The sequence below is a fragment of the Borostomias antarcticus genome, assembly GCF_949987555.1.
Source record: "Borostomias antarcticus genome assembly, chromosome: 22".
Classification (NCBI taxonomy): Eukaryota; Metazoa; Chordata; class Actinopteri; order Stomiiformes; family Stomiidae; genus Borostomias; species Borostomias antarcticus.
In genome coordinates, this window is record NC_140255.1 from 12,304,264 (window position 1) to 12,436,769 (window position 132,506).

General features: G+C 44.9%; 6 protein-coding genes across 8 annotated transcripts; 2 read left to right on the top strand and 4 right to left on the bottom strand.

Moving 5' to 3' along the window:
* Window positions 1-294: 294 nt before the first annotated feature.
* Window positions 295-42,635, top strand: adamts14 (ADAM metallopeptidase with thrombospondin type 1 motif, 14; the record flags this gene model as incomplete). Its single annotated transcript, XM_084456077.1, has 22 exons — window positions 295-373; window positions 733-1,130; window positions 11,114-11,270; window positions 13,925-14,121; window positions 19,299-19,382; window positions 22,408-22,564; window positions 25,906-26,011; window positions 26,698-26,841; window positions 26,988-27,120; window positions 29,130-29,243; window positions 31,670-31,818; window positions 33,226-33,398; window positions 33,710-33,843; window positions 35,750-35,873; window positions 36,348-36,428; window positions 37,145-37,308; window positions 37,481-37,646; window positions 37,957-38,089; window positions 38,276-38,483; window positions 40,295-40,424; window positions 41,642-41,752; window positions 42,043-42,635. 22 exons carry the CDS (start codon window positions 295-297, stop codon window positions 42,633-42,635), a joined length of 3,735 nt encoding a protein of 1,244 aa, XP_084312203.1.
* Window positions 42,636-46,206: 3,571 nt separating this feature from the next.
* Window positions 46,207-48,376, bottom strand: star2 (steroidogenic acute regulatory protein 2; the record flags this gene model as incomplete). Its single annotated transcript, XM_084456078.1, has 7 exons — window positions 46,207-46,311; window positions 46,710-46,803; window positions 47,021-47,205; window positions 47,362-47,520; window positions 47,761-47,891; window positions 47,992-48,114; window positions 48,313-48,376. The coding sequence occupies 7 exons, from the start codon at window positions 48,374-48,376 to the stop codon at window positions 46,207-46,209; spliced, it is 861 nt and encodes a 286-aa protein (XP_084312204.1).
* A 5,334-nt stretch (window positions 48,377-53,710) lies between these two features.
* On the bottom strand, window positions 53,711-63,343 carry tbata (thymus, brain and testes associated; the record flags this gene model as incomplete). Its single annotated transcript, XM_084456079.1, has 8 exons — window positions 53,711-53,748; window positions 53,846-53,971; window positions 59,125-59,223; window positions 59,469-59,550; window positions 61,019-61,165; window positions 61,354-61,442; window positions 61,713-61,883; window positions 63,154-63,343. The coding sequence occupies 8 exons, from the start codon at window positions 63,341-63,343 to the stop codon at window positions 53,711-53,713; spliced, it is 942 nt and encodes a 313-aa protein (XP_084312205.1).
* A 3,322-nt stretch (window positions 63,344-66,665) lies between these two features.
* qrfprb (pyroglutamylated RFamide peptide receptor b) lies at window positions 66,666-71,123 on the top strand (the record flags this gene model as incomplete). The annotated part of the gene is made up of 6 exons (XM_084456081.1): window positions 66,666-67,023; window positions 67,457-67,615; window positions 68,120-68,181; window positions 69,856-70,091; window positions 70,419-70,516; window positions 70,741-71,123. 6 exons carry the CDS (start codon window positions 66,666-66,668, stop codon window positions 71,121-71,123), a joined length of 1,296 nt encoding a protein of 431 aa, XP_084312207.1.
* Window positions 71,124-73,750: 2,627 nt separating this feature from the next.
* polr3a (polymerase (RNA) III (DNA directed) polypeptide A) lies at window positions 73,751-105,562 on the bottom strand. The gene is made up of 31 exons (XM_084456290.1): window positions 105,421-105,562; window positions 104,136-104,271; window positions 103,584-103,721; window positions 102,921-103,092; window positions 102,670-102,824; window positions 102,037-102,276; window positions 99,652-99,814; window positions 99,380-99,516; window positions 99,139-99,242; window positions 98,865-99,006; window positions 98,348-98,488; window positions 95,581-95,650; window positions 94,943-95,070; window positions 94,700-94,838; window positions 94,217-94,381; window positions 93,302-93,474; window positions 92,339-92,450; window positions 92,014-92,132; window positions 90,736-90,873; window positions 89,470-89,640; window positions 88,198-88,311; window positions 86,292-86,378; window positions 86,086-86,168; window positions 84,640-84,810; window positions 78,904-78,997; window positions 78,572-78,664; window positions 76,279-76,443; window positions 75,233-75,397; window positions 74,977-75,108; window positions 74,730-74,862; window positions 73,751-74,624 (listed from the first exon to the last, which is right to left on the bottom strand). The coding sequence occupies exons 1-31, from the start codon at window positions 105,462-105,464 to the stop codon at window positions 74,476-74,478; spliced, it is 4,173 nt and encodes a 1,390-aa protein (XP_084312416.1). The 5' UTR covers window positions 105,465-105,562; the 3' UTR covers window positions 73,751-74,475.
* A 7,577-nt stretch (window positions 105,563-113,139) lies between these two features.
* On the bottom strand, window positions 113,140-119,374 carry nsmce4a (NSE4 homolog A, SMC5-SMC6 complex component). Of its 3 annotated transcripts, none has more exons than XM_084456296.1 (12): window positions 119,319-119,374; window positions 118,756-119,063; window positions 118,545-118,625; window positions 118,099-118,229; window positions 117,786-117,931; window positions 117,468-117,564; window positions 116,769-116,859; window positions 116,562-116,656; window positions 114,724-114,772; window positions 114,454-114,539; window positions 114,139-114,234; window positions 113,140-113,424 (listed from the first exon to the last, which is right to left on the bottom strand). In XM_084456296.1, exons 2-11 carry the CDS (start codon window positions 118,958-118,960, stop codon window positions 114,154-114,156), a joined length of 1,062 nt encoding a protein of 353 aa, XP_084312422.1. In that variant the 5' UTR covers window positions 118,961-119,063; window positions 119,319-119,374; the 3' UTR covers window positions 113,140-113,424; window positions 114,139-114,153. The 3 variants fall into 3 exon arrangements, with proteins under 3 accessions (XP_084312422.1, XP_084312423.1, XP_084312421.1); XM_084456297.1 differs by having other exon boundaries at window positions 113,140-113,419; window positions 119,137-119,357; XM_084456295.1 differs by having other exon boundaries at window positions 119,137-119,357.
* Between the last annotated feature and the right edge of the window lie 13,132 nt (window positions 119,375-132,506).

Here is a 132,506-nt window from a genome sequence, read left to right on the forward strand (position 1 = left end):
TCGTCATCAGCAGCCCCGATTTTTTCCCTCTCCTAAATGGATGTGGCTGTCCGGGCTTATGCACAGTTCAACAGAGGCCAAAAGATTGGAACAACTTGTGAATACCCGTCAGTTTGTCGTGTAGGGTAGCGTTCAGAATGCTTGGTGGCTTCGCTGGAGTTCAACATAGAGAGGGTTTCTCATAAACTGTGCGTTCAGGAGGAGGGGACAGTTCAACCAAGTTTACATTAGAAAGGAAACAAACTCAACGCTCGTCTGAAGTGGCAGCTCTTTTACTCCACAATAGACCTCGATATGGATTATATTTATTTATTGATGTACTGTTCAGTCAGTTTGATATTTTTGGACCACAAGCACGCCGCAAAGTCACATGGTAAGTTTTAAAAACCACACAAAAACTTGTCAGGCAACTTCTTTCACTCAGCCGGCGTAGGCTTTCATATTCAAGAGAATTTTCTCTGCTTGATCAAAAGTGATGGTACCACCGATTTGAGCATTTATAACTACCTTAATGAATCATTACGGCCACCCTTTATCGTATCTAGATAACTTATAGTCATACACCGTGTGTGATAGGACAATTCCCCATCACTGAGCAAAATCAATATCTAATTCTTATTTAATTCTTTAATGTATGAATAGCCTACACACATAGTATGCTATTCAATGCATTTGAAGTACCACACGACTGTCCCTTGATGTCTTTTCTTACTGTACTATTTGTTCCATCAGAAAAACTCTCTGGAAAGTTAAGCGAATACGGTCTTATCGTGCCATTCAGCACTGACTCCCATGGCCGGTATATTTCTCACGTGGTCTCAGCTGGAACTGGAAGTAAAGGGGTTTCGCCGCCCGCGGCGGGCAAGAGACGGGTGGCCCGCAGTGCCCCCGAGGCACCATCTGTCACCCCGGCCGGACAGCACTTGTTCTTCAATGTCACCGTGTTTGGGAAAGAATTGCATCTGCGCCTGAGGGCCAACAGGAGGCTGGTTGCACCAGGTGCTTTCGTGGAATGGCAGGAGGATTTCGAGGAAAAGGCCAAGGAGCGTATTCATGGAGACTGTGTTTTTACCGGAGATGTATCGGACATGCCAGAAGCCTCTGTGGCCATCAGTAACTGTGATGGACTGGTAAGTCAACACACTTAGGCTATGGAGCAAGTACATTTATGACCTGCACACTGTACAATGTACTTTGTTTACATTCCAAAAGAGTTCACAGGCTAAAGTTAGTCCATCTCTGTTGTAGGCTATTGGACACAGCTATAGGCTATACAATTCAAACAATGACCGTTGTTGAGAATATTTCTTAAACTGCCTCATGCATAACTCTTTTGCTCCAGCACTTATGTAAGGCCTGTCAAACAGCTGCAGCGTGTCTCCCACCTACAGGGCCTCTCGCATTCTCATCTCACCAACAGGCTGCATATATGCTGTAGCATTACACACACACTACACAAAAGCTCTCTCTCTCTCTCTCTCTCTCTCTCTCTCTCTCTCTCTCTCTCTCTCTCTCTCTCTCTCTCTCTCTCTCTCTCTCTCACACACACACACACTACACAAAAGCTCTCTCTTTCTCTCTCTCTCTCTCCCTCTCTCTCACACACACACACTACACAAAAGCTCTCTCTCTCTCTCTTTCTCACACACACACACACACACACACACTGCACAAAAGCTCTCTCTCTCTCTCTCTCTCTCTCTCTTTTTCTCTCACACACACACACAGACACACACACTGCACAAAAGCTCCCTCTCTCTCTCACACACACACAGACACAGACACACACACACACTGCACAAAAGCTCTCTCTCTCTCTCTCTCTCTCTCTCTCTCTCTCTCTCTCTCTCTCTCTCTCTCTCTATCTCTATCTCTCTCTCTCACTCTACACCCACCCCCCTCTCTGTCACCCTCAGTGAAATCTCATCTACCTGTGGGGATGCATTTGATGTGTAGGATCTTTGAATCGATCTTGTTCTAACTGATCTCTGACAGATGCACGCCCACAGGGCATTTACAGGCTGCAGCTAGACGCTTCCATGCCAGGGATTATATCACCCAGAGACAGACAGCCCTGGCTATATTAGGACCACAGCCCCACATGCCCGCCACTCGGAGTGAACGTGAGGATCCAATACCGCAGTTGATTGCCTGTCCGCACCATTCATTGGGTGACATCATCCCAGGGCTCTAGGTGAATATGTCAACACCTAGATCACACCACCCGGACGGTGGGCCAAAGGCAATCCAGCCCTGTTGATTGCGTTGGTGATAGTCCTGACCCGGGTGTATTAGAGGTCGGAGGTCGCCCGGTAGCGCTCAGTGACCTTGAGAGAATACATGTAGGTACAAACTAGTAATATATTCTGGGTGGTTACAGAGCAGTTTATATTTCTGAAAAAAAAATTGTAAAAGTTTTTATTTTTGGGCGGTGGTGGGGGGGGGGGGTTGATATGTTATAGAGGAATTCTAAGTTGATATTCCATCAAAAACTGAGAAATCTTGTCTGGATCAAACAAAGTCTGCACCTTCATTGCTGATAACTGTCTTGCCTGTTCTCACAGGGACCACAAGCCTGGAACTGTTTGCACAAAATAAGAAGAATTGTCATACATGGAATGTCCATTTGTATGACCACCACCTAGTTAGAGGGCTTTAGACTGAGGCATGAATCACAGTCAATTGTGTCACTTGTCGTTCTAAAAATGTGAGAAAACACACCTGGTTTTACAAATTCTCCTAAACTGCTGAACTCTGTCTGTCTCTGTGTGTTTTGTGCGTGTGTGTGTGTGTGTTTGTGTGTGTGTTTTTGTGTGTGTGTTTGTGTGTGTGTTTGTGTGTGTGTGTGCGTGTGTGTGTATGTACTCGTGTGTGAGCATGCTGTGAGTTGAAGTCGAAGTCTTTGTAGACAGCACCACAGCAAACAACAAAGACATCTTTGCAGTTGTGTAGCTTTTATCTTCGCTATGCACAACAGAGTTTGAATACATAGTTGGCTAACATCAACTACAGTGAGCTTTTCTCAATGTAGCCTTGCTAATGCGAAGAAAAGAATGGACCTCCGCGGTTCAGCAGGAACACAGTGGAGTCACAGAACGACGTGGCATGACACGGAACATATAACTGTCAAGGTGTTCTCAATGGGAAGGAGCTGATTAAAGAACGGCAGAAGAAAAACGCCGCACCACTGACGTTACTGCTCCCAGGTGATTTATTGAGGCAATGTTTAGATCCGGTCTTCATTTCGACCCTCAGGTCTTCATCAGGCGTGAAGCGTGTATCAATAATGTTGTATGATTAAGTCACCTGGAGATATGAACAGCAGTGTGCAGCAGAGTATACCTTCAACTCCAGAACCTGCGGAAAATATCTGGATATGGGTTGAAAAGATTTAGATGCAGGCATGTTCCTCAGCTTTTGTAAAGGAGTTTATTAAGACATGATTGAGGACCAAACAATGTTTATACTGTATGTGCTGAAGCATGAAGCAACAGTTCTGCGGCATTTCACGCTCCTGTAGTCAAGATGGTCGACTGCAGCCCACGATCTGACTAGCTCATTCCAAGCCCTGATTTCCAGTAAGAAAAGGGGAACAGAGATTGATGGGACGAGACACAGATTAATGCTAAAACATACAAATCCAATAGCCATCATGACTGAACCCCCCCCACCTGCGTCCTGAAATCATCCTCTTTTTTTCATGTTCATTTTGTTCAAATTGTAGTCAAGCCCACGTGACTTTGATTCCATACCCCACTATCTCATGTTGTTGTGTTTATTTGGACACGCCAGACCAAATATACCAGCGCTACAAACACTTCATTACACAAGCCTTTATATGAACTTGACTGGCCTGGCCTGACTCTGCTGATCTCTGCAGGATTGTAGATAAGGACCAGTTTCCTTCACTGGCACCCTAGCAATTTGAAATATTTGCAGGCACGTCTCCTCCCTGGAGGCTTAAAGTGAATGGTCCCTTTTGTGACCCGGCGCTAAGCCAGGAGGTTTGACACGGCCGTGGCACAAGTGAAAACAGGGTGTCCTCTCCTTTCAAGAACTCAGCTTGACACAGTCGGGGTAGAATACTGTCCATGTGTTTCATTGAGCCGCAGCCAAGATTAACAGCAGCAAGTCTGAGCTTGCCAGGGTTTTTTTTAGAGAGCATTTAAAGATATACAGACACAGCACCCAGTCACAGTATTTAGTCTGGGACGCTGCGCTTGATGTGCAGGGCCCACGGAGAAGAGGACGCCTGATGAAAGGATTGATGTGAAGTGGGTCCTATCTGCAACGGCTGCATACTCTGTCATTGGTCCCCCTCCTACGTCTGTACCTACACGGTGCCCACCTATTATCTTCAAAAAGATGTTTGATACGAGGCTAGAACACTAGACTATGGCCATGCGTGTCTGATGGAGGGATTTGCTCATGTTCAGACATAAGGTAAAACTTGGCTCCAACCCCCCCTCAAAACCCCCAAATGATCCTCCTGAGCCGTTGTCCTCTTCCTCTTAATACAGATGAGATATCCCACAATCCAGTTTGATGCCTCTATTAAGCTGGAACAATGTGAGATTGGTCCCCAACGACTCCTCTCTGAGAGAGCTGCATGACATCACTGGTAGCGGATGACGTTATCTTGGTCCCCTGCCATGCGCTCGGAGGGTGACAAGATCGCCCGTCCCCGGCACATGACAGGTGGTATGTTCCATGTGCTGACATTTTCTCAAAGGTTTTCCGCCCTTATTCACCGGATTTCCGACGGCTGTGTTTGGCCAGACGGCTTATGAACTGAGCTCAGAGGTTAGACACACAGGGAACGCAATATGAACGAGAGCCCGGGGCGTTTCGTTTTTCTGTGTGAAAATCAGCGAGCCAAATGTCAACGTAATGGCCTGTGATATTTAACTCTGTGAAAGAAGGATTTGTAACCTCATGCTGGATGGCAGCAGCTGTGTGCTATAGATGAACTTCCAGTATTGTTCAGGGGGGGGGGGGGGGGGTGATGGCTATGATGACACCGGGCCGCTCATGTGTTGGGAATCAACACTGATGATGTGTGATCGGATTACATGGGTGGAAACAAGAGTATTGGGATGACTGCGCTCCAGCGCGTGCTATTTATGTGTCCGTCAGTTAAAAAGAGAGACAGCCACCTAGCAACAGCAGCAGAGTAGAGGACCAGACCCGGATGGCTGCCGGCGAGCACTCACACAAGTTGCTGAGCTTTCCATCTCTGGGAGGCAGATACTGTAGGAAATGCCTGTCCAGTTGATTCTATTCTGAAAAGATTTCAAACCACCATTTAGCAGTACTGTATATGAATTATTGTCTTATCCAGAGAGCGTGTGTGTGTGTGTGCAGGTTGGTCAGGGTTCAGATGACAGCCTGGCGTGGTACGGAGGACCAGCCACTGTTGTCACCCCTCTGTCACAGGAGCTCCAGATCTCACACAGTGATTTCATTTGGTTTTTGTGATATCTGTAAATCATACTAATACCAACAAAATATTTACACACACACACATCTGCGCACACACACATACACACCTGCGCAAACAAACACACACACATGCACACACACAGGCAGCTACACTACATCATGGCTGTGATAATCATGTCTCTGTGTGATCCTCAAAAACAAAGCTCTGTCCTTTTCCTACAATTTTCATTATGGTAAATGGTAAATGGACTGCACCTCTATAGTTTTATAGAGATTATGAGATTCTTATCTACTTTTGATGTTAATGATCAAAGACTTCGGTTTCTCAGGCGCTCATGCTTTCATGAATCCCTTAAGAGCTTTCTCTCCCCAAATCGTAGCGTAATCTATCATTTCAATCTGATAATGTTCTGTAACAAGCTAATTTCTGTAGTCTGCTTCTTCCCATCTTTGATATTTGTCCCTTCAGGTTGAATACCAGTCATTTTATGCCCAATTTTCACGGTATAATCCTCATGCTAATCCTCAGCTATGCATGCCCTTTCTGGTACACCACTGTGAGAGGTGAGGGCTGATGGAAAGGAATCAGCTAATCCCCTACTCAGAGGACCTGTCTCCCTCTGTTGTTTCAACCTTTAACCCCTGCTGAGTCAGCACAGCTCTGACCCTCATCCAGGTCCACCCACCCCCCCTCCGGTTAATATGGGGGCTTTATCACACCACCATATTTGATCATGGAAAAGGAAGCACATGACGTGTGTGTGTTTGGACCTTACTTTAGATCTGGGAATGAGACATTCACTGTGTGTCTAAACTGTATAAACAATGCAATGTTTGCAGTTGAAGTAAATGGCAGTTTGTTTTGATTTCAGCCTTATGTCCGGTTGTAGCGGTAAACAATGACAGGTTTCTGACTCCTCTCCCCAGTGGAGATCAAATAAAAGTGCACGCCTCTGACAGAAATTACACGTTTTCCAAACAATCTGCCACAAATTGCAGGTTAAGCTCTGAGAATGACAGTAGGCTACAGACATTGATTTTCCTTCGCATTGTAGTTCCGGCATTCTTAGCCTGGGGATGGGTTGTGTCTTTCATTTTTAGATTTTTGCTTCCCACGTTTTTAAAAAGGCTTCAGGGAAGTGTGAATCCACTTAAACCGAGACAGTTTCAACACCTTCGACAACACCATTCCAGTGTATGGAGTCCATTCACATTCAGTATCCTCTATCTTGTAGTTAGAAACAGTATAGGGAGGAAGATGGGCCTGCAGTTTGTCATGGCCACCTACAGTAAATAGACCTCAAATCCCCACAGGCAGCCATATACTTGATCTTCCTACTGTAACGTTAGGCCCAACTCATAAGGTAATTGCTCCAGCACCTCCTGGCAGCCGAACACCATACACTAGTGTGTATTACATTGGTAGTGGATGAGGTGAGCTGCGCCTCTGCTGTGTGCTGGCAGCTGAGCTTCATCCAGATTGTTGGGCCGGGGAGGTGAACTGCCCCCCCTCCCCGACCACTCCCAATCATCCCCTCATCTCTCAGCGCTTTGAGCATCTGGAAAGAAGCTATATAAAAACTGTATTATTATTAGGATTAATCCAGACAAGGGCGCTAGGCCGTCCCTAGAATGTGTGGCTGATCAGAGTGAGGACTGTGCAATGACCTGGAAGAGGAACTGCTACTTCGCAAGACTCTAAGAAGAATGTCCCTTGAATTGCAGAAATATCAACCTTCAAAGTCTGTAGTGTTGGTGTGTGGAATTTAGTGTAGCGGTGAGCTTAAGGATGAGGTATATTTGCTTTTTTTTGTAAGAGGTCAGTGGCTCTGAGGATGTGCTGTGCTTTGCACATGGGCTGCATTCAGCGCTGCATCCGTGAGAGCTTTCATCCGTGAGTGCTTAGCAGTGATATAGTATTCATTTCACTACGACAATGACGCAACGTTTATTTTGATCCTTGGCTATCATGGGAGGTGGAGTGCACCTACCCTCTGCTGACCTGCGCTCAGCAGAGTGTGACATGAGAACATGTAGCTACTTGCTTGTGACCCTTAATAGAGGCTGTTTCCCCATCGACAAACGGCCAATTTACTGCTGACCTGTATTCCACAAAAAATGCTTTTGTTGTTAGTATGCACGGCACACTGTATTTAATGCTGGTAAACACTCGAGAGAGGTCAGATGCTTGGCGGTGAAGAGATGTTTAACATGTAATTAACATAAGTCTTGTTAGTTGAGGAGATCATGTGGCTTCAACAGGGTTGGTTCAACAGTTGAACAGTGTATGCCTTATTCTAACCTGGATTTCAACCAATGACAGGGGTCTTAGATTCTAAACAAATGTGGATGCCAATGTGATGTGTGTGTCCAGGGGGGGTTAGAAGCTGAGGTGAGGCCCAGCCCCAGACGCTGACTTTCTCCTCAGAAGCCTCAGTGGGGGCTCCCAGACGTGTGGCTCCTGCCCTGGTGTAGACGACCATACGTCCTCCTCGGACAGTTCACTCTCCAACCTCTGGTGAAAGGGATGGCCACAAAGGAAGCATTTTGGCTTCCTGGTCTTGAAATGGATGGATTCCTCCACTAAGCAACATCTCTTTCTCTGTGTGAGATGCACACCCTTCAATTCATGGTTTCGTTATTTTAAGTCAGGGGGAAAAGATGCTTAGCATTTTTTAGGTGACTAGTGCAGGTGCACGTTGGGGGCTCGTGCACGTTCTGCAGAAGACGGGTTGTCTGACATACAATAATAAGAATGGTGTGATGTGTAATGGAGTACATGAAAATGATGGCGTTGCCCCCTTAAGAGGGTTGAGATAGACATAGTCTTATTTTAAAGGCAATTATAACTGGAGGGTCCATCACGCCACCCCACGGTCGGCGCTCCAGAAGAGAGATCCAGCCACCCGACTCTCTCTCACAAGCCTGCGCCCGCGACTCTGACACCAGACGGGGTCGCTGTAGAGCGGTGGATCCTCGCGCCAAAAATAAACTAACCACCCTTGGTATCGGCGGCACAATATGCCCCTCCCCTGTGGGATCCGGACAATTTTCGGATCCGACGAACCCTGGTCCCCCGTGGGCAGCTGCACCGGACCCCGACGCTTAAACCGCTACACCACCACGGATCCTTTTAGCTGATATTTTCTGACTGGGATTGAAATAAAAAATATTTTTGTGTCATTATGAGACTGTGGTGGGATATAAAGCTAGTTACTATATGTGCCTGGCTGGAGATATTGGCCCCCAAATCATTTTACAACTTGTTTTGTTTACTCCTGTGAATAAGTAGGCTACAGTACATAACAACCGTTCGAGGACACCGCACGGGTAGCCTAACACCGCATGGGCAGCCCAAGATAGAAAGGCTTGCCATCCAATTTAGCTTCACTTTCCCATTTAGATTTGTGGAACTGGAAATATACATAGCTGTGTTTTCTTTTTCACAAGTATAATGATGGCCTTTTTTATTTTTAAGAAAGGGCATGGGAGTATGAGAAATGTTGCCTGAATACCTTTACCTTACTGAGGTCATGTCAAGTACAATCTATAAAGGGATTTGGTTTGGTAAAATATAGAGAATAGCTCAATTTAACTTAGATTAGTACATTTTAAAGAATGTATCTACATATCTTATTCTATCTTTTTGATGACTGATTTGAGAAAACTGAACCTGATCCATCTATACCCCCATCCATAAAACAGTAGATCTGTGACTAAACATTCTTTGCCACAGTCTACGTCTTATCCATTACATTACAGTCATTTAGCAGACGCTTTTATCCAAAGCAACTAACAATAATTGCATTTAACATAGGAAAAGCCAATGTACTACTACTTGCCAGAACTCACAAGTGCATCTCCTTTCTAAAACAAGTGACTAAGAGTTAATCTACTGTAGTGCTGAAGGCAAAGTGCAAGAATAGCAATCTAAAATACAACAGGTAGAATCTCTCTCTCCTTCTTCATCAAACCTCTCTCTCCTTCATCATCAAAACAGCTGAAGTGGGGATCATATTGAAAAGGATTAGACTCAGTCTGAATATTGAAGTTCTGAGGGGGGCTTCAGTCTGAATATTGAAGTTCTGAGGGGGGCTTCAGTCTGAATATTGAGCTGGGAGAGGGGCCTTCAGTCTGGATATTGAGCTGGGAGAGGGGCCTTCAGTCATGTAGAGATGATTGTGCCAGCTGTTTGTCACTCCCTTATTATAGATGCCGTTGTTTGAACAGGTTGAACAGATCCTCTCTAAACAGCCTATTTTATGTACTGTACACACAAACGTTTAAATCCAATATTCTCAGTGAACTGACCTTCAACTGAATGAAGTTATGCTGTTTAATACAGACAAGTGATTAAACACGTGTTTACCTTGCTATGACGTCAAAACAGCTGCTGGTAAAAGGGTCTATACAGAACAGGCATGAAGTCAGTCAGTAAATAGGTTGGAAAGTGAACATGTTTGGTCCCTTCACTGTTTCGCCCACTGGAACAATTGTGGTTCTGTTGATTCACTTTGTTTGCGTGGTTTGAGTTAGTTGAGAAAAATTGAACTTTTAAAGCACCAGCGCAGGTGTGAGCCAATTAAATCTCATTATGCAAATATCCCGAGAGAGTGGAGTGGGTGCAGGTGGGACATCCACTCCGGGTGACAGTGGCTGTTATCGCTCTGACCATGGTGCCAGCAAAGACTCCTCCAGATGTCATGTATGCCACCATCACGCCTTAACGTGTGAATCGGGTGTTAGAGGCTCAAGCTTAGACGTAATGAGGATCTCTCAATAGCACTATTCCAGATTCATTATGCCCAGAATGCCCTTTGAACATTGCAGTCTAGAAGGAACAAGCATCTGTTTCGTTCTGTTGGAACGAAAAACAGCGCGAATGAAACCCACTGGACACTAGACTACTTATGGTAAATGGACTGCACTTATATAGCGCTTTAATGAAGGCCTCTCATTCACCCATTCACACACACATACACACCAATAGCAGCAGCTGCCATGCAAGGTGCTACTCTGCTCATTGGGAGCAATTTGGAGTTTAGTGTTTTGCCCAAGGACACTTCGACATGTCATCAGCCGGGATTCAAACCGCCAACCCTACGATGATTGGACGACCCGCTCTACCTCCTGAGCTACAGCTGCCCCTGTATCATACTGCTCTGAATCCTTTGATTTAGCTGCAAACGGTCGGACATTTCACAAAACGCAGGACCAGCATAACACTGCATCTGCTTTGCGTTGCCACGACGCAAGCAAAAAAAAAAAATGACTGGTGCACATTGTGTCTTCACCAGGCAATTGAGGAGAGCCATTTGTGCGGTTTTCTGGATTTCCAGAATTGAAAGAAAGTGCTCATGGCCACCTTCTACTTTTCACATACAGCTCCGGGAGTTAAATACTATGCACATAAAATGACTTAAAAACGTCATATATTCTATATTATATGAGGAAAATATTAAATTTCCATTCCCACTCATTACCACAAAGGAACATGCATCATGGGAGCGGGACGACATGTTTACTGTGCACTTGTACATCCTTCCTCAGCTTCAGACAGTTACTACATCTTACAATTGATTAAGAGCTTTGTAATTACAGGCTCCGCTACAATTACAGGCATTATGGAGGAAGAGAAGTGGACTGATTTGGAGACCTCTTTTTTTTCCAGGCAGGCCTGATCCGTACTGATAATGGTGAGTTTTTCATCGAGCCCCTCGAGAAGGGCCAGCAGGATGTGGAAGTGAAGGGGCGTGTCCATGTGGTCTACCGCAGATCGGCCATCAAAAGGGAACCGGGCCACAGACGGGAGGACCTCCCCAACGAAGGTAGGCCAGGCCAGGAGCATGACGCCAGTAGAAACAGGAGGAGTATGGTGCGTGTGTGTGTGGTGTGTGTGTGCGCGTGTGTGTGTGTGTGTATGTGTACATGTCTGTAAGTGTCTGTGTGTGTTGTGTGCATTCGTGAGTGCCTGTGAATGTGGATGCAAGTATGCACGTGTGTTTTGGGTCGCGTGTGTGAGTGTGCTTGTGTCCCTGGGGTAGGGTGGGGGTGGGTTGGGGGGGGGGTCAGTAAGGAGAGTGGGAGTTGTGCTCAGAGATCTTGTGTTTGTGTGGGTAATTACAGTTCTGCCCTCCTCCGGGCTGCTGCTCCGTACGGATACTGACCCCCTCCCCTCCATCCTCCCGCAGACTCAATTCAACCTGACTCCCTCCAGAATAACAGCCAGACACAGCAGACACACTGTTCACTGCAGCTGCTAAAATGAGGAATTCAGGGATCATGTGGTAGAAGTGGGCTGGGAGGGGGGGTCCTTCTCTTTACAGTAAAAGTGGCCCAACTGAATCATGAATTCTTTTTTTTATTCCCCCCTGTAACAATAGCTTGAGCATCTGGTGCTTGACTCTCACTATTATAGATGCAATTAATTCACTGTGCAGTTCCTCTGACTGTATGGGCCCATTCAATGTGCTTCCCAGCTCTCCAGCTACAGTGTTCAGACCGTGGTCCTGTACCTGGTTAAAGTGACCTTCACATTGTTTCCAAAGTGATTTTCCGTTCTTTTTCTATTACTACTGTATATATGCAATACATTCACCTCGCAGCTTCTGACATTTAGTCAGCAGAGAGGCTGAGATGTCCACGAAAAGAATAGGAATAGTACAGTATGAAACAGTCGTACTCTGAATGTATATAACTCTTCCCCCACAATCCATAGAGTCTGAGGCTTATTAGACCCTTTATTAGAGCAGGAAGTGTGATCCCTGTAGCCAGCTAGCCGGGGAGGGGACCAGAGCGTCACTCATATGGCACTGTAGGCTACCGACCCCGTTCCCCTGGGCTCCCTCGACTTTCATAATGCATCATATTTTAAACTGTTCTTAATTTGTATTCTCTATTCTATTCTTTTAAATCTGTTCTAATTGTGTGTACATGATTTATGTTTTTATCCATCTAAAGCACTATGTGCTAAATTGATTTGTATGAATGGTGCTATAGAAATAAAATGACATTGACATTGCCATAGAGGTGAATGTGATGATGGTCTACCTCAGCATGAGATCGCACTCACACTTCCCACTTCCCACCAGACAAGTGATGTGTGCTTCAAAATACAGTTATATTGAAGTGTTAGCTGATACCATGTTTGGCTGTCCTACGGTATGTCAATGCACATAGTCTTCCTTGTTGTATAGTCACTGTATATGCATTCATTCATTCATTCATTCATTCATTCATTCATTCATTCATATTCCATCAGTTACACCAAACTGGTGAAATGTACTCCAATACAATACAACTGCAGTATTTCAGTATTCAGCTATTTTCAGCCTATTACATTTCTACCCATATTTACTGTCAAGGGCAGCCATATATTTATCTGTCAAATTCCTTTTGAATTACTTTGGCACACGATGCCCCCCCCCCCGGTCTGTTATAGCACATTGTTACAGAAGCCCTGGCTTGTTTCACTTCTATTTGCATGCACTACACGCAGGGTACTACCGTCCCGGAACAGTGACTGTACACGCCGTATTCTGATAGCTGCAATCCGCCTGCCTCCTCTCCTGGCCTAGTGCCACAGGTCTGCAGGGTTCACAGTATTAACAGAGAGATTCCCAGCAATCATAATGGAATGCGATAATTCACACCCTATAGCAAATTCCATGCTTTTATAACTCTAGACTGTTTTTATATGGCAGATACAGTACATTCCTCTTGTCAACAGCAGCGCTGACATTCAGAGCACTGTCATTGCTACCACTCTGTTCCAGCCTACATTTCCTGTCTTTTTAATTGTAGGCTCACAAGTTAGCATTGTGTCCTGTGTTCATTTTATGGGATCATGTAAAGCTGTCAACAAGTTTTGACTGTGGTCCAAAACATTGGGCAATCACAGCATTAGGTAATCACTGTGATCATGGAACTAGTTTGAGCCAGCTAACATTTATTAGTTTTGAAATTGAGCATTGGTGGTAACAATCACATCTACACAGTCTCAATTTCCGTTGCTCTTACTGGTGTTAATAAGCCACTGAAAGGATACTTTGGAGTGTGATAGGGGATAGCTATTCTAGGGATAGATGTGCGTCAGATATGACGAGTGACTGTAATGCGTGTGCCGTAGTCATAGTGACAGACTGGCAGAAGTAATGATATATTGTAGACTTTCTACTTAATGAGAAGGGGTGTGTCTAGTGCGCTGCGCAGCCCTGAACCTCACACAGACCATTTCAGTTTTGTGAGATATAGCGCTGGAAGCTAAAATGGCAGGTTGTGAACATGCGACGTTGTGCTCTAAGTGTGAGGAGCCCAGATCAAACCCACCCAGGGGCCAGTGAAGGTGGGAGAGGTCTCGCTGAGTGGCGCAGTGACAGCTGTTTCATATTGACTGCACTCACTTGTGACTTAAGGGCACAGGTGTGTCCGGTTTAATTAGCGTACGTCCCGTACGTCTCTGTGTGCTCGTGTTTCATTCCAGTGACAGACTTCAGAATAGCGGACCTTCCCGGCGCCGTGGACCTGGTAGAACACAAGCTGGTGGATTCCGAGCGCAAACGCCGGCACGCCAAGAAAGACGACTACAACATCGAGGTGCTGTTGGCCGTGGACGACTCCGTGGTGCGCTTCCATGGCAAGGAGCACGTGCAGAACTATGTCCTCACTCTCATGAACATAGTAAGTCAACCTGAAGTGCCTCGCTGTTGTACAGTACTGGCTACACCCAGCCCAAATCCATGTACACACGCCTACAGACAAACCATTTTGTCACCAAGTCACGTTTACATGTAGAGGTGTGTAACTGTTTCGTAATCTCAGCGTCTTCTGACTTTCACATCAGAAGAGGGTTAAATGCATGGAACTACATAGAAGACGTTTTGTACTTGCAAGTGATGTATATCATCACGCAAAATATTATTAGGATGGTCAAATCCTGGACATACATGTATATGGTTATTCGTCTATGGGCCTATACTCACCTCGCAACCAAAACACAGAGCTGAGCTTTTGCCCTTGGTAACGCCGCAGTGTGTGACAGTTGTGTCTGTGTGGTAAGCGAGCGCTTGCGAGGTCAACTGAACCCGTGCTGCCGATGCAGACGGCGTCGCTCCCCAACACAGCGCCGCCGCTGGGCAGAGCGATCAGAGATGTTGAGCCTGATCACCTCTGACTGGTATGGATTTACCCCCAGGGCCCTGGCCTAGTTGTGGCTGCCCCCCCCCCCCACACACACACACACACACCCTCACATCGGACGTTGCCACATATCTCCCTCCCACTGACCCTTCTCCGTCGTTTCTCTGCTTGTTTATGGATTACCAGCGCGAGTAAAACTCAAACGCTGGGGCTTGTTCATTACGGGTTCCACCAGCTCCTACCACCCTAATCTGCTTACCGGAGCCCAAATCCCCCCCCCCCCCTCCCTCAAGTCAGATTTTCACAGGCCGCTGGTTTCACTCTGTAACAGTTACCATTTGGGCCCGGCATGGTGGTCTGATTAGCTGCTCCAAGGCCAATTATGGAGTCGACTGGGGAGCGGATAGGATAGGGCAGGGTGCGGCCTGGAGCCAGGCGGCGTGGAGAACTCTCACAGGTCTGCTGGCTGGAACCGCCGCAGCTGAAGACCACCAGCCCCCCCCCCACCCCCCCCCCAGCGCGCATTAGTTCATTCATATATTCTGGAATGGCTCGCCACAATTACACCAACGTCTCTTTTTCGGTGTTGATTGTGACAACGAGGGCCAGCAGAAAGTGTGTTCTATGGTTTGCAGTACTTAACTTGGACCATAATTGAGAGTTAATATCCCACTAATATTTCACTGATTGTCGCTGGACTGGGGCTATGGATCAAAAGCTTGACAGTACTTGATATCTTCTGTACCAATTAACAGGAAGTACGGACTACATTGTACAGGAGGAAAGCTTTGCTCCCTGCAGTCTTGTCTGAGAGGTGTAGTTTAAACAAATGAGATGAAAACCCTTTAGCTCCGCTGGTAAGCCAGTAGGCTGGCTGTGTCTGAAAGAGCTCTACCCATTCAAATCCCCCAGAATCCCTTTCCAGGGTTGGAGAATGTGTAGTACCACCTGGAGAAACTCTCCCCGAGGGATTGATTACTGAACATCCTGCCTGCACAAAGCCAGGGAGACTGCCGAGGTGCCTGCCGCACAATGGCCGTGTTGTTTGAGAGCGGACCGGGTTTTGTCCACGTTGATGTGATGCTGTACACAAGCCAGGGACACCTAACGCCTCCAGGCCACAGCTGCTACGCTCATTTTCATACAAAACAGTCAAATTCCGAGGCTGTGTGCGCCGCCACAGGGGTAATTATCTCTAGGGCAACGAGGTTTTGGAGGAGCCTCACTTCAAGTGCTTTTACCTGTCAGACGTTAGGAGAGTTTAAGTTCTGTACATTATATTTTAAAACTGTCTGAGGGTGGGGGGGGGGGGGTTGTAAGTCTGTAAACCTCCACAGCAGTACACACAAAGAAAGTGTAATGATATCACTACACTGAAGAACTTTTATGATGTAAAGTTCAGAGAATAGCTCTCGGACTATTTTAATTCTGTCCTCGTTTTTCAACAGCTGCTCTGTTTAAGGTCCAACATAAACCCTGTTTATATAGGTCAGCATCAAACAAACTCAGTCTGGGAATTTGAGCACATAACACTAGTCTAGAAAAACCTGGAGTCGTTTGAGTACATTTAATTGGGTTTAATACAGCGTTATGAATGTGATTATACACCCTCCACCCAGATCCATTTCCTGGTCAGTATCACAGCTCTTGTCATGCATGGTCGTGGTTTCTAAACAAAGGACTCCTCAACTTCCAGAGGGTTTTGTATTTCTCTGGTATTTTAATGAGCAGCTCTCGGACGTTTTGCTTATCATATGTCAAGTTGCTGAACATCTCTTGCCTTCAGGAATATAGGAGTGTGTGTGCAAATGAGGGAAAGGGGTGTCTGCGTCCTGGGAAGATGGAGCACCGGACCACCTGTTGGGTCAGGTTGGCATTTAGTCAGTCAGACTATTTACAATAATGAACACCACCATACCAACGTAGGAGACCAGCGAGGAGTCATCAGCACATGCCTTTATCCTTAGGACCTGGTGTGTTTAGCTTATCGACATGGATGACAGACAGACAGACAGACAGACAGACAGACAGACAGACAGACAGACAGACAGACAGACAGACAGACAGACAGACAGATAGATAGATAGATAGATAGATAGATAGATAGATAGATAGATAAACAGATAGATAAATAGATATACAATGAATAATTAATAGATACATTAATTGCTGTGTTACAGCAGTAAAGACAACAAAAAGGTTCAATCAGGGACTAATTTACAGTAAGTACACAGAATATGCAGAATACACAAAAATATATATATTTTATATATAAGCTCAAGCTGTATAAGAGTGCAATGCCTATGGTGTCAGTCAAATCAAATAAGGTCCCTGTTATAATCATAGGCCATCACATTGTACTACTGCTAACAGACTGCGTGACCTCAGGGCTGGGGTAAACCGGAGAGCAATTGATTGACGCAAATCAATCCATGTCCTCAGGCGAGGGGCAGTGCGGTCTGTTGCTGAGTGTGGAATGAACAGGCTTTGATTTGCTCTGTAAGCTTTCAGACAGAGCCAGAATAGCATCCATTTGCATCTCGATTTTTGTCATCAGTCTAGCATAACATTATAGCATATCCTTCATGAAATGCACTTTGTTCAGAGAAATGAAAACGATGCATACTGAAACGCCTACCGTCTGGTAATGTTAGCCACCGTGCTCAGTAAATGTGCGGCCGCACATACGATGCTTAGCTTGTCCTTAAAAGGCTGATTGTGTGGAGTGGATGTTTTCCCCGTAAAGACAGGTTTAGAAGAAGTCATGTGGAGAAATGTGAGGGTGTATTGTGAAACTAAATGACTCTCATGTTTGCCAGCCAACTTGGGCATGTTGATAATCGTGATCCATAACTATAGCACATGTGTTTCTGTCTCAATGACATGTTGCTTTATGGAAAAAGTCTGTCTCACCCCTGCCTCTCTTCTCCCAACGACATTTACAAACCGCTAATTGAAGCTGTTGATTGACCAAATAGCACCCGGGAGTGTTGACATGCAGGGATCATTTGGTTGAGGATTGAAACATAGTGGTGATGTGAATTTGACCGGGAGTTTGATGGGGATTCCAGGCCGGCCTTACCCATTAGGTATGCACATTCCAGAAGCTCATTATGAAGCCAAATGGCAGTCATCACATTTCTAGGTCAGACTTCTCAGTCATTGCATAATAACGCTGGTGACATTGGATGCCCGCCAGTGTCTTCACAAGGTATCACACATGATTGGATTGAATCACAATTTGTAGGGGAAGAGAAAACCAGCCCCTATGGCTAAAAAAGGCCGGTTCGCAGCGTTATTTACACTTCACAACCTATCCCAGTAGAGAGGAACCCCAGCCAAGTGGACACAAGCTGGCGTGCACCGTTCACCGTTCAGGACAGCACGCTGGAACGCCTGTCTTGTCAAGTCCTAGGGAAGATCACAGTACCAGGAACAAGCATTCAGTGCACTCGTCATGTTTTGACAGAACTTTTGACGCGGTCAACAGCACACTGAATGTGTCGCCTGTCATTTGAAGGCCAGCATTGCTGCCGCGATTAAGAGCCAGTCTACAGTTAGTAAGTGTCTGTGGTGAGGTCTCCCTGTCAGACAACCGACAATTACCCTCAACAGCCGTCTGACATGATGAGTTTGCCATCACTACAGTTCAGAGCACAGCGTGGTGAATTATTAGACACTTGTATTTTTTTATGGCCTCCCTGGCTGCATCCAGCTGTGTGTGCAGGATTCTGCCAAGCCTCTCCTCTCCTCTCTTCTCCTCTCTTCTCTTCTCTTCTCTTCTCTTCTCTTCTCTTCTCTTCTCTTCTCTTCTCTTCTCTTCTCTTCTCTTCTCTTCTCTTCTCTTCTCTTCTCTTCTCCTCTCCTCTCCTCTCTTCTCTTCTCTTCTCTTCTCTTCTCTTCTCTTCTCTTCTCTTCTCCTCTCCTCTCCTACTCATCTGGTCCTCAATGTCTCACTGCACCTTTCCTCACCCATCCATGCTCTCCCAACCACCTGGAGCATTTGGGTCTCAATGCCCTTTAACCCCTTTCAAATAACCCCCAAACAAAGAATAGAGTCTCCGTTTAAGGCATTTGTTTGCTCAGGGGCAAACACATACCTAATGTAGGCTACTGTCTCCATGTTTGCATGTTCCCTAGTATTAGGTTTAATTTGCTGTTTTAAGCTGTTATTGTTGGAGTTTGATGAAGGAGCCCAGTGGAAGGGAGCAGTTTGGATGTTATGCATGGCTGAATGGCGTGTATACGTAGGTATACAGCGGAATACAGCGGTATACCCACTTCTTAATCAACACACGCACTTCTTTCTCCCACCACTGATGTAAAAACAGAATATTTGCTGGTATAGTATACCCACTTCTTCAGTCACCGCAACACCACTACATAGGGCTGAACAATTAATTGAAATGTTGGCCAAGTGCAATATCCAAATCACAGAAGCTGCAATTTTGGTTAGGGTAAAATATGTGACAAAACACCATTATAAATAAAGAACTGCAGTGCTGCAGATATGCACTGGCCTACAAATCTCGTTCTCCAGATGTAAAAAGAAAAAACATATTTCTTTGGTACAGAAACCAACAAATGACACATCATCATGATTTTTTTTTTGTTTTGTTTGTTTTTTTCCTTTCCTTACCTCCCCTGACAGAGCTTGGAGCCACGCTCGTGTCACACTTCACTACCTTGATGGACGTTGTTTATCTTGTGTCACCCAGGTGGATGAGATCTATCACGATGAGTCCCTGGGAACCAACATCAACATTGTCCTCGTCAGAATGATCATGGTCGGGTATAGGCAGGTAAGAGTTGAACCTTCTCACTGGTTGAATGCATACTGAAGCAGGGAACTCCCAGTGTTGGGGGGAGCCAGTGTCAGCCAACATCTTTGGAAGGCTTTTTACATTTATCTTTGTCCAGTGAGTGATCATTTTATTGCTTTATAGATGGTTTCAATCCAATGTATAGCTTTGCGAAACTGAAACATGACCAAAACACAATCATTAGGTTGTTTACGTAACATACAGCAACATACTGGCCTCATGTCAAAATGAATTGTGATTGGATTATTGTCTTTGCATAATTATTTCACAATTCATACATCTCATTACAAACACTCCTTTCTCATCGAACATTTATTTCCTTATTTTATGTATTTGCCATCCAGCTGCTGCTCTCTGTCACAGCGTTAGACCCAGTCATTTGCTGGTCGGGCCATATGAGCAGTACTCATACAGTGTTGTGATGCTGCTTCCTCCACGTCGCAGTGCCTTTTAATCTGCACAACTGGCTACTGCTTATTCCTGACAAAGCACATTTCATCTGGCTTCTGCCCTCGGCCTGTTTGCCAAAGCAGAGACAGTGTTTACATAGACCTGATTAGATGAGCTCAAACACGGCAAACACGTCTCCACTGCCACTCAGCAGAGAGAGAGAGAAAGAAGAGGATGTTTCGACAACTTAATTGGAGTCCACCTGTGGTAAATTCAATTGATTGGACATGATTGGGGATTGCAAACATCTGCCTTTATAAGATCCCACATTTGACAGTGCATGTCAGAGCAAACTCCAAGCCATGGGGTCAAAGGAATTATCTGCAGACCTCAGAAACAGGATTGTGTCAAGGCATAGATCTGGGGAAGGGTATAGAGAAATGTCTGCAGCTTTACAGGTCCCAATGAGCACAGTAACCACCATCATTCGTAAATGGAAGAAGTTTGGAACCACCAAGACTCTTCCTAGACCTGGCCGCCCAGCCAAACCGAGCAATCAGGGAAGACGGGATTTGGCCAGGGAGGTGAGCAAGACCCCGAGGGTCACTCTGACAGAGCTCCAGCGTATCCTTGTGGAGATGGGAGAACCTTTCAGAAGATCAACCATCCAGGCAGCACTCCACCAATCAGGCCTTTATGGTAGAGTAGCCAGACGGAAGCCCCTCCTTAGTAAACGGCACATGACAACCCACTTGGAGTTTGACAAAAGGCACCTAGAGGACTCTCAAACCATGAGAATCAAGATTCTTTGGTCTGATTAAACTTTTTGATGTGAATATAAAGCGTCATGCCTGGAGGAAATCAGGCAGCGCTCATCAACGGGCTAAAACCATCCCTACAGTGAAGCATGGCGGTGGCAGCATTATGATGTGGGGATGCTTTTCAGCAGTGGGAATGGGGCAACTAGTCCTGATGGAGGGAAAGATGAATGCAGCTAAGTACACAAAGATCCTTGAAGAAAACCTTCTCTAGACGTCAGACTGGGGCAAAGGTTTACCTTCCAACATGACAGTGACCTGAAGCACTCATCCGAGAACAAAGGAGTGGCTTCGGAGAAAGTCTGTGAATGTTCTTGAGTGGCCCAGCCAGAGCCCAGACCTGAATCCAATTGAACATCTGTGGAAAGAGCTGAAAATGGCTATGTACCGACGCTCCCCATCCAACCTGACAGAGCTTGCAAGGATATGTCAAGAGGAAAGGGCAAACATCTCCAGAAACATCTGTGCCAAGCTCAAAGCTTCTTTCCCAAGATGCCTTGAAGCTGTAATTGCTGCCAAAGTAGCGATTACAGTATTAGGCTAAGGGTGTGTACAGATATGTAACCCCTAAATAACCTATTTTTGTCAGTAAAATAAAATTGTATATTTTCTAAAAAATGGTTTTCAATTTGTCATTATTGGCTATTGTGTGTACTGTAGATGTTTGAAAATGAACTCAATCCATTTTAGAATAAGTCTGTAACGTAATAAAACATGGAGAAGGTAAAAGGTGTGTGCAGACTTTCCGGCTTGACGATACGATAGATAGATAGAGATGGGGGGTGGATGAGAGGCACAGAGATTGTTAGTCTTTCTACCCAGACTCTATCTTCTATTTTCTTTACATCTACAGTACCTTCGCTCTTATCATGTGATTCATGGGCATGTTCAATGTTTCATTCTCAATTATGAGTATGTGAACAAAATACAGATCTGCTGTTTGCAGATCTACCAAGGGACAGTATTACTACTCATAATAGAGGAACCATATTATGTCTCTATTTCTAGTTGAATCACGCCTCTCTGCGGTTAATCATTAATGGTGACCATCCAGGTGAATTTGAATAAAAACACACATGGTCCGATGCAGGCTAGTCTGGCCTTGCTAGTCTGGCCCTGTTGGTATTAATTCTTTCAGGCCACAACCTAGCCTGTTTTAAACAAATCAGCGTCATTAGTCTGTGCTGTACAGTATGGTATGATGTAGCGAAGCCTCATTCACCGGAAGTACTGTATCTCTTAGTTTCCTCTCTGTCGAGGAGCGACGGTCTTTCCATGACTAATTTCTTTCTCACACTGCTGAGAAGCGAAGTCGGAAGAGAGACACTATGTGACCGAATTCTCCCGCCCTGGCCGGAGCACGGCGCCCACTCACATGCTTCACACCCGTGTGCTGTACACTTGGTCTGGCTCACACGTGTGCTTCCCATCTTAGACGACACGTGTGTGTGTGTGTGTGTGTGTGTGTGCGTGCGTGTGTGTGTGTGTGTACGCCTGTCAAGCGTTACATGTAACAGGAGCAGTTTGAGTCCTTTTCAGTCTAGGACTTTTTTTTATCCAAAGTGGTTTGCAATAAATACTATGCACCAGCATCGGAAATGAGATAAAACGGTTACTGTGGTTCAGGTGAATTTTCCAGCACAGCCCTCTCATTTTTATCAGCGATATACAGTAGGCTACAACCTTCCCCCTCGTTCAAGGCTGTCTCTACTTTTAAGTGAGTCAGAAAAGCCTCAGGTGAGCTGAGTGTGCATTGTTGACTGCCGTGTGTCGCCATGTTATGTGTCCCCCCGCAGTCCATCAGCTTGATTGAGCGCGGGAATCCGTCGCGCAGCCTGGAGCAGGTGTGCCGCTGGGCCAACACACAGCAGCGCCGCGATCCTGATCACAATGAGTACCATGATCACGCCATCTTCCTCACAAGGCAAGATTTTGGGCCCGCAGGTATGCAAGGTACTGTATTTCTCTCGATCGAGGCCTGTGCAGACTGAGTATGCTGGTATCTGCTTCCATTCACAAGGGTTGGCTTCAAGTCTGGTAAGGTAAGGTCTCTGGAAACGTACCGTACAGGGAGGGCCGGGGCAGTGGAGGTCTAGAGTCTGGCCCCGCCGGCCGCGATCTCGCTCTGAAAGAACAGTAGAGAGTATCTTTCTAACGCCTTGCTGACTGGGCATTGGTGCCAACCTGTGTTTGAAGAAAATAAATCTTACAAAAGAAGGGTTTTTTGGCATGTAGGGAAAAAACGAAAATGGGAAGTTGGAATCCTTGGAACTTCTATTTTAACCAACCTCTTTTCAGTTCAAGCCATGTCGATTTAAATTTAATTTTCCACTTTTATGTGATTAAGTACTGTATCTTCCTTTTAAAGAGAAGTCAAATCACTCTAAATTTGCATATCTGGTGATTTATTAAATGAAAATTATTTTAAAACTTTCATTTAATTATGTCGTTATACGTTTCTTGAAAACTGTTGATAAAATAATTGAATTTGGTAAACAAACTGTACATGTATGAAGATATAGTCCCTAGACTCCCTACTTACCAAATTCTTACCACTCAATTTCTTTTGTGTTGTAGAAGTTGTTTTTAAATGTGAATGAGTTTACTAGCTGTGAAAAATCTAAATATTGAATGCACACACTACATTAGAATAACAGCAGTCCTTTACTGCTACCTCACCACCACACACGCACAAGACATCATGAAAAACCATCTTATTCTAGCACTCTTTGTTGATCAGCCATTTACCTTTGAAGTTCAATGCCAGTTATTGACTGTCTTATTTGAAACTTTGAAGCACATATGTGTCATGTTTAGAGGAGGATCAGAGACTACCTGCTCTGCGTGTCACACCTAAGGTGTTGCCATAGCGCCGGCTCTGTTGTGTTCATAACAGCCCGTCTCTCTGGCACCTGAGGCCTGGTAGGCTGTGCCCGCCACTCAGACCTCGCTGCCTGTCAGGGTTCGAGGTAAACATCACACTCTCCTGCCAGAGTCGCTAGATTCTATATCCAAACACAGCAAGGGCTGATAGAAGGAGCCCCATTGATAAAGAGAATCAGCATAAGAATATGAGTTGGAAACCACTCTGGAATCTAGGAAATCTCTTATTTGCTGACTTATCTACACTACAGTATGGTACTTGTATATTACACTTAGAAAAAGTGATAACTGGTAATGATATCAGTAGAGTCATCAGTTAAATAGTGACCAGCGGGATGGTTGTTATGTCATATTTGTGTTTCCTCCTTCTGGTTACTTTTTTGTATCCTGGCTATGCTCAAACCGTTGAATGATATAACATATCAACATGATGACTCCCTCTGTCCCCCATTCATGAAAATACCACTCATCCGTCCGTACAGGCTGAATTATGCTGTAGCTGCTGGCCTGCAACCTTTCGCTTTACCGTGCAAAGCTTACTGTATACCGTGGCCACTTCAGGGGAATGTACAGTACTGTAACCTACATTCTCCTGAATATCTTTTATCTGACCTCAGATAAAGAGCTTCAGCTCCACCGCTGCTTTCACAACCATTTTGCCATTTCACTCGCAGCATTGAACACTGTAGGTGACCTACTGTACTCTCTGTCACTCTTTCAGCAGTAGCCATCATCTTAACCTACTGTAGTGTTCCAGACCCTTAGTGGTTATGATATGATACCAGTATGACAGAAAGAGAATAACTAGTCCATGTCACCATTTCTATAATACCTTCTATTTGATCACCACTAAGTATAATCTAGATGCCTTTGAAGCGCTCTCGTCAACACCTCTCTGTGTCTGCATTTTCTGCTTTTGACCTGCATGCCAAAGCTCTTGAATGGTCAGAGAGCATGGAATTTGTCTGAAAACCAACAACCACAAAAAAAAGACTAGAATGTGCTTCTGAACCAAACCAAATGCACTAGCTAAGCTGAATCGCTGCACATCTCTTGATCGAGTATAGTATTGTGTGTTCTTTGGGCTTTGCTTGATGTCATCAATGTATACTGTATTGTGTTAAATGTGTCTTGTTTTGTAAAGGTTTTGGGGAGCTTTATGAAGCTTGTGTTGGTCTGTGGTAGGTTGAAAGGAAGAATGCTTGCGAGCTTACTGTCTGCCTTCTGGATTCTTTTCACGTTTGGAGGCATCTGAGACGCAAGCCATCATACAGGCAGAAGCTTCAGACTTTTCAAAATCCACTCCAGATACTCAGGGACTGATGGTGTGAATTACTGTCAACATGAATAATTTCCTGCCTTCAAGGTCAGGATGTTGATCGTTATTGGCAGTATCACACACTGTAATTTGATTATTCTGTTGATATAATTTGTATTTTTTACTGTGAAACTCTCCAGTGTCTTTGTTTTTTAATTACACCTTAAACACAAAGAATATAGTGTTACTGGAGCATAACTGGTGCAGATGCTTAATGTTACTGTTAATGTTCTTCCCTCCAGACTCTATGAGATTGATAATATCAGTTATGTGTTGATAGTGTCATTTCTGGCCTTCAGGGTGCTGATTGTTGACCGTATATTTAGTTTATTTTTAACTGGCAGTCATAGACTGCATCAATTTGCACTCAAACATATCAGGTAGGACAGCAATGCCTGTGATTCATGTTAGCAAAAAACACAATTTCCGTTCTGTTATTGCATTTGTCTGATAGTCCTCCTCACGTTCCATTAAACTATCATGTACTGTAATTTGATGATCATCACAAAAACTGACGATAATGGATTGTTTACTGTTAATGACATTCATTTTTAATCTGTGGAGTGGGTAATTTACCCATTAGCCATGTCTGATGGCTCTCACTAGTGAATCAGTCAAGCGTTGTAATACATAATGAACTGCCTCTGCACATCAGGTTTTACAACCTGGAGGTGTACAGTGTTCAGCTTCTGGAAGGTTCTTCCATACAGACAGAAGTTTGTTTGTTTTTGTTTTGTTTTTACAAAAAGCTATGTAATGTATGCTATTACAGTACAAACAATGTTTTTGCTACAGTAAGTGTTTATTTAATTGGGCACTGACCAGAACACTGATGATTAGTCTAGCTACTGTAGTTATTTTATATACAGTATTGATATAGTACTATATACTACATACAGTACATACAGTAGCCATGCTCACACCAGGGCTATGGCAGTTACACAGTAGTATTCAGACATATCTATACCTGTTGACTTCTTCGTGGTGTCGCCCTCCCCCCAACAAACATAAACCACACAGTTGCATGCGTAAGGCTGCCTGACCATCTGCATAGCAGTTCATCGTCAGTACTTGTTTGGTCTCTGTTGCCTAGGTTACGCCCCGGTCACAGGGATGTGTCACCCGCTGAGGAGCTGTACCCTCAACCACGAGGACGGCTTCTCCTCCGCCTTCGTGGTGGCTCACGAGACCGGACATGTGTAAGTGACCTAACCCTAACCCACCGGGAAAGTGAAAGTGTTTGAAAATAATTGAGGCGTGTTTGATTAGCGTCCCATACGGGATGGATATGTTTCATTTCACTGGTTAAGATAAACCAAGTGTACCCCATGTATTTGTCATTATTTTCAAACAGTAATTGCAACGGGTTGGCTATCTATACTGCTCCAATTATGCCACAATACTGGAATAACACAGTTGGAGGAACATTGCTACCATCACTTCTCCGCTGTGTTGTAGTATTGGTTTCCTCAGATCATACCGGAGTCTCCGGGGAAGGGTTTGATTTTCCATGATTCCAGGCATGGCCTGTGAGGGCTGATTTTCCAGGTTCTCCCAGAGAGACTAGAGGCAGCACTGTGTGGTTCAACACTGCCTCCTGTGGTTGAGAGAGAAGCACAGAGTATAACCTGCCTTTGGCTTTCTCATTCTCTCACAGTTAACGTTTCTTATTTTCCAACCGTATGGATTTGAGTTGTTGCATATTCCAGGACTGTAGCATGAGGATTTTATGGTGGAGTTTTTCCTGTTTCCTCTGTGGGCAAACGTAAGCTCTGTTCCTTTGACTGTGGTGGAAACTGTGGTGTTATTTCTCAAAGTACTCTGTCTTTGAGACAAAAAAAACCCAACCAATTGTTGTCCAATAACTCAAATGCATTTCCAACAGGTTAGGTATGGAACACGACGGGCAGGGGAATCGATGTGCCGATGAGACCAGCATGGGTAGTATAATGGCCCCGCTGGTTCAGGCTGCCTTCCATCGCTACCACTGGTCACGCTGCAGCAAGCAGGAACTGAATCGATACATCCAGTAATAACCTCAAGACATTTCGACTTTTCAAACCCTATCGTTTTGGAAAGCCATCAGGCATCAGTGGGTTGTGTATATACAGTGGGCCGTATGCGTGGCTCTGCTCATATCCTGCTTGCTCTGATTTTTTCATATTATCCCCGCAGCTCCTATGATTGCTTGCTGGACGATCCGTTCGAACACAAGTGGCCCAAGCTTCCGGAGCTTCCCGGGATCAATTACTCCATGGACGAGCAGTGTCGCTTTGACTTTGGTGTGGGATACAAGATGTGCACCGCGGTAAGTTCATTTTCCCTTGTCATGACAAAATTGGCTTTTGGGCAGGACAGGTCAGAACTGTTATTGGAAATGTCTCCTGGGGCGCTTCGCTCTTTGATCTTCACAGGATGTCATCCAGCCCTTGTTACCCACAAAGGCCCTGATAAAAGGAGATCTCACAGGGTGCGGGTGTGCCCTGACGCTCCAGAATAGCCCTCTGGGAGGCAATAATGGCAGAATAAAGTGGCGGTTGTTCGTTTAAAGGCTTCCAGTGAGATGCAGCCAGAATGCGGTAGAGCTGAGGAGAAGACAGTGTCCTTCACGCTTTTGTGACACGCCACAAAAAACTATATCTCTCTATCTCTATCTCTATCTCTCTCTCCCCTATCTCTATCTCTCTCCTCTATCTCTTTCCTCTTTCTCTCTCCTCTCTATCTCTCTCCTCTGTTACTCTCTCTATATCTCTCTCCTCTATCTATTTCTCTTCTGTCACTCTCTCCTCTCTCCCCCCTATCTCTATCTCTCTCCCCTATCTCTATCTCTCTCTATCTCTTTCCTCTTTCTCTCTCCTCTCTATCTCTCTCCTCTGTTACTCTGTCTATATCTCTCTCCTCTATCTATTTCTCTTCTGTCACTCTCTCCTCTCTCTCCCCTATCTCTATCTCTCTCTCCTCTGTGACTCTCTCACCTATCAAATTTAAATTCAAAGATGCTTCATTGGCTTGACCGAAGACAAGCATAGTATTGCCAAAGCAATATGACAGTAGAACATAAACAGAAACAGTTTGTCAATCAGAACCAAATGAAATATAGAGTGGGATAACAACTACATCAAATAGTGTAACTTAAAGGGGAACGCCGCTGTCATAGCAAGTTTTGCTCAGTTGTCACTTTGTCCTCAATAAAACCGATCCGTACACACCAACATTTAACCGATCTGTGTAGTAGTAAGCTAGCTCTTTTTCCTCTGTCCGCGCACCCCCTTTAGTAATGGAGGTGCAAGTCTGTTTCTCTTTCTCCTGTCCCGCAGTGACTACACAGTCTGTGCTCTTTGGGCAGCCAGGTTTTCTTTATATCTCTGACAGAGAAGAGATATTCTGCAAATGTGTTATTTGGTCTGAGAGTTCGATAACAATTCAGTTAGTTTTGTAATTTCGTTTTTGTTTTTGTTGTAGAGTTTTTGTTTGTTTCATATTTTGGTTAATTTTGAACCGTAGCAGGTGTTATCTTGTTAGTAAGTTCTAGAACCTTTCAGGGTTGAGTTCTTGGGATTCTAGTGCTTTAAATTGTAGTGTGTCTTTTGGGCTTGAGTTTAGATGCATACAAAATTCTAGTGCTCCTTTTGGATATTTATTATTAATGGAAACTGGCCGTATTCTGCCCTACAGTACATGCATTGGTTGGCGTTTTCCTTTGGATGTTTAAGATGCTTGTAGGGTTTCTGTTGTACTTCCATACAGCTAAATGGGCTGGCTAATGCTGTCAAATTGCTTGCACCAGATTACAGTTGGTATATTTACTTTGTAGAATTTCCTTTTCATGCCGTAGAGTGCTCTACAAGCTTTTTCTTTCAATGTTTTCCTGCTATCCTTAACTCCCTGATGCTGTAATTATCAGACCGAGGTATGTATACTGTACTGTAGTTCATGGTGAGCTCTAATGCGATGTTACCTAGAGTGAACTGGTGTCTGTGCTCCTGACATTTGGGCTTTTTCTGGAAGATCATAATTTTCGTCTAAAGTTTACCAGGGCCCGGTTCTGGCAGGACTGTTCCAGCAGATCTAGATGCTCCTGGAGCCCATCTTCTGTGGGTGACAGCAGCACCAGGTCATCTGCATAAAGCAGGAATTTGATCTCTGTGTCCTGCGGTGTGCAGCCGGCGTCTGCAGACTGTTCATCACTCTCTCCTCTATCTCTCTCTCTCTATCTCTCTCTCTATCTCTCTCTCTCTATCTCTCTCTCCTCTATCTCTCTCTCCTCTATCTCTCTCTCCTCTATCTCTCTCTCTCTATCTCTCTCTCCTCTCTCAGTTTCGAACCTACGACCCCTGCAAGCAGTTGTGGTGCAGCCATCCTGACAACCAGTACTTCTGTAAAACTAAGAAGGGTCCACCGGTTGATGGTACAGAGTGTGCCCCGGCAAAGGTGAGACATTCTTCTAATCATTATCCTGATTGTAGGAGCACATTCAGTAATACAGGTATGATAAGGTTCTTAAAAGGTACTTTTGTTCTGGCCCAATAAATTGTATAGCTCAATCTAAAATTGCTCCACTATGACTGCAAGAAGAACAGAGTTCCCAGGACTGCTGGATGGATGTGCTAGATGGATGTGCTGGATGGATGTGCTGGATGGATGTGCTGGATGAGCCTGGATGAGTGCACAGAGGCTGTGACATCATACATCAGCTTCTGTGAGGGGAGCTGTGTGTGTTCCATCACGCACCAGGGTTAGTTATAAGAATAGCAAACCCTGGTTTCCAGCTAAACTCAGTCGGCTATGGCCGAAAAGGGAGGAAGCGTGTAGGAGTGGGGAGGAGCGCCGGCTTAAAGACACTAAATACAGGTCAAGCAAAGCGGTGAGAGATGCTAAGGACTGCACTCTGAGAAACTTCAAGAGCGCTTCTCAGAAAACAACTTGGCCTCTGTCTGGAAGGGCCTCAGACAGATCACCAACTACAAACCAAAAAGCCCCCGACTCCACTAATGACCAACAACCAGAATGAGTTCTGCTGTCGATTTGAAGTACAACGGGACAGTCCTGACACCATCCCCCATGACTCCATCCACCAGCTCCAGACCACCAGCTCACCAGCTTTTTAGCCTCTTAATCTGCATACAAACTGCACTAATGTGTGTCTAAAGATGACAGTCTCCTAACCTAGCTAGCTCCTACATGAAATGTGTGAAGCGTCCCGCTCTAGCTGGAAGGAAATCATGAACGTATTTGTGACAAATGTTTTTCAGACATTAACTTTATTGATCTCCGAGGGGAAATTCTTGTTCCTGTCCTGGTGCAGCCAAAACAACCTGTAGCTCAATGCTGTTAAGACAGTGGAGATGGTTGTGTACTTCAGAAACCCACCCGCCCCCATCACCCTGTGTGACACTGTGGAGTCCTTCCACTTCCTGGGCACATTATCAGGCAGGACCTCAAGTGGGAGCTGAACATCAGCTCCGTTACCAAGAAGGCACAGCAGATGATGACTCCCTGAGGCAGCTGAAGTTCAACCTGCCAAAGCCAGTGATGGTACTCTTCTACACCTCCATCATTGAGTCCATCCTCACCTCCTCCATCACCATCTGGTACACTGCTGCCACTGCCAAGTACAAGGCCAGACTGCAGCGAGTCATCCACTCTGCTGAGAGGGTGATTGGCTGAAACCTGCCATTCCTACTAGGACCTTCACACCTCCAGGACCCTGAGGCGGGCAAGAAAGCTTGTGGCTGAGCCCTTCCACCCCGGATATAAACTCTTTGAACCATTCGGCAGGACACTGTGGTCCATCAGGACCAAAACCTCACGGCACAAAAATAAGGGTGTATTCAGAACTAGCTTGGTGTTCCGATACTGGGAGCATTTCCCCCGTAGATTGTGTCATTTGGGCATATGTGAACACAGGAATCGCTCACGGTTCTGGAACAAATCAACCAGGCCGAGACCACTTAGAGATGGTGGTCTTAGCCTTGCTTGCAATTGCCCCGCGGGGCAATTCGTTTGCAGTGAGAACGTACGTTGTCCACAAACCGATACAACTCATTGTTGTACCTGTTGCAAACGTTACCGTATAAGCAAAACAGTGCGTTGTCACAACAGTGCCAACAATCTTCTGGACGTAGTTGTGATGCCTGCTCAAACTGGATATGTAATCCATGTACCGAACACTGGTACATGAACCAGAGAAGACCAATCAACGCTATTATACACACACCACTGATGCTCCATTTTCGATTAAGGGTCGATCACCGGTGTCAGCGAAGAAAGGATTTCCAGAAATCCAAACTTCACGCAAAATGTGGACCAATCACAAAACTATCTACAAGCGCGTGGTGTTGAGAGCGTATCCATAACCAGAGCAGACCCGGAGATCGTTTTCTCTGTCCATATTGCTGTGTGAACAGGTATTGAGCTAAGGTCCAAGTGCAACATTTTAACATATTATTCCCTGAATCTGAACAAATTCAGGTGTGAAAGTGGCCTAAGTTTCTTCCCAACTGCAGCTGGACTCATCAACAAGGACCCACTGACAATGACTGGTATCCTGACCCAAACAGACATATCTTATATCTTATTTATTGTTTAACACTTTCATATTTGTTCATTTGTCACTTATATTATTGTATTTATTTTTATTGTATTATTTTGTACGTTATCATATATTTGACTGTATACTGTATTTGTATTGTATTGAATTTGTCACTTTGTTAATGCATTTTGCACTGGCCTGTTTTGTCCTCTTGCTATGTTTATTGTTATGCACCATCAAACCAAAGCAAATTCCTTGTATGTGAAAACCTACTTGCTGTTTCTGATCACGATCCTCTCCCTGCCTCTCCCCACATGCGCTGTAGTGGTGCTTCAAGGGCCATTGTATCTGGAGGTCTGCCCACCAGCCCCAGGGCCACGACGGCAGCTGGGGCTCCTGGTCCAAGTATGGCTCCTGCTCCCGGACCTGCGGGGGTGGGGTGCGCTCCCGCAGCCGACAGTGCAACAACCCTGCGTGAGTGGCACCCCGGAGGGGGGGGGCGGGGGGGCTGGGCACATGACAGGAAGGGAAGACTGGGGCTGCGTTCCCAATCGCATACTTGATAACCGGTATAACGATAAACCGCAATAACATTTGTAATTCGCGATTAAATTTATCGCATTACAAAACCGTGTTTAATTAAACTCGGTTGAAACCCACTGTAAATACTGTCCAGCATCAACCAAAGTTAGCAACACTCTTAGCAAGACACATTATTTGAATGTTTATGCAAACAAAAAGTGCATAATACTGATAAAATAATTTTATTTGTGGTTTTCAATATAAAACACTTGGTGAAATGATATCAGTGTGTGTGTGTGTATCAGTAGTTTAAAAAAAATTGTCTGCACATTTTAGAATACCGTAATAATACTGATAACCATGATAATTTTGGTCACTATAATCGTAATATGAAGTTTTCATACCTCTAGTACCACAGCTACCCCTAGAAAGTACGTACTTTGCATGCAGTATGCATACAATTGGACCTACCACTTTGTCATAACATTACGCCTTGAAATCCGTCGCTGTCCATGAAGCGACATTCGTCCACAGCTGTCGTGACTCACACATGTGACGTCATTTCCACTGTGCAATGGATTATGGGTCAGAATAGCCAGAACAGTCTGCTGGCTTAAATACTGCAAAATACGTCCGGATGTAGTAGGACATCCTGGTATTTTTGCCATACTGCATGTGACGTACTATGTATTGGGACATACTACATCCTTTTTTGGCATACTATATAGTATGGAAGTATGTGATTCGGAACGCAGCCTGGGTGTAGGGTAGGGGGGGAGGGGAGGAGGGGGATAGGGGGCGGAGCATGGGGGCAGTAACGGCAGGGGCTTCTGAGGGAGGTAGATAATGTCAATTAGGCTAAGTAGTCCAGGCACTCCTGTTGGTGACCTCTGCAAACTCACTCTCCTTGACTGGAGACTATATGGTATGTACTGTATGTATGGACAACATGATTTGTCTACTGTGCGAGATAGAACTTGAGTGCACAGATTTAGGTTGAGTGGACGTGACCTAGATGCGAGATTACTTTTCGCAACACAGTTTAGCAAGAACACCATAGAGTTTAGGGTTAAGGTTAGGGTTAGGGTGAGGGTCAGGTGTAGGGTTAGGGTCTTCCTTAACCCTAAACTCAAGGGTGTTATCGCTAAACTTTAGCGAAACGCGTAGACGCAACCTAGATATGTGTGAGTGTGTCACTACAATGGCAAACATGTCCTACCCAGTGGGACATGATGACTCCCAGCAGGAGACTCACTCAGTCATGAATAAAAAGAAATCAATTGGAGAGAGGGTGGCAGTTGGGGAACACAGGCTTCTCTCTAGGATTGTTTTTTGGCTGATGAGTTTCTCCCTCCCCAGACCGGCGTACGGCGGCCGCGACTGCCCCGGGTCGACCTTCGACTACCAGATGTGCAACACGGAGGAGTGCGCCGGCCCCTACGAGGACTTCCGCGCCCAGCAGTGCGTCCAGAGGAGCAACAAATACCACAAGAACATCAAGCACACCTGGCTGCCCTACGAGCACCCCGATGGTAGGATAGTTAAAGCAGGGGGAAAAAATGCAGCCTTTGGTTTGACTTTTCTTTGGACTTGGACTCTTTGAAATCTCACCTTGTACAGGAAAACAGAGATGACATTTTAGAGCTGGACATTAAAAGAGAGATAGAGGGTATTTATCTGTAATGGCTATATCAGAGACTGTCTGTGGAGACAGTCTGACTGGAAGATGTCTATCTGGCTTGTGTGTGTGTGTGGTGTGTGTGTGTGTGTGTGTGTGTGTGTGTGTGTGTGTGTGTGTGTGTGTGTGTGTGTGTGTGTGTGTGTGTGTGTGTGTGTGTTGCAGAGGCCCACAAGTGTGAGTTGAGCTGTCAGTCCAAAGAGACGGGTGAGGTGGTGTTCATGAACCAGGTGATGCATGATGGGACGCGTTGCAGCTACGCCGACCCCTTCAGCGTGTGCGCCCGCGGGGAATGTCTGGTATGTGTGGGTCTCTCTGCCTACCTCTCTCAACACTCCTCTCTCTCTCTACCTCCCTCAACACTCCTCTCTCTCTACCTCCGTCCATCAACACTCCTCTCTCTCTACCTCCCTCCCTTAACACTCCCCCTCTCTCTCTCTACCTCCCTCAACACTCCTCCTCTCTCTACCTCCATCAACACTCCTCTCTCTCTTCCTCTCTCCCTCAACACTCCTCTCTCTTTCTTCCTCTCTCCCGCAACACTCCTCTCTCTCTTCCTCTCTTCCTCAACACTCCTCTCTCTCTTCCTCTCTCCCTCAACACTCCTCTCTCTTTCTTCCTCTCTCCCTCAACACTCCTCTCTCTCTTCCTCTCTCCCTCAACACTCCTCTCTCTCTTCTTCTCTTCCTAAACACTCCTCTCTCTCTTCCTCTCTCCCTAAACACTCCTCTCTCTCTTCCTCTCTCCCTCAATACTCCTCCTCTCTCTACCTCCCTCAACACTCCTCCTCTCTCTACACTACCTCTCTCCCTCAACACTCCTCCTCTCTCTACCTCCCTCAACACTCCTCCTCCTCTCACTACCCCTCTCTGTCAACACTTCTCTCATCCTCCCCTCCCTATACAGTGAAAGACCACATTTTTATATTATCAGTCATAGTCATAGTCCTGTTTTTCATTTCAACATTTCATTGCAGAAGTGATATTTATGTCTGGCTAGTTTTTGCCCCTAGTGGTGGAGCTCTGCAGAAGAAATTCATGAGGTGTAGGTGCTCCTGTAAGTGTTCTGAGGAGAGGGGCTTTGTAAGAACTGGACTGCCCTCTAGGTGTTGGCTGTACAGGTCTACATTAATGCATTTTACATTACATAAGAGGTCGGGAAAAGGCTGAAATTGGGGCAGATATTTGAATGAAAACCAAAACAATTATATTCATCTTTAATTTTCTCATGAAATAATGAATGTAGCATACCAAACACACATTGTATGTATTACACTTTCTGTTTGATTTCTATTCTAATTGTATGCCAATACATTTCTAGATTGAACATAGATAGATAGATAGATAGATAGATAGATAGATAGATAGATAGATAGATAGATAGATAGATAGATAGATAGATTGATTGATTGATTGATATTATCACTCCACCGGTACTGTAATCTGGCGTTGTTTATCAGGCCTCTCCGCTGTCTGTTGTCTGTCTGCTGTATTCCCCTGTGCCAGAGTCTAGTCTCTGGTCAGTAGGGAAGCTTCCAGGGTCTAGTCTCTGGTCAGTAGGGAAGCTTCCAGGGTGTAGTCTCTGGTCAGTAGGGAAGCTTCCAGGGTCTAGTCTCTGGTCAGTAGGGAAGCTTCCAGGGTCTAGTCTCTGGTACGTAGGGAAGCTTCCAGGGTCTAGTCTCTGGTCAGTAGGGAAGCTTCCAGGGTCTAGTCTCTGGTCAGTAGGGAAGCTTCCAGGGTCTAGTCTCTGGTCAGTAGGGAAGCTTCCAGGGTCTAGTCTCTGGTCAGTAGGGAAGCTTCCAGGGTCTAGTCTCTGGTCAGTAGAGAAGCTTCCAGGGTCTAGTCTCTGGTCAGTAGAGAAGCTTCCAGGGTCTAGTCTCTGGTCAGTAGAGAAGCTTCCAGGGTCTAGTCTCTGGTCAGTAGGGAAGCTTCCAGGGTCTAGTCTCTGGTCAGTAGGGAAGCTTCCAGGGTCTAGTCTCTGGTCAGTAGGGAAGCTTCCAGGGTCTAGTCTCTGGTCAGTAGAGAAGCTTCCAGGGTCTAGTCTCTGGTCAGTAGAGAAGCTTCCAGGGTCTAGTCTCTGGTCAGTAGAGAAGCTTCCAGGGTCTAGTCTCTGGTCAGTAGGGAAGCTTCCACGGTCTAGTCTCTGGTCAGTAGGGAAGCTTCCAGGGTCTAGTTCTGGTTGTGACTGACTGCCCTGTGTCCGCAGCACGTGGGATGTGACAAGGAGGTGGGATCCTACAAACAAGAAGACAAGTGTGGCGTCTGCGGAGGGGACAACTCCCACTGTCGCACCGTCAAACTGACGCTCACCAAGACGCCCAAGAAAACAGGTAATAATCGCCAACCGCCTCGGGTGAAATGTTTTTCGAGAGCTTGTACAGTTGCTATAGCAACTGATGTTTAATGATCCGTTCTGCAGATGAAGGTAATATGAGATGAAACGTTGAGAATGGCGTTCAGTAACAACTACATTTTTTCCTGGTCTGACACAGTCAAAAACACAGACTGAGACAAAGCTGTGGTATCTGACAATCACACTGATTAATAATAAAAACATTACACACATTTTATTTGTGATGCACTTTACATTTGAGACAAATCTCAAAGTGCCACAGAGAAAAAACAAGACCAAAACATGAGAATAAAAACAGAGAGGCATAAAAAAAAACATATTAAAGCATAAAAACAGATAAGCCAAAACGGTAATTGAAAAGGCTCTGCTATAATGGTTTTTAGTCCTTAATATGATTAGTATAAATTGGTTCCACACATCCACTGACTGACATGTTTGTCTACTGTAACAGGAATGCTAAAAATGTTTGATATCCCGGTGGGGGCCCGCCACATAGTTATCGAGGAGAATGACACATCGCCACATATAATTGGTGAGTGGGCCTTGCTGGCCATGTTCTATATTTATACAGTAATGTACTTTGTTTTACAGTGGTCAGACAGACAATATCAGTCATTTTCCGCCTCTTTGAAATGTTATGAACAACATTACGGATTATTTGTGTGTGTGTGTGTGTGTTTGTGTGTGTGTGTGTGTGTGCGTGCGTGCGTGTGTCTGTGTCTGTCTGTCTGTCTGTCTGTCAGTCGGTCTACTGTATCTCTGCTCCCTGTGCATGCCCGTGTGTGTGTGTGTGTGTGTGTCTCGCAGTGCGCAATAGCTCTCTGTGTGAAAAAAAGGGGTGATTCTGTGTCACCATGGCATCTATCCAAGCTCTCTTCTGTCATCCTCTACTCATCTCCTCTCATCCTCTCCTCATCTCATCCTCTCTTCTCCTCATCTCTCATCCTCTCCTCATCTCATCCTCTCTTCTCCTCATCTCTCATCCTCTCCACTCCTCATCTCTCATCCCCTCTTCTCCTCCTCTCCTCCGTTCCTCGTCCTCTCTCAGTCCTAGTTGTTCAAGATAAGATGAGGGAAGACAAGATGAGGGAAGATAAGATGATTCTGAGTGTGGGTGTTACTGTCGGCTTATTCCTGCAGACACAGACACAGGTCTGTGATGAGTGTAGTACTGTAGACTTTCTGTTTTGTTTTTTTGTTTTTTTTACCATTCGTGCATTGAAAACGCGTTCCTTCTGTTTCCAACAGCTGTTAAGAATCAAGTCACTGGCAACTTCATATTGAATGCGAAAAGCGAAGACGCCAAGTCTAAGAATTTCATCGAGAACGGTTTGGAGTGGGAATACTCCTTTGGAGGGGAGAAGGAGAGCCTGAAAACAATCGGCCCCCTTCACGAAGCCATCGTTGTACTGGTAAGAAGAACATGTGGTTTGAGTCGGCGACTTGGAGCGGGGAGCAAGCCTCCCTACTTAAACTGCTGTGATCTGAATAATCTGTATAAGCTGAGAATTTTGATCGTCCACAATGAGGCCTAGTCGGCTGGCTGGTGACCGGGCTTCTGCTTCCTGTCCCTGCGCCGACTAGATCATCCCCCAGGAGGACGAGGCCAAGGTCAGCCTGACGTACAAGTATATCATCCACGAGGACCTGCTGCCGGTCATCACCAACAACAATGTGCTCCTGGCCGAGCTCGACACCTACGAGTGGGCCCTGAAGAGCTGGTCCCAGTGCTCGAAAGCCTGTGGAGGAGGTGTGTGTGTGCGTGTGTGTGCGAGTGTGTGTGCATTTGTATGTGTGTGCGAGTGTGTGTGTGCATGCGTGCGTATGTGTGTGTGTGTGTGTGCATGCGTGTGTATGTGTGTGTGTGTGTGTGCATGCGTGCGTATGTGTGTGTGTTTGTGTGTGTGCATGCGTGTGTATGTGTTTGTGTGCATGCATGGGTTTGCAATTTGTTGAAACTCATAATTATACTTTTATTAGAAATACAATGTATATTTTGACCGAAGGTACTCTCTCTGCTCAGCGTATCCTTGGCTAGTTACGCCCTTGTGACCCCGCAGGAATACAGTACACCAAGTATGGCTGCAGGCGGAAGAGCGACAGTCGTCTGGTGCATCGCAACTTCTGCGAAACCAGCAAGAAGCCCAAACCCATCAGGAAACGGTGCAACGTGATGGAGTGTAACCAGCCGTTGTAGGTCCCCCGTCCGCATGCTGCATAGACAGCCGGCAAAGGAGGCTCTTATCTTCATTTGTGACCCAACGCTAAAGCGCTCTCTCTCTCTCCGAGTCACTAGGCTTCTAGATAAAGAGCGTAGTATAATTGTGGTGGTCGGCATGTTGAGATGACGGCAGCTGAAGAGCCTGTGTTTGTCTGCAGGTGGGTGGTGGAGGAGTGGACGCCCTGCAGTAAGACCTGTGGGAAGCTGGGGTACCAGTCCAGGCTGGTTCAGTGCATGCAGGCCCTGAACAACGGCACCCAGAGGCCCGTCCACGCCAAGTACTGCACCGAAGAGCGGCCCGAGACCAGGAGGGCCTGCAACTACTCAGCCTGCCCTGCCCAGTGGAGGACAGGGGCCTGGTCCCAGGTGGGGCTGAAGGACGTCCATGGATGGATGGATGGATGGATGGATGGGTGAATGCATGGATGGATGGATGGATGGATGGATGGATGGATGGATGGATGGATGGATGGATGGATGGATAGATGGGCTGATGAATGGGTGAATGCATGGATGGATGGATGGATGGATGGATGGGTGAATGCATGGATGGATGGATGGATGGATGGATGGATGGATGGGTGAATGCATGGATGGATGTATGGATGTATGGATGGGTGAATGCATGGGTGAATGCATGGGTGGATGGATGGATGGATGGATGGATGGATGGATGGATGGATGGGTGGGTGGATGGATGGATGGATGGATGGATGGATGGGTGGATGGATGATGGATGGATTTGATCTGATGATCCAAAATGCACATACTGTAAAGCTCTTCATGGGCTCATCATTCATCATTCATGTACTGCAACAGAGCTTTTCTGAAGCCTGTGATCCTACCTAGAATATTAACCTGGAGGATTCGTATCAATATGACTCACTGTACAGAAGCTACGAGTAGAGGCTGGGCCTCATATTGTGTGTGTGTGTGTGTGTGTGTCTGTGTATGGGGTGTGATTAGTGCCAGCACACCATACTGAAACGCTTGACTTGCACCTACTAAAGAAGACGCGATGACATCAAACGTCTAAACGCACGTGAATAATTTCCATTGACAAACAATGGAGAGACAGACGTCTCATAGCTGTAACGTACCTGTCACGCAGACGCTGTGCACATGTTGTTTACACGTATTGCGCATCGTGTGCGTGACGGCAACACTACAGGTTAGATGCGCCTCACATATGCGACACCCAACACTACACCTGACAGTTTGGTAAAATCATAGATGTACGTACGTACGTACGTCTTGTAATGTGTGCAGAAATTGCATAGCGACGTGTCAAACGTGCCAGTGCCTTGCTAACGCAGCAGACGTGTTAGCGGCCGCACGTGTAAGGTCAGTTGCCTTTAAATCATAGCTGGTTCTAATCTCGTCCTTGCCAATTGGTAATGCATTCTCAATAAATGGAATTCGCACATGTTAAGCAACTTGTTTTTAATAAAGCCTAATATCTGAATGACTCTTTCTTCGCAATTTAAAACAAATGTTCAGATAGCCTACACGTGTTTCTTGTCAATAGAGGGCGCTGCAGCACCGTCAGCACCAGTTCGAACAGATGCGCGCTCTTATTTGAAAATGTAGCGATAGTGGAGATAAAACGACACATATCTAGGAAAAGTTATGCAAGGAGGGTCCTGGAATTTGATTGAGTGCATATAAATATTCTTAATTTGTATTCAATATGGACAAATGAGCCCCGCTCGCAGCTTCTAGTGCCCGCTGACTTAACACGAGCGTGCAAACGTTACATGCATGTGCGCAAAAGTGGCACGGCACCTTTTACGCGTCACCCTCTGAGAATGCGAGCGACTCGTAACGCGTGCGTATATGCACGCCTATTAATCAGCTCGCCAAAGTACCTTTATACACGCAATGCAGGCGACGAAAGCACTGAGTGTTTGTTACGCTGGCACGAATCACACCCCATAGTCTGTGTGTGTGTGTGTGTGTGTGTGTGTGTGTGTGTGTGTGTGTGTGTGTGTGTGTGTGTGTGTGTGTGTGTGCCACTGCGCAGCTCACCAAGACTGTAGAGCAGATTGAAAGCTATGTTTAAATTAAGGTGAAGAGCCCAAGTGGTTCAGAGAGTCTTATGTCCTTGGGTCTAATCTGGAATGTGTGTGTGTGTTTGTGTGTGTGTGTGTGTGTGTGTGTTTCTCTCTGTCCTCCAGTGCTCAGTGAGCTGTGGAGAGGGGATTCAGCAGAGGCAGGTGGTGTGCAGGGCCACTGACAACACCATCGGTCAGTGCGAGGGCGACAAGCCGGAAACTGTCCTCATCTGTAAACTGAGCCCCTGTCCAGGTAAAGACTGACGGGGTCACAGCGCTGGAGACGGGGATGGCTGCAAACTATTTTCATTCCGTCTATCTATCATTCTTTAAACCAAAAGCTCAAAGCGCAAAAGCTCATTTATTTTCCAACGGTTCCCTTTGCCAAATAGTGTCAGCGGATCGAATGTGATTGACGCTGGGAGAAGTAGCTGGCGGCTATAAAGAGGCTTATTCCAAAAACCTACATCCTGTGAGCCAGACTGCAGATGCGCACACGTGCACACACACACACACACACACACACGCACACACACAGAGTGAAGTCGATCACATGGAGTAACTGCAGTCTCTGTGCCATTTTAGTTTGCCCCTGCTGTGTCTATAAAAGCCAAGAGTGGTTCTGCCTGCTGTAATGATGTGCAGCGCCCACAGTAGCCTGCTGATGTGTGAAGAGCCAATATAAATCCATCCACCCATTACACATAATGTCGGGGGGTAAATTGAGCTCTTGGAAGTGGCACAGTACTTAGGCTTACCTGATTTAAATTGGTGAATTAAAGTACATCAGACATTGGCCGGTGTCATTTTCATTGTGCCAGTTAATGAGTTCTGTCCACAAATGGCATGCAGTCATCAGCAGGGGTTGAATGCGGCATTGTTGTTCACCTCAGACCACCCTGCCACTCCTCTCAACCCCCACCCCCCCGGTTCTCAGTCTTTCGTAACTTAAGGCCCACTTTTGATCGTTAAAAAAAGTCAGAGGACCACCTTCTCAAATACATGGGATCCGAGGGATCGTTTGCTGAACACATATTGTCTCAACACCAACGGATGTGATTGGCGTGGTGATATTCAAACATAACTGGTCATTGAAATTATACATTTTAACTTGACAGTTACTTTACAGTCAACTTTTTTATTTACTGTATATGAATTCTTGAGTACATTTAAGATATAAAAATAACTAGCTTTGTATATTACCAAACTTTTTTTTTTTTTTTCTAACCATTTGGCAGTAGGCTACCACTGCCTCTGTGGACCACTTGATGGAGCTCTGCACACTAGCTGATTTAGAGGACCAAAGAAGGGAGTCTAGGCTCTGGTGCAAAGCTTCATTACAGGGTTTCAACGGGGTTGCTACCAAGGGGATGTGTCTGGTTCTCCACCGTCTTATAGCTGATGCTTTTAAGTCACGCCATGGAACAATCTGAAGCTTGGCATGTGTATTTTTCACTCTCTTCCTAACAGGACAATCCTCGCTGCCCCCTCTCACTATAGAAGCTGTGGAGAACTCGACTGCAAAGAACGAAGGTGTGCATCAGATTGTTTCGGATAATCCAGTCCACAAAATCTCCTCAAGTAAGTGGGCGAGTGAAGCTTTAGATTCTGGGTGTCAGTGAAGATTCTTATGAATTACGTCCATATGCACTGCACGTCTCAATAAGTGTGGATACTGTATGTACTGCACGTCTCAATAATTGTGGATACTGTATGTACTGCACGTCTCAATAATTGTGGATACTGTATGTACTGCACGTCTCAATAATTGTGGATACTGTATGTACTGCACGTCTCAATAAGTGTGGATACTGTATATACTGCACGTCTTCATATGAAGAGGTGAAATCCTGTCCCTTCCCCTTCCTCAGATGAGCCATGCCTGGGAGACAAGTCGATATTCTGCCAGATGGAGGTCCTGGCTCGTTACTGCTCCATCCCTGGCTATAACAAACTGTGCTGCGAGTCCTGCAACAAGAAGGACGTCTTCACCACGCTCCCCCCAGAACACCAGGAGACCAACCCTGCCTCCGTCGAACCCGAGGCCCCCTTCCAACCCAACCCCACCCCCCCGGCCGAGCCCCTGCTCCCGCCCACCACCCAAAGCCCACCCCTAACCACTAAAGCCAGCGGCAGGCGCCCTCGGTCTACTGCCCAGGGGCTGACCACCGCCACCACACCGAACCACGCCTCTCCGTCAGCGGGTGCTGTCCTGTCCGAGGGTCCCACCAGAAGCCCCGACTCAGCGCCCGGGGATGGAGAGGGGGGCACGGACCCCGGACCTCCTCTACCTCCAGGGCAGGGAGCCCGCCGGGCCCGGCCCCCGGCGGACTCCAGCGGAGGCGGCTCTAAAGAGCACAGTCCAAACAGCACTTTAGGCACGGCCGCCGCCAGCAGGTCAAGAAGGGACAATTTAGGATCCGAGAGGGACTCGACTCACAGAACCCTGTCTGTCGAGACATGAATGGAGTCTCCTTCCTGTGAACGCGCTGCTCAGCAATTTAAAAAGTCCTGATCTGTTCCGTCGGCTCAGTGTTCCAACACCTGATGATGGACTCTGGAGGACTCTCAAACTATTGCTGCAAGTTTGAAATAAAATATTTTTAAAGAAAAGATTTTTTTTCCATGCCAGTGGACTTAGACCAGTAATGGTTACCTCAACGAAACTGCGGAGTGATCTCTATGCACTTGCACTGCATTGCTCGGCCCTCTCTGCTTCAGTTATGAAATGGAAGACAAAGTATGTAAACCAAGGTGCTGTAAAATATAATGACTACAAGACATGTTAAAATGTGACGACTGCATTGCCACCATTTACGTTTTGATCTGTGTATAGTTGTGTAAGCCTGTTTTCAAGTGCATCAGAACTACTATTGAACTTATATTGTGAATGTGTGTGGCATGCGTGGACAAAAATCCTGACTTTCGGGGGCTTTGTGAAGGCTAGGTAATGTCACCGCTCGCAGGGAGCTCTGTATCCTCTCCCCCGAGTGCTGTTTTTGTTGATGTGCTCTCCAAAGGTCATTTACAGAACAAGAGATTGCCTTTGACGGTCTACAGTCAAGTCTGTGTGCCAGCCAGCCAATCCCAGTGTAGCATGCTCACTGCCTGTGTGGGAGTCACATATTCTTTAACAGATAAAAACAAAAACACATTCTGATATATTTTTTGTAACTGATATATTTTTCACATCATATTGTATATAGTGTAAATTTCACCAGGTTATATTAAGAAAGTAACAGCCAACAATGTAATGTAAAGTATCTTATAATTGGGAAATACATACAATGTAAGTATGCAGAATGCGTTTGGTACGATGTCACACTGTTGAAGTTGGCATTATCTCATTCCTGTATTGCAGTTCATAACATCATTATGTGTATTGTATAGTTCTTGTATATACATGATTGAAAGCTTTAAATGTTAATATTTATTAAATTTTTAAATAGTAGGAGAAAACAGTAAAAAAAAAAAACATGTTTGAAAGAAATATTGTGGGAATATCTTATTTAATCTTGGTCAGAGTGCCATTAGTTTGCTGTGGAGCTGTCTGTGCCATAGGTGGATATTCACACACACCTGCAGATTGAAAAGCTCAGTATTGGTTAAACTCATTTTCCATTGCTATTGCTAACTCCATGTACTTCATGAGATACTGTGCTGGTGGCAGAGGACACAAACCCCTGACATACGAGCTCTCTTAGCACTCAGCATCAGACACATTAATCTCTGTACTCAGTGATTATTTGATGACTGTTGAACTTTTCAACATGCGTCAAATATAATTAAAGATTTCCCTTTGAAGATAGTAAACCTTAGAAGCTTTTTCTCCTTTCATTGTTTTTATTGTGCTACTTAACGGCATTTTCTGCCACACAGCATGTATGGGGATGTCTCAGCCAGCCTGCTCTGAAGGTAATCCTTCAAAAAATACTTTCTGTGGATAAGATGCGCTGGTAGAATCTAATATAAATTACAGCTAAAAATGAGTTCTGGACAACAGACAGTGTTAATGTTTAATGTTTAAGATATTACGCAATACTGTGCACAGCACTGGATCGGGGCCAGGCGTTTTGAGGAGGAAGAGGAAGGAGACGAATGACCTCTTTAAAACTTCTTAAATTAAAAAAAATCTTTAAAAGCATGTGTCTGAAATCCAGTACAATGCTTGAGTAGGCATTAGCATGTTTATTCTGCATCACCCAGGACTTGAACTCACAACCAGACACCAAGAGAAGGTCATGTTCTTGTTTGAGCCAAGTGAGAAGCTGGCAGTTTGATCTAAAATAAGTATAAATGTCACAGCTAGATATTTACACCATAGGAATCCTGCATGAACATATTAGTAGGCCTACATACTGTGATGGGGATGAGTTGTGGGATTCTGGACTGAGCATGGATTCACTGATTGACTGATTTGATTGGATTGAACACAGGTGGGACTGATTAGCAGACAGTAACACCTGCTACAAATTATAAACAGGCTGGCCTGATCTAGCTTGAAGCTGTACTAAGCATTTCTTACAGTAAATAGAGGGTGACAAACTAACACATTTTAAAAATACAACAAAGTCAAGCTATACTGGGATACTCCCCTAAGGACAATCTGTGCAAAAAGGCCAATAGCTAAGCTAAATGAAACTATGGGGAAGTGTGCATTACTGTAGGTAGAAGGAGGAAGAAGAGACAAATGACAAATACATAAGTCTTGTCAGCAGAACTGCCCGGACCATAATTTAAAACTTTAAAATATCTGTAAAATCATGTCACAGCACAATGAGTAAACATTCACATTTTTATTCTCCATCACCCTGGGCATGAACTCATAAAGTACAAACACCAGGGACAACGCACAGCTACAGCAAATAATGAATAGACAAAGAACTGGACTGGGGGAGCTACATGTAGGCTATACTGTATATACACAGACTAGTAAGACAGGTGGAAACCAATCAAACAAGCAGTGGTGCAGGTGTTCTCAATCAGAGTCAATTTAGCCAGTTGTAGTCCTAGGGTCAGCTATTGAGGTGGGGTTGCCAACAACATCGTCTCTGATTGGTGGCAACATTGCTGTTGCACAATAGGATTGTGGGTGGGTAGTGTATTTTTTCCTGTATGAACAGCAGTAGTTTGAGGGGACAAAATGAGGACATACTTCAAAATACTGTCAAAAATTCAGTTTTTGAGATACAATTCTGAAAAATTTCACACTACACCTACCATGTCATGAAAATGTCTTTTTTTCATGAACATTGGAGATTTATTGAGCAAATATTTGCAGTAGCTGCATACAGTTCTGTTTACAGTAAAACATTTTGATGCGATGTGGGCTCAGTTTTTGATATTTCAAAAATCTGTGAAGATTGTTTGTGGAGGACAGTGTAAAGATGTAGAGTACTGTAGCAATTCATTTCAGGTGTCAACTGAGGAGAACAGTTTGATAGGTTTTATTTTTTACAGAGATTTTAGGCAAAAAAAATGCAGGAACTAAAGTTAGCTGCAGTACAGCCTGGCAGAACTTATTGCATACGAAGGATAAAACACCAAGTAGTAAACACAACTACTTTGTTGTAAATAATGGTAATCTTTCCAAATACTTTTGGCACCCTCATATAGGGGATTTACAGTACTGTACACTACAAAATTGTACTGTATGTACAAAAAGAGTACAGAGCCAAAATAACAAATTCATTGTCCTTGTGTCACTGTCCAGATACAGTACTTTAGTAACCAACTATATAAATCATTTAATATATCAAGTCATATAGTATATAAAAGTATATATTATTATTTTTCTAAAATGCATACAGTATCATACTATTAACCAAACATTAATTCGGCAGGTACTGTAAAAATAAATGAGGTTTGTGTGGTACTGTACAGTATAGATTCCTATTGTTTGCTGCTTGGCTCCCTGTCTCAGACTGGTAGTGCCTGCAGATGTGTGTGTGTGTGTGTGTGTGTGTGTGTGTGTGTGTGTGTGTGTGTGTGTGTGTGTGTGTGTGTGTGTGTGTGTGTGTGTGTGTGTGTGTGACTCAGCCCTGCGCAGGTCGCTCTGTCAGGTGTCTTCGCAGGTGTCTTGTGAATTCCACCTGTGCTCTGGGTAGAGCCTGGTTGACAATGGACTTTGGTAGCCAGCCCTGGAACACAAGGATATATTTTCATTAGACACACACTTTATAAATGGAGATTTAGACCCTGTGACCCATTGGAGAGTGACTGTGGCAAACCAGCATTCTGAGGTAGAACCTGGCTGGCTTCAGCATGAACAAGCCATGGTGAGCAAATTCATTAGATGAATCTTGATTCTAAGGCAGCCAACCATATCAGAGCTTTAAAGAAACATTGATTAATCAATCTACTGTATGTGAAGTTCACACACATCCATTTGGCTGATGCATTTCGACAGACACAAAATGTCAGCATGTTGGACAATGATACATTTTGAACTTTTGCCGAGCTTCAAAGCTGACAGTATGTTACTTGGACAGCTCTGAATGTAAAGCTGACGATATGAATAAATATGTGTCTACGGTACCTTGACGTCCATGTTGAGGAGCCAAGTGAAGCGACTCCTCCCTGAGTGATCTGCTAATGCCTCAATGATAATGCACGTTGGTCCGTGTTGTGCCCTGTTTAAATGGAAAACAAAAACTTAAATAACTACGGTAACCTCCCCAAGCTTGGTAGACTAACTAAATGACTCATAATGTCAGACCAGAACAGATGTCTAAACAGAACCAAGACTAACTATCTGAGCACGGAAAATGTAAACGGAAAATAAACTTTGTACAACTGTGTTTGTCTTTTGTTTGTTTGTCTCCATCAAAACCAAGGAGATGAGCTCACCTTACAAAGCCTTTCTGAGGTGGGTGGGACTCCAGGTGGGTGGCCGCACCTCCAAGGTATATCCGTGACTTCTGTTTGCAGCAGTGCCTGACACTCAGGAAGTCCCTTTGACCTATCAGATTGCTTGCCGTCTCTGCCGACACCTCGTGTGTAACCATGGTTTCGGAGCCCGCTTGCTTAAGAACCTTGAAGAGATCAGACCAAAAATTGCTCAGAGAACACTACTACTGTACTGCAGGTCTTGACATAATTGTGTCACGCATGAGACACAATGGCACACGCTGGCTAATATGTGCTGGTATTTCCTGCCACAAACACAGTATGGCACCACATGATCTTACTTTGATGTGCTGGATGCTCGGGTTCCACTGGTGCATCTCCTCCAACTTCACAAACAAGATGTCGTGGAGCTGCTCCGGGGTGGCGTCTAATACAGCCTCCAGCCTGAAGACCTTCTGGGCCCCGGGCAGCACTTTGCTACAGATCACATCCCTGTTGTCCTGAAATTCAGATGGTACAGGGTCGTAGCATAGAGCAACATCTTTCTATTGCAGTGCCATAGCTGTTTTCAGAATGTTGGAAAGAGATGTACAGTACTACCAAAATGGGTATCTGCACAGACAAGAGAGAGAGAGAGAGAGAGAGAGAAAGAGAGATAGAGAGAGAGAGAGCAAGAGAGAGAGACAGAGAGAGATACAGTAATTGTCATTAGTAAAAGAGGCTGGATTATGAATTATTACCTCTGCAATTTCTGTCTTCCATCCATCCTTGTCCTCCAGGATTTCCAAAGCCTTCTCTAGTGCCTCCTCTCCCTGTTGTGTGTAGAACAGGTCTTCAGACCTGACTGGTCCGATCTCCTCTCTCATGGGCTCTGTGTTAGTTTGACATGGTCAGCATGGGGAGAAAGTGCACTCTCATTGGGAAATGCACACATTCGCAATCACACTACTATGATTGCAATGCAGACTTACCGCTGTGAGTTGTGCCGGTGTGCCCTGCTACATGACCCATCCACTCAGGAAGCTGGATCCGCCCATGCCGCTGCCTGTAAGCAATCTCCTGGCCAATCGCTGCCATAGCTGTGCGTCGCAGTCCTGTGGGGGAATAGCAATGCGCGGTGAACAAGAGTTTACCTCCTTCAACCACAATGCCTGGTCAAAGACACCAAAGCCATAGAACAAGAAGCCCATGCAGGTGCTGCTGCATGTTTAACAAAGGTCCAATAGTTAGACCAAGGAGAGAAGAGAAGGAAGAGGTGTTTCTGTGCAGGGGACAGGCCGCAGTGACGGTACCTGCCATGCTCCGAAGGTGTGGGTAGGAGATTCCACAACAGAGCTTGACGACTGCGGGCAGCATGGTGTCTGTTCAAAAGCGACGGCAGCCTGAGAGAGCTCTGGCTCTGCTTTTTATAGGGGAATCTGAAGGACATTGTAATGAGATAAGGGACAGAGAAGCAGATAGGATTTATTCTAAATTCTGCCCCCAAGGCCGGCTTGGTAGAGGGCCACGGCAAACGTGGGCATCAAGAAGACTCACTATTTACTTTACTTTTTTTTTATGACAACCGATTTCAGAGCTGTTTTACACAGAGGCCTGCAAGAACACAGAGTAACTAGTGTGAATGGCTAGAGCAGGTAAATAAAAAATAAAAACGTTTTTTTAAATGGTGCTTTCATTTGTATGTTATAATCTGAAACAGTAACTTTGCATGAGTGATTTGAAACCTCTTGTCATTAATTGAGATCTACCTTTCGTTGTGATAATTGCAACTCTAGACCTAGCTCTACTCCACGGTGTTAGTCAGGGACCATTCATTTCTCCATTAGCTTTTTTCACTCAGTCTGCTCTTCATTATCTACAGATAATATATTTTTGTTACTCACAGAAACGAAGGCGGTTTTCGAACGCTGAAAGCCTTTTCTCTGAGGTGAAGTGACTTCACTTTAAATTACATTGCATTACAGTCACTTAGCTGACGCTTTTATCCAAAGCGACTTAATGTAGGAAAATCCAATGTACTACTACTCGCCAGAACTCACAAGTGCATCTCCTTCCTAAAACAAGTGACTAAGAGCATAATCTAGTGCTGAAGGCAAAGTGCAAGAATAGCAATCTAAAAATACTATCTGAGGGAGGATTGTGGTAGTAGGCTACTTCTCGAAGAGATGAGTTTTGAGCCTGCGGCGAAAGATGGGAAGTGACTCTGCTGTCCTGACGTCAGGCAATTCATTCCACCACTGCAGGGCCAGTACAGTCCCCCCATTTTTTATATACAGTAAAAAGAACATTTTGAACATAAACAGCACATTCACTACCCTTGTGAGACCATCCCGATCTCACTAGCTCGCATTCAGTTTCGTTCCACAGATCAGTCTGGAATCCCACCCCCATCTCGAACAATTTCTACAATTACAATTTGATCAGGCCAATCAGAGACTGTGTTCTGACTGCTGTTCTGCCCCCCAACAGTCTCGAAGTAACTCAAGTAACGTCAGAGGAAAATACGTTTTTGCCATTCTTCCGACTGGATTTGGCAAAGGTTTTGTTACGCTAATTGTCTGAAGTTCCACTATTGAACATTTCCACTAGCTTGGCTTCGCCATCCTGAAGATCGTGAAGCCAACCTAATGGATTATGTGCTTGCTGTTTAACAACACATATGCATATATGCGTGATTTGTGGTGTGTTAATTTCTGAGGACCTGCACAACCAACTGCAGCGAGATGTGTGGTCGCCATATTTTGTACACGTAGTTAAAAGCAAGTAGCAACAGAGCCTGCTGCAAGCTGAAGACTAGCTAGACTCTCCATCCATCCATGACCGTATCTACAGTATTGCAGATCTCACACACTTCTTCAAGGATAATCAGAAAATAGTTTTGGGTGGAAAATGTGGTCTGGAAAGCTCTGCAGTGAAAAATGCAGCCTGCAAGTAGTTAGCTGCTAGTTAGCTGAATGTATAGGCCTATTAAAAATAAATTATAGAACAGCATAAAAATGTAGAAAGGAATTATAGGCTAGCAAGAAATGTGTCAAAATAGATATTTTTTCTGATATAAACAAACATAACATGGACGTAACCCATCATTAAGCCTTTTGGAGAAAAAAAACATTCATTTTTGCCATAGGCTTTCTGTTTTTAGAACCACAGAAGTTGCAAATGCTAGTATTCACCTACAAAATGATGACAACACTTCAGGGGAGACACTACAGTTGAATAGGATTTATTTTTTCATTTAAAGATATCCTCATGAATTTTTACCGGTTTTATCTTCACATCAAGATAAATATTTTTTGTATTACACTTTCTCTCAAAAAGTTTAGGTGTGCAAATTAGGCAATAACTCATTAAATATGCGTAAATTTGCATATATTTAGGTACCTAGTATCTAAACAATGGATAAAGTCAGGCTTAAAGTTTGACTTTTGTTTTGACAATATACTAAAAACTTAAAGATTTACAGCTGGGTTTGTGAATACAAGCTTATTTACAAGAGATTGAAAAAATACTGCATACACCCATCCACCCAATTTATTGGCGTATTTTTAGACAGGAAATGCAACCTAAAATGAAAAGACAACAAGATATTCACAATTCCAGCTGTAAATATTTGCAAAATACATCTGAGAATCAGTATGTAAAGTTTTGTGAATGCACCTGCCCTGGAACTTGAGATAGCAGGTACCAAGTGACGTCAGGTACTGAAAAAACGTAATTTTAAGAAAATGGCCGATAAAGATAAGTATTATGAATTCATATGCTTATTTCACAGGTACAACTACAGTATTTGAAAAATAGTAGTTTTTAATCAAGTCTCACCATTTCTCTGTTAATGTAGTGACAGTATGCATGTTATAGTAGAAGAATATCGAAAAATCAGAAAATTGAAGTTCGGAAGAAAAAACACAATTTTGACTGTAGTGTCTCCCCTTCAGATTTCTATTGTGTGCTGTTACGCCTACTAGCTTTGCAAGTGTGTGTGGTCGATGGGAAAAAAACAATTGGGGTAAATCCCTGTTTCAACTTCATCTCAAGGGACATTCAAGAAAGTCAATGTAACTGATGTAAACAAAGGTCATAATTTAACTAACTGACTGACTGACTGACGCTGACTGAGTGATTAAGTTACATCATTGGTCAGTTGGATGAAGTTATGCAGATTTATGCAAATTAGCCACAATTAATATGGTCCAGCCACTAGGTTTTGACCTAGTTTTGTTGGTCAGAAAAATTGACTGGACACGCATTCAACGTTCGGTAAAGTCATCTTTTCTATGTCCATGAAAAAAATCTGCCCAGCATCTGGACAGCAAGCGGCAAAGTTGTCTTTCCAAAGCCTTTTCAATGCTTTTGTGCTCAGAGTGTCCCCTGTGGAAAGACCATGTAGACTATATGTAACCCCTGTTCCATCCCTGCAGATTGATTCAGAGGTTTTGAGGGCAATTACCTCCACTCTTGTGGCTGACCTCAATTTTCACTTGATTATTTTTCTGCTTTTGTAGTTCACCATTCTTTTCACTGGCAGCTGTGGGAACATTATTAAGTTATTTTTTTCTCTGACTGACAGGAAGTCATATTAAAAGCTGGCGGACAAATGAGTTTTGGTTCGGATACTTTTCTACATTTTCCTTTTACCTACTACTTTAGCATAATTGAAAAGCCGAATACAAATGTATTTTTCAAACACATGGAGGTCCCATGAAGAGAAAGTGTGCTGACTTCACCGAAAGGCCTGGTGTGTGTGTGTGTGTCAGTACAACAGTAATTCCAGGGATTTCTCCTGATTCTTGCCTTTTGGACAGAGCCCTGAAATGTGACCATGAAAAGACAGCTCAAGATTAAGACACCTTCCTCTCTAAAGGACAGCGGTCACACATCAAGATAAGCTCATTGTGGTACATGCAAATAGTGAAATTAGGCACTCTACTTTAGGAGGGTGAGATAATATTACAAGAATTTGATCAGGTAAATACAATGATCCTTCCTCTTAGCACTGATTGTATTTACTTTCATTTCTCATTCTTTTGTTTATTTATCAGGGACAATGCATACAAAGCAACAGTCAAGCTGCATACAGTATGAGCCAGAGCTATTTTAAAGGCTAGTTTTCATCTTGTCCCTGGACAGATTTAATGGCCTGCTCAACTGTTTGGTCGAGCACATTTTCGAGTCTTGATATGTTGTTGAAGAAGAAATAAAAATTAAAATAATTATATATATTATTATATTATTTATAAATAAATATATATATATTACCTGATTGAACCATCTCTACCATTATATATATATATATATATATATTACCTGATTGAGCCATCTCTACCATTTGGTTGACACATATGTTATGCACAAAAGAAACACTAGTTGGCACTGTGTTTTTGAAGAGCATGCTTGTTCAGTTGGCTTCCGTCAAAGAACTGACAAAGTGGAAAAATCACTCCCCACATTTTTTGAGTTTTTGGTAAACTTTTCGAAGGTAAGCATTTTTATTAGTGGAAAATAAACACACAGCAATATAAAATATGAACATTAATTCAAATTATACAACAGTTAGTTCTGGTTCTTGATTCTGATTGGCTGGAAGCCGTGTTAAAATACTTTGTAACACACACATGGGACGCATATCATTCAATTTTCAGTATTAATGCGCCTCCCATTTGATCCAGTGCATTGTAGGCCTATCATTGTGTTTTTTCAAAACAACTGAACAATTCATCCAATGCATCTGTTGCTTGGCAACCCTTTTGCTAGGGGAACTATTTTAGAGGTCATTGTAGTTTCACTCTACCTCCCTCAACCTGACGTGTAAAGATGGGTTAGCCAATCACATCCCTGGAAGCATCATACCTGTGTATTGCTTGAATATAAAAGACCCCGCAACACCTTTCTGTTTCACTTCTGTTGGATGAATCACTCACATGCGTTATCCTGAAGTCCTTGCGCTCGTATGTTTTCTTAATAAATCAGACTTAACCTCTTTGAGCGAACCTTGGCAAATCCTTTACTATGAGATTTATTTCCACTACAAGGACAATCAGGTGTCTGGCTATCATACATAGTTTGTTGGCAACTAGGTTTGACAGCTGGACAATTTATATGTTGCACAGCAAATATGCAGTAGCATACATTTCGCTCATTGCTATCTAGCAATGTCAGGTAGCTACAGTCATAGATATATGGGTACAGTAGGCTATGGAATTAGCTAGTTTGGGTTGCTAGGCTCATTGTTTGGTTGCTAGGTCGTATCCAGGGTTGAGAGACATTGCTGAAAGAAAAGGTAACAGACACTTTCCATTTCACTTACGGTTCCAAACCCATGTTAACTATTGGATGTCATCGCTGTTCCTCCAAGAAATATGATATTCAATTTGTAATTCCATAGCAACGTGATTTAGCAGTGAGGGACTATAATGAAACTCAGCAATGAGCAACACATAAATAACATTTATTTATATTTTAATGTAGAAAATGCGAGTAAATGGCACATATTTATTATGATGAAGGCACCAGTCCAAATGAACTTCTATGAAGACAACACATCAAATACACACAAGTTAACCCTTTCATTCTAGTGACCTCTACGCATGAAAGGGTTAAAATACACAGACAATTTAAAGGAATAGAAATAGGAATGGAATGTAACTGGAATTAGAATCAGATTCATTTTGTAGGATTACGCATACAAGGAATTTACTTTGGTGTGTTGGTAGTCACAACCACCACACTGGCTTTGAGAAACAAAGGGAGACCACACAGGGAACTTACAGAAATAACAAAATATTTAAAAAATAAAGTACCAAAACAAAGCAACCAAAACATACATACGCAGGGAAAGGTTCTCCCAGAAGAGTGGAGACAGCAGCCTTTTGTACTCGTCCTGGGACACACCCGAAACCCAGGTGCGCCCCATCAGCTCTGACCACCCTCCCAGCTCCGCCCACCGGCGCCGTCCTCCAAGGGAAACACAAACACAAGACAAAGAGAGGCAGGCAGAGCGGGAGCGCCGTCACCCGGTGCACGACAATAAACATAATGCAGGAACAAGACAGGACACTAAAATACTAGAAAGGACACTCAGAGGGACTCCAAAAATAAATTGAGGTGGATGGGCGGCCATGTTCAGGCAGGTCTGTGGCACCCCCCTAAGTTCAGAGTCGGCAGGGGGTGGTTCATTGCACTCCGGGTTCAACCCCCGCACCCACCAGTCCAAACCTTGGGTCTCTAGCGCCTCGACACAGGGAGCTGGCTTCGCTCAAAGTTTGGTTTTAATTTGTGGATCCGCCCCCATGATTCGTATTCGCTCCAAAATGTAATGTTCTAAGGTGATCCAGGCCACGCCCTTCCACTGACTTTTGTGAAAATCTGTCAGGTACTGTAGTTTTTGCGTAGTCCTAAAACACAAACAAATCAACTAGAAATGGTGCTCAGAGAGCACAGACCTCCGCCCCTAAATGCATTTGTGGCTCAGTGCACGCCAAAATTGAATGGGTTCTAAATTGGCCCATGCTACACCCCTCCACCGAGTTTCATGAAAAGCAGTCTGGTAGTTTTTGTGTACTCCTAGTCCAAAAAATGAATGAATGCCGTCCGGGCCATGTTTGGGCAGCTCGCGGACCCGCCCCGTGATTTGCTCGGGCGGAGTGACTGGAGGTGAATGGTGATAGATACTGTAGATACAGTAGACAGACAGAAAAACAGACAGAAAAACAGACAGACAGACAGACAGACAGACAGACAGATAGATAGATAGATAGATAGATAGATAGATAGATAGATAGATAGATAGATAGATAGATAGGCCTCCTGCCATCTGACAGGTGTTCTAGGAACTTAGAACATGTTATTGCACTAGTCATATTTTGGATAGACTGAACCACCTACACTATTCAAATAATGTTACTGTGTACATATAACCAACTGTACATGTGTACTGTTTATACTGTTTATACTCTGCATACTTACCAATGGTACATACAATATGCTGTTTATACTGTACAGTACAACTGTCTCTCTCTATTCTCTAACTCCGTCCACTTCGGTATACGTTTACATATAGCCTATAACATTGTACATGTACTGTATAGTGTGACTCTCCACTGTCCATCACTGTACATAGTAAGATAGCATCACCTAAGCTGTAGTCCCTTCCTGCACTTAAAATACTATAGTGTTGCACTTCTGCATTGCCATTTGAATAGAGACCAAAACCCCACTGCAATATTAAATGCAATCGATTGGGATTTTTTTTAAAATTATTTTTATAAAAATAAGTCAAACTGAATCGAGGATTGCGTTGCTATTTGAGAAGAGAGAGATGAAGAGGCCAAAAAACGTCCATAATAATCAAAAGTCAATGTGTCTTAAACGTCTCAGACGGAGATCATGACTGGCAAGCTCTCAGCTCCAAGGCGGTGTGTTGCAAGGCGGACAGAAAACACCCTGTGGTATTACTATTGATTAGATGGATTTGATACCGTTAGAAGGATCAATATTACACTAATCCCTCAGGATGACTTCATATCAATTAGATGGAAAGCAAGTCCTCATGTGAAGCGAGGAAGAAAATGTACATTATAAGCGTGAATCTCTCTCTGATGCTGAAACTCTAGTCGTGACAAGAGACTCCCTGATCACATGATTGACCACATCTGTACTGCACTATAGCTCTAATTGGCCGGCATTCTTCTGCTCTAGTGCCCGTCTCTGTGGTGGCCTCCGTGGGAAGTACTGGCTTCCCTGGGAAACGTGGCTCTGTCATGAAGCCACACCATCAGGGAGGGTGCCCATCCCCCAGTCAGAGCTGACAGCACGCCAGAGAACCGCTAGCCCTTATCAGCCCCGTTAGCAGGTGTCCTTGTGAGAGCGTTCATGACGTGAACATTGAACTTCACCTGCTGACCGGGCCCCAACACCACAGAAGTTACTTGCATGAGCGTCTCAGTTCACCCCTGTGCCACCTGTACAGCCCGCTGATTCTAATCAGACTAAGAACAGGCTAATCTCAGAGATACTAGGGCAGGGAGCGGGGACTAGGACTGGAGCTGGGGAACTAGGACCGGAGCTGGGGAACTGGGACTGGAAAACTGGGACTAGGGCTTGAGGCAGGGAAGCTACGGCTGGGGCACTGGGACTAGAGTGGGCGAGAGGGGCAGGAGAGGGACTAGACAGGAAGCAAGACAGAACATCACAGGGAGCAGGGGGCAGACAAAAGGGTGAAGAAATAGTCCCTTAAGTCCAGAGACACAACAGTAGAAAAGTCCAGAGAGTGGCAGGGCAAGACATGACAGGGACAGTGTGACATCTACTGTGTCTGGAAAACTGATATCTGAACACTGAAAACATTTTAGAGCAAAGCTGAAAGACCAAAAGTCTTTTGAGGTGAAGTCATAATTTCCCATGAATTCTTAACAGCCCCAAATTTGTAATTAGATGTTCTCAAAAAATGAACAAAGTAAAATAATGAGGTTTGATATCACTCAGGACTGTATGATAGGGCTTGGGCTCTTTTTTATTACACATTTTGAGATATGAATTACAGATATGATTACTTGAAATTGCTGATACAAACCACCCAATCATCTACAAGGAATAAATCATTCGGAAACAAACACAAGTATAACGAATGTCTAAAAGCAAAAGTCCTAAAGCAAACAAAAAATCTGGCTCAAATGATTTTTCTCTATTTGCTCAAAATTACTTGATAATCCTTATTGTATAATCAAACATGACAAGCTTAATCAGAGCACAGACACTAGCATAATGATGTTAATTAGTCAGCCTACATGAGCAGGCTGCTTGTGACAGTACTTCTACTGGGAAATATGGTGCAAATGATGAAGGCAATCAGAAGGACACGTAATCATTCTCATCAGACTGGAGAGGGTCCTCTTGGGGGGCATTTTGATTTTCAGTGTGGACTTCAAGGACCTCTGCTTCTCCAATCCACTCTAGGGAAGAGTTCAGAGGGAAAGGATTATCAGCCTTGTGAGACCATCCTGATATTGTGAGCTCACATTCTGTTTCTCTGGCTTCCCCCTGTCTAGAATGATTTCAGTGGGCGGGAGCAGACTAGTACTTGCCTTAACAAACTCCTTCAGTCAATCAGTGTAAAAAAAAGAAGAAAAGGTTTCTAATTCCAGTTTGAAGAACAGCGAAAACATATTTTTCGCTGAAAAACTCTTCTAGCGCATACTCTTGTTCTTGTTTAATTGTTGTTATTCAGTCTATTTCTGCAATAACTGGATGTGTTTATTCTACTAACGTTAACATTACCATCTCCACATTCGGGAGACGCCATTAGCCTACTGTTAGGCCAGCCTGTATTTTACATCATCAACTACGGAACCCAATCAGGGTTCCACTGGATGGCAGAAAAGCAGTTAGAACAGAGACCCTGATTGGTCGGGTCACAAATGTAATTTCTGGAAATCGTTCTAGATAGGGGGAAAGCCAGACTAATCTCTGGAGAGAAATAGAATGTGAGCTCACAGGGCTAGAGGATAATAGCATATTACGCATCATTGGAACATGCAAATCATCCAGGTAAGTAACCACAAACTAGCTGGATTACAATACAGCTATAAAAATCAAGATGGTAGGCTACTGCAGCACAAAGTTGTTACATTAGACCAAAACTGTATGCTTACAAGACAAAAATAATAAGATGAGCCATACAGTAGCTGAAGCTAATGAAGATTGCTGCCTCATCTGTTCTCTCTGGACTCACAGAGTGAGAGACTGAGACAGAGGATAATGATCAAAACTTCTAAACTAAAGTAGCCTACATTGGAGTGAAAACCAGGGAACTCGTGTTGCCCTTTACCATCTCTGTCTGGGCTTCTACACAAGTGGAAAAGTCAAAATGTGGCATTTATAAAGCAAGTTCAGGTGCCCATTGGCGGCCTGTGCACGTTCTGCTGAAGACAGGTTGTCTTACACTAATAAACTAACCCTTAGCAATGGGGCGAGTTGCCTAGTGTACAATTATCCCCAGCCTAGCTAATAAGAACTTGTCACACAAGCCCCCCCGGTCAGTGACCCGAAAGAGGGAGACAGCTCCTGACTCCCTCAGTGACCGCTACCCTCTGACACCTGCAGGGATCGCTGCTCCTGACTCCCTCAGTGACCGCTACCCTCTGACACCTGCAGGGATTGCTGCTCCTGACTCCCTCAGTGACCGCTACCTTAACTCTGACACCTGCAGGGATCGCTGTGGTGCGACAAGTCCCCAAGCCGAGTTAAACTAACCACCTTCCTCAGGGAGCGACTGGCCAACCTTGTTAGCATAAGTAAACAGAGTAGAACATAGCGAAAATTAGCATCACGGCTAGTAGAGATTTTCTGACTCGGAGTGAAATAAAAATATTTTCAGGTAATAATGAAATTGTGGCGGGACATAAATCTTAACATATTTAGCTAGAGATATTGGCTCCCAAATCATTTTACAACTTGTTTAGCTTATTCTCATGAATATGTAGGTTACATAGCCACTATTTGAGGCAACACTGCACAGGTAAGATGGAAATGCTAGCTGTCCTGTACTACACGTGGTGCCCTCTGGATGCTAGGCGGTATATGTAAGTTCCACTGGTGTTTCGCTGCAGCTTGGCAAGGGAGGTTATCCAATGATACGTGTTCGTTTTGTTATCATTCCTCATTCCTCATTCCGCTAGAGGACAAAATATGACCACACTTAACACTGCAATAAAATGCAAAAATACCTTGGGTCCTGAGCAACACAACCTGCCGAATGTCACCTTAATACTGTACATGGCCTGGTCCTCGACATACAGTACTCACACATTTAAGATAGATGCCAGTGTGATAAAGGAGCCATCATCAAGGTCAACTGGACTTTGAAATAGTGTGCTTCTTCTTGCTGTTATACTGTAGTATGTAAAATATTTTATTCAAAACATGTTTACCTGGTTTGTCTTCACTGGAGAGATGCTGCATCTTGTGTAAACTAAGGAAGCAAACAAGCCGTTAATGTTCATCTTGTACAGTTTATACTGTACTGTAAAGATAATGTTACTAAACAAATTCAAATGAATCTAACCTGGGGAGTCTTTGCCTTGGCTTTGGCAGGCTGGTAGGGATCTGACCAGACGATGGACCCTGGACCCGACACAACCTCTGCTGGCGGCTGAGGGGATCACTGTCCTCCATAGCCTGCTGAATCAACCCCATCACCGTGTCCTTCTCTGTCGAATGGACACAGAATCAGGTTATCTTAGTATGATTCAACCACCGAACGCACTGAATCGCAGACACATACTGTAGTGAGCCTCGTAGCATGCAGCTCCTACAGTACGGATTTTGTGTAGTATCTATTCATCCAAACACTGATTTTTTTCAGGGCTGTTATTTAATGTGGTGCCTCGCTGCAGGTACTGTGTGTCGCCCCTGTGGGACCATGCAGGATGACGGAACCAGGGACGGGTCTTACCCCTCTGCCCTGCCAGGAGAAGCCACTGCTGGACCAGAGATAAGGAGTCCGTCTGAAGGATCTGGCACAGGAGCTCTAACACCTGTCAAGAGCACCGCCAAGCTAATGTCAGACATGACACATAAAATGACATCCCAATAAATGTTGAACGATCAGCAGGTAAAAAAATTTTTTTTTTTTAGAGGGAAAGGCTACCAAGATGGTTTCTCTCTCTATAATTCAATAAAGTGCTCTCTACAGCTCTCTACAGCCAAGGTAATGTCAGACATGACAGATAAAATGACATCCCAATAAATGGTGAACAATCAGCAGGAAGACAATGTTTTTTTAGAAGGAAAACTATAGATAGATGGTATCGACCGACTGTACTCTCTATACAGAAATGAACTGAGCCTACTGGCAGACTCTCAGCTCTGTCAGCTTGCTAAAATCATCATTGTTCATACGTAGCTCCTATCATATAGGCTGGTATGACCATCCCGATCTAGCAAGCTCACTACTTCGCTCCGCAATATCCTTCAATATCCTTCCTTTCTTGTCTTTGAAATCGAGGGTTTAACATGTATTTTGAATGATTTTTCACGGTGCCCACCCACATCCATTGTATGACCAAAACGGTGGTAGAGCAATTATCAGACTTTCTCATTTCTCTCTAAACATGATTTTTCCCTTTACTACTCCTTTAATGTTACCACTCGCGCTTCGGGAGCAGCCATGTTTGTTTAGCGAGCGGCAGGGACACAAACCAATCAGGGGCTGCTTTCCACTGTGGGGCGGAACAGCAGTTAAAACGCAGTCCATAATTGGCCCGGTATGGTCTGGATTTTGGCATAATCGCTCTGGAGGAGGCGAAGGCCAGACCGTTCTGCGTTAGTGAAACAGAATGTGAGCTTGCGAGAACGGGATGGTCGTACCAGGCTACCAATCACACACACTGATACTGATACTGTATGTCAATTTAAAGATGGAAAACCTTGCAGACACACTGCTGCCAGGTGACGCGTGTCACAAAATGCATTTGTTTTTGCTGCTGCCATTATTCCCTCTGTCAGGGCTTTGATGACACCGTGTGTTGCTCTCTGCCTTTGTTATTGATGAAAGTGCATGGATTTTAGGGCATTAAGCTTTCTGAAGCAGCAACATATATTGTACCTTTAGTATGCTAAACCGATACCTGAGTCTGCCTGACAGAAACATCTTCCTCCAGTGACATCTGCTCATGTGAAGTGAACTCGCAGATTTTCAGTTTATTTCTGTGGAGAATCTAAATTATGTTGTTGTTTAAAAAAAAAAATCTTCCACACCACTTATTTGCCAACAAAGGCACCTCTTTGATTCACCGAGCACTACGCATACATATAAACGATATAACCCATTTTTATTATGTGGCATGAAAATTGTTTCAAAGAGTTTGGCAAAAACTGAAATAAAATGAAAACTCCAACCCTTATTTTTGAGATTAGTAAACAGAGTGAGGACGGTTTTGGTTTAAAGTTATAGCAAATGGACCACTGGGACCAGGAGGACAAGGTCAGCTACTGTACATGTACCATGAGTTCCTGGTCATAGAGAGGGGCGTAGGCCTGGGGTTGGGGATGAGGTCGACGCTGGTAGGCCTGGGAAGGCGGGGGGATGATTCTTCCTGTCTGAGCAGAGTACTGGGTCTTCCTACGGACAGGTACCTCCTCTGGTTGCTGCTGGAGAGCACACAACCCAAGTTCAGACAGATACACTCATTATGCAGCATGATTGGCTAAACCAGTACACTAACATGTTCCATGCATGAAATTGTCTTATGTCTAAAAATACTAATGGACTACGACTTGAGCTCAATAAGGACATTATCAAAGACAACGAAAGTCAACAGACTGGATGAAATACATGCCTCTTTTTTGTCTCCTTTTATTTGAGAAGACATACTGACTTTGGCTGCGAGCTCTTTCAGTTCCTCCTTCCAGGCCTCTGATAACAGAGCTTGAAACAAATACAAAAATACAAAAAATTAAGTCAAAATGGTTATTGCATTCCTGTGTTAATTAAACTGTTGAAACTACGACGTGGTGTTGTTCCACAGTTCAAGTGGGTACTGTAGAATCATCACTGTACTCAACTAAGTGCCACCGATTTAGATAACAATATCATAATACTGCATTGTGGTGTGTGTGTGTATGTGTGTGTGTGAGAGAGAGAGAGAGAGAGAGAGTACTTATTCATACTATAATACTGTACACACTCTGAACTTACCTGCTTTGTATTTCGTGCTGATACCTCCATATAAGCTATGTCCCAGAGGCAGGCCAAACGGTGACCCCGTACCTGTCCTGAACACCTGGCTCTTGATGAGCGGATGAGGGAACAACGATGTGGTCACACACCAGTCATCGTTCACCATGCACACTGGTTTGCCATTCAGCCCTGAGTGAGACGGAAAGGCACAGAGAATTATACCAGCTCTTTCACCAGTCTGAGGTCATCACAGGCAAATCCTGAAGGAGTCAACATCAGGGGTAATGTGTGGAGAGGCATTGTCATTCCGCTTTGCCAATAAGATGTGAAACTCTTAACACGCAACTGGTAATGCTTGGAGAAAAAGTTCCATTCATGTCAAATATATCACATTGGTTCAATAATAACAGGATACACTGTGGTGTCAACTATGGTAATCATGTTATCAAATCCATTTTTGATAGTGTTTGTTGCTGTAAAGTAATTATCATCTACAATGTTTTTTTTTGCATATTTACTTTAGACCTAGGTGAGTATGCCACAGTAGACAAAACTATTTCAAATTACAAAACACGTCTAGTAAGTAAGTAGCCTTGAGAACTAATGGTTCTCGAGCCTAGTGGCCCCTCCTGTTTCCTTAGAGTGAGGCAGCTTGATGTACAAGTCCACCCCCTGGACATGACGCTAGTATGTCACAGGGACTTACCCCCAATCCAACCCTTGATGCTGAGTGCCAAGCAAGGAGGCATTGGGTACCAATTTTTATAGTCTTTGGTATGACTCGGCAAGGGATCGAGCCCCCAACCTCCTCAAGGCGGACACTCGAACCACAAGGCCACTGAGCTGGTATAAACAAAACACTATGATACACTGTGATACACAAAACACGGATCTGGAATAAACAAAACACTGTATGAGATGCTTAATAACCCATTACATGCAAATAAGGGGTAATTTTGAGACAATCTGTAATCCCCTGGTGAGATGACTCAAATTCTTGGTATCTTTGTCGCCATACAATTAGTGAACAATGTAAGGAGGGGCTGGTGTTGATCAAAGCTAATAAGTATGGGCCTACATCAAACATGCACTCTGGTGCACTATGCAGATATTTTATAGCCACTCTATTTGATTATTATTTATTGGTTGACAAACACTTCAGGTCGCATGTTGAATTCATGTTCAGTCTTTCATGGATATAGATTTTATACATTCTTGAACTGTGACTGACTCATTTGATTTTCATTGAATGATGACATGATTATATTTAGGAAGAAGTGAGATGAGGACAGCTGACCAACAAAATATGTTCGATTTTGAAACTGGAGTGTATGAGCAGAGAAATCATAGGCTACTTATTAAACTATTCAAAATGTAGCTTCTTTTTTTTTTTTACCATAATACTCACTGAGGTGTGTAAGGCATACACACGACCATGCCTGAACCTAAGTTTGCTCACCTTGAATGTGTGTCACTCTGTGTGGATGAGGGTTGTGACGAGAGAAGAATGAGTGGTGACTCAAAGCGCCAAAGCGTGGACTGCCTTTAGTGGTAAATCTAGCAGCCGTGAATGGGACATCATTATGACTGACGCTCTTCTCCGCAATTTTCTTATAATCACCGTAATCTTGGCTGCTTCCAATTGACATTTTGGAGCATTGGAATGTCTATAATTTTACACCAGATCTGGGAAAGAGAGGGGGGAGAGTTTGTAGCCAGAAACAGGTCCATCATTGAAAGAAGATATTACTCATAAGCCACGTAGGGGAGAGTGGGGTCAAGTGTAACACGGGGTCAAGTGTAACACGGCAATTTCAGCCAATCAGAAACAAGCTATGGTAACACTTTACAATAAGGTACACAAAAAAGAGTAGTTACTGAGTAACTACTGATGAACCAATAATTAGTAAATGATTAGTTACTGATTAACTCAGCCTAGTTAATGAGTAGTTACTTATGGGGACTACTATAGTAGTTACTGAGGAAGCAATGATTAGTTAATGAGTAGCTACTGATTAACTCTGATTAGTTAATGAGTAGTTACTTATGGGGACTTCTATAGTAGTTACTTATTAGCTCTGACTTGGTAATGAGTAGTTACTGATGGGGACTACTATGATGGGTTACTAGAGAACAGACTGGGGACTACTTTAGTAGTTGAACCAATGATTAGATAATTAGTAGTTACTCAATATCTGATTAGTTAATGAGTAGTTACTGATGGGGACTACTATGATGGGTTACTAGAGAACAGACTGGGGAGCCATTACCTAATCATTAGTTACTCTTTTGCATACCTTATTGTAAAGTAAGACATCATATTGAATAGTTAACAGCTAGTCCACATTGCCTAACCATTACCTAATCATTAGTTACTCTTTTGCATATCTTATTGTAAAGTACAGTTAATCAGTAACTACTCATTGGTTCCTCAATAACTACTATAATAGTCCACAGGCTGTTCTCTAGTTCCTCAGTAACTACTATAGTAGTCCCCAGTCTGTTCTCTACTACCCCATCAGTATCTACAATACAGTCATGGATTCATAGTTAATCACTAACTATAAACTAATCGTTGGTTTTTCAGTTGTAGTCCCCAGTCTGTTCTCTAGTTACTCGGTAACTACTATAGTAGTCCCCATCAGTAACTAATCATTAACTTATCATTGGTTCATCAGTAGTTACTCAGTAACTACTCATTTTTTGTGTACCTGATTGTTAAGTGTTACCCAAGCTTTGATTACAATACTCACTCTGTTCTCAGTTCAGTTAGGCCCTCTGCCTACCTGGAAGATATCAGCTCTTAAAAAAAAAGATTTCAGATTTTATGACCAAAAGTCAGTTTTTGACATAAGAAAGTTACTTTTTTAATGTGCTCATGCCCATGAACCTAAATTCATGTCATTCTGAAGCCTATAATATTACAGTAGCTAACATGACCAATATGACTGACATGCAAATTATTGCTGTCTCATGTTACTGTAGCACAAGGAGGTTTTGTCAGACTGACAGCGGTAGGGTCAAGTGTAATGCCACCATTGCGCCAATAGGGACGACCCTCTTGGAGGGACCGTTAGCGCTCCTTTAAGGAATGAGTTTAACCAACCACTCGTTACCACTAACTGGGACTCAGGAGGACACTTTGTCACTCAGTTACAAGGTAAGGTGTTTGATATTTACCTCTGCCTCAGCGACAGCGCAGGGTGAGAGGTTATGTTTTTGGTGGTGTGTGTCCGTCCATCTGTACATTTGTTAACAGGATTCTGCAAGAATTACTGCACCGATTTTCATGAAACTCGGTGGAACAGGGAAGCATGGGCCAGCGTAGAACCCATTAAAACTTGGAATGGATCCAAATTACAGGGCAGGTCCACGTGCTGCCCAAATACAGCCGGCCATTCACAGCCATTCATTGGTTGGTGATGATTATGATCATTATGCAAAAACTACCCGACCGATTTTCATGACACTTGGACTCACATGACTACTGAGAGCTCATTAAATTTTGGATCTGATCCTAATCATGGGGCGGGTCCACAAGCCGCCTAAGCACGGCCGGTCAATGACCTCCATTAATTTCTTAGACCAGGTTTGCACTAAAACTACCAGATTGGGGGGGCACATAGCTATGACATGCACCTAGAAGCAGAGGTCTGTGCTCTCTGAGCACCATTTCTAGTTTAAAAACTGTGTTGAATGTAATCACTTCAATTTTCAATTATATTTCATTCAAGTTTGACTCTCATGCTTTTGCTTCATTACATGTTTACATGTATACATTTTAAATGTTTGTCAGTTTAATAGGCTAATAAATTATGAAATAAGTTATGAGAAATGTTTTTAATGATGAGCTACGGTATGCTTTAATGGTTTTATTTGTGGTTGTCTAATGTGTTACACTTGACCCCACTTATACTTGACCACACCCATGGTGTCAACTGTAACATCTGACTTCTCAAAAATAAATCAGAATTGTAGGCCTACTCTTTATGTAATTTATGGGGACTTTTAAATGACACATTTAATAGACATGTGTAACTATAATATAGCAAAACATGACTAATCTAGTTGAATTAGTCTCAAAGTAATTTAGAAAAGAGTAAAAAGTGTTAGCCTACACATGACCCCACTCCCCTACAGTGTTCAATGTTCAGTTTTAGCATTTGATCATACACTGCATTTATGCATGCATATGCTGTAGCCTATGTGCAAGAAAAAAACGAAAACATACTGTGAAAGTGGATGATCCAGAAAGTTTACAGAAGGCTACTGTGGTTAGGCTATCTGTGTTTATTTCAGTGAACTGTGCCCATTTTACAAAGGTGAACTATGAGTGTTGAACTAAGAGTAAATGCAACGTTCAAAGAGAGCTTAAATGTGTGATCCTGTAGACGAATACAATGCTGAAATGCAATTTTCAAATAAATACATTTTGAAGTTCAGGACGTGTTTGAAATATTTCCTTACCTCAAATAGACTCCTTTTAAACCGCTGTGTATTTAAGGTTTAGTGTTGCCTGTGTTGCTAGGAGACCTGCTTTCAACAAGAACAGAAAAGCATCCTTACACAATGGGACTGTGCTCTGGACAAATCCACTACCAAATCAACACGTACAGTCCAATTCCTACTGTGCAATAGCACTTGAATAGCCTAATGATTGAATTCACTATTTCTGATGACTAATTTGTAGCTTTTTGAGAAATGTACAGTCACAGAGTTGCAATGATGCCAGTTGAATTAGAAATGTGTATAAAGGGGAAATTGGGGTGTGACATAATTGGGGTACCACCACCCCTCGACCGACTGAGGCAATTACAGGAAAGGCAGTTCATTTAAACCATATAGTGGTGGTGCTGCTGCTTCAGTTGCACGGTGGATATCTGCGGAGTGAAACACACATCTGGGAGGATCCAGCGCATCAAGTGTTTTTGGGGTGTTTGTTTTTGGGAGGTTGTCTTCATACAACACAGAATGACAGCCGCGACAGAAATGGCCTCTAGAAAAATAACACCAGAGGTTCTGAGGAAGATGCTTCAATATTACAACTTAACTCGTCAAGAGTTTATTGATTCATACAACATTCAGCCGCTCGTCTACATCCCAGAACTACCGTCGAGTGCAAAGACCACGTTTGTTATTATGTATGCCATCATTTTTGTTTTGGCTCTTATTGGGAACAGTTTGGTCGTCTATATAGTAGTGCGGAAACGGGCAACGCAAACGGCTACAAATATTTTCATATGCTCTTTAGCGGTGAGTGACCTGCTCATCACTTTCTTTTGCATACCGGTGACCTTGTTACAGAATATCTCATCAGAATGGTTCGGAGGTAAGTTATTTCGATTCCATGACCTCTGTCATCGTGTGTGTGAGCTCTAAAATAGTTATTTATTTATTTATTTATTTTAAAGTTAATTAAAGTAATCAGAAATAGGCCTAAAGGTGCACATAGGCCTATGTGACTACAAAACAGGTGTCATCGTGGTTATTCGTAGCTTAATTGAGCATAAAATTATTGCAATAAGTTATATGTATGATCGTAGTTATTATCATCCTGACATGTCTTCATTCATATTTTGTTAAAGATGCAGAAGCAGGCTATTATAAGGGAAAGTGTGTTGAAATTAGTTGTTGACTGTAAATGACAAGGTGAATCATTTAGCCTACGTTGTCCATCAATTCAGCCTGCAATACTTATGATGGGATTCTATTCCATCCATTGCATCATCATGGCTCCATGCTCTGTTGTGTTCTCTTTGTAGGTGTTCTGGTGTGCAAGACTGTTCCGTTCGTACAGACCACTGCCATAGGGACAGGCATTCTCACAATGACCTGCATCGCTATTGAGAGATACCACGGCATTGTCTACCCATTGAAAATGAGGAGACAGTATACACCTAAAAGAGCATACAAGATGCTAGGTAGAGTATGCTTGTACAAAGTCCACAGTCACCCTAGAGAAGAGAAGATACTTTTTTATTTGTATAGCATGCTGTGCACTTGACTCAACATGCGTGTAGTGAAATGGGCACAACTATTTTTAGGTTTAGTGACATACAATAGTTCTAGAGAAATCAAAACTCATCAAAAGATGACTAGAGCTAGAAGGTAATTCATAATAATTGACTGACTGACTGATTGATTGATTGATTGATTCGATTACTATTGCACAAGATACATCCTTCAGACATATGAGTCTGGAAGAAGAGCTTCCAGCTGTTACTGGAGGAAACAGGGAACTGAAAGAATACAGATGGACACAAAGTGAGAGGGATATCAGCCAATTATTATTTTATACAGGTTTCAATGATACACTATAGGTTTTCTTTTATCAGTATGTGCCTTCCAGTTGTTCAGCTATATAATTATCAATAAATCAGAATGTAGAGGTTTGTAGAGGTTGAACATCTGTCTTCATCGTGTAGGTCTTGTGTGGATTGCATCAGTGATGGTTGGCTCCCCAATACTGTTTGTACAGCAACTTGAGGTAAGTCAAACCAACAGTAGTACATTACATTACAGTCATTAAACAGACGCGTTTATCCAAAGTGACTGATTGCATTTAACATAGGTAGTCAGTGTACTACTACTCACCAGGGGCCTAATTTATAAAGCTTGCATACGCACAAAAGAATGCGTACGCCACTCCTGAGCAAACTTAATGATTTATAAACCAGGCCAGGTCAAGCCTGGCTTATGTGCGTGGCTGGCTTGTTTCTGTTCAGGGCTGGTAGGACGGAATCTAGTCATGCCACTGAAATAGCTGTGAATTGAAATGACATGAAATAATGTCTGATGAATTAAGATAGGTCTTGTCGCCTGGAGACATCAGTTCCAATGCTTCCAATACTAATCCAGCACAATAAGAGCGGGATAGCCAGTTAGCTCATGAGCTCACAAAAACTAGCAGCAGCTTCCATAACATTAATGGTAGCGGTCAGTGGCTAAAGCAGTTACACTGATGATTCCTGTAACGTTAGCTATTTTCCTGCAATTGGTTCAACTTCTGTTTCTGGACAAAGATAAGGGATAAACCCAGATAACACAAGGCTAGTGGACCTACAGCGGGTCCCCGATGGACGAGTTGGCGGACCTCCGCGGAATATAATACAAGGCTAGCGGACCTACAGCGGGTCCCCGATGGACGAGCACAACCTAGAGGCATGCGGGCGCGCAGGGGAATTGCTCAATGCTCGTTGACCGAGCGCCTCCACGCATATACGTTATTTTCATCATAGCCTCCTGTAACTTTTATGTTGTATGTTGCCGTCTAGAAATGACGTTTGGAGGCGATGGACAAACATCGAATTCTGAAGTCTGCCAAGTGAGACCAGGTTGGGACCGCTCCTCTGAACTAGCACAATTTAGCGCGTCTGTAATGTGCCGCCACTCAGACGCTTTTCTGGCATTAGTGATGCCCATACTGTGTCCACCAAACACAACTTCCTGTCTGGTTTCCACCTCCTCTATTAGTACCTGTATTTCACACTGTGAAATTCCTATTTTTTCCCCTTCTTTACTTCTTGCCGTCATGCTAGATTTGGGCTGTATCGATTTCCGTGAATTGGAGGCGTTTCACTGGCCATACATAAGTGCGCACTTCGTTGTAAATCAGAAAATCGTTGTGCGTACCTTTTGGAACTTGTGGATGTCCGCAACCCTTAGTACGCGAATCCTGAGAAAGGTTTTATAAATGAGGCCCCTGAACTCACAAGTGCATTTCCCTTCTAAATAAGTGGCTAGCATAATCTTGTGCTAAAGCCAAAGTGCAAGAGTAGAAAAATATAAATGCAATAGGTGCTTAAGAGGGAGGATCCCTGTAGGTGAGTTTTGAGGATGTGGCGAAAGATGGACAGCGACTCTGCTGTCGTGACGTCAGTGGGCAGTTCATTCCACCACTGTGGGGCCAGGACAGAAAATAGCCGTGACCGTGTCGATCGACCACTCGCCCGAGGTAGCAGAGCGTAGTGTTTAGGAGGGGTGTAGTATTTGAAGCACTTTAAACTGCCAAAGAATGCTGATCATTCTTTATTGTGTTACATGAATAATAAATGTGCCAAGAGTGAATCAAAAGTACCCCAACCCCCCCCCCCCCCCCCCCCCCCCCCCAGACTCCTTCTGACAACAGGAGTGTCCGTTGTGTTTACCTGCCCTCCCTCAGGTGAAGTATGACTTCCTGTATGACCACTACCACGTGTGCTGTCAAGAGAGATGGCAGTCGCCGGGCCCCAGGCAGGCGTACACCACCTTCATCATGGTGGCTCTGTTCCTGCTGCCGCTGCTCACCATGCTGTTCCTCTACACGCGCATCGGCATTGAGCTGTGGATCCGCAAGAGGGTGGGAGACTCCTCCGTCCTCAACACCATGAACCACAGGGAGATCAACAAAATCTCAAGGTACATATACACTGTTGTATACAGCTGTGTAGTGGTGCAGTAGTGCTGCTGTAGTGGTGCTACAGTACATAGGAATAACAAACAAAAAAATACAACTTCTCCAGTGCAGATTTGGGCAGTATATTTATTTTTCAAATTCCTATGCAATTCTTTAATTTTTTGGTAAAATTACTGTCACATGGGAAATAAAAATGTAGTGTTACTTACATTTCAATAACAACTTAATTTGTGCTTTAATTGATCATCAATAAATTATATTTTGTGTAGCCTACTGTGCTATTTCTTCACCAGTGAACAGACGAAGTGGAATGTGTTTTCTATACATAGAAAAAAGAAGCGGGCAGTCAAAATGATGATCACCATTGTTCTGCTGTTCACCATCTGCTGGGCTCCATTTCACACAGTGCACATGCTGTTTGAATACAGTGAGTATAGTCTGTGCCAATACTACTGTAGATGTAGCAGATGCAATAGGCTTTGATATTAGCATACATATGTAAATTAACATAAAGGTTATACATTCATGGTTTTTATTCTAACTTATAAAAATGAACTTTATAGTATTAGTATTTTTAGTATACTGTACACACAATGTCCCATGAAGGTCTCCAAATTGGCAAAATAACCTCTAAATGATCTTTGTGTGCAGCTGACCTGGTCAAAAATTATGACGAAGTCACAATTAACATGATCATCGCCATTGTCCAGGCCATAGGCTTCTTCAACTCCTTCAACAACCCCATAGTCTATGCGTTCATGAACGAGAACTTCAAGAAGAGCTGCGTGTCCACCCTCTCCCGCTGCCTCAGGAAGCCCACGCCGCGGAGCGCCGTCAGGGATCTACCCAACTTGAGTGTCCAGTTCATTAAACCCCTGAACAGAGAAGCCTTCCTGGAAACCAGGAGGACCCACGAGGCCTTAAAGCCACGGCCTCCAGAGAACGGCCCCTCCGCGTCCTCCCATGGCCCCTTCTTGGCCGAGAACGCATCTCCCATTTTCATGCTGCCCCGATTTAACAAAAGTGACCAGTAAAGAATGGAGGGCAGAGATGGTCTGGATTTTTAGACTGTTGCATCTAATGCTTTTAATGACATTGTGAGCAGGTGTCAATTACCAAACCCCAGATACTGTGTGAGAAATGACCACCTTGTAAAGCCTCACAGCTTGAGGACAAACAGGAGGTCTGTTTGTCCTGGTGAAGACAGCATGACAGGTTAAAATCAGGGTCAGAAAGCAGACAACAGAGCTCAAACAGCAGTCACTCATACGGTCAGGTCTGTGCCGGCAGTTAGGACCGAGGATCTTACTACTGAAAGCCAAATCTGTGAACAGGGCTGCAGCAACTACTGTGGATGTTTGAAATGAGTCAATTCAGACTACATCCTGGAAGCACTCAACACACAAGGCTATTTGATACAGTTATTCATTATGTTCCGTACGTATAACAGGCAATCATACTGCACATTCAATATGACAGACGGCTCAGAGGTGGCATTATGCTGAGATATATGCAGTAGATATACAGTATGCAGAGAAGTATGCAGATCAGCTCGGTAATAACATAAATTGATGTGCCAGAGGGTTTGGTTTGTTCCACTCAACCATCTGGGAAAGCTTTGTTGGAAACTATTTGGAAAAGGACGGGCATTTTCAAAATTACTGAACCATCTGTATCACCGTCTATCACAGATAAATAAAATTCTTAAGCCAGTTGGGAGAAGAGGGTAAACATCTTCCATCAAGAAAAGCGTAGAGCCATTCTTTGTTTTTCTTTCAATTAAGAAATTCTCTCCAGTGCAGATATAACTGATGCTACAGTATAGCAGCATGTACTGTATGCTAACCTCTAGGAGTTACCATTGTTATTTCAGAAAGTTGCTTCTCGAGATGTTTTGATGTCTGTATTTGTAAAATACATTTGTTTTAGCATATTGATGAAGCACACAGAATGCTCTATTAACTGGGTATGCTACAGCTATATAGTCATGACAGTAAATGCGCTTGCTCACAGTAATGTGTATGCATCTTGGTACTGTACGTTCACTGTGGATGCTGGATGCTACCAAAGTGCTAATGTGATAACTTTGAACCAGACAGTGAAGTTAGTCTGGCAGATAGGTGAATAAATGTTACCTTTCATGATACAAACATGAGCTTTGGCACGCTGTTAAAGCATGCCCTAAGGATGATTTTTGGCTATAGGGCCATTGCATATTTGTTCTATGGCAATAATTAATTACAATGGAAAATAGGCCCTATAGCGAAAAAATAAACAAAACAAAAAAATCAGAATCATGTCACAATGATACTTTATGTTGTTAGTACAGTACAGCTTTTGGGACTTGCATATACCTAGTAACAACACTGTTCTTACCATTGTTGTTGGGCATGCTCTAACAGAGTGCCAGAGCTCATGGCTGTGTCATGAAAGGCACAATTCCCTATCCCCCCATTATATCACATACTGCTGGGCTGCTATAAGTACTGTCAGTAAAACATATCAAGTTTTTCTTATGCAACAGTAGGAAGTCCATTGTATGTTTACTGCCATAGAACGTACAAACATGTTACATTATTACTTATCTACAGTATATGTCTCATTTGATTTTCCTTATTCATAAGGCACTGCTGGGCATGGGAAAAGGCCATTGTGAATCAGTGTACTTCTCCTTATGAGTCATATTGAATGTGAGATTACATAACATCTAATTCTCATATTGAAAGTGTTACAAGTCTAACATGATTGTTTGTACGGTTCAGTTTTTCAGGCTTTGATGGAATGTAAACTCTGATCATGCTAACAATACATAAACTAGTATAAAGCTTTGTAAGCGTGAATCCTCATTGTTGACTTGAATCATGCTTGATAGTGCAAGCACAAATAACTAAGGGTAATTGGATCATATAGTTCATCGGTTTCAGACGACATCGTATTTGTCATTACTGTGATTATAGCCTCGGTTTAACCCAGCTGACAAGCAATTTCCTGCTCCGTGGGTAAATCTCTGGGTAGAGTGCTAATTTTCTTGCCATCCTGTGTCAGCCCTCCAAGTGGAGGTGGAATGGGTGGAAATGTGTTCCTAAACCGCCAAAGTGTTCTCAGCTGCGTGTTCTCGTTCACCTGAATTTGCATACATCAACGCCCCGCCAGCTCCTGGGTCGTGTGCACATTAGAATCCTGGGGGCTTGGTCCACACACAAAATCCCCAGACAGCGCAAGGTGAAACGCAAGGCAAGGTGAAACCAATACAAAATAACAAAAGAAAACAAGACGGTATATATGGACTTTTAATACAATATGCAAAATATATAGCCTACACGAAAGGGATGGGATGTGCTGAGAGCAGATTGAATTGTAGCCTCAGTTTAGTTAAATGCATGAGTAGGCCACTTATGGATCTTGATAGGCCCTATATCTATATTATGGCCCTATATCTATTATCATCAATTTCTTCTTAACTTCTTCTTAACTGCGTTCAGGAATGAGGTCCATTGTTTTTTATGTACAAAGAAAAATGTACTTGGCAAAGGGAAAAATGAATTGTGGCGAGCGTACATGGTAGAGTAGCTACGTGTGACAGGTAAACACACGCAAGGGTCAGTCTTATATCCTCCCTCGATTTCATTGGAAGGGGGACAATCAGGCAAGTGAAGAGCACTTCACATTCATCCTGTAACACTTTATTCACAACCAGTATAGGCTACATATACATAGGATACACACACTGAAAATGAAAAGCTAAGCTATTATTCAAGGACAGAATTTGCAAGACTGAACATGATTTAACCTTAACCTTACCATTCTAAGGATGTCAAGACATCAGTTATGGTGAGAGTGCTGGCAAGTGCTGAATTGTTTAGCCATACAAAGAACATGAATCAAATGTACTGCAGACTGAAAATATTTAGTTTACATCCTGCAAAAGCAATGTACACTACAGCCCCTCTCCAGAGTATAAGAGTACCAGTACCTCATCCCAGCAGTAGTACCAGCACATCAGCTATATTCTGTGGAGTTCATAATACAGTAGTTGTTACTGTGAACAATCCATTACAATGTGGGGTGTGTTTTCATATTGAAATAGTTCATATTGCCTGAGCAAACACAAAATGGGGGAGCTCATTCACACATTCCTTTAGGGAAAATAAAATAATTTCAAATCGTATTGGCACAGCATAACAAATTTATCACAACAAAAGCACTTGACTAGTGAAAAAGAAATCCCCAGGGAGCTTTGCTTTTCTGCCAGTAGAGCTGGGAAACTCATAAATTAAACAGTGTCAAGCCTTCACGTCTCCACTCCCAAGCTCATTGGGAAGGCATTTGTACAGGCACAAGGAGGGACAGAGGGGCTTGGCAGAGGACACGGCTACGTGAGCAGTGCTACGTGACAAGCGGGATATGGAAGTCTTGGCAGTCGAAGAGCAGAGGCCTCTTGGGCGGCGAGGGGTCCTTGTCAGCCTTGTGTAGGAGCTTGAACAGACCCGTACCGATGTTCATAGGGATGCCCATGATGATACATTCAGACACACCTGGAAGGGACATTCCAGGAGATGTTAAGACTCATTCTTTGACACATTGCATTCTGGGTACTTCTGATCGGCAGCTACTGCGCTTGCAGGTCACTGTCAACTCACCACAGACAGAGTCCTTTTGCCCAAAGTAGGCAGCATCAAAGAGATGATCGGCGGTCTTCTCAAACGATGCCAGCATGAGGACGCTCTCCTTCATCTTAGCCAGGCCGAACCTGGTGATTCCAAGGATCTCCCCCTGTGTACAGGAAACGCAGACCCGTACCTATCTCACTGAATGGAGGTGCCAACGTGGTCTGAGACACAGTGGAGCAATTCTAGACAAAACCATACTGCTGTCACATTGACCAACCTTGTAGGACATGAGGTCGGCCAGGAGCATGACATGTCGCCTGTCGATGCTCATCCCGTGGTTGGTCATGGTGTACTGGATCTCGTTGATGATGGTAGACCTCGCAGCCTCAATACCAAGCGTCTTCTCAACCTGGAAGAGAGAGTCCATGAGCTCTTTCTTACGAGTCGGAGAGATTGGTATAGACTTGTAGAATTAGAAATAATTACAGGACTTCAAAGATTCTTTATCCCATTTCACTAGTGCTGGCATTTACCTCATAGGTGTTGTTTGAGGTGGTTCTGCTGCCCTTGACTCCATGGGTTGCCATGACGCTCCTCAGATTATCCCCCTCCACCAGGAGCTTGTATTTTCTCTTGCCGCTCTGCTCGTCAATGTGAATGACAGCTCTGGAAACCTCTGGAATTCCCTGCACTACCACCTAATCCCAGAGAGAATCCCAGAGGTAGAGGAACGCAAGGGAGAGACAAACAGCATAGAAAGCATAGAAGTACTGCATATTGCAGTGCCTAATGGTGGATCCAAATAAACAAACAAACAAACAAAGAATACACATTTTTTTGCCAGAACATCAACCGACACCAGTAACCACACAGTGAGTTTCCCGTCTTTGAAAACAAGAGTGTATGGTGTTTTTGAGGGATTTTGTCTATGCACCTATGGATCCATTGAGTGTGTTAGCGGCGACGGGTTATATCTCGAGAGTGCACTGTTTGATGAAACTTTGATATCGGCCATTGTATATGATCGTAAATAACCTTAGAACATGGTTTATATATAACGCTAAATTCCGAACCTGTCCTTTAATAAGGCACTGTTCTCACTTCCAGTAGCTGCATAATGCATTGTAATGTGCAAAATAATTGCATAATTAATGGCTAATAAGTATGTATAGGAAACTAATAAGGCTTTTATTAACATTCTTAATTAGTTTATAAACTGATACCGTTTCTTATGTCTTATAATCTATCAATAAACCTGTTTATAATGCTATTATTAACACTTATGTCTTAACACATATTAATGTTAATACGCATTTCATATTTATTACCTATTATCCAGCTTTTATATTTGTAATACATTCTCATTTTCTATTTTATGTTTTTGTCATGTATGATGTCTGTCTATTATTGAAGCACATTGAGTCTATGCCTGTCGTATGAAATATCAAATAACCTTGACTTAACTACTGTAGTAGGCTACATGGGACTCAGTATGTCCTGAGGGAAAGTCTGCAATGATAAAACAAACACCATCCACAGTGCAAATGCAGTCAGGGTATGATTTCCCAGCAGTGCTCACCTTGGGGAGGTCCTCTTTGAGAGTCTGCAGAACGTAATACATGGAGCTTTTGCTGTTTTCCCGAGGAGACACACAGACCACGGCCTCACCGTGCACGGCAATATCCCCCGGTTTCACACGCAGCTTTGACATACAGATGGAGTAACGCACGGTTTCTGCATTCACCTGGACACACAAGGATGAGAGAACAGACATGCTTCAACAGTGAGTAGGGTTGGCTATTAAGACTATCAATTCTGATTCCAATATGGATTCTGTATCAATTCCGCTATCGTTTCCTGTGTTTGTAATTTGGGAATTATACCTTTGATATAAAATAATGTACATTACTGTAGTTTCTTGCTCTTAGTCTTATAACACACTTATAACATGTTCTCTTTCAGCACCAGAGTGTTTTCAGATTTGGTCATCACCCTACAGTATACAGTAATGGTCCAGTCAGGTTTGCCACTTCTATAATCTCTCATTTATCTTCAGTGTTTGGAGTAACGCGTTACTGTAACTCCACTACTTTTGGCGGTAACTAGTAATGTAACAAATTACTTTTTGAAGTAAAATAATGCAGTTACAGTTGCTGAAATTTAAACGGGCTTGTTACCTGTTACTTTTGCGCAATGGACAAATAGCCTACATTTCCTGTTTATGATCTAAAGTCAACATCACCGGTGTGCATGCAACAATCCATAGCCTACATGGCGGACAGTTCTGTCTATGGTTCTGACAACGTGAGCTCTGTCATGGAAATACAGACATTATTTTTCCCTCCTCGAGATCAAGGACAACATATACTGGTCAATTGTAATCTGTGTGTAGGTGCCCATAAGTGTACTCGAATCCCCTTATTCTGGAAAGCACAAATGCTATGGAAACTGATATTTTTCCTACCCTCATTCCTCATTATTCGGGAAAAGATGCAAATGCAATCACATCTGATCTTAAACAGCTGTGTTGTAGCAAACTAGCCTTAACTAGCCTTCCTGATTTCTCTAAATTTCATGCTACTGTACCAATGGACACATCACCTAGAAGCCGCGTCAGTTATCGATTCATATCATTGTGGATGGCCACAAGTTAAAAATGGTGCAAAATCAAAATGAGGAACTGCACACTGTTGAAAATGAGGAGGCATCCAAGATACAAAAATATGGGTTTTTAATGCATAGAGAAAATGTGCAAAGTGGCAAGTGAAAAGACAAGAACGTTTCGGTCATTCAGACCATCATCAGCCCTAGTACCAGCTGCATGCTGTTGGCTATAAATGGGCAATCAGCCAGTGTGTCATCCCCAGGAGAGAGGCTGGCACAAAAACAATCAGGACAATTATCCCATTAGCCCCATTATATAAAGCATGCAGATAAATATACATGTACATATACAGTACAAACACAGAGCCCAAAACAAATCCCATGGTCATCAAGGAAAGATATATATGTATACATCAAAAGGATGTAAAATACAGGGTACATAGATGACAAAATGGGAGTCTACACTCAATAGCGGATAAAACTATTGCTCCTGCAGGGATTCTATTTTGACTATTCTGTCTGTTTGCTGCCACCACTCTTTTTTTCTCTCTCCGAGTGGTTCGATATGGCCGCATTTACTGAGATTAGAGGCAATACGGATGTTATAACGCAGACCCATACCTATTGTACTCTGAAGAAGACATTGAGAAGATTATTTTTCCTCATGCTGAGTTACCTGACACTTCCTCCTTCAGTGGCGATGACCTCATCAAAAGGTTGAAACACCTTTCACTGAAGGCAACCAGACTACAACTTGATGGCACTACCCTGAGCGAATATGTTAGCGCGAGATGAATTCCCAGGGCTTGAGAATCCAGAAGGCCCCTACCCTGGGACCCGCAAGTGTCGAGAATCTGCACCAAATGGTGTGAGATTTTGAACAAGGCCTCTCTAGACCTCATGGTCCTAATAATCAAGTACACTCAAGGGACACTCATGTATGCCCTGCCTAAGGTGTATAAGTCCTTGGAAAAACCTCCTGGTCACCCCATCGTAGCTGGCAACAATAGTTTGTTAGAACCCCTATCTTGACAGGTGTTTCCGCCCCCTTGTGGTGCAACTTCCTTACTATCTTAGCAAGTTCTCAAAGTGCTTACATTGGAATTCCCATTGACATTTTAACATTGGGACGGTTTATCCAATCAAAACTTGTCATGACTGTCCCGTCATTCATGTCACCTGTCAATCACATTACCCACTTTAGCAATCTAGCTAGCATCAATGAACATCAAAGGGTACATACCAAAGGGTACATAACAAAGTCATACCTCTAAACGAAGTAGTCTGATCCTCTCCAGTGACAGCTTGACCAGAATGAAACAGTCATCTGGTAAAAACACCTCCTCTATGTATTCTGAAATCTGCAGAAGGAACAGGTTTCCATTCATTAAAACTGTCATCAAACTCATAAGACATTGAATCAAGGCTCAGTCATTTCAATACAAAAAGTTCAGAAATGCTGATTGTTTAACTTCAGTATTTTAGGGCAACATAAGTCATCATGTCAATAATCTGAATAACTGCATCCACTGGGTAGGTATTCACTGTCATGGACTGTGACAGAGAAATCTGAAGGGTGAGCGACGAAAACAACAAGCACCTCTCCAAGAAGAGTCTTCTCGATCCTCCCCTTGACCAGCCGACCGAAGTCTGCGTCGTCCTCCACGTCCAGATGGGCGCTGATGATTGGTGTGCTGAGGGGACGACAGAAGAAATTCAACACATCTGTCACAGCTGACAACACATTTCTCAGTTACCACCTCTGACTCAACACATCTGTCTCCAATTAGCAATGCATTTTCAAAACTTTTTAAAAACGTTTTATGCCCTAAGAAAGGCAGTGTAGCAAGAACTTATTCCACATTCCGTGCCATTTGTGCTACACCACCTAGGGCATAGCCCACTGGATTAACAGCCTCATTATGGCACCCAAACTCTTTTACTTTCACTAATCTTGAATTGTGAATGTCAGCATTTGCCACATTTATTAATTTAAAAGTAATGATGCAAAGAAGTTTTAAATGAGTTTTTTTTGTTGGTTTGTCTATCTAAAAGCCTTGGACTAAGAAGGGCAAAGGACTGTAGACACATCTTTCAAACAAATAACAAAGTGCTACAATAATTATGTCAATGCTCAAGAAAGCAATAGCATTGAGGAGGTAACAGAACATTATTTTGAGTCAAACATAGCCGGACACTGAATAACTGCATTTCCAATTTCAAGTATTACTGTAATCAGAATGTTGGATGTTTAATTCATTGAACAATTATTTTTGCCTTTAACTACAGTACTGTGCTTCACATTAAGTGTAGGCTTCCCTAGATAAGGAATCAATAAAATAAATAAATACTAAATGTTGTGAGTGTGTTTAATCCTGTTAAGCACAGGGATAATCAAAGTGCCTAACAGGTAAAATAACACACCAATGAATTGCTCCGTGTCTGGTACAGGAGCACCACAAGAGACAGTCAATGCTTCAAGACATGTCCATGGAGAATCTTTTGAAGTAGCACCTGGAGAGGTGGCCTACATTCCCATTTATTTATTTAGGAGGATATAAGGCACTCTCACCCCACAAGTCTTGATTTCTTAATGGGTGCGGATTCTAAAACATACATAATCACAAAAGGGGAAATCCACACTCTCAAATAAGTTTAACTGCTTTTAATGCATAGTACACAGCAGACAACAAAACTTGTTTCAGCCCTCCAGTCTTCATCTCAGGCTGAAACATGTTCATTGTCTGCTGTACACGATGCACTAAAACTGTTCATTTACAGCAATTAACTACAATGTGCAGCCTACTACAGAACAGGGTGTTCTTTCTCATCAATTAGCTTTTCAATGACCAGCTGACTTGTTTTCTTTTCTTTGGCTGAGCGGTGGAGGCTGTTGGACTTTGATGATGTAAGTTTGCTAGTGGCCTCATTCACTTCCTCACTTGCTCCAGGGATTTGGCTTCAGCCTCAACTCTAGCTCTCTTTTTTTCAATTCACCAAGTTCATCAGCCAGCATTTGTCTCGGGTCTTACTAGGCATTGCATGCTTTTAACAAGGGGCTAATGCACAGGTGTCTTGTTAACAAGCTTGAGCAGGAGCAAAACAAGCTTTTACAATCCATTTTTATCTCAAGCACCTGCCGTTCTGAGATCTTCTGGCTTTCCAATTTTCTGAGCGCTGCTTCTGCTGCAAATCCAATGTACAACCTTAAAAGCATCCTTGCGACCCCTCGCTTGATCAAAAGGCACCTGAAGGATCTTGCACACTGAGGTAGCCTCTTTCATCGCCTTCTCTTTGATAAGACATTCCATGAGCCCCACAGACAGAATAAAGCGGAAGATATAAATATTGATTGCTGGAAAGTGATTGCTGGAAAGGTCAACATAATTGCTGGACCTTGGAGGGTTGTTTATTCGCTCCACAGCAATTACACACAACACATGCGTGGGTGAGAGGCGACACACCACACATGGTGGTCGACGGACGCAAACATAAATCATTTAAAACAATAGATCATTATAACATTATTCCAGTAATGTTATTTAATTAATGTTACCATTACTTCATTTTTCTCATGAGAAAATTAACAGGCTATTAAAGCATTTTGTTTAAAATTATGTATAAAGACTTGTGCGATTGAGTATCATCTCATCGGCATTGGTTGAAATAATATAGAATGGGTACATAATTACCTTTGATGAGCTTATACTAGGGGACGTAACACATATCCTCACTCTCTCTCCCTCCATTGGCGGGCTAATTCTCCTAAATCCTAACATTTTCTCACTCACTCTTGGTGACCCCTCTAAAACCCCTCTTGGGGGGGGGGCATTTGTGCTTTATTATAGGACAGTGTAGAGTGAGAGGAAGGGGGGGGGGGAGAGAGAGGGGAGGATTATGCAGCATAGGGCCCAGGCCGGATTCAAACCTGGGCCGCTGCGATAAGGACTAGACTTAATGTGGTACGCGCCTTAACCGATGAGCCACCGGGGCGCCTTCTGGTATAGCACACATCTAGGGACTTCTGCAGGGCGGGCTTCAGGGTCCAGAATTCACAGCCATATACAGTAGGAGAACGGACTCTGCCTTCATTGCAAAGAAGAAGCTGAGTTTGATTTGTCAGGGGAGGTTGGAGTTCCACACAGTAGCCATGTCGTTCAGGGCCCTCCACGCGAGCGCCTTCCTCACTTCAAGGACTTGCTCAGATGAGTTGACTCATGAGCCCAGGTATTAGAAGTCATTGACTTCCCTCAGAGCAGTGCCTCCTGTTGTCGTTAGAGGTGGATGGTCCAGGAGGATGTTATACTGTAGGTGATTACCTTGGTTTTCTTGGCATTTAGCCAAAGGCCAACCTTGGCACTCTTTTCTCCACTCTGCACAGGCGCTGCTGTGCTTGCTCAACGTGGTCGGAGAGCAGGCTGATGTTGTCCATGGAGTCCAGGTCCATTAGGACTACAGCGGGATGTTGCCGTCTGGGGTCACCACCTTGGCTCTTGTACCCGTGTACATGGTCTCTATGGCCTGGAGTAGATTGGGAGGGACACCGTAGGCTTTAAGTATCTTCATCATCATGCCTCTGTGTATCGAGACAAATGCCTTTTTGAAATAGATAAAGCACCACAGTCAGGTTGTTCTTTTTCACCTCCTCAATGATTCTCCTTAAGGCCAAGATCTGGGCCACGGTCCTCTCCTCTCCAAAACCATTTAGGTTCACCCTCAGGTGAGGGTTAATGGCGCACTGCATCCGCTTCAGTATCCTGCCATTGTACATCTTTGCAATTATACATGTCAAAACTGATGCCTCGGTAGGTGTCTGGTTTTGAGAGATCTCCAGATTTAGGCACTGAGATGATGTTAGAGAGAGACCTCTATCAGACTCTTTGTTTTTCATCAGAGCAAGGTTGCAAAACTCCAGGATGATGTCATCAAGATCACAGTTCTTTAAGACCTGTGGGGGAATGCTGTCCGGTCCAGCACTTTTTCCCTGCTTCAGCATGGATCTCACTTTGGCAAACTCCCCGACTGTAAAGGGACCATCGTCAAAATTGAGATCGTAGTGAGATCAATCCTAAGGAATGCAGGTATCTCTTCCTCAGCTCCATCCACTGTCAGGTGTGTGCCTAGGAGATTTTGGAAGTGAGTGAACCAGGAGGTCACCCTCTCCTTGGGGCTGTGGCCCGCAACCTGTCCCTCCCTTTGACCTTTTACGACTTCTCATCTCATTAATGACCCTCCATGCCTCCCCAAACTGTTGTACACCATGCGCTGCCTCCACTCTCTGCACCCTCTCCATCAGCTCCTCCCCCTAGATCCTATCGTAGGTACTGAGAGAAGCTGCACCCCTCCATGACCTCCGGATGCCTGGACCTCAGGGAGACTCTGTACCTCACCATCACTGGCACACACATCCTGGTCGCATGAATGGTAGCATTGGCTTTTCTGTTTGGTATTGGACAAGGAAGGGGGTGACTTGCTTGGCTATGCTCGGGAATAATGATGTTCTTCTCACTGGAAAAAGTAGATCTGCACAGGTGTTCTTGACCTCCTGGAGAGATTTGATGTAATTCTCCTCTTGAGACTGCATCAATGTACAGTAGTCTATCATTAGCCTAAGGCCACAGCATCAGTGGATGCCGATTCACATTTGGCCCATACATTGATGGCTCTCACATCAGATCCAGGGACGGACACGGCTTTCAATGCAAATCTGTCACTAAAGCTTTGAGCGCAGTAAAGACCACAACTGCGAGCCCAGCCAAGAACACAGCAGAGAGGAAGAGAGAGAGAAAGGGAAGACAGAGAAAGAAAATGAAGGAGTTGAGGGGAAAGGGGAGAAGAGAGGAGAGTGGAGGAGGAGAGGGGAGAGAGGAGCGAGAAGAGAAGAGAGAAGAGGAAGAGAGAGGGGGAGAGAGAGGGAGAGTAGAGAGATGAGAGAGAGGAAAGAGAAGGAGGAGAGAGATGAGAGAGGAGAGAGATGAGAGAGAGAAGGCAAGGCAAGTTTATTTATATAGCACATTTCAGCCACAGGGCAATTCAAGGTGCTTTACATAGAAGGGGAAGAATGGAGGAGAAAGAAGTGAACTCAGCACCTTAGAGACTCATCATTCTCTTAGAACGGGAGGGCATTTTAGATGATAATGGATTCTCATGTTATGAAAGGATATGTAGAACATTTTTAATTGGCACACTGCCTCGACCCAACTCAGAAATACGGCTCATTCTTAAAGTACCGGTACTAATAAAATGGGGTATTGTACCGTTTTTGACAGCAGGGTATCACGGTACCTTTCTAGTATCGGTATACCGTGCAACACTACTATGCGGCGTGTAAGTGTGGCGAAACGGTGACATGGCTCCTGGAGGTGTGCCCGGATATATAGCCCGGGTGACCCCTCACCCAGGCTCGGGGTGGTAAAAGGATTGCCCCTCGGCCCCGAGCCTGGGGAGGAGAGGAGAACACCTAACCCGCACGAAGAAGAACGCTCACGCAGCCTTGCAGCGCGGCACTGGATTTGAAATGAGTGATACAAGGAACGCATTTCGTGTAACGTTAGACATGTTTTGGTATTTTCATGAACATATATTCAATAGCCAAAAGCAGAGTATATTCAAAACTTTTCCAAAACATTGTGTTAATTCCTGTTCCAGGAATTTCATGACCGTAGGAACCCAAAACACTGTTTTAGTGCTGTCTATTTTTGCTATTATTGCCCTTATTTGCAAATTCAGAATGACCTTGTGTTATACTGAGCATTTGATAAACTTAATAACTTAATCTGTCCCAGCTGACTCAACCTGACTGTGGATGCTAAGTGTTCACCGTCATAAGAGAGAGACACAGAGAGAGAGAGAGAGAGACGGACAGAGAGAGACAGACAGACAGAGAGGGGGGGGTAGAGAGAGAGAGAGACAGAGAGAGACAGGGAGAGAGACAGGGAGAGAGAGACAGAGTTGGAGAGAGAGAGAAAGAGAGGGAGAGAGAGAGACAGAGAGAGGGAGAGAGACAGGGAGAGAGAGAGGGAGAGAGAGAGAGGGAGAGGGAGAGAGAGAGTGACAGACAGCCAGACAGAGAGACGACATTAATGGGACCATGTGGTTGGAGAGACAGCCTTTGCAGCTGAACTAATCATCTGGAAGCAGTAGCCAATCAAGGGTAGGTGCCATGTGGGCCAACACCATCGACCGAATGTCTGTCTGTATTATCTGTTGCCATGACTTGAATTGGAAAAAGAGTCAGGCTGACTGGTCCACAACCTTGATTCTCAGAATGAATGAGACGGTAACTCACCCGGAACAATGGAGATATTAGTTCTCTCTCCCGGAACTGTGGCCCTACCTGATGTTCTTGGAGGCGTTGATGATCTCCTTGATGCGGGGCACCCCCAGGGTGATGTTCATGGAGGCCACCCCAGCGAAGTGGAAGGTCTTGAGGGTCATCTGGGTACCAGGCTCCCCTATGCTCTGGGCGCACAGGGCTCCTACTGCCGAGCCTGGCTCCATCTGGGCTCTGTGGAAGAGCAGACACAGAATAACGCGCTCTCTATATAAATGTTCTCATAACAGAATCATGCCGATTGAATCTTCCGGTTTCGGGAAGCTGTGTGGACGTGTAGGCTTTACCTCCAACCTAGCAGTAGTCTAATCTAGTGCTGCCCCCTGAAAGTCAACGAGTCAAATCATCAGTTGAAGACCCTTAAGTCGACTGAGATCCTTTAAATCGAGCAGTCGTTTTTTTTCTCCACTGTCAAGATGCGCTGGTGGGCTAAGACCACTCCACTCACCTGCCTAGTGATTTGTCAGACAGGCCAATCATTAATTTAAGACCTAGGCTATTACCGTAGCTATTTGTTGTGCAGTAAAAGTAGACTTAAGACTGATATAGCGGAGGGAAGAAGGCAGGGAGCCCGTGAAATTGTCGCGCGCATGCTCATTTCGTGCACACGCCCGACCGCGACAAGAGCTGAACTGTAGTCAGCTTTCCCCGCTGCGCGCAGGACAACGATGGCAGCCGCTGATCCGAGCGAGAACGCAGGCGGAATATAACTCCCCATCTGAAACGGCCTCATCTCTGGTTTGAACAGGCGAACCTGAGTCAACTCACAAAATTCGTTGGGTACAGCCCTAGTGTAATCTGAGTACCCAAAAGCTCTCACTGCGGCTAGAACTTCTGTTTAAAAAAAAAGAAGATGATATCCGTGAACACCAATGGGATTTTGTGCGCTGGAGGATAATATGGTCCGCGCAGATAGTGTGGTGTACGGGGAGGCTGATTTGGTCTGGTCACTGACCGCAGCTTTTCACTTTAAGTATTTCTAACAAGTCCTACATTTGTGCGAGCTGTCGGCAACATATCTGGCACATAAAGTGCGATTTAGGCTACTTGGAATTTCTTGGAGTTATCACTTCCAGTTAGACTTGTCTAGCTACAGTTTTCTTCTTTTCTGGGCTGGATGAGTTTTTCATTTAGTCCTGATTATACGCTCCCGATGAAATATGTTCAAATGCAGTGGGATTTGAAAGGTAGGCGCTGGCTCCGCCCCTATGCCCATGTTTTGTGGCGTTTTACTCCAGACTAACACAGCAGTAAGCTACCTTTGCAGGAAAACCACCAATAGAACTACAGTATCATCACTACGAACCACCATTAACTGCATGAGATGTGTTAGTGCTGGCCTGGCGTTAAAGTCTGTATCTCCACTGGCTCTGCTTGGCGGGAGTTCAGAACCAGAGTGTGTTGTGTTCTGGTCACACTCCAGCCATGGCCTGGCCATTGGCCCGGTACCTCATGTACTTGTCCCTGCACGTCTCCAGGAACTTCTCCAGCTGGGTAGGGGTGATGCGGTCCAGCTGGTACAGCACTTTAGGCTGCAACAGACAGTGAGCAGAAGAGATTTAGGACCGGGATAATGGAAACACACACATGCATGCATACACGCACGCTCCCAGGCAGCTGCTGGCTCTCCTATAGCACGCCATCTTTTGACATACCTCTGTTGTGCCGTTGTCATTGATGCCATACTTGTCCCTGGTCTTCTTAATTCTCTCAGACATGCTTTTGATGAACTTCTTGATCTCCTGCAGATTTGGAGAGATGAGAAAGAGGCCGTGTCAACCACATGCTATTGAAAATAACCGAAAAACAAACCATTAAAATTCACAGAGGCAAAGGTTTATGTGAAATCAATTCTATGTTGACCTTTAAAAACCAAGATACGCTTCGACGGTTAGAGAAAACATGAGCTGGCAGCATGGAGCTGGTATTTAACATTCAACAGTCGTGCTGACATTAGAACAGCCCATTATAACAGGAGACTCATTATAGTAAATTCACAAAGGATGCATTCTTCAAACATGGCAACATCTCTTGCTGATTAAACTCCCACAATACAATGGGTACACAATTAGTACGTCAAATATTTGATGTGTGAGTAAAAGGCGCCTTGGAAAGCAAGGTCTTAAAATGGCAAAGCACAGGTGTCTTTAAAAGGTGCCAAGTGTGCCAAACTGTTGTTATGATTGATTCAGTCACACATTATCTCACTGCATGCTTTGTACGATACCTCCATGTACTTCTCAGAGCCTGTCTCAGTTAACGTCTTCGAAAGAGGAGAGGGAAGGGGAGGGGAGGGTCAGCTCAAAATTCATTAGACTCACCACAAGGACATTGTGGTGGTGGGGGGGAAAAAAACATCAGCTTTATATGATAATTCACTATAATTATACTGACAATAAGAGACTGAAACCTCACTGTGTCCCCAGAGTTTCTCTATCCTTCACCATGCTAACCCCAGAGAGAGAGGTTTAAAAGGTAGGGCTGGGTTTAAAAAATCGATTAATCGATTCAGAATCGATTCATGAATCCCAAAATCGATCTTTTATTTAATGAATGAATGAATAAATGAAGGAATGACTAGTTCATTAATTCATTCAATGATTCATTCATTTTTGTAAATCAGTATTGATACCCAGCCCTAGTATTGATGTGTTGCATAACTTGGCAGTCAATTAAGGTTACAGAAAAAAATAAAAGTTTTTGTAACACTAACCGAATCGATATTGAATCGAATCGAATTGAATCGTGATAATCGATTCTGAACCTTGTGAATCGGAATCAAATCGATTCTTGAAATTCGAATCGATACACAGCCCTATTTAAAGGCCTACGTGTTTAATCTTCTTACAAAGTTCATCCTCACACAGAGTCTGCACTGAACGGAAAACCTTGCCCTGTTCAAACATCTTAAAAAAAAAAAATGTCACTGGCAATGAAACAAGCTGATTGCATATTGCATTCACAATGGGTAATGGCTCCAACAGTCGGTGCCCACACAGTGAGTAGAACTCCCTCTTGACTGTGCATGTGTGGGAGTCAAAGAACAGGCCCAGAGAGAACAGTTCTCTGAGAGAGAGACGGATGGGGCCATGGAAGAGTGGTGTGGAGTCAACAGCCACTGAGACAATTTGTTTCCAACAGCCAATTGCTGAATGATCGCAAATTCCGAATGGCTACAGTCTCACAACACTGCCAACTCCTGGGGCGCCCCGGTAGCTCACCGGGTAAGGCGCGCCCCATATGAAGGCTAGTCCTTTGCGCGGCGGACCCGGGTTCGATTCCCGGCTCGGGTCCTGTGCCGCATGTCCTCCCTTCTCTCTCTTCCACGTTTCCTGTCTCTCTCAACTGTCCTATCCCATTAAAGCTGAAAAGCCCTAAAAAATATCTTTAAAAAAAACAAAAAAAAACACTGCCAACTCCTTCAGATACATGTGCACAATGTGAGCTTTTATTTCAATTTACCCTCAATAAATTATTCATCCTGGTATTGTACATGTTTATCCTTGAAAGGTGAAAAAGGGGTGCCGTTGGTGGCGGATGCGTTCACCAAGCCTACCGTACCTCCAGGAAACTGTCTCTGCAACACTTGAAGTCGTTCCTCTTCATGATGGCCTCTGCGGTCAGGATCAGCTCGTTCTTGCTCAGGGCTGGCTGGTCAGGACATGTGTGCACGGCCTGGGGGAACCGACAGATCATTTCTCCAGATCAATATATGGCCCATCGTGGGTCACTTGGGACAGCTTCGCTTGACCAAGAGGACTCATCGCTGACTAGAGGACTCGTCTCTGTAATCACTGCCCACTCAGCTAACAGCATGTACTGTAGCCAGCGACCTGGTCGTGTCTTGGTTTCAGCTATGGCAAAGAAGATGCTGATGTATCAAAAAGGACTTAGAGAATGCACCGGGGTTGGTGCCCTGGTCTCGCCACATCCGAGTATGGCCGGATCCCAGAGCGGCATACAGTATTGGGCTGATGCTCGCTGAGGGTGGTTGGTTTATTCTCGGATCAAGGGTTCATCACTCGACGCGAATCCGACTGGTGTCGGAGTGACGGTCAGAGGTTTGAGAGAGTCAGGTAGCTGGCTCTCTCTTCCAGATCGCAGACCGTGGGGTTGTGCGAAGGATCCTCCACAGTAACAAGGGACAATTGGACAATAGGTCCGTTGTGATTGGCTACCAAACTGGGTGAAAATGGGATCAAATCAGAAATAAATGAAAATCAATGACAAACCAAATCTTGTTTAGGGAAGGCACGCCTGGGCTTTTCCTGAAATGCTGCCCAAACACTGTCAACAACAAACACAACAGATGGGATGATTGATTCACCTGCAATTTTGATACAACCCTGCAGTGGTTGTACCTGCAGTGACAGATTAAAGTAAAATACTTTAAATAACTTATTTAAAATAATATCATAGAATTTGTTCTTTGTTCTTTCGTTGTTATATCTTGGTTTTGTTATAGGTAATGCATAACCTAGGGCTACTTCAGCGTGAGAAGTCTTAACAGTTGCTGCCGGTTCCTGAAATTGAGTGTTTCAAGGCAATTTTCAATTCCGAACTGAAATTCATCACCTCAGTGACTCAGTCTACTTTACACACCCCATAACGCTTCAAAATAAAAGACACTTCAAAAATAAAAACAAACATACAAACCATGAAGAAGGGTCTTACTGAGATATATTGCTGTAAAAGCAATTCATCCACCTTTGAGACATCGAGTATACATGCTGTGCCTTTCTCAAATCCATGTTCTTGTTTGAAATGCCCGCCATTCACATTATTGAAGGGACAATTCGCTCAAAAATGTTCAACTGGCATTTTGTGACTGACCCGTATGTTGTCCAGCACCCTCTTGAACTCCAGGGGCTCGTCCTTTCCCTCCATGTCAGTTGGGTCCAGCCCGTCCCCTCCGTAGATGAACTGGATGATGTCACCAGTGGAGCTCCGCACGGTCAGGTCGTACTGAGAGCACAGGTCCTCCAGGGACTTGACCAGACGCCTCTGAAACCAAACACCGACGTCAACATCAAAAGGACAACATCAACGCCAACAACATGCAGGCTCTGGACCGCGCACCCACCATGGGGAGGAGGGAAGATAACACTCATTGACCCATCATTACTTCCATCCACCCACTCAGCCATTAACAGACAGCACACAGCGTGCTGTGCCGAGACAACCAGGTGAATTTGTAACCAGGGAGGGCACATGGTGAAGATGCTTTCATTTAACTGCACCAGAACAAAAAGGGCAAAAAAAAAAGACAGCAGCAGCAGGAGAACGAGAGAGAGAGAGGAGGAGGGAGGGCAGAAAGAGAGAGAGAGAGCAACCGCATATCACGGCTAAACATGTAATAGACGAGTAGTCACTTGTGTGAAACGGCTCGGTTTCATGTTTTAGCCAGGCTTAAATGTAGAATACACGTTTTTGAAAACGTGAAATAGACCCGTTGTTTAAACATGTAATAGAGCCATTTCTCTTAACACATATAATAACAATAGTTATTATACAGCCGGGAGGCGCGCGGGCAGCGGAGCATTGAGCAATTCCCCTGCATTCAGCCTCCAGGCAAGCATGCCAAGCGGGGGTATAGTGATATGCGGACTGCGCCCACTCAGTGCTGTCCGAGTAGCTCCACTCCTGGGTCCAGTTTCGTAAATCAGCCTGATCCCTGTGTCCAGTTCTGATGTGCTTTGTAAAATGGCTCTATTACATGTTTAAGCAACGGGTCTATTTCACATTTTCAAAAACTTGTGTATGCTACGTTTAAGCCTGGCTAAAATATGAAACTGAGCCGTTTCACATAAGTGCCTCTACTTGTCTATTAGCCGTGAAAAGGGGTTGGAGAGAGAGAGAGGGAGATGGCTCTTTATAAATAGCTCTTTATTTATCCCAGTGGGGAAATTTCAGTTTCACAGCAGATTAAGAAAGTAAGGTTAATAGAATATGCAGAATGAGAATAAGAATACATAAATAAGGGAGAGGGAGAGAGAGAGGGAGGGAGGGAGAGAAGGAAGGAGGGATAAGAGAGGGTGGAAGAAAGAGAGAAAGACCAGAGAAGAATGTGCTGGTGGGGGGGGGGGGGGGGGGTGTTACCTGCATGTACCCGGTCTCGGCTGTCTTCACAGCGGTGTCCACCAGGCCCTCTCTACCGGCCATGGTGTGGAAGAAAAACTCGGTGGGCGTCAGGCCTGAATAGAAGCTGTCGGCCACAAAGCCTTTGGCAGCAGGAAGCTGAGGATAGCAGAGGTTAAGGTTCATTTTCTATCCAACACCTCGGGGCGCGTGTTCATATAGCATTTTTCTCTGGCAGGAAAGCACGCCCACTGGCAGGGTGCTGGAGAGAACTTCATCGCAGAACTTTGTTTGATGAAGCCCTGTGCGTGGGTTTTGTTTCTATGGCAACAATATCTTCATTCACCCTTTTGCTTTTGATTATCTAATTGCTAGTCTCTTTCCAGACTTCGCCACCCAAGCTGGTGTTCTGAGGGCGTATCGACGGGTCAAAATTGAAAGAGTGACAGGTCGTAGCAGAAAATGAGAGACACTAGCCCAGGTTAGATGGGCGGGGCATATCTATTGGTGAGAGCGCCTGATCGCAAAAGTTGTTACTGATTGGTGTCCCTGGGATTCCGGTGCTACCAATGAATTGTGACGGGAATATAATGGACTACATGGCCAATTACTGATTTTGTGCTCCAACGGGTAGCAGAACTAGTTCTTTGTATGGAAGAGCTTGTCACACCACTCAATCTGACAGCCATTGTGTAAGGAATGAGGATCCCTCATTGGGAACAATTCAAATTCAAGGGTTGGTGCTCAGAAAAATACGCTATCTGGACACACTGCCTTATGGTCCAAAATAAGTTTTATTGATCATACTGATTAATCATACTAATTGATCACGCTGATGTTACAAAATCAGCACTGGACTGGTATAACGAAATTCATTCATAAATTCAAATTGGATGAGTAAGGGAGTACATCTGGTACATTGCGGGTTCCATTAACAAGCAATTCCTCAGTGAGAGAGGGTGGGTTTAACAGTATCAGTCAAGATGATCAGAGTGAGCGGCTCAAGGGTGTGAGCACCCGAGGCAACTCAAGATACACTGACACATATGCAGCAGGATGTCCAGACAGTCATTGATTTGTCTGTCTGCTTCATCACGTCACTCACTAAGAACCTCTTGAACCGAAGCAACAAAATACACCACGATCCTGTTGGTTAGCTAGACCCATCTAGGTCTACTCTGCAATTACGGTGTAACAACGGCTAAATGTAAATGTAGCTCATTAATGGAACTTGGGGAAGAGGGTCGTAAATAAAGCTACAGTAGTTAATGGATCTTGGGTTGCGTGAACAGCTCTTACTTTGGAATGCTTCTTGAAGTGAGGCAGGGAGCGGTTCTCGAAGCCGTCGGGCACCCGAGAGCCACTTATGGCCTGCTGGCCGACGCAGGCAATCATTTGGGAGATGTTGATGAAAGACCCTGGCGAACAGGAGGACGAAATGTAAGGCATTTTCATAACTAATACAAGACTTCTCTACGTCTGGATGTTGCGTGTCGCTGTGGTCATGGCGACCTCCACACAAGGGCCTGAGCTCCCGCTGCGATGTGGTGTTAAGGAGCTGATTGGTGTGTGAGACGGCGCCGCCTCCTCGCCTGCCCCGGCGGACCCGGGCTCCCTTCCCTACCTTTGGAGCCGCACACGGCCATGACGAGGGGGCTGTTGCTCTTGTCCAGCTCCCTGAGGCAGGCGCTGCCCGCGTGGTCCCTGATGACGGACAGCTCCTTCAGGATCAGGGCCTGTTGACACACACACACACACACACACACACGCACACACGCAAATGCACACACACACACATTCTTTCATCCAACATATCCTAGTGTGGCGTTCTGAGTTTCTCAGGGTCGCCATTCTTTGCAAGAGGCAGACAGCCTTGGCTCCTGCTACATGCTACTGACTAGCATGACTAGACATGCTAGGCTTAGAGGCATGAAACACGCGAGGCAGTCAAGAGCCCATTCTTCTAGGGCGCCGCTATCCGTCGACAGACGGGACGGGGGGAAGACGCGGCCACCGCGGATGCTAAATAATCCACCGGACCCTGACTGGACCGGACCCTGACACAGAACACGGAGCGGGGTGACGCCAGGGGTGATGGTTGTTTGTGCGTGAGAGTCTACTGCCGAGGGCATTTCACAGCAAACGCCCCCCACGTCTCCTCAGGCTAACTCTGGGCCCGGCGTGGGGGTGCGGATGTGTGGGGTGACGTGATGATGATACACCGTCCGCCCACTGAGCTGGGCTGGACACAGCATCAGGAGGCCAGAGCACTGGAACAAATGCACACAGCCAACCACACCTAGGCAGCTGTATGTGTGTATCCTATGTACATACATGGATGTGTGTGTGCGCGTGTGTGTGAGAGAGAGAGAGTGAGAGAGAGTGTGTAAGTGTGTGTGTGTGAGTGTGTATGTGTGCGCTTGTGTATGTGTGCTTGTATGTGTGCGCGTATGTATGTGTGTGTGTGTGTGTGTGTGTGTGTGTGTGTGGCTGCGTGTGTATGTGACTGTGTGTGTATGTGGCTGCGCGTGTATGTGGCTGTGTGTGTGTGTGTGTGTGCTGTCTGCTACTCTGCTCCCAGCTCTACCTCCAGGGTCTCCTCTGCAGTGCAGCCAGGCTGCTGCTGGAGCTTGCCGGTCTTCAGAGCCTCGATGTACTCGTCACACTTCTTATAGCCCTCATCCAACAGGTTCTGCTTGGCCTTCAGCAGGCCCTGGCCCGGCGTCACATCCCCGATCCCGATGGAGAACCCCCGGTTAGCTGCAGAGAGACATGATAGAAACATCGCAATGGGTGCGTTCGTAAATGTGCTCCGAGAATCTGCTCTGATTTTCAGAGCTCTCGCGTTTCAACGTCATAGAGCGCTCTGAAATCGGTTCATTTACAAACGGTCAGTTCACTCGGACAAACCCGTCTTCTCAGTCGGAGCACCCAGCGGGCACTCTGAGTGCTCCCAGAGCACAGTGCTCTGAATTTTTCGATCAGGGACGCTCGGAGCGCTCTGAATTTCCGAACGACCAGAGAGGAGTCTGTGTGCACTCCAAGCGCATTTACAAACGCGTACACAAAGCCAAGGCCGCTAGATATTGGAAATGTGGAAAGGCTGCCTCTGTAATAACGGACCTATTAAGAACTAGTCCATAACTTTGTAGTGAGAGTATGATTGTACACAGAGATGCGTGGGTTTAGGGTGCCAGAGGTCGGAGGGTGGGCGGGAAGGGGACGGAGGATGGGAAGTGGGGGTAATAATGTACTTGTATTGTGATGTTTTGTTGACCCCCCCCCCCCAAAAAAAAAGTTCACCCCAAAAAATCACAATACTGACTTTGATCATAAAATAAGAAATTATGGCGAGATAGTCCACTAAAATATGTAATGCAATTGTCCATACATTCCATGTCATCATCATTTCCAAATCATTTTGACAAAACAATTGAGTGAAAATTTAGTGAACCGTCCCTTGTAATGAATGTGGAGTGGCGGGCCGCGGCCCGGTACGTACAGAGGTAGACGGGAGCGAGGCGCGCCAGACGGGACATGGCGTTGGCCGCCTCCAGCTGGCCCCAGTCCCGCAGCAGGATGTAGAAGATGTTGTTCTTGGAGCCCGAGCCCAGGGTGCCCTTGTCCAAGCTGCCGCAGAGCAACTCGCTGTTCTGGATCACCACGACTGACACCGCCACAGGCAGACAAGACGGAGACAGGAAACACCGACTCAGACACACGACACAGCATGGGAGGGCGGGACCATTCAAACCTCCCTGTTAAGATAGCCTGCAGTTCCATCAAATACAGATTACTCTGGCTAGGTTAAACATTATTCAGCATTGGACTCGGAAAAATGTCAATAGTTTCTACTAAACTGGGCATTGGTAGTACGAATGGTTAAATGGAACATTTATGTATCAATACGGTATTTGAATCTCATGATTCACTTGCAGTGCGCATTACTGTGATTGAAAGCCGCCCAATGTCCAAGGAGACTCACAGGAGTCGTTGTGGCAGAGGTCCTCTCCTTTCCCGCAGTACTGTTTGCCCTTGGTGCGCAGGTTGGCCTTGACCGGGCAGTCCTTACTGGGCTTCAGGATCAGGCTGAAGATCTGCTTGCCTGTCCACAAAGCCATGGGCTGGAGGGACAGGGGACATGTTCAGCCGGTCAGGTTCTACAATCATATTCAGTCAGACTAGCCAGTCACCTAGCCAGCTGCACTGCCGGAACAGAGCACCTCACCTTCACTATGGCGGGGTGAGGGAGAGCGATCTTGATCTTTTCGTCTTTCCCCGCAAGGATGGAGGCTATTATCTGACAGGCTTTTGATCTGTCAAAGAAGGTGTCCTTAAGAGTCAAGAGGTAGGCTCCTGGAGTGGGAGGAAAAAAACAATATGGTGGGAATTGTGAGATGAGCTGTTGCTATGTGGTAGATCAGCTCCCCCTAGAGGTGACGGATGATAACACAGGCCAAAAGTAATCCGATTCAGGACACTTCTACCACTCCCGGAGGGCATAACATTTTCAGATTGATCTTTACTTGAATGCCTCAGATAAGGTGGAGAGCATCAATCGATGCAGCAAACTGTGAAGGAAAGAGGCATAGCCTTCTTTATCAATATGCCAGTGTTTACATAAATAGCTGTAGGCAAACCAACCACACCATCATTGACCTGGCTCAAGGGCCGGTGCAGCATAGACAGGCTGGATGGGCAGGTATGATCGGCATCACAGCGTTCTTCCAGATGCCTTACCGAGCCGTCATCTGTGACAATGAGCGATTTGTGCTCCTGTCATCTAAAGGGCAACGGCCCGATCATTTCACAGCAGGGTCACCCGATGGCTGCCTGTCATGCACCGCTGTGAGCCACAATACCGACCTGTCAGGAAGTCTTGGATGGCTGCAATCAGCGGCTCGCCGTTTCGTGGGGTCACGAGGTTGGCTTTGGTCTGGGAGGAGGAATCAGAAATATACGCTGTGTGAAAGTACTGTCTATCAATTTTTTCTCAGTACACGTCCTCCTCATCCGCAATAAATGTCCTCCTCACCCTCTCGAGTCTGAATAATTAGGTTATGATTTGACAGGCAGCTCTTAATGCCTTCCCAATGAATGAGACGCGAGGTCCCGTTCAGACGAACAACCACAGGTCAGAAGGTTTAATCTGTCAAAAGTAGTACGAGTTGGTCATGATCCGGGAGAGTTCCACATTCGTTGAATTGAAGACTGAACAGCATCTCATACATAGCACTTTAGCATACAGCACTTTAGCATACAGCACTTTACATAAAGCATTAACACTTTTATTGTAGCGCTTGATGAGCATCAGCACTTTATATAGCCTCTTAGATTTAGTTTTTTATTATCTTTATTATTGTAATTGTCTTTTGTTTGTCCTTCTGTGAGTACTTCTTTTTAATGTTTAATGTTTGAGGACTACGGATGGAAACTAGCTCCTAGCTAAATCTGGCATGTTTACACAGTCATGTACTTGTATGTGTTCATTAATATGCACTGTCCTTACTAAATAAACCAATAAAATAAATAAATAAAATAAAAAATGTGTTTTATTGATGAAAAGGCTAAAACTGGAAAGAGGAAATAGAAAAAACTCACATTATTGTCGTTAATCCCAAACAAACTAACAGATTTGCGTAATGTGGAGTCCGTTCAAATAGGCATCAAAAGATAAAGGCCTACTTAAAATGAACAATTACATCCTCAAATCTGATTCATGCCATAAACATCTTAGAGTAGCCTACAGCCGTAATTCAAAGTCGCCAAGGTGACTAAATAAAGTGAAAGGCTGCCCAGGTATCACACACCAAACTACTCTTGTGAGGTGCTGATCACTGAAAGAACTGCTCATAAGAAAGAATAAAAAGTTTGGCATATTCTGGCTCCATATGCAGTTATTTTATTATGACGTTTCAGCCTGTTGGCCTGATGATTCTGAAGAAGGCCAACAGGCCCAAACGTCAAAATGAAATAACTGCAGAATGGAGCCAGAACACTTTTAGAGCTTAATATATAGAACACATCTAATTGGATCAGATGAAAAATGGACATTAAATGGCATATAAAGAGTCAACCAAACTGCATACTTCGTCCTACCACGTGGTGAGAACAACGACGACTGTGGCAGCGGAGGTAAAATAATATTACAACCCGCAACCACGAGGGGCAGTAGAGCACTGCTGCAGTGTAGTAGACTACTAGGCTTCTCTGACAAGCTGGTTGCCATAGATTATAATGTAGGCTGTGTTTCTCAGTTTGACCGGTCTGAATTGCACACTGCTTTTTTGGATAACGACTATTTCATTTCAACCTGTATTTACCAATGCATGATAAATCAAATAAATGTAAGGCATGCCCAAACACAGCTGCTCAAGTGGCACAATCGTTAGTGCAGCAGACTTGTAACATAAGGCTTGTTAGTGCAGCAGACTTGTAACATAAGGCTTGTTAGTGCAGCAGACTTGTAACATAAGGCTTGTTAGTGCAGCAGACTTGTAAGGCTTGCAGGTTCAACTTCCCATCCTGCCATTTGATGTTTGAGGGTAGTACCTCTAGAATTCTATTAATCATTTTAAAAAGGAAAGACTTATTTTCAGTTATGTGTATTATTATTATTATTATTTCATTACTTTTATTATGTAACAATGATGGTACAGGCTCCTTTCCCTCAAGGTCTGTAGCTGTGCACTTTATAAAATAGTTGGTGATGTCCTATCTATAGGAAAATGTCTATCTTCTTATTACAGTAGCTATTCCTAAACTCATGGTTGTGTCTTAGACAATCTCATAGGCTATTGTATCTTTGGAAATCCTAACATAATTCAATTCTATCTCAAACGGTCAGCTGTATTTGAATTGATAGTTTCTCTATCCAGCTGGGCTGGAATATTTGGAACAGATTGCCAGGTCAATACCTATAATTGGTCTGGTGGTACGGGAGAAACAGCAGTAGCCTAGTTAATTTGCTCCAGCTGCTGTGGGCGGAGGGAGGCTGAGCGGGTGTGGGAATAGCTGGTTAGCATACTGTAATCAGTTCATTTTGACAACTGGGCAGTTGATGTTGCACAGCAAATGCAGTACATTTCGCTCATGGCTAGTTGCTATCGAAATCAGGACTGGCATCAAGTTCGTTAAATCCATCCATCTATCAATCAAACTTTCAAATTCTGCCCAACACCTGCGGCAGACGGGCAAAATTTTGAAATGGAATGGAGAGGTCACGGCCACAACAGCACAATAGGAGCCCTGGCTGGAACGTTAGTAGCACCCCCCTAATATTCCTGAATATATTGATTGATGGATATTATAGTCCATTCATTGTAGAAGTGTTTGAAATAAGTTTGAATGGCAAACGTTAGTGAATGGGTGTGTGGGCATTACCTTGCAGCAGTAGGAATATTGCTGGTTAATTGGATAGGGTAGCTTCTTTTATTCCCCAAGGTGGGGAAATTTGGATTTTAATAGCGGCAAAGTATTATAGATACAATAAGGTACGAGACATCACAGTATACTGAAATACTGTGTGTGTTAGTGTGTATGTGTGTGTGTGTGTGTGTGTGTGTGTGTGTGTGTGTGTGTGTGTGTGTGTGTGTGAGTGCATGGTTGTGTGTGTGCGTGTGGTGACATGTACCCCCATCAGGACCAGAGCCTCAGCCTTGGCCTCCTCAGTCTGGGGGAGGTGCAGGTTCATCTCGTCTCCGTCAAAGTCAGCGTTGTACGGCGTGCACACACACTCGTTGAACCGGAATGTTCTGTGGGGCTTCACTACGGCCTAGTGAGTTGAAAAAGAGGAATGACTTAAACAAGACTATTTTGACAATGAGCCGTAGATGGAACATGGCATGTTAAAGGAACATGCCAACTTTTTTGGAAATTTGCCATCTTCACCAGAGTCAGATAAGAAGATTCATACACTTCTCTTCCCTGAGCGTACAGTAGGAAGCATTGAGACCCGTTAGCCTAGGCTAATGTTTCAAATCCACTTCCAGTGATTGCGCTATAATAGCTCTAAATAGTCTCAATGCTTCCTACTACATGCACAGAGAAGAGAAGTGTACGTATCTTCTTATCTGACTCTGGGGAAGATGGAAAATAAGCTAATTTCCACAAAAGTTGGCATGTTAATTTAAGTTTGAACAGGCTCTCACGATGTGTGCCATGATGCTGAGCTTGTGCAGGGACGGCTGTCGGTTGAAGAGGACGATGTCTCCGTCGATCATGTGTCTCTCCACCACATCTCCGAACCGCAGCTCCTGGGCCATCTTCTCCCGGTTCCCGTACTTCAGAAACCTGCCGAAAATACACACACACACACACACACACACACGGCGTACACCTCGTCAATCAACAGGACACAAACATATTCAGATATGGAGATACTTTTATTTTCCAAAGACTGTTAAAAACCGGATGAGCTGTCACCTCTTCATCTGAGTGTGGCGCTGCTGGATGAAGTTGGCGCCGGGGTGAACGTCAGGCCCGGTGCGAACAAGCGTCCTCATCAGCTCTAAGTTGGCTTTGTTCACCTGGAACAAACCAAGTCACAAGTGAAAAGTGAGCTTTCCCCCCATGTGTCAAGGAGGTGCAATACTGAGAGGGTTTTTTTCCCACCGTGGCTTGTGACATCATGTTTTGTGTGTGTACTGTGTGGGTAAAGGCCCACCTTCTCGGGGTAGGTGAGGATCTTGGCCACGTGCACAGGGACAGCCACCTCGTCGATCCGCAGGTTGGGGTCAGGAGAGATGACCGTTCTCCCAGAGAAATCCACCCTCTTACCTGACAGGTTTCCTCTGAATCTCCCTAAAAGACACCAAGCAAAGCTTTAGTTAGAATGTCCCAAAATTCTGAATACTCACTTCTGTTCTAGCAGACACACATCTGGTGCAGGATGAAAAGACATTCGGGAGGGTGGGTGGGTAGTGTCGGTGGTGAGACCTTGTTTGCCCTTCAGCCTCTGTACAAAGCCTCTGGTCCACTTCTTGGGGGCCATGTTGAGGGGGATGCCAGACAGCTCACTGTTGATGTAGAGGGCACACTGCAGCTGGAGGAAGTCCCAGTCCTCCATGATCATCTGGGTCTTGGCTCCTGACATCCGATGCTGGGGCCACAGGAAGATCTGGTCAGTTCACTCTGGCTGGCTAAATAGCTTGTGAACCTAGAGCCCACATCTGACAGTTGACCTGGTAGCATTGTGAGAGGTGCCACATGTACGTAATATTTAATACCTTGGTCATTGCATGGTAATGTAACTGAGCAATAATAGACATCATTTTCAGTGCACTAGGCAAAGCGTGAAGCACCATTATATCTCCAGGAGTAGGGCTGAACGATTAATCGATTTCAAATCGAAATTGCGATTTGAAACAACGCGATTAGCAAATCGCAAAGGCTGCGATTATTTTAGGCTGCAGCGTGTCTGGGTCTGGACCAGCGTTTCCCCTTGGATGACAGTTATGCTCACCAATCATTAATACGGTGCTTGCTCAACAATCAAAAGTGGCCAATGGCAACTGCTGCAGGGTCCGCCCAACAACAACATGAGTGAAACTACGAGTGAACTGAACACATGGCTAGCCTACACCGGTAGCTCAGTAGCCAACGTCTTCGTGACCCGGAAATATCATCGGCTGAGCCAGAAGAAATGGAGCATTTAATAGCTAAGAAAAGCAGTACATCCGTAATATGGCAGTATTTCGGGTTTCAGGGGACAGATGTACAACAGAGAAAAGTGCTTTGTAAGACCTGCCGCGGAACAGTTGCTACATCCCGGGGAAACACCACCAACCTGTATCAACACTTGAGTAAGCACCACAAGGAGATATACGATGCCTGCAGGGCCAAAAAAGCGAGTGAAAGTAACGTTAGCAATGTACCCCAGTCTAGCAAACAATCCTCCATTTCACACTCATTTGCAAGCGTTACCCCGTATGAAAAAGGATCACGAAGGCACCGTGAGGTAACCAACGCCGTGACAAAGTACCTCGCTAAAGACATGGTGCCTGTTAACACCGTGACAAAAGACGGGTTTCGAAACCTTGTCCAAACGCTGGATAAAAGATACGTGCTTCCCTCCCGCACATATTTCAGTCAAGTCGCCCTCCCAGAACTGTATGCGGATGGATGAAGGGAGAGATTGAGGGAGAGAGGGAGAGATTGAGGGAGAGAGGGAGGGATGGATGAAGGGAGAGATTTAGGGAGGGAGGGATGAAGGGGGAGGGAGGGATGAAGGGAGAGGGAGGGAGGAACAGAGGGAGGGGTGGATGAAGGGAGAGGGAGGGATGAAGCAAGAGATTTGAGGGAGGGATGGATGAAGGGAGAGTGGGGGAGGGAGGGATGAAGGGAGAGTGGGGGAGGGAGGGATGAAGGGAGAGATTGAGGGAGGGAGGGATGAAGGGAGAGATTGAGGGAGGGATGGATGAAGGGAGATTGAGGGAGGGATGGATGAAGGGAGAGATTGAGGGAGGGATGGAGGGAGGGAGAGAGAGATGGGGGGGCAGAGGGAGGGAGGGAGGGACAAAGGAATGGAGAGAGAGATGGATGGAGGGAGGGAGGGAGGGGGGATTGGTCCGGGGCCACTATGCTTCTGTTTTGAATAATTGTTATGCACTTAATCCTAGAGGCCGCACATTTTTTGCATTCTGTTTAACATTGTCGTTGCTGTTCCTGTGAACGACCTACCTCTTTTGCAATGCCAGAGATTATTTACTGAAAGATCCTGTTATTTTCTTATTGTAAAGTTTTATTTATTATTATTATTACTTTATTTAACTTGATGGCAGAATGTGCAACTTGGATGCTGCTCCTGAGCTATAAGTGATTGACTTGCCTCTTGAAAATGTCCTAGTCCTAATAGCTCATGTATGTTCCATGCCCACGGCCACTGTGAAAGACGTGTATGTTGATGGATGGATGGATGCTGCTGTTATTTATCAATAAAAGGCCTACAAGTTGGAAAAGTTGGAAGCTATTTATATTTTCATCCTTGCATTAGAATATAGAACAGTTGATTTTCTCATGCAATCTCATGTGGTAGGTCTTTAAATCCATTACACAGTGAATATTGATGTTTTTAAAAAATATCGCAAATCGAATCGCAATCGCAATTTCAGTCAGAAAAATCGCAATTAGTTTTTTTCCCCAAATCGTTCAGCCCTATCCAGGAGTAAGTTACGATAATTTATGCCCATTGCCTGCGACGTATAATCGTATGTCGGTCAGTCTATTTGAAATATGATGTTCTTAGCCTGGTCAGGGTGGGTCTCGCTGACCAGCAGACTGCTGGAGAAATCCACGGCCCTTGCCAGACACGACACGCCTCACCTTCTTGATGACATCGTTGAGGAAGATGATCTCGGTGAGCTTCATGGTGAGGTCGTCCTCGTTGGTGCCCGACTTGAGGTCGCTGACCACTGAGGGACGGATGCAGAGGGGCGGGACCAGGAGGCGGGTCAGGATGAGGTCGGCCGGCTTGCCCGCCTCCGGGTTCATGAGCAGCAGGGGGACGTCCTCCGCCGGGATCCTCCTGAACAGGTTCAGCACCACCAGGGGACTCAGGTTCTCCTGTGGGCCGGAGGACTCAGTAACATGGCTCGGCAGGTACTGTAGGACTAGACGTCTTCCTAACAATAAGATACTTATTGTATCTTACAAGGAAAAACTCCAAGGCCATAGCCATAAATCCTGTGCTATACTTGCTTTTTAACAATGCGTACACATAGACAAGAGTGTACTTTGTGGTGCATTAATTTCTGAGGACCTGCTCAGCCCACCGCAGCCAACGCAGGAGGTGCACAGTAGCCATTTTCTGTACGCGTAGTTAAAAGCAGGTATGCATGGCGGGCTTTATAGCTTATAGGGGCCAGATTTGTCTTGCCGAAATGACATGCCTAGGGGCACTTTCAACCCAATGCTTATAACACATCTACAGAGTACATTGGTTCCACTACGACTCACCTGTGCCCTTGTGAGTAAGGACTCAACTTCTTTGTTGTGTTCAATTGCGATATCAAATGACTGGAGAAAATCGGATACCACTGGGTCCACCACTTTCTTGTTAGACTTGTATTTCTCATGGATGATCTTCAGCAAACCACACTTTTTCACTGTTCCTGTAAATAAGAATAAAGACCAAATAACATCCATTACTGTCGTCTCTCTGAAATCAGCTCGGGCCAGAGTCAGCCAGTAAGGAGAGACATTCTCACCATTGAACGAGGAGCAATTCAGACAGATTGTCTTTTTGCGGCACTTGTCAGATATCTTCTTCTTCAGGCTTCGTTTCTGGAGGTAAGCCAGGCCAGGCTTCTTCAGGAAGTCCATGAACATGAGCTTTTCTACTTTGGACAGCATGATGTGAGAGCACGTCTTGCAGACCATCTGGAAATACAGTAAGTCACATTGTTTTAAATGGGGGAAATAAGAACAATCACCACATCAGTCAGACAATGTACTCAGATCAGTCATTTGACAACAAGTTCGAAATATTCATGCTTCTGTCTTTTGTTATTAGATTTTTCATACATACATCTTGTTTATTTTGTTAGAAACAGTGTCTCCAAATCAACAGAGTGATCCCCCACATTACAATGTAAATAACTATAATATTGTGGAGTGATCATTAGATAACTAACTGTACATTACTGTACATCCCATGTTGTTAATACATGTTCATACCATTGTGAGTAAAGGTTCTGGTGTTGACCAGACCCCAAATTATAATAATTATTATAATAATTGCTGTAGCAGAGCCAAACAGTGGTCTACAAAGACGTGGTTTTCACAGAACCCAATCACTTATGCGTCTCGATGTGTCATAGCAAAAAAACAATATTTTAATGTCTTACATACTGCAGCTTTAATAAACTTACTTGAAGGATTCCAATGGTGGCTTTGAAGTAGCCGACGTGGAAACATGGCATTTCCAGATCCAGGTAACCATAGTGACCCAGACAGTCTGCCAGGTTCTTCCCACACGTCTCACACGGTCTGTCCTTCTCACTGGTGCCCTGTGGGAAACACAACATGACAGGAATTAACAGGAATAAACTGGAAAACATAGATTTATTCCTGATAATTCCCATAAATGTCAAATTTATTCCTGTTAATTCTAATAAATTCCATATTTTTTGAGGAAGTCTGAAAATTCCCAGAATTTTGGAACACTAGCCGTGTGTCAAGCAACCAGGGTGTCTTGCATCATCCACAAGCATAACCATGGTGAATTTGTCACTGTGCTGTGGACAACTCCTCTATCTATTCTTGCCATGCTCTGAGGAGAGCAGGATGAAGCCCATTCAGATCGGAGAGCAGACTGGCTCTCAAGTCGAGTCTCTGGGTCTCAAGTCGACTCTGTGTGCCCTCTCCTTGCCTCCCAGACTATCACAGCTCAACCTATGTTGACCTTAAGTAGCATACAGTACCATGCGGTGGTCCAGCACTCCATAGGGTAGAGGGGTGTGCTTGGTGTCCTGGCTGTATAGGTTCTTGCTGACCACCTGGATGTGGGCTTGCTGACGCATCTGTTCAGCAGACTTCATGCCGAAGCAGATGTGGCTTCTGTGGATGGAAAAGAGAGGACAGCTGAACACTATGGGAGAGACACTTCTTTAAGAGAGGACAGCTGAACACTATGGGATAGACACTCCTTTAAGAGAGGACAGCTGAACACTATTGGAGAGACACTTCTTTAAGAGAGGACAGCTGAACACTATGGGAGAGACACTCCTTTAAGAGAGGCCAGCTAAACACTATGGGAGAGACACTTCTTTAAGAGAGGACAGCTGAACACTATGGGAGAGACACTTCTTTAAGAGAGGACAGCTGAACACTATGGGAGAGACACTTCTTTAAGAGAGGACAGCTGAACACTATGGGAGAGACACTTCTTTAAGAGAGGACAGCTGAACACTATGGGAGAGACACTTCTTTAAGAGAGGACAGCTGAACACTATGGGAGAGACACTTCTTTAAGAGAGGACAGCTGAACACTATGGGAGAGACACTTCTTTAAGAGAGGACAGCTGAACACTGCAAGACACTTCTTTAAGAGAGGACAGCTGAACACTATGGGAGAGACACTTCTTTAAGAGAGGACAGCTGAACACTATGGGAGAGACACTTCTTTAAGAGAGGACAGCTGAACACTATGGGAGAGACACTTCTTTAAGAGAGGCCAGCTGAACACTGCGAGACACTTCTTTAAGGGAGGCCAGCTGAACACTGCGAGACACTTCTTTAAGAGAGGCCAGCTGAACACTATGGGAGAGACACTTCTTTCTGCTTTCTGTGTCTTTCAGGGATATAGATTTTCTACGATTTAATTCTTACGACCTTATTGGGCTGTCTGGCATAAAATACTTGAAACTGAATTTCGAATCAGTTGCAGAGTGAGTCTCAGCTAGCTTGCTTGCTGTAACTGAACGACAGTATTGCTAGTTAGTTAGCTAGTTGATATTGCTCCAGGTGAAGTGATATCGACATGTTCCCCAATTAATTAGTTAGCTAGTAACAGTTATTTTGCTGCCGATCACAGTAACAGCACAACCCATGGTAACGTTACTTCAAAATAATGGAATTAATGCAACACAAGCAAATGCTGTAGCTGCAGCTAGCTAGCTACAGTAGCAACCAGGTGGCGTTATGCAGCTAACTTAGCTAGTATTAGCTAACGTTACGTAGTTAGTCTGGATGTCATGGCATACTTACATTTTCTTGGCCACATCAGTCTCTCTAAACTGCTCTTTCACCATTGTGACTGCTGTTCCTCACGAGATACGAGTAGAAAAAATGTTTCCCCCCCTCAAAGCTAACCTACACTACAGTTTACAATCAACACTGTCATTTTGTCCCCATGCTGGGGAAACGTAGCCTCGTAAGATCATCCTGATCTCGCGAGCTCACATTCTGTTTCTCTACCCAATAGCAGGAGAGGGTCAGTCTGGAGACCAGACGCACATACCGGGGCCTGGTTTGTTGCACAGCTACACAACTGGAGACTTCAATAATATTTCAAAATCCAACCTATTTGTTGCAATATATTCATTGTGAATGTTACAGTCATTGCCTACCAATGGTAAAAGTATCTCCCTGTACAGGAGACCGTAAGTTCCTGCGGAGTACAGTAACTCCCATGGTTCATTGCTCTGAGCCACTGGAGGCCAAGGGTCATGCTCCAGGAGGAGTCAGCTTTTACTTCACTCCCATAAACAACCGTTAGATTAACAGGTCAGTTACCTTCATCATATAGTAGCCTACAAAACACTGTGGAAGAAGTCCACATAGAACACCAGTATTGTATAAGAATCTGCTCTCTATGGGGATAAAGATGTAACAAAGTGGATGGACGTTTTGATGCATTTCTTATGTTTATCAGGCTTTGCTATACTTTGCTACATGTTACAATTCTGATAAAGACTGAGAATGGTACCCTATGTAGCCTACTGTGTTTGTGCTACTGATATTACAGGACTAGTACAGAGCGTAGGCTGGAAGGCAGTAGTACCTCTTTAGGTGAGCTGGCCCAGATAACACAAGGCTAGCGGACCTACAGCGGGTCCCCAATGGACGAGTTGGCGGACCTCCGGTGGAGATAGCTCTTTATTTATCCCCGTGGGGAAATTTCTGTTTCACAGCAGATTAAGAGAGTAAGGTTAATATAATATACAGAATAAGAATACATAATAAATAGGGGATAAATTGGGTGGACACAATATACAAATAACTAACAAAATACTGCTACTATTGTATTGGGCTGTGCACTATTTTGCTGCAACACAATTAATTTGAATGGAATAAAGTTCATTATCTACCTAAAACATCAAGAAAAAAATATATTTTTAATGTTTGTATGTAGTATATTTACCATATCCAGGTGTAGGCTTTGGAGTCTAATGCTCCATAATTAGGTCAGTACAATTTTTCTTGTTGGACCAACATGTCCCCTTTTAACCTCAAATACTAACCTCTGTGCCATGACGGGGAGGCAGTAGCTCGGGAGGAATCTGAAGGGTTCCGGTTCGATTCCGGCTCCTCCCGGCAGTGGGTTGAAGTGTCCCTGACAAAAACACTGAACCCCTAAGTGGTCCCGACAAGCAGGTTGGCGCCTTGCATGGCTGCTTCTGCCGTCGTTGTGTGAATGTGAGGTATTGTAAAGAGGTTTGAGTGATCGGTAGACTGGAAAAGCACTATATAAATGGAGTCCATTTTCGATCACTGTTCACAGTAACTATAATACGTAGCTGCCTTGAAACAGTGGATGAGGCTTTGTTTTGCCCATTACAATAGACATTCTATAAAAAATAATTATATATAAAAGAAATAAACTGACCATGTTCTATTAAAAATGAAAATAGTTTATTAGATTGTAGTTTATAAATTCTCAATAAAATATTCAGTACACACAAAGTTTGGTGACAAACTATTTGAGAACATGGACAATGGATTGCTCTGCACAACAAATTTACCCTTGGGAATTAACAAAGAAAACCTTCAACCTATTTCAGGAACTCCTCAAATTGTATTTAGATGGTGTTTTTTCCTCAAACAATAACCATATTAATTGTACAGCAAACCGATCACTATATATGATCATTCATACAGATTAATATATATATATATTACATGCAACTGTGGTGGCCACTAGGTGATGCGCATGACGCAGGCCAGGGAGCCATCTTTGAAATGTTGACATCATTTATAGAGTAGCCTCCTCAACACACTGGAGGAGAACCTTGGGGAACAGCCACTCTGCCATTCTGCTCTGTCAGATGACTTCTCTGGAAAGAGAGGGAAGATCTCATTGATACTTGACTTTATATTATAAACTGCAATGTTGTCAGCCTCAGTGAGTACATATGATTTTTACTACAACCAACCTTGAATTCGAGCAACAAATCTGTAGTATTCTTCTCTCTAAACAGGAGAGAAGACCAATAAAAAAACATAATTAAAAAACTATATTAAAAAGTCTAAAAATGAAATTAGAAAATTTGAGATTCGGAAGTGAGGCGTCCAAAAACATGTTTACATATCGATCCACTGAAGACTCACCCAAGCAGTAGACAGCGGACGATCTTGCAGGCCTGACTTGGAGTCTCCAGCTCTCTTGCCTTGTGTGTGTGACGAGGGGTGCCAAGGGCTGCGTGCCCTGGCCAGGGCCGCCCTGCTGCGGTCATAGGAGGGCTCCATCACAGTGTAGGGCAGGAGGCTGCTGGAGCTATGCCCAGGCCTCAGCATCTCTCTCCTCTGACGGAGGGATCCTGGGGAGTACACGTCGGACACATTCCGGGACCGTTTGAACTGGGGGGACAGATTCTGGTCCAGTTCCCAATAGCACTTCCTCTTGATGGAGTGGTAGGGAGAGAGGGCGAGGGCTGCCAGAACTGAGGACGAATGGCCACTGGTGGGCCCTCCACTGCTCTGACGCACCTGCCTTCTGAACTGTTTTGGGGACGGGAGTAGGGGTGACTGGGACGAACGGAGCTTGGACGGGGAGGGACTCTGGTAGGCAAGCTTCCTGGGTGACATGGCAGGCTTGTAGTGAGAGAGGGATGGCAATGCAGAGGCAGGCCTGGGCTCCACGGTGGGACTGTTGCGATATCCAGAGGGGCCTGACTGGGGGATCCTGGAGTGGCTGTTAGGAGATGCAAGCGGTCCCTCCCAGGGCACCGGTCTGGCTCTGAGGGGACCCTGTCTGGATGGGGAGCAGCAGATACTGGAGCTCTCTCTGATTGAGGGGGACCACGTACTGACCATGGGGTGTGGGTGTACAATGGTGAGGTCTCTCTGAGCAGGGAGAGAGGGGTTGGCAGCCCTGCTGGTGAACTCTCTCTGAGCAGGGAGAGAGGGGTTGGCAGCCCTGCTGGTGAACTCTCTCTGAGCAGGGAGAGAGGGGTTGGCAGCCCTGCTGGTGAACTCTCTCTGAGCAGGGAGAGAGGGGTTGGCATCCCTGCTGGTGAACTCTCTCTGACCAGGGAGAGAGGGGTTGGCAGCCCTGCTGGTGAACTCTCTCTGACCAGGGAGAGAGGGGTTGGCAGCCCTGCTGGTGAACTCTCTCTGAGCAGGGGGAGAGGGGTTGGCAGCCCTGCTGGTGAATTCTCTCTGACCAGGGGGAGAGGGGTTGGCAGCCCTGCTGGTGAACTCTCTCTGACCAGGGAGAGAGGGGTTGGCAGCCCTGCTGGTGAACTCTCTCTGAGCAGGGAGAGAGGGGTTGGCATCCCTGCTGGTGAACTCTCTCTGAGCAGGGAGAGAGGGGTTGGCAGCCCTGCTGGTGAACTCTCTCTGACCAGGGAGAGAGGGGTTGGCAGCCCTGCTGGGGAACTCTTTCTGAGCAGGGAGAGAGGGGTTTGCATCCCTGCTGGTGAACTCTCTCTGAGCAGGGAGAGAGGGGTTGGCAGCCCTGCTGGTGAACTCTCTCTGAGCAGGGAGAGAGGGGTTGGCATCCCTGCTGGTGAACTCTCTCTGACCAGGGAGAGAGGGGTTGGCAGCCCTGCTGGTGAACTCTCTCTGACCAGGGAGAGAGGAGTCAGGAGCCCTACGGGGAACGGACATCACTGGCAGGCTCCGGTATCTTCCTGACCAAGTATGGCCAGACCTAGTGGGACTGAAGATGAGGGCAGTATGTTCCTCTCTAGGGGGTGAGGCGGAGAGAGGGGTGTCGGATACCGTGAAGGTCTGGTTCAGGGGGACAGGATGTCGAGGCCCTTTTACCCTCTCGGACCCTGACCCTTTCCTAGGGGACTTCCTCTCTACTTGCCAATCCCGAACGGTTTTCCAGGGAGCAAGGACACCAGTTTCAGTCTTCTTTAAATTTGAAGTCACCGAGTGGCTGGTATTCCCAGAGGTTGTCAGAGCTTTCTGGAGCACAGGTCTACTGTTTCTGCGGACGGTCTTGGTGTTGCTATGAGCTGGTCTCAGAGTGCTGTTGAGACTGCAATTGTTCTGGTTGTTTCGTTTGGAGGACCATCTCATTCTGTGGTACCTCCTCAAGACTGAACCAGCCACTTCGGAGACATGCTGGCGACGCCACGCCTCGCCAATCTGGTTGAGCATGCTGGGATACTGCTCCAGAAGACTGCTGCTGTTGCTGCTCAACGTCTTCTCCAGTTCCTCATCCTGGTCCTCGGGCTGCCACTCCCAATGGCTGCCCTGTGTCTCGTTCAAGGGATTCACAATCAGCTTAGTGTGATCCACCCCAAACACACCTAAGGAGGGTACAAAGTTGTTATTGACCTTACTTCTTACTCACAACCTAGTCGGTGATTTATGGACATGTTCAGATTGGTGACTAAATTGGTGCTAAATGACTGTAATGTGACTTACCTGTGATACTCTCCGCATCATTCTGCATCGTATAGTCATTAGCGTGAAGAGCGCTCTCCTCATCTTCATCATCATCATCATTCCCTTGATCATTATCCATCGAGGAGTCCATCTATTTAAAAGAAGAAAAAAAACGTGGTAATGGGATAGAGAAAAGTCATACAGTACCTCAGACATGATGTAGATCAGAGAGACTAACCTGAGTGTCTTCATAGACGTCCTGCACGGCTGGTGAGCAAGTATCAGAAACTTAACACAACAAGGAAATGAGAATGAGATTGAAGCAGCTGTGGATTACAAAGTGCACCTGACATTTTAGTCATTTAGAAAACACTTTGAATGGAGCAGGTCTCTACCTCCTTGTGAATGCTGTTCCAAGGCTGAGGTCATCTGAAAGAGCAAGAATGATGGTGCTGTAAGTGAACTTCTGAGACATACAAAAGAGTATGCTCAAGATAAAAGAAAGTAAATAGTGTACATTAATAATAGCCTACATTGTATTTATATATAGCACTTTTTCAGATGCTCAAGGCGCTAATTGCAATATTGACCTTTGACAGTTCCACTTCTGACAGCTCGATACAACGCTCCATTTCTTGTCGAACAGACAAACATGGGGGGGAAAAAGATAAGACGACAGAACGTAGAGCTCTTAGCGGCACTGCGCTGAAACCGAGGTTCGGTTTGGTCTGATGAATATTCTGCACATTCGCCAGATATGCTGTCCTTTAAAAATTCGAACAAGTATGATAAACTGACCTCAGGTTGGGGAGCTTATGAAGACAAACGTGAACAATGAACCATGAACAGCTCGTGTTGCTCCATTTTGTAAAGTGTGATGCTCTGCTTTATGAAACGTTAAGGACTGAATATCTGGCGAATATCAAAATTTGCCACTGTTACAGGAAATGGATGAGAATGAGAACAGATCTAGAGCATTTCAGTGTGGCCACAGGAGCTATCTGCTCCAGTCATTTGGGAGGTCTAACAACACTGGTATCTAATGTATCGTGTTAGTCTATCATAGTTTAGCTAACTATATAACCTATAGTATGTATAATAGCATCACTTTTCAGAGTATATTCCAACTCTTGATTTATTGAAAATAAATGAATTAAAATATTTAAAAAATTACCACTCGTTGACGCGGCTCCGAGGTCCAGCTCCAGCAACCCATCCTGGCCATTCAGTTTTGAATACTAACGTACCAGGAAAGGGAACATGAGTGAGTGTTAGTGCCTAAATTCACACAGTAATAATGAGTGCGAACTCAGTGCCAAAATCTATCTGGTGCCTGCACTAAGCATTGATAAACAACAAGCTAGCAGCACGTAACTGCTGTAGATGGTTAGTAAAAAGGTTGCTAACATTAGCAAAAGGATTAAGTTAGCGTCGCTCACAACCATCACCTTTTCAAATATTCGCTCCAAAGTATTTCTGTATATTTGAGCATTTATCACCAACTGATCCATGTTCGTTAGCTTGCTAATCAAAGTTAACGTTCCCTGTTTTCAAACGCGTCTTCTTCTTGGCTGTATTTCCGGCAGATTCGACTCTTCCCAGCGTATTACTGCCCTCCACAGGTTAAAACCACTACATACAGTCACGCCAACGTGTGTAACAAGCAAAAGGGTTTATTTTCAATTATCTGATAGGTAGCCTAGCCTAGTTCTATTAATACATCCATGAGCCTAGCCTATGGTCTAGACCAGGTCCATCTTGGTTTATGTGCTGGGGCCGGCTTGTTTCTCTTCAGGACTGGTTAGTAGGACGGAACCAGCTAGCATTGAAATAGCTGCACTGAATGAAATCCACAGGCTGCCGAGTTTGACCAAAAGTCTGGAATGAGATTTTTTCACTTAGGAGCATAATCTAGTGCAGGGGTCTGCAACCTGTTGCTCTACTATATTATTACACAAAATCAGTTGTACAGTAGGTCTCAGATCAGTTATAGGCCTACCGTTTCAGACATGTTTGCTGAAGTGGATAGGTTGATACTGTATGTATGATCAAATAATATCACAGACACAATCCAACAGCTTGTAAACAACATGATAATCTACGATAGGACCAAGATTGTGTAAAGCACTTGTGTGGGGAGCAAGATCTGTATATGGATTCTCAACAGGTAAACCTACTGTATGTAAATGTGGGCCAGTCAGAGGGGGAGAGTGTGATTTCAGTATCACCCCAACACAGGACAATGAAGCACTGGTCTCTGCCATGCCTATGACAACATACACGTAAGTGTGTGTGAGTGTGTGTGTGTTCAGCTCAGTGTACAGGTCGCTCCAAAACATTATTTACATGTTATAAAAGTCCAGTAGAAATTTGAGAATTTCCCTGGACAATGTACAGATGTACAATAGACCCACTATATAACACCAGCAGCAGTGTTTATAAATTGCTTTTCTTCATTCAAAGTCCTTGCCTACGATAGGACCAGGATCACACAGGATATGTTTTGAGGCCCCTAGTTGGGCCCTGTGAATATTGAGGTTAAATACTAAGGTACACAAGCAAGTATCAGTCGTCGTCGCTGCTCCACACATCTTCAAAGGCAGTTGGACCTGTCACCACCGTCCTAGCATACAAAAAGACACTTCAGTGTTTTGTATGTAGTAAGTTTAGTGTAGGCTTTGGAGTCTAATGCTCCATAATTAGGTGCCATGACAGGGCAGCAGTAGCTGTGGAGGTGTAGTACTCATCTGGGAATCTGAAGGGTCCCGGTTCCGATTCCAGCTCCTCCCGGCAGTGGGTTGAAGTGTCCCTGACCAAGACACTGAAACCCTAACTGGTCCCGATAAGCAGGTTGGCGCCTTGCATGGCTGCTTCTGCCGTCGTTGTGTGAATGTGAGGTATTGTAAAGAGGTTTGAGTGATCGGTAGGCTGGAAAAGCACTATATAAATGCAGTCTATTTACCCTCACTGTTCACAGTAACTATTATACGTAGCTGCCCTGATAGATGAGGCTTTGTTTGGGTTTTAGACATTCTATGAAAAAGAAATAAAAGAAAAAAACTGACCATGTTCTATTGAAAGTGAAAATATTTTATTAGCATATAGTTTATCAATTCTTAATAAAATATGCAAAGTACACACAAAGTTTGGTGACACACAAACTGTTTGAGAACATGGAACATAGAATGCCCTGCACAACAAATTTACCCTTGGGCATTAATAAAGAAAACTTTGAACCTATTTCAGGAACTCCTCAAATCGTATTCGTGGTGGTTTTTCCTCAAACAATGACCATAACTGTAAACCGTGGCCACTAGGTGGCGGCATGCCGAAGGCCAGAGACATCATTTATAGAGCAGTCTCAACAACACACTGGAGGTGAACCTCGGGAACAGACACTCTGCCATTCTGCTCTGTCAGATGACTTCTCTGGAAAGAGAGGGAAGATCTCATTGATACTTGACTTTACACTATCAACAGCAATGTTGTCAGCCTCAGTGAGTACATATGATTTTTGAACTTGAGCAACAGATCTATATTATTATTCTCTCTAAACAGGAAAGAGAGGAGACCAATAAAAAATTTAACAAAATTAATTAAAAAAAATATATATTATTAAGTCTAAGTCTAGAGTTGTCGACATCTGATATATGCCTAAACCGTGGTTTTGCACCTGGGAGGGATGAGCCTGTGGGAGCCTGTGCTCCCTACGAGTTGTGGCAGACGGGGAGCACACACCTTCAGTCACAGGCTCTTCCCTCCCCGGTGCAAAACGGTTCAGGCGTTCCTGTGTGCCAGCAACCATCACTCAGGCTAATATCAATGTTCTAATTTTAGCTTAATTAAATATTACAGGCTATTAGGCTAGCCTACTCTTCAATTAAACAAAATAAATCACGTTTAGATCTAATTAATAAGCTGTAAAGATACAATAGCCTGAAGTACTGTTTTGAGGAGAGTGAAGTGAGTAGCCCTGCACAACGAATGCAAATTGGCTGCCACTGAGTGGTTGAGAAACTGTTTTAGACTAGTCGTACAGTCGCTTGCAAAACCACTGCCTTGAAAATAATCGCTGCGCACATCCCTATCTATAACAGTGCCTTACCCCCCCCCCCCTCCCTTGTTATATAATAGGATACACACGTTCACCATCCACCGTCAGTCTTGTGTGTCGCCCATCACTTGTGCGTCCGGGTGCTGGATCAAGGGCTCTGTGATGTCAAAGGCATCGATGAGCTCCTAGGAGAGATGCAACAACAACAACACGAAAGGTGAGAGGACTCGTCACACGGAGGGACATCCAACAACTTTTCACAGAGCAGTTTTGGTGCAGCCATGGAGAGAGAGCCACGTCCAATGGCCGATGGTATGGAGAGTTTGTACGTAGGTGCATGTGAGAGAGACGCAGGATGAGAATGTGGTGAAGGAGCATTAGAGCCCTGCGAGAGCCAGGCGTACCCTCCAGGTCTTGGGACTGATGGAGATCACACACTGCTGACGCTTGGACGTACCACCGGCCTCCACCTCCCCCTCCTCCACAGGGGCTGAGACACAAACACGTACAGAAATAAACACACACAGAACACACACACACATACATACATAAACACACATGCACAGAACACACACACACAGAACACATAGAGATTCATAACCGCCCAGAACAACTAGACATGCTCAAGCTCAGATCAGCGAGGTGACATGGGTTACACAGGACTCCCTCCTCACCTATACAGGGCAGCTTGTCACTGTCGAGGTACATCCTGGCCAAGCCATCCTGGGCAACACACAAACACAGTTAATATTACTTATGTGGGACTTCCGGTATGGCGCAGGTGTGAGAAGACGTGTGTTGGAGGCTCTCCCTGCCTATTGTTTAAAATGACTTGCAAAGTGCCATTCTCAGTCCACCAATTTGATTTTCGGAATTATATTATGAACAAAAGAACCCTTAGACAGACAAAGATAAAAGAAAGAGAAGCTTCTGAAATGGCTGACGGAAGAGATTCTAACATGAGAAAGGCGACTGCTAACGATGCTAACAAAAATGGTGACCGTAGCCGCCCGCCCGTTGGTGTTTATGCTACTTGGGATCCTTGCTCTCCCATCTTCAATAGCGATGGGCTACTGATAGGGAATCGTCACGTCAGAATTGGCCAGTGTCGTCAGTGGTATGACGAGGGGATACACAAGCTCAAATACATTTTTGGAGAGAATGGGCTGCACTCTTTTGCCGACTTGAGAAGTCAGTTTAATCTACAAAGTACCACCTTTTTCTTTGATTTGCAACTGAGAACTGCTATGAGAACCTATGGGGTCCCGTGGCACTCTTTGCTTGAGGTACATCCATTGCTCAAAACGCTACTCGGGGTCAATGGCACAAGAGGGCTGGTGTCTTAAGTTTATGGGTACATGCTGGAGAAAACATATCTTCCTCTACCACTGGAGTCGGTCTGGCGAACCGAGATCCCTGAACTGGATCCTGAGTTTAACTGGGAGGAAGTTTGGGAGTATATAAGACAGTCGTCCAGGTGCCCCGACCACCAGCAGATCCATTTTAATTTCATCCACTGGACGTATATGACTCCGCGTAAGCTGCATATCATGAAGGTTAAGGCAGACCCGAAGAGTACATTGTGCCCTGAGTGTGCAATTGGTACTTTTTACCACATAATATGGGAATCCCCAGGGGTGGCCAGGTTCTGGCGGTTAGTAGCAGACAAACTCTCAGCTTTTTAACATATAACTGTACCTTTGACTCCTTCCGTATTTATATTGAATGATCTTTCTAAACTTAATCTACAAAAACCCCAAGAGCATGTGTTTTTGGCAGGCCTCACGGTGGCGAAGAAAATGGTGGCGACAAGGTGGAAACCACCACACACGCAGACTCTGAGTCAGTGGGCGCTGTCTTTTCTAGATGTAGTCTACCTCGAGCTGTCTACACACGTGTCCATGGGGCGAGAGGCTACTTTGAGACTATGGTCCCATACTCAAAAAATATAAAAAGCATTCAGTTCAAAAATTCTTTCAGGATCTCTGCCGATCCTGAAAGAATTTTTGAACTGAATGCTTTTTATATTTTTTGGGCAGTTTTTTCTTGGTCCGGTAGGGGGGGGTTGGTCAGGGGGGGATAGCAGGGGGGTTGTCATTACTTGGGGAGGGAGGGGAAGGGTATTGATCACATACTGTGTTAAATGTTTATGCCACACCGTTTTATTGTAACTGTTGTGCAAATGTTCCAAGTGTGGATACATAGCTGTCATTGTATTGTACCTTTCTTCTTATAATAAAAAACATTTCAACAAAATATTGCTTATGTAAGTAGTCAGAGCTGATGGTGGCCCCCTCCATCCGTAGGTCATGTGTGTGTGTGTGTAAACAGGTGGGGTAGGTGGGGATCGAACTAACAACCTTCCACATGGGAACCCAAAGATCTACTGCTAGACCAAAGAGGAGTTCCCCGAGAGCCGGCGTAAATATTTGGTCTTTTCAGTCTCAGGCAGGGCTACTCATCAAGCTTTTGTTTGAAACAACATGTCCTGTGGTACATGTGGCTGACTTACCCTGATTAGGAAGGACACGTGGAATATGTTCTCCACCGTCCGGGAGAAGGAGGTGGGATTGATCACAAACTCGTAGTAGGAGATTGGAGATGATGCTGGAGAAGTTGGAGGAGACACAAACAAATCACTTGGCTTCATAAGTGATATGCTGTTATAAAACAGTTTCCTGAAAATCACACGAATAGTTATTGAACAGCCAACACTTACGGTCATCTAAGAAGTAGCTTCGCAGATATCCCAGAATCCTCTCTACTTCCTTCTCTGTGGCCTCCTGGTGAGACTCCTCAATCTTCTTCATCTGACAGACAGAAGGACACACACTACTGTTGAGAGCATGGACACATCCCACAGTGTACCAGCTACCAACTCAGATACATAACCATGAGAATGCAAGTGATGCCAGCAGAGCTGCGTTGACTCTTGCCTATACAACAGACAACGGACTCTGCACAACTGTATACTTGAATGTTATTTAATTGCACTGCCTTTATCATGGACACAGACACAGTCATCCATTATCGGATGGGATAAGTAGATGAGGATGATACTGATCTGACTGCTAAACTGCGGATAGTAAATTGCCAGTTTGGGAGGCTTTAAATGTCTAGCTGCGTACCTAGAACTGGAAAGAGGAACTGATTAATGCTCGGATGGGATAAGTAGATGAGGATGATACTGATCTGACTGCTAAACTGCGGATAGTAAATTGCCAGTTTGGGAACCTTTAAATGTCTAGCTGCGTACCTAGAACTGGAAAGAGGAACTGATTAATGCTGATAAGATACTGTAAGGACAAGCAATGACAAGAATTCCAATGTACCTGTACTTGTTGCACATGGCAAATAAACTTTCTATTCTATTCTACTCAAGTTCATATCTATAAGTATGTAAGTGATGCAAGCAGACCTGTGTGGGCATGATCCGCTTGACCTCCTTGGTGACCTTCCTCTGGCGTTCTACCCTCTGTCTTGGAGGAGGAGGCTCTGCCAAGAATGAGCCCATCCTGAGCAAACACACACACACACACACACACACACACTTAGCGTTACAGCCATGCTCACACGTGTATTTATTTAGGCTACCTGAATATTGTCATACAAAAAACTTCCTCACCCTCCCAAACAACAATTAAGTCAATACAACAGAGACAGTCAGTCAGAGAGACACAGACTGAAGGGTGTTTTTTTTAAACAGTATTCGGATAGGCCCCCGGGAGCCACTCACATGTAGTGGAAGGAGGGGGCGGTCCTGAAGCAGCACTCCGCCCTCTTCGCCACCCTCTGCCAGGCGTCCGGGGGGAGGTAGCCACTGGTCACACCCGTCTCCCCGTCCTCCTCACCCTCCAACCGGTTTAGTCCCATGAAAGACAGCTGGGTGACAAAAATGAAGACAAAACTAAACATCAACCACCAACGTTCGGAACACATACGATTCAAAACACACATGCTGACCACCCACTAAGTTCATGGTAAAAACAGGCGCACCTGTGTATTTCCCACAACATATACATCACTCCTGTGGATGACCACCAGCTCACCAGGTGCTCGGCGAAGGCAGAGGGGTCGAAAGTCGATCCCTCAGCATGTAGCTGACTAGCCTTCTCCTTGCCCAGGTCTGTGGCCAGTACTAGGAGCTGAGCATCCAAGGCTGCCTCCCTTGCCTGACGCACTGGCAGGAGCAACACAAACACAGCACCATCATTGGGTTAGACCATTACGTTAGTCATTTAGCAGACACTTTCATCCAAAGCGATTTACAATAACTGCATTTCACGTTGGAAGTCAGTGTACTACTACTCACCAGAACTCACAAGTACATCTCCTTTCTACAAAAGTGACTTAGAGCATAATCATGTGCTAACGGTGAAGTGCAAGAATACATTCAGACCAAAATACATTCAGACTTTAATGCTGACAGACGGGGATTAATTGAAAGAGGATACAAATAGGCTACTTGACATTAGATCTGGAATAGGTGGCATACCTTCTGCAAACAGCTTGTTTGCCTCATCCAAAACGTCAGTGAGTTTGTTATTGGTGGGGCTGAGCATATCCTCTCGGTTCTCTGAAATCAGAGATGATCAACAAGAGCAAGAAGTCAAAACTTTGGTTCGGTGTAACGTTTGCAACCAGCACACAGGTGTCAACATAGGCGCTACAGGATTCAACAGGCGGGGTTCGGCTCATGGACTCACGTTGAACAGAGCTGATGAGGTCCCGGTACTTGCTCCGGATCTCTCTCCTCCTGGCCGGGTCGTTGCCCTCATCATCTTGCATCTCGACCGGGCTGCTGTTTGCCTCCTCGTCATCGACAGCATCACTCCGGTCCGCTTTGCTTCGCCCGGACACACCGCTCTGTCGGGCCGTGGACTCGTCGCCTCCTCTACCGGATTTTCTCATCTTTGGGGTACCAGCTACCACTAACTTAACCAATGTTTAGGTAGCAATGATTTTGTTCTCTCCAAAGCTCCTCTCGGGCTTCCGTCCTTTCCCCTATTCCTAACTGGGAGTGGAGGAAGTGTGGATGAGTGTAAGTACAGTAACAAAACATAAACACGATCGTTACGTTCATGTACCTTCATATGCGGAAATCGACCTCTGATCGCTATCCAGGCAAGCTTGCTATGCTAGCATTAACTAACGCTAGCTAGCTGACTAGCCATTGAAAGTATTGGCATTATTAGTTAGCTAGCTAACATGCTCTTTTCACACTACGTTATGCTACAACTTAAGTTTCCAGCTGAATATTTTCGTGCACCTTCAATGAAGCCCAAGAAACAGTCGCAAACTCCCCGCCGTTCCGATCATGGAGGGTTCCAATTCTTCTTCTTCTTCTGTTGCGTTTCCGGCAGTGTAGACGCGTCGAAGCGTATTACTGCCCTCCACCGGTCAGGAGTTCTACTGATTACCTTTTAGGCCTATATTATACCTCCATGAGGTAAACCAGCACTTTATATTCTATCATACAGTCCCGTGTTGTGCATGAATTGTAGCACTGCTTCTGTGATCAGCTGGTGGTTCTCACTCAGGCCAAAGAAAGAATGAATCGAGAATGAACAGACTCCTAATGCAGTCAGTGATCTGTAAAAGGACTGTCTCTGTTCTCTGTACCGTACCGAGTACATTCCATAAAAACATGTTTCACCATTTCAGGGCTCCCACACTCACCCAACCCAGTGCAATGTTTTCCCCCAATAACCAGGCCAGGTCAAGCCTGGCTTATGTGCGTGGCTGGCTTGTTTCTGTTCAGGACTGGTCAAACGGAAGCTAGTCACACCATTGAAATAGCTGTGAATTGAAATTACATGAAATATCCATCCATCCATCCATCTTCATCCGCTTATCCGGGGTTGGGTCGCGGAGGCAGCAGTTCCAGCAGGGGGCCCCAGACATCCCTTTCCCTGGCAGCATCAACCAGCTCTGCCTGGGGAATCTTTAGCCGCTCCCAGGCCAGTGCGGAGATGTAATCCCGCCACCTAGTCCTGGGTCTACCCCGCGGCCTCCTCCCAGCTGGACACGCCTGGAACACCTCCCTAGGGAGGCGCCCAGGAGGCATCCTCACTAGATGCCCGAACCACCTCAACTGGCTCCTTTCGACGCAAAGAAGCAGCGGCTCTACTCTAAGCAGTGCTTCGAGCCCCCTCCACTTTTGGCGCTCACCGTATGTAAAACTGTGCATGCGCAAATAGAAAGAAATAGAGAAAATGTAAATTAGACTTATTATTTCGTTTTGGTTTCCTTGTTTATGCATTTTTCCGTTTAGGGCTGAAAACAGGAAAACAAGCAACGGCTTCCTGTTTTTGGTACATATAGAAAAACTGAATAACAAAATATTGAGTCGTTTTCTCACCTTCGGTTTGCCAGACTGAAAGGAATAATTGAATGATCGGATGATACACGGACCATGAACAAAACTGAGATAATATTAATTATGAATAAATAAATTAATATAGGCTATTTATATTTTAATCCCTCTCTTCTCTCCAAAAACTGAGGAGGACTGTCCTCACCTGCCTCAATGGACGAGCCTCCACTGCTGCTAAATAACCATCATCGAGCCTTGGCCTTGATATTCAGGATGCCTGAGGCCTCTCTTTCTCTCTCTCTCCAGACCCCCCTCGCCATCCATCTTTCTCTTCCTCTCTCTCTCTCCCTCCCTCCCTCCCTTTGAACAGAGGTAAAAGCATTTATGTTAAAAATAATGCATGATGCAACCTTCAAACGTCCCAATCTGCTGGAAAAAAAAACACAAACAAATCCAAGACATATGTGTGTGTGTCTGCCGGAACAGATAAAGACAAGGCCAAACTGCAGCTCATCATCTGCTCCGCTGGCAGAGTGATTGGCTGAAAACCATCCCTACAGGACCTGCGCGCCTCCAGGGCCCTGAAAGAGCCAGAAAGATTGCGGCCGACCCCTCCCTTCCCGGTCACTGACTCCTTGAACCACTGGCAGGAGACTGCGATGCATCGGGATTGGGCGAATACACGGATCTTAAATCTTGAGAGGATGATGACTCAACAGAAACTCTTTCCAACGGCGTTCTGTTTATTTATACCGAGGGAGGAGAAAACCTTCACCTATTGGAATCTCATCTCTTATATATGTATGTCTCCTTCCCCCCGGCTTTGTAGTCCTGCACGCCCCCCCACCACCAACTCCCCCTCCTCCACTCAATCATCCTACCTTGACACCGCCATCTGGTCGAAACAGACAGACACACTCTCAGACACATGCTCTCTCTCTCTCTCTCTCACACACACACACACGCACGCACACACACACACACACACACACACACACACACACACACACACACACACACATATATATATACACACTCACGACTCATCTAGGGATGGAATTGACTACACACTTGAGTGAATGAAGTACATTCATAGTCAGTCACACATAACAGTCACACATAACTCTATTCTTGTCTGATGAGGTTGGACGATTATATCAGAAATCCTGTCAACACTATTGAAGTGGATATAAGCTCTTAGGGGAACAGAACATTTGTCTTCATTCACTGACCCCACAATCCATGTCAGACCTCCTCCGGTCTCCCGGGATGGAGGGATGATAGAGGACACGCCAGACCTCCGCCGCTCTCCCGTGATGGAGAGATGAACGAGGACAGAGAGAACAGAGGGGTCTTCATCTCCATCCACTGACTGCTCCAAGCCCAAGCCTGTAGCATAATTTGTGCCCATGATAAAAGGTGCATAGCTGATTCTGAGGGAGGGGTGGGGAGGACTAGAGGGAGGGAGATGGCAGTAATCAGCCTCCGTGCTGCGCTCAGCCCAGATACTCATCTCATCCAGACTGGAGTATTGATCTGCGCCCTAACTTATAGCATGAGTGAGATTTATTAGAGCAGGAATGTGATATGAGAGAACGAGAGATGGGAGGAGAGAGAGGAGGGAGATAGAGAGAGGGAGAAGAGGAAGAGACAGGGAGAGAGAGAAAGAGAGAGAGAAAGCAAGAAAGAAAGAAAGAAGAGAGAGAGAGAGAGAGAGAGAGAGAGAGAGAGAGAGAGAGGGAAGAAGACAGGTGAGACATGGGGATTGATGAGTGGTGGATGGATGACCGAGTGACTTAATAAGGAGGTCCGATGCTACTGTGCTATAATAATCCCCAGAACATCACCACCTATTAGTCCTGCACTCTCTGACTGAGTGCATCGAATACACCCCACCATCTACAGTCATGGATGAAAGTATTGGCACCCCTGGAATTCTTCCAGAAAATACAAAATTTCTCCCGGAAATCCCCCCAAAAAGCCAAAATTGACATAATTTTACACAAAACTAAAAAAATGGGCTAGACAAAATTGCTGGCACCCTTTTGGGGAAATCATTTTATTTCAAGCATGTGATGCTTGTTTAAACTCACCTGTGGCAAGTAACAGGTGCTGGCAATATAGACATCACACCTGAAGCCAGTTAGAATGTATAAAAGTTCACTAAACCTTTGTGTTGTGTGCCTGTGTGTGTCACACCAAGCATAGAGAAGAGAAAGAAGAGCCGAGAAGTGTCTGAGGACTTAAGAAGCAAAATTGTGGAAAAATATAAACAATCTCAAGGTCACAAGACCATCTCCAGAGATCTTGAAGTTCCCTTGTCCACTGTGCGTAATATAATCAAGAAGTTTATAACCCATGGAACTGTGGCTAATCTCCCTGGACATGGACGGAAGAGAAAAATTGACAAAAGAATGCAATGCAGGATAGTTCGAATGGTGGATAAACATCCTCAGTCAACTTCCACACAAATTCAGGCTGTCCTGCAGACTCAGTTTGCAGAAGTTTCAGCTCGGACCATACCTCGTCATCTGAATGAGATGAAGCGCTATGGCAGGAGAACCCCACTGCTGACAAAGAGACATAAAAAAAGCCAGACTGGAGTTAACAAAAATGTAACTAAGTAAGCCTCAATCCTTCTGGGAGAAAGTTTTGTGGACAGATGAGACTAAGGTAGAGCTTTGTGGAAAAGCATGTCATTCTACTGTTTACAGAAAGGAGGCCCATGATGAAATTCATAGCTTATACATATTACAGATTAATAATTATTCATGAGAGATTATCTTACTGTATTTTATGGTCCTTAAATAAAGAGGATGTCAGACGAGAGAACGTTAATCCAGGTTTATTGCTTTTCATGCAGAGTTGTTCAGCAGGGTTACAATTATCAACAACTACTGAGAACACACATCCGTTTATTCGCTTTTAAGACGTGGGATTCACATTCCACTAGTCACAATAAGGTTCGGCCAGCAGGCCTGCATCTCTCATTGGTCAGTCTTATCAGTTACAACTTGTAATTGGCCATCCTAGTTTGCTCCCATCTTGGGAAGGTTAGGCCTGGTGACATAAATCATAATATGCTGCAGTGATCTGGCGCAATGAATATGGTGCAACATTACTCAACTCATCCTTGCCACATCTGGAACACAGGAATCATGAAATCTGGAGACTTTCAAATGATTTGGGGCCGAAATGTATGGCCTAGTGTCAGAAAGCTGGGTCTGTGTCAGAGGTCATGGGTGTTCCAGCAGGACAATGACCCGAAACATACCTCAACTAGAAAAACTGCGTAGCAGCTAAATGCCTCTGCCCAACATTTCCAGTTGCAGTTAACCTAACTAACCCTAACGCTGACTAACTGCTAACCTAACCTAACCTAACCCTAACCCTAACCCTAACGCTAACGCTAACGCTAGATAGCTAATGCTAACGCTAACGCTAGCTAAAGCTAGCATTAGTGTTAGAATTACCTAGCATTAGCATTATCATTAGGATTAGTGTTAGCTAGCTAGCGTTAGCGTTCAAAAGTGCCTTTTGTGATGTCACGGTGACCTTGACCTTCGACATTTGAATACCAAAATCGAATCCAATTAATCTATTTAAGTCCAACTGGACATTTGGCCAAATATGTACAAATTCTGTCAAGTCGTTCTTGAGATATCGTGTTCAGCAGGCCAAAAACACCTTTTGTGAGGTCAGTGACCCTTGACCTTTGACCCCCACAATGTAATCAGTTAATCCTTAAGTCCAACTGGACATTTTACCCAAATATGAACAAATTCCGTTACACCTTTGAGATACTGTGTTCATCAGGCCAAAAACACATTTTGTGAGGTCACAGTGACCTTGAACTTTGACCCCCACGATCTAAGCAGTTCATCCGGGAGCGTGTCTATGTTCCCACAGCCCAATGATCCCACAGCCCAATGGTCCCACAGCTCTATGGTCCCACAGCCCAATGGTCCCACAGCCCAATGGTCCTACAGACAGAGTAAGTCTTAGTAATGTGGGACTAATGGACTGTGGGGCCATTGGGCCTAATTCTGGGGGGGAAAAAGTCTTAGTAATGTGGGACCAATGGGCTGTGGGACCATTGGTCTGTGGGACCATTGGGCCTAATTTTTTGGGGAAAAAAAGTCTTAGTAATGTGGGACCATTGGGCTGTGGGAACTGTGTTTTTCCAATGCGCATAAAGGAAATAAACATGTGTATACCAAAAACATTTGTAATTGCAACTATTTCTGGGATAAATGGTGTATTTCCTGGAAAAATTCCAGGGGTGTCAATACTTTCGTCCATGACTGTATCTAGACCAATTATCTAGCGAGACAAACATCAAAGTGCACAGTGTGTTGTTGCTGGCCTGAATTTAAATGCTGCTACAGAACGAATACATTTCTGGGAGAACATGTTTCTGCTTAAGTTGTCAAAGCGGGCTATGCATCTTCTGGCCCATGCATAAACCTCAGTGACCAGTTTAATTAATGATGAACACTAACGATACAGACAAATTCTGTCTATCAAAGGAAACAGCTGGTGGTTTACTAATGAAGAGTGAGCATGCACACATATATATATTTATATATATACACACACACCATGTTTTTCACTCAGCCTGCATCTTATCACTGCCGCCTGTGAACATCAAAGTCATTGATCTGATCCCTCCTCCGTCTTATAAACAGCCTGTGTCTCTGTTGATTAGAGGTGAACAGATTCAAGGTATTGCACCTCGGGCAGTCTCAACTGACCTTATCTCTGACACGGCACAAAGAGATTGGAGAGACAGGGAGAGAGACAACAAAGAGAGAGGGTGTTGGTCCGAGCTGGTCCTGATCAAACGGGTGTTTAGCTCACCGTTGAGCTTCTTGGGAATCTCACTCCATCGTTCCTGAACACACTGTTGGAGAAGTGTGTGTGTGCGCTGTTGGGGAAGTGTGTGTGTGCACTGTTGGGGAAGTGTGTGTGTGCACTGTTGGGGAAGTGTGTGTGTGCACTGTTGGGGAAGTGTGTGTGTGCACTGTTGGGGAAGTGTGTGTGTGCACTGTTGGGGAAGTGTGTGTGTGCGCTGTTGGGGAAGTGTGTGTGTGCGCTGTTGGGGAAGTGTGTGTGCGCACTGTTGGGGAAGTGTGTGTGTGCGCTGTTGGGGAAGTGTGTGTGTGCACTGTTGGGGAAGTGAGTGTGTGAACTGTTGGGGAAGTGTGTGTGTGCACGCTTGGAGAAGTGTGTGTGCGCTGTTGGAGAAGTGTGTGTGCGCTGTTGGGGAAGTGTGTGTGTGCGCTGTTGGGGAAGTGTGTGTGTGCGTGGTTGGAGAAGTGTGTGTGTGCGCTGTTGGAGAAGTGTGTGTGTGCGCTGTTGGAGAAGTGTGTGTGCGCTGTTGGGGAAGTGTGTGAGTGCGTGGTTGGAGAAGTGTGTGTGTGCGCTGTTGGAGAAGTGTGTGTGTGTGCGGTTGTACTGTACAAATGCTAGTTTGTGTCTGTGCATCTGGTAGTCACTATTACTCCCATTTCACCGTGCAGCAGCCTCTAAAGAAAATCCAATTTGCTCAGACTAATCATCACAATAGCAGCAATACAAATAGACATGACAGTTTCCACTTCTAGTTGAGAAAACAGCAGTGATGCTCGGGTGTTAGTGAGAGTTCTTTATTGGACTAGTACAATAAATACATGAACACATTACACTTAAGAGAGGAGCATGCTGTCACCACCTCCTCCTTCTCACTGTAACCAATCACCACGCTCCAGTTGGGTCACCAGACTCTTCATAGACCTAATCACAGGTCTCAGAGGTCAGCCTGTTGCATTCTGGGGGGGGGGGGGGTCAGTAAGGGTCATGGGAGTCAGTGACAGCTGGAGGTCAGCCCTAACATCTGAAATCTAGGTTCAGATCCTATGTTAAACCACCAGAGGGGGGTAATAGAACGTCTGATCTGTGACCAGGGGTAAGAGGGGCTCCTCGGTAACAGGGCCCGATCTTCAGAGCTAGGATTCCTCACCCGACGCGACATCACTAACACTGGCTGGGACTTGACACTACTGGGGGCCTGTACCAATACTTTTAGAGATGCTTCCTTTCTTCCCATCCAGTCAGACCACATCAGTTTCTCCAAGGAAGAGATGAAGGGTTGTCAGAGGGAGGCAGGGGCCCTGGGTATTCAGGAACCTGGCTTGGGGCTCCATCCAGATACTTAATCACTGCTCTCTTTCCCACTTGAGAGAGACAGGCGTGCTTTGGCCTTCAGAACCATCACGTCGACAGCAGTAATATTTCAAGATATAACACATTAGCCTAAAGCTATTTCATGAATGTTGTAAAACGTTCACATTGAAGAGAAAAACAGAATGTTAATTTTAGTAATCCATGGTGGTTATCGAGAGCAACATTGTAAACAGCAGCCAGTTGAATTATCTTCCCCGCCACCCAGGAAGCTGACATCATACACAAGTGACGTAGTTGACCAGCAGGTTTTCTGAAAGATGGACTCGCACAGACAATCCACAGAAGGTAGTCTGTTTCTGATAGTTACCGCAAAGTGAATAGAAAAGTCAGTTACTTAAGACTTAGAACAATTCACCAGCACACACACACTGGTAAACTCCAGCATGTGTGTGTGTCATACTTTAGCCAACTGGCTGCTCTTAGGTCAGGTTTGGTCAGTTGGTAGGTGCGTTTGTCTCATACAGTGTTTCCTCTGTGCAAATCTATCCTTAGATGACGTGTCTAACAGCGCTACTATTGGTCACTGTACCGCTGCCAGGCAACCAAACAAAAATATACAAAACATAATAAGGATTATGACAAAATGGTAAACAAATCTTTTTTTATGCAAAACACACACAAAACACAAAAGAGTTTCCAGATCAAGACGGCCATGTAATCCTGGCGCTCCCCTGGCTAGCGAGCTATGGCGGGTTAAGATGGCGTTAAGAGGGGTGAGATCAGGGGAGAGGCCAGGAGCCAGTATGTACAGGCTGGTCAGTATGTACAGGCGCCTCCAGGTCTGACAGGGGGAGGAGCGTCTCCAGCAGCTACGGGAGACGGAGAGGAGGGAGGGTCGATAAACAGAGAGAAAGCATGATGTGAGAAATGTAGTTGCGTTTCAGCTGGTGCCACAGTCCCGCATCTAATTTGCGTGTGTGTGTGTGTGTGTGTACCTTGTTGTATTTGATGCCGGTGAACTGCTGGATGAAGTCACACAGAGCCTCGGTCTCCGCCTCCGACTCCTCCCCTGGGGTCAGTTTGGCTCTGTAGCTCTGCGGACACAAGACACACACACACGCGGTTAACACAATACACACATGGTTAACACAATACACACATGGTTAACATAATACAAATATACATACGCAGGGTTAACACAATACACACACACACGGTTGACTCTATACACATGCGTACACGCACACACACACACACACACACACACACACAGGGTCCTCTCACCTTTGTGTAAGAGTGGGAGCCGTCGAACAGGAACATGTTCTCCACCGGCCGGCCCTGGGCCTGCAGCTGGGAGCCCATCTCGAACGCCACGCACGCCCCGAACGAGTACCCAGCGATGCGGTACGGCCCCTCGGGTACAGATACAGGCCACGTAGTACGCCGCCAGGGCCTCGATACTGCCCAGGGGGGCCGCTGGAGTGGGGCGGGGGTGACGGAGGAGGAACGAGGGGGAAAGGGAGGGAGGGAGAGAGAGAGAAAGAGAGAGAGGGAGAGGGAGAGGGAGAGGGAGAGAGAGGGGAGGGAGTAGAGGGCGGTTGGGTTATTTAACTGGATCACAGACTATACCACAAGTTGTAACACAGAGGGCCCGCTTATGGATGGGAAGATTTTTTTTTTTTACTTAAATGTTTATTGGGTTATGAATACAACAGAAACAAGATTAAAACAGGCATGGTATGTCATAGTGTACATCATTCTTACAAAGGTGAATACAGAGATTATTGAATTTTAATCAATAACACTGGTTAAATCCCCTTCAATTACATACTCATTTATATTTATGGATGGGAAGATTTAAGAGAGGATAATTCTTTATTAATCCCACAAGCGAAAATTGTGAACTTGCGAGCTCGTAGGTGTGTGTGTGTGTGTGTACCTTTAGTGCACTGCAGTCCGTAGCAGGGCATGCTGAGCTTGGCAGTGAGGGTTCTGAAAGCAGTGATGGAGCCCTCTATAGGGTGGACCAGGAACAGCGGCCACTCGGCGCTCTGCACCTGGTTCAGGGGCATGATCGCGGGGTCGTCGGGATTGACCAATAGCAGGCTCATGTCTGCCTCCTGCAGGGTCCGAACCCCTCCCCTTTTCACTGGTGACTGACGGGACTCTGGAGAGGGAGGGAGAGACGCGTGTTGATGAGACACACACACACACACACACACACAGACACACAGACAGACACACACACACACACCTTCACCCTCGGTTCCGGTAGGTTTGCTGGACAGATCCCGGAGCGTGTTGATGGTGAGCTGGCAGATGTCCCTCATCGCCATGACTGGACTACACCTCCCGCGATGCCCTGCTTCAGCAGCTCGGACACCTCCTCCCATTCGCGGTTGCCCTCCTCAAACAGGGCGTCCAGCAAGATCCCGTGGAAGGCCACGTTCTTCAGGAAGAGAGCCATGCCTGGGAGACAGAAACACACACTGCATCAGCACCACGGCTTAACACCTGGGTACCTGATCATTGTGGCTCAACACCTGGGTACCTGAACATTGTGGCTTAACACCTGGGTACCTGACCATTGTGGCTCAGCACCTGGGTACCTGAACATTGTGGCTCAACACCTGGGTACCTGACCATTGTGGCTTAGCACCTGGGTACCTGAACATTGTGGCTCAACACTTGGGTACCAGACCATTGTGACTCAACACCTGTGTGTCTGTGTGTGTGTGTGTGTGTGTGTGTGTGTGTGTGTGTGTGTGTGTGTGTGTGTGTGTGTGTGTGTGTGTGTATAGATGTATACTGACCCAGGAGTGAGTTGTCGGACAGGTCGTATTTGTCAATCTCCAGGAAGCGTCCATGTCTGGCGAGACAGTGTAGACTGGCCTGGAGCTTCTCCTCCGCCAGAGAGTTCAACACCATGTCAACACCTGGACACACAGGCAACATCAGGAGGGAGAGGTTAGAGGGCTGTGTGTGTGTGTGTGTGTAATAGTGTGACTGGCTGACTAGATTGAATGTGTGTGTAATAGTTGAATGTTGAGTTTGTATGAGTCTAGTTTGTGATGGTGTGTTTGTGTGTGTGTCTAACCTTTGCCCTGTGTGTGCAGCAGGATGTGTTGTGTCTAACCTTTGCCCTGTGTGTGCAGCAGGATGTGTTGTGTCTAACCTTTGCCCTGTGTGTGCAGCAGGATGTGTTGTGTCTAACCTTTGCCCTGTGTGTGCAGCAGGATGTGTTGTGTCTAACCTTTGCTCTGTGTGTGCAGCAGGAAGTGTTGTTCGAGGGAGGCGTCTCGTGAGTTGGCGAAGGCCTCTGGGGTGAGCTGGGGGAAACGCTCCTGGAGGTAGGCTCGCTTCTCTGCCGAACCTCGGGGGAGAGAACACACACACACACACACACACGCACACACACACACACACACACATACACACACACACACACACACACACACACACACACACACGATAATAACCTACATACATACATTCATACATACATACATACATACATACATACAAGTGTGTATATACCTGTGCTTGAGTCTGACAGTGAAAAATGAGTGTGTGTGTGTGTGTGTGTGTGTGTGTCTGTGTGTGTGTGTGTGTGTGTGTGTGTGTGTGTGTGTGTGTGTGTGTGTAAGAGAGTGTGAGAGAGTGTGAGAGAGTGTGAGTGTGTGTACTCACCGACTGTAGTGAAGACTCGGCATCTCTGGCTGAGCGCTATGGCGATGGCTGCCTGGCCGACGCCCCCCGACCCTGAGTGGATGAGGACGCTCTCTCCGGGGCCAATGAGTAGTAGGCCGTGGCGTAGACTACCGGCACCGACGCAGCCTGCTACAGGGTCCTAGAGACAGACAGGTTACTGTTACTACTACTACCTTAACTACTACTTTACTCCCAAGGGTACTATGGGGTAAAAAAATAGTTCCATTCAGTGTTTCGGGGCTTTAGAGAAAGGTGTCCACAGTTGTCTGTCCCTGACTGACAAGCTGCTGGGGACGTCCCACAGGAAGCGTTTGTCGGCGTCCACGCAGGTGGCCAGGCTCTTGGCCGGCAGCAAGCCCATCATGCGCCGGCCGCTAGGGTCACGGCCCGAGAACTCCAACACCCAGCATGCACTGCTGCAGGGCCAGGTCTCCTACAGAGTGTTGGGGGGGGGGGGAGTCAGTGTTCTGATAGTAGGTGTGTGTGTGTGTGTGTGTGTGTGTGTGTGCGTACCTGGTATAGCGTCAGGCGGTAGTTTCCCTGTGGCTAACATGATGTCTCTGAAGTTGAGCGAGCTGTAGTAGACGCTGCACAGCTGCACCTGAGGGCTGGTCGGCACAAAGTGGCGGAGTGGCGAGGCGATCCAGCGCAGGGAGGACAGGTCGCCGCGGGCCAGCACGTTAACGTACGCCTGCTCCGTGAGCTCCTCGTTCAGGTCTGAGGACCGACGTGCGGACAGGCGCGCGCATACACACACACACAAACACACACACACACACACACCATCTCCATGGAAACGTGAAGATAAGAGGTTCCTACAACTGCATATCCGGAGAGAAATAAATTACTTAGATGAACAGTCAATTATCTCGTGAGAAGTGAGCCAAGGAATTCCATTAGCTGAAATAAGGACGCAATCGAAAGCATTGGTGATCAAACAGTTCCGTTGCCATGGAAGCAGACTGCGGGCCGTACCCTGAGAGATGAGCTGGTGTCTGAACACTCCCCAGCGTCCATCCCTGAACACGTTCATGCACAGGTCGCCCTCCAACACGCGCTGCATTGAACTGTGGGTAGGCTGCAGGATGGGGCTCTCAGAGACCTTGTTCAGGTTGGAGACAAACTCACACCTGGAGGCCTACAATCACTAATCACTAGCCAGGACCTTGAGACACAGAAAGGCAGCCTCAAACCTACCTGTGAATCCTCTGTATACATTGGTGTTTATCCTGCTATGCACTGTATGTATATCAAGTAGTGTACAGAAGCTGGTTACCCTGAATCAGGTTTGTTCTGTTCTGACAGCTGTGTTGCTTCAATGGCTCAGTGTGCTACTAACCGTTTTCTGCCTCCCCTAGTGCCTCTCTCTCTCCTTCCTACCTTCTAACCAGGTCCAGTGGATGCCCCACTGTCGCCCGCAGACGACCCTGAGTCCGATAGATACCCCCGTGTCAGCTGTGGATGTCGTAGTATTTAGTACACACACACACACGTACACACAGACACACATCAGTCCACATCCGGCTTAGGCCTGGACCTGATGCTCTTAGCCTTTCTTGCTCTGAAAATTTCATTTAATGTAATTTATTGCTCTATAAATGTTCTTAGCCATTAGACAAATATATTCCAGGAGCTTGCTCCAGGTTGCCTGTTTTAAATATCTGTGTTGCTTTTATGGCTCTGTGTGCTACTAACCCTGTTCTGCCTTCCCTCTCCCTAGTGCCTCTCTCTCTCCCTCCTATCTTCTAACCAGGTCCAGTGGATGCTCCACTGTCACCAGCAGACCTCCCGGAGTCCGATAGATACCCCTGTGTCTGCTGTGGATGTCGTAGCATTTAGCATTACACACACACGTACACACAGACATACACCAGCCCACTTCCGGCTTTAGGCCTGGGCCATAGCAAACACACACCAGTATTTGCCATGTCTCTCCTATGATGCTTTTTTAGCCTCTCTTAAGTAAGTAAGAAGCTTGAGAATCATGGTTATCTTCTGTTTCTGTAGCGCAAGGCAGCTTGATGTACACCCCCTGGACATGACGCTACTAGGCTTTAAGGATGATGATAATAATAATAATGATAATAACAATAACAATAATAATAATAGGCTAATAATAATAATAATAATAATAGCCTAAATGTTATTTGTATTGCACCTTTCATACAAATAAATGCAACTCAAAGTGCTTAATGGGATTCTGTTGGCTTTTTGTCATTTTCTATTGATGATGTTTCTTTGGTGTGTTTTCAAGTTCAATAAAAG

Bases quoted from the DNA above. Each gene is read 5' to 3' on its own strand.
- polr3a (XM_084456290.1), bottom strand. From the start codon at position 105,464: ATGGTGAAAGAGCAGTTTAGAGAGACTGATGTGGCCAAGAAAAT. The intron at 103,093-103,583 runs GTAAGTTTATTA...CTGTATTTCCAG, and splicing joins CCACCATTGGAATCCTTCAA to ATGGTCTGCAAGACGTGCTC. The intron at 93,475-94,216 runs GTACGTACCGGG...GTCTCTCTGCAG, and splicing joins CCTCGCTCCCGTCTACCTCT to CTAACCGGGGGTTCTCCATC.
- nsmce4a (XM_084456296.1), bottom strand. From the start codon at position 118,960: ATGAGAAAATCCGGTAGAGGAGGCGACGAGTCCACGGCCCGACAGAGC. The intron at 117,932-118,098 runs GTGAGCTGGTGG...TTTGTCACCCAG, and splicing joins CTGCCTTCGCCGAGCACCTG to CTGTCTTTCATGGGACTAAA. The intron at 114,235-114,453 runs GTACGCCTGGCT...CATCTCTCCTAG, and splicing joins TCAGTCCCAAGACCTGGAGG to GAGCTCATCGATGCCTTTGA.